This window comes from Gallinula chloropus (genome assembly GCF_964237585.1).
Source record: "Gallinula chloropus genome assembly, chromosome: Z".
In the NCBI taxonomy this organism is placed as follows: Eukaryota; Metazoa; Chordata; class Aves; order Gruiformes; family Rallidae; genus Gallinula; species Gallinula chloropus.
Window position 1 is genome coordinate 18,466,080 of NC_140089.1, and position 140,686 is coordinate 18,606,765.

At 48.6% G+C, this 140,686-nt stretch overlaps 6 protein-coding genes across 7 annotated transcripts; 2 read left to right on the forward strand and 4 right to left on the reverse strand.

Annotated features, from left to right (window-relative positions):
• Window positions 1-14,014: 14,014 nt before the first annotated feature.
• Window positions 14,015-31,206, reverse strand: TBC1D2 (TBC1 domain family member 2; the record flags this gene model as incomplete). Its single annotated transcript, XM_084277928.1, has 13 exons — window positions 14,015-14,647; window positions 15,269-15,390; window positions 16,015-16,200; window positions 18,185-18,305; window positions 20,184-20,654; window positions 21,746-21,933; window positions 23,137-23,247; window positions 24,098-24,484; window positions 25,995-26,182; window positions 26,761-26,897; window positions 28,958-29,099; window positions 30,026-30,158; window positions 30,799-31,206. The coding sequence occupies 13 exons, from the start codon at window positions 31,204-31,206 to the stop codon at window positions 14,446-14,448; spliced, it is 2,796 nt and encodes a 931-aa protein (XP_084134054.1). The 3' UTR covers window positions 14,015-14,445.
• A 4,070-nt stretch (window positions 31,207-35,276) lies between these two features.
• ELP1 (elongator acetyltransferase complex subunit 1) lies at window positions 35,277-69,864 on the forward strand. Its single transcript, XM_084278042.1, has 36 exons — window positions 35,277-35,410; window positions 36,728-36,880; window positions 38,923-39,004; window positions 40,703-40,783; window positions 41,127-41,212; window positions 42,389-42,488; window positions 43,361-43,451; window positions 43,892-44,015; window positions 44,639-44,729; window positions 45,191-45,421; window positions 45,678-45,845; window positions 46,495-46,594; window positions 47,235-47,414; window positions 47,989-48,095; window positions 48,542-48,645; window positions 49,383-49,436; window positions 49,535-49,640; window positions 50,255-50,370; window positions 51,085-51,158; window positions 51,786-51,864; window positions 52,128-52,207; window positions 52,940-53,080; window positions 54,797-54,882; window positions 55,432-55,580; window positions 56,766-56,889; window positions 57,295-57,392; window positions 60,751-60,952; window positions 62,407-62,468; window positions 63,391-63,453; window positions 63,572-63,632; window positions 64,425-64,538; window positions 65,187-65,298; window positions 66,416-66,543; window positions 66,922-67,076; window positions 68,088-68,166; window positions 69,730-69,864. The coding sequence occupies exons 2-36, from the start codon at window positions 36,797-36,799 to the stop codon at window positions 69,795-69,797; spliced, it is 3,780 nt and encodes a 1,259-aa protein (XP_084134168.1). The 5' UTR covers window positions 35,277-35,410; window positions 36,728-36,796; the 3' UTR covers window positions 69,798-69,864.
• A 6,104-nt stretch (window positions 69,865-75,968) lies between these two features.
• Window positions 75,969-77,585, reverse strand: LOC311203615 (actin-like protein 7A; the record flags this gene model as incomplete). The annotated part of the gene is made up of 2 exons (XM_084278369.1): window positions 75,969-77,163; window positions 77,572-77,585. 2 exons carry the CDS (start codon window positions 77,583-77,585, stop codon window positions 75,969-75,971), a joined length of 1,209 nt encoding a protein of 402 aa, XP_084134495.1.
• A 1,062-nt stretch (window positions 77,586-78,647) lies between these two features.
• APTX (aprataxin) lies at window positions 78,648-88,661 on the reverse strand. Of its 2 annotated transcripts, XM_084278776.1 has the most exons (8): window positions 88,563-88,661; window positions 87,541-87,677; window positions 86,649-86,695; window positions 84,789-85,124; window positions 83,293-83,352; window positions 80,182-80,408; window positions 79,326-79,429; window positions 78,648-79,112 (listed from the first exon to the last, which is right to left on the reverse strand). In XM_084278776.1, exons 2-8 carry the CDS (start codon window positions 87,668-87,670, stop codon window positions 78,958-78,960), a joined length of 1,059 nt encoding a protein of 352 aa, XP_084134902.1. In that variant the 5' UTR covers window positions 87,671-87,677; window positions 88,563-88,661; the 3' UTR covers window positions 78,648-78,957. The 2 variants fall into 2 exon arrangements, with proteins under 2 accessions (XP_084134902.1, XP_084134903.1); XM_084278777.1 differs by lacking the exon at window positions 86,649-86,695 and having other exon boundaries at window positions 84,789-85,120; window positions 88,563-88,660.
• Window positions 88,662-88,984: 323 nt separating this feature from the next.
• DNAJA1 (DnaJ heat shock protein family (Hsp40) member A1) lies at window positions 88,985-96,723 on the forward strand. Its single transcript, XM_084277981.1, has 8 exons — window positions 88,985-89,188; window positions 89,407-89,584; window positions 90,704-90,808; window positions 90,909-91,136; window positions 92,319-92,433; window positions 94,145-94,260; window positions 94,828-94,928; window positions 95,450-96,723. Exons 1-8 carry the CDS (start codon window positions 89,057-89,059, stop codon window positions 95,666-95,668), a joined length of 1,194 nt encoding a protein of 397 aa, XP_084134107.1. The 5' UTR covers window positions 88,985-89,056; the 3' UTR covers window positions 95,669-96,723.
• Window positions 96,724-106,049: 9,326 nt separating this feature from the next.
• Window positions 106,050-117,952, reverse strand: SMU1 (SMU1 DNA replication regulator and spliceosomal factor). The gene is made up of 12 exons (XM_084278915.1): window positions 117,883-117,952; window positions 117,457-117,667; window positions 117,192-117,344; window positions 116,545-116,655; window positions 116,158-116,286; window positions 115,313-115,432; window positions 114,296-114,412; window positions 113,997-114,124; window positions 111,004-111,130; window positions 108,510-108,677; window positions 108,071-108,223; window positions 106,050-107,444 (listed from the first exon to the last, which is right to left on the reverse strand). The coding sequence occupies exons 1-12, from the start codon at window positions 117,906-117,908 to the stop codon at window positions 107,346-107,348; spliced, it is 1,542 nt and encodes a 513-aa protein (XP_084135041.1). The 5' UTR covers window positions 117,909-117,952; the 3' UTR covers window positions 106,050-107,345.
• Between the last annotated feature and the right edge of the window lie 22,734 nt (window positions 117,953-140,686).

Sequence of the window (140,686 nt, forward strand, 5' to 3'; positions counted from 1 at the left end):
CTAAACAGTTGTCCCTCCCTGCCTTCTCTTCTACGCTACCAGGTCCTCAATGAGCTGCAGAAAGCTAACATTACATGAGGCATTCAAGACGCAGCTGCACTGTAGATGTATCCAGACAGTATTTGATCTTTCCACAGTGCACATGGAAAGGAGGAGAAAAAGAAAAAAAAAAAAAAAAAGAAAAAGGAAAAGTAGCACAGTCCTTGAAGTCTGGCTGTGAATTAAACCAGCATTTGAACTCTGGACATAATGCAGGCCAGGTAGCTTGGGACACAATTTCCATGCCTTAGGCAGCAAAAACAAAGACTGACTGTGTGAAGAAGAGTGAGAAAAAAAGTACTGGGTAGGACACACTGGGCCACACTACACCTGACTGAATATGCAGTTTTCTCTGGATACCCTATATGCATTCATGAAATTACATCTGCATCTAGGGCTTTTCAGTACCAGAGAAACTCTTCATGCTCCAGGAACCTTCTGCAGACTGCTCACAGCCAGAGGAGAGTCAGTGCTGTGCTTGCAGCTCTTGTTCAGCCAGAAGTGACAGCAAGTGGGAACAGCCACAGAGAAGGTCCCTGAGCAGGCTTGAGGGCTGCAGGTGAGTGCTGCCACTACCCTGTGTGACACCCTGGGTGCCCCACAATGCCAAGGAACTCCAAGCACAGGTAGGGCAGCAGACAATGACACAGGCAGATATAGGAGTAAAGAAAGGGCAAAGTTTTTAGGAAGAGTTCAAAATAAAGATCAGAGTTTCCAGGAGAATACTTGCCTTTCTGCAGGAGTTCAGAACACTTGCAGATTTCCAGACTTAACAGACTAAGCCACCGTGCAATCATCTGCCTGTGCTGCCAGTGGCCAGTGACAGCAGAACCTCGCAACACTGAACAGTGTGTGCAACCCTTCTGCTGCCATATATGGTGTCTGTGCTATTAATCTTCCAAACCATCACTACTGAGCTTGACTGCAAGACAGGCAGAAATTAGTATATACACCACTGGTTGTCTTTTTTTTTTTTAATATGTAAGGCACAAGCTGTCATGAAGCCACAGAAAAGTTCTTTTTTCAAGTCACACTGAAAGAATAGGCAAGGCACTGGAAAACTGAAATACACAAAACCATACACAAGGTAACAGCTGGTTTCACTGGTTTCTCAAAATTGAAAGAGAAGGAAAGAGAAGCTGTCACTTCAATTCCCTTTTTACATACCAAACATCTAATCTGTTAATCTTAAGAAGTCCTGTTCCCCAAACAGCCTACAAAGTGCTGGGCACCAAAACCAAACTCTCAACAGTAAGAGGTTGCCCAAGCTGACAGCAGGACGAGCTTTGCTGAAATGTTTTTTGAAACCTCAAGGATGATCGCAATAGGACATACTTTGATATTTTGCCTCCATCCAGTGGAAGGCCTCAGAAAGCAGATATGTGTGCTCCAGCAGGAAGTTAGGAATTCTCACCACTCATTCAAGTTCCACACTCAGCATGAGCACTTGGGGAAGAAGCATGGGAGGTGTTAAGGACCAAGGTAGACTTTCCAGGTGGACTGCAGCTTTGGGTTTTGTTGGTTTGATACCTTGGAACTTTGGTTCCAAATATAATTACCAGGTTTTCACTTCTACTGTCATCACAGAATCACAGGCAAAATTAGGCTGGGAAGGGCCTCTGAGGGTTTGTAGCCCAAACTCTCTGGTCAAAGTAAGGTCAGCTTATAAGTCAGGCCAAATTTCTCAGGGCCTCGTCCACACAAATTCTGAAAGTCTCCAAAGGTGGAGGTACTACAGGTAAGCAAACCATACTTTCCACCTGAGTTTCTGCTTATAAAATCTCCATGAGGGTTTGGGTTTTTCTGCTCTAAGACTTGGTTTGCCTGGCAGTGTGCATCACACCCATAGGTACTGCATAGGCTTAATATATGGCAGGAGGCACAAGCCTCAAATAAACGTAGGGGTCTGTAAAGTCAAGCCCTTCAATCTCTATTAAGCCTTGAAATGAGTGCCGTGATTTTTAAAACTGTGAGACAGTGAACTCCTATTGATTTCTATGGAAACTGCTGGATGTGAGGCTATCATTAGCAAAATCAATCTTTTCAATTAAGACTTCAGGCATCGGTTACTGACATCAAGACCTTTGCAAATTCAAAGAGAAACATGAGCCACAGCCATGACCACAGGCAGGAGGGGTCAGAAGAGAGACTCTGATCCTCCCTGACTGTAAGGAAGAGAGCCTCTATACGTAGGAGGAGCTGAATATTATGAAAGCAGGAACTTGGAGCAATGCTATTTTGATTTTGTTTTTGTTCCTCTCTGTGTGTATTTTGGTATTCAAATTAAATTAGAGAAAATGGCAGAGAAAAATAATGTGAACTAATTACATTTAAGTAGATGTTAGCAAGACAATCTTTGACTTCTTCTATTTGTCTATTGCAATTAAAGAGCTGTCTGGATTCTCTCTGCCTATTACCCTGCAATTTTGTTGCCAGCACAGGCTCCTTTCAGAGGCCAGATAGAATGGAGCAAACCAGAGGATGACACGGGAGATTGGTCCACAGAAATCCCCATGTGTGCACTCGCCCTCATTCATCTGCTGCATCGATCCATACCCCAAGCCAGGCAGAGCAAAAGGCACCTGTCTACAGAGCACTACCCATGCACCCCACCTACATTTCCCAGAAAAACTGGGGTGGGATCCAGAGCTTCACAGCTCTCCCAAGGAAGATTTCAGCCCTCTGCACAGGCACCCTACAAGGGGGGTTTCAATCACTGTATCTGGAGAGCAAGGGTTAACTTCTGCTCTTGAGATTAGGCCCAGTACCTGCCTTGGCTCCTGCCTGCACCTTCTTCTGACTGTCCCTGCCCTACTCTCTGCACAGGCCAGAGCCACAAGGCTCATGTTTGCTTTACCAGTGTAACCCTGGCTTGGAGAGCCCTGCCCAGCCACCTTTTACCTGGAGGAGTTCTCTCCCAGCACTGCCTCCTCTCCCATATAAGCACAGCTCCCAGAGCTCCATGAGGAACACGATGGAGTTTGGCCTTTCTTGCTTTCCTGGAAGCTATCTAATCAGTTTCTATGGACTTTGTCTCAATTTCAGTGATAAAAAATATCACAAATGCTGGGAGTTTCTGCTGCTTTGTCTTCCTTATCATTTTCTTCAGTGACTTTGTCACACAGAGGGAGAGAGGCAGTGCAGAAGACCTCTTTGCAGGTAGGAATGTCCGTGTTTCCTAGCATCAGAGCAACTCACTAGACTGGGAAGAAACCCTTGCAAAAACCAGGGCCCACAAGAATGTTCAAAAGAGAGTGGGAGAGAGAGGCCAAACTTTGGACACGGCTCTGGAAAATGTGAAACCATGTGAAACAGAGCAGGGAGCAGGTCAATAGTGGAAAAGAGAACAGGGCTTGGAGCTGTAACACCATCATTGGTCCTATCATAGGCTCCAAGCTTTAGAAAGGGCTTTGCTTGGCTGAGGGTCAGAAAGTCCTATTTGTGAATTTCAAAGTGCTTTGAAAATAGTAAGCATCAGCATTGCCTTAACAGAGCCCTGCAGGGTGTATTTTCAAAATGGAGAACTGCTGGCAAGCCTGTAATACCACAGAGGGGAAATCCCTGGAAACACTAGGCCAGTCTGGCTTCTAGTTGAAGCCAGTATAACCCTGTGAGTGTCAAACCCCCTCAACCCATACAGCCTCCTGGATGATCTAAAGGTCTTTCCTGTTACTCCTGCGGTGAGGCAGAAGGCGCGTCAGCGTAATTGCTGTGTGCCGCAGGCTGCTTGCCTCAGTCAGCTCTCCGCAGTCAGAGCAGTTTAACATGCACTTAAGGGAAGCCAGGTAATGACTACATGTGAAACACTTCACTGAATTATCATTCCAGCGTGTTCTTGCCATGGGAGCAAGAGACCAGACTATCTATGGCTCTGCTGCAGATCAAGAGGAGGCCAGTCCCAGCTGTTTCAAAGAGCAGCCGCTGTCCAGCATCACCAGTGATAGGTCTCCAGATCCCCTTGGATCTGAGCAGAAGGTTTAGCAGCAAGTTCCCCAGCAGCTGCCCAGACATCAGCCCACTGTTCATACTGGCTGCTATCATACTGCCCAAAAAGGCTGCTGCTTTTATAACTGGCAGGTGCGAATACTCAGATAAGGTGGTGGGACTTCTTTTCTTTGAGGCAAAACACTTAAAGCAAATTTTCTTGGAGTTTGTTTATGAGAGTGGAGAACAGGGTCTGGCCATTAAGCATCAGGACTCTGCTGAGGCCCCTTTGACCAACCAAGAGCAAATGGCAGAACTGCTCTGTGACAGTCTCACTCCACCCCATTTCTTTACAGAAGGTCTCTGTCACACCCCGTCACAACTCATCTGCCAACAGTTTCCCCATTGAAATCCCTGTTCAGCTGTTGGCCAAGGAACAAATCATCAGGGACAGTGAACTGATCACTACATATGAGGAGCCTGTGAGGTCGTGCGCAAAATCTGCCTTAGCTTGCCCAAAACAGCACCTTCACTTCTGGGACTTGCTAGAGCTTTCAGTTCTCTCACAGTCTGTAACACTGAAGTGCCTGTGTGCCTGCAGCTCAGGCACAAGGACGTTCTCCGTACTCAAGTGTACAACCCCAAAATATAGTCCACACAGCTTTCAGCATCTGGCAGTCCAGACAGCCCACAGGCAAGGGAGAACTTCCCTTGCACAGGCACCACAGACCAGTTCCAGAGACCAGCAGCCTGCCCAGAGCCAACCCACCTAGAAAGAGATTGACAGAAACCTACTATGGTGTCTGACAACCCAAAATCTGCTACTTACAAATGTAGCAGACATAGAAACATTCAGAATATTATCCATTACTGACATTTTCTGAGCAAGAAATCTGTTCAGTGGGGACAAAACAACATACTCAAGAGACAGGCAGAAATCACCCAGGGGGAAAAAAGGTACTGACAAACCCACTGCATCTGGGGATACCCTGATCTGCTATCAGGAAACCTACCTGCTGCACAGACACAGGCAGCAACCAGTCTAATCAATGGAGAGAGCTGAGCAATGCTGCCAGCCCGGCACAGAGGGCTGCGGTCTCTCTCTCTCACCCTGGACTTGCCAAACTGACACACTCATGCAGAGCTGCTTTGCCTCCAAGGAAGAGAGGTCAGGAGGAGCTCAGAGTAGAGCTGGGGTGCAGGCAGCAGAATTATCTGGCATTGTCAAAACATCTCCAGTGCCTGGGCTTCGTGTTTCCCAGGTCTACAGCAGTTCTACGGGTTTGAATTGTTGCTATGGCGCAATGGATTGAATGAATCTGAAAACCTCTCATTGATGGAGCTATGCCCTGTTTGCAATAATGTTGATTTACCAAATAGCAGCAGCACAGATGAAAACGCCTCCTTTCTGCCTTGTGTCTAAGAAGCAACCAGCTTCCCCCATCCCAAAGCCTTCCAAAGCTTTGCTCTAGAGTTTCCTGAAACGATCACACCAAAACATAACTCCCTGTCTGTCTCCATCAGCCACTCCCTATCTCTGATCAAACCAGGAGAGATCTGAGCTCTCCAAGGAGGGCACAGCCAGTGGGAGAACAAAGGGAACAGAACGGCAGGGCTTCACAGGCTGCTCCTTTGTTAGCCCACCGAGGAGACTGCATTGGGAAACTTAAAAGGCAACCAACACCCAACTTCTCCCAAGCGTTCTCCAAATCCTCTGCAGATATCACTTCTCTTGAGAGGCCATAGGAGGTTAAGACTGCCCAGGCAAGTGTCCTTTACACAGTGCCTTCTTAGGAGGTGTAAGCGAATGGGGGATCAGGAGCAGCCAAGATGTTACAGGGCTGGTTTTCCACACTCCAGAGCAAGACAAGGAGGGCACCACTCCCTGCAGGGGGAACAATGGGCATTCGGCAAAACACTGCACGCAGCTGGTCTCCCCGGGCCACCAGGGACTTGTTTGCAAAGTGCTGTCATCATTACATATCCCTTTCACAGCAGCCTGCCTTTGCTCCTGGCAGAGCTACAGTGTCCACTGCAAGAAGCTGTTTTCCAAAGCTGTGCTGCCTGAAAGTAAGACCCCTGCAAGGGCTTTCTCTGGAAGCAGGAGACCTTGCTGCTAGAGCATGGCCCCACATGTCATGTATGTGGCTGTCATTATGCTCTGCTCCAGATGTGACCTGCCCTGACATCAAGCACCCAAAATCTGCATGACCCTGACAGGAAGGGGCCAAATTCAGCTGTTGACACACACACAGAGCCATGGGTGAGGCTTCCCCCTCTATCCATAGCAAAGTTATACGGACGCCAAACCATGCCGCCCGATACAAGCCGGGCTGGCAGGGAAAGGCACAGCCCGCCCTGGCAGACGGCACGATGCTGACTCCCACCTGCCTCAAGCCGGCACGAAGCCCTGTTGCTCCGCGCACCGGCCGCGCACCCCGCAGCGGAGCCCGGCCCGCTGCAGGCACCCCCCGCCCCCGGGCCGGCGGGCTCCTAACGAGGGCCGGCTCCCGGTCCGTCACTCTCCGCACGGAAAATGCCCCTGCAGTTACCTGCAGGAACAACCCAGGGGCAGGGCGCTGCTGGGGAGCGAGGATCCTGCCCGAGGAGGGCGCGACCTGCACTAGCTGCCCCGGCTGCGGCCAGCGGGGAAGCCCCGCTCCCGCCGCACACGCCAGGGATGCCCGAGGCCCGCGGCACCGGGCGGCCGCCGCATCCCCCGGCCGGCCGTGTCCCCGCCGATGCGGGTGGCGGCGGCGGCTCCGGCTCCGCACAAAGCGGGGTGGGGCCGGCGGGGGCTGCGGCACCCCGGGCTCACGGGTAGGGTAAGGGGGAGGCCGCCCCCCGCTCCGCTCCCCAGCACCGCCGGGCTCCGCAGGCCCCGCGCTCTGGGCAGGTGCCCCGGTCGGCCCTGCCCACGCGTGTCCCGACCCCACGACCCACCACCACCACCTCGGCTTCATACCTTGCCGCTGGCGGCGAGAGTCCGGCAAGGCGCAGGGCGTGTGCATGGGAGCTGCGCCGCGCCGTACCGTGCCGTGCCAGCCCAGCCCGGCCCGGCCCGCCCGCGGTCCCCGCCCCGGCCCGCCCCCCGCGCCGCGCCCCGCGGCCAGGAGGTGCCGTCGGGGCTTGGGGCTGCCCGCCGCTCCCTGATGCGGGAACCTCAGCCCTCAGCGCTCCGGAGCGCCTTGGCGGGGAGGTCCGGTCTGGTCCGGCAGCACGGCTGTGCCCAGCCGGGCGCGATCTGCCGTGGGAAGCAGGGGGCTTTGCTGCTGTAGTGGGAAGAGCCCCTGTGTAACCGCAGCAAAGTGCTCAAGCACCTCTCCTTTCCCCGGGCTGGGGAGTTCCCCCTGCGCAGTTCCTCATCACCATCATCGCTGCAGGTAGGTGCCCCAGGTCTGTGCCTGGGGGCACACTGTGAAGGGTGGGCATGTTTTCATAGAATCACAAACGTTGGAAAAGTTCTGATGATGAAGCCCTGGAATCAGTGGTCTTCCACTCCCTCAGTGCAGGCCCTTTATGGCTTTCTCCATAGTCTCAAAAACACGTTCCTGTTCTCAAAAACACATTCCTACAGGAAGTAGTTAGGAACCCCTTTTAGCTGAAAACAAGATCCACTCTGTCTCGTAACTGGTTGTTGGCCTGATTCTTGATCACTTCCCTGCCTTCGCTTTCTTTCCACTGTTTGGGTTAAATTTTGTAGCTGCTCTAACGATTAAACAGCTCACACAGCTGCCGCTGTATTCTGCTAAAATCCAAATCGTGCAAATGCTTTCTATTCTCAAAACACACAATTGCTCTTTATATTACAGCTGCATTAATTGTCTCTTAAGCTACATCACTGGATCACCTCCAAGATAACCTAGTCCAACCATCCCTCTACCACCTGTATTACCAAACCATGTCCCTAAGTTCCTCATCCAACTTTTCCTTTAACACCCCAAGAGACAATGTCTCCACTGCCTCCCTGGGCAACCTATTCCAAGTCCCGACAGCATCAGAACTTTGCCATCATCCATACAGAGGGTACCCACAAGCCTTGCCTTAGCTCACAGAGCTGCTGAGGATATGGCAGCACATATCCTTGTTAGGACTACCAGGTATCGGGCACTGCACCCTAAAACACTGCACACACCCTGCAACACATAATGTGCCAGCCTTAGCTGGCAGCCTCTCGCTTGCTCAGGAGTCCCTGACAGATGGAGAGACACTGGCCCATGTGGGCCCAAAGCTGCAGGGCCTTCACTGATGGCAAACAGCTCTAGAAAGTTTCTCATAACTGTAGAGCTCACTCAGATTTTGGGGTTACACTACAAGCCCATCTGGTACCCTGGATAAGGAGCTTGGGAAGTAGTCAACAACACCCAAAATCAAAGGTCAGAGGAGACTTCCTTGGCCAGGCCATCCACTCAGCTAACACCACTCTGGTCCTCTCTGAACAGAGCCTGAGACAGCTGGCTCATCCATGCTGTGCTTGCATGACAGCCTTGCTGACAGCCTTTGTTAATGGAGGTGGCTTGTGGCAAAGAGCACACCCATAAAACACTTGTGTAGCTGTGTATAGGGTCTCCTGCAGACCCAAAGAAAACACTGTTGTTAGTACTTTCAGCTGGGATCCAACAGCAGAGGTTGGAGCGATATGCCCAGTAACTCTACTATCCCACTTTAAGTGTCAGAAATTGGGCCAGAGGCAAACCATTGTCACCTCTAGACATCTCTTCCCAAATTAATGGAAAGTGAAAAGTGGACACAGCAGAGAGCAGAGATTTTTATGGAGGGGAGCCTGAGAGCAGCGCCATTGAACACCACCACTGCCCCACAGCACAGCAGCCTATGTCACACTGCTGGGAAGAGCAGAGCTGGCACCTGTAATGGTTGCTCTACATTGCAGGGGCTACATCGCTGTGGCTGCATCGTGGTATCTGCACCTGTTACCTAGCAGGGGCCATTCCCAGGGAGCAGGGTCCTGTCTTGCAAGGAGAAGTGGACGAGACAAGACAAAACAGCTTTCTTCTTGGTGGTATGCCTTGCAGCCCTGGGAAGGGCATGACCAGCTTGCAGGCACAGTATCCTCAAGCAGATTTATGTTATACCAGTGCACAGCCCAGTGCAGCTGCACCAGTGCTGAGGTGCTGCTGGGAGCACTGCACTCTGCTTCATACGGGTTGGCCAAGGCCTACCTCACGTGCCCACAGTGGGTTTGGAAAAAGCCACATGAAGGAAGCCGTTAATTCGTTATAACCAATTAGCATAATACTTAACTCGAATTTCCCTAGCTCCCACCTCTCCTGCTGTAACAATTATCAGCCCTGCGAAGTGCAGGATCACTGACTGTGCCACATGCATGGGAGGAGGTGGCACGGTGAGGTGGGGTGGAAGCTGGGCCCACACAACACTCACCAGCTTCAGGGACTGATTTAAAATGCCGTTGTGATGGCAGTGTCAAAACTGGGAGATTTCAGAAGCTGTGGCATCAGCATGCCCCCTCAATGTGCAAGAGATTTTATCACATTGAAAAATGTTAAATTATTGGAAGATGAAGGTAAAAATATCAGTTGGCTTAAATTTCCTTTTAGAACTTTTCCTTCCTGCAAAAAGCTGCCACAAACAACACTTTTGTGCTAAGAGAATTACTTTATAAAAGAAAAGAAAAGGTATTATTTTCAGAAGGGGGCTGTGATGTTGTGCTGAGAACTACTTTTCCCCACCAAGCCTTGAAATTTCATTTTACGTACCCTGGGTGTTGCCTCAAGTCTCAAAGCTTCCTACTAGCTTGACCTCAGAACATGTCGAAGAGGTTCTGTATTATGAAAATTAAGCTTAAAACCAGAGCAGATACTGATCCACCAGCTGGAATCTCAAACCCAGATTTTGCATTTGGCAGGAAGCCATCAGTTAATGACTAGAAGAAATGGGGACTTTGTCTCAATGGTAGTGGACCACGAGCCTGAAGTGGGCACCTGGACGCAGCAGGACAAGGCCCTCCCCACTCCAAATGTGCCTGCTATGGTTAGTGCTACCTCCCCGTTCACTGACTTAGGTGATGTGCTGTTTTCCTCTCTGGAGAGCTCCTGCAGCTGAACTGAACGGGCACAGGGGTGTTCTCACAATTCAGCATTTCACTGTGGCCTGCAACCTCCCACTGAACTCCAGGAAAGGAGTTAAATTACCTTAGAGGGCCTTAAATTATGTCAGCTCCATCACTATGGCCTTGGCACAGGAAAGTGGTTTGTCTTCCTGCACCTGGCATGTCCCTAGGCCAGAGGCAGCTAATGTTCTGTAGAGGCACTCTTAGCACTGAAAAACAGCTGGAGACGTCCCAGCTTTGGCTGAGGCCACGACAGTGAGCTCTTAAATGAGAAGAGAGCCAGGCCCAGGTCTTGTATCTGTGATGGTGTCAGGAGGCTACCCAGACTGCACGCTGGAGGAGAAACTCAGCACTGTGAGGTAGCTTCTCCTACAAGGTGTCATTGCTTCCCGCTCATGGGCAATGCCCTGTCCCTTAGTGCTCTCCTTCACCCTGGGTGAGAAGCTGGAACTTGGGATAAACATTAACCCAGTACAGAAACAACCTCCCCAGGAATGCCTTTCCAGGGCAGTGTGCCTGGGAATGCAGGAGTGGATTGAGTGTCTTTGCTGTGCACTAGTCCTTTTGCATGCAAGGGCTTATCTGCTGCATATAGAGGTACTGGTGGTTTCAGGCCAAAGACCTTTCCAGCCCAAAGCCACCCACAGCCAAAAAGGGGGTAAAGAAGGGGAAAAGGCTCATAGCCTCTTGTCTGTTTGCAGCTCAGGGACTTAATGATCCAGCAGCAGCTTTCCATGCTTGGCCACCCTCCCTCCACTGATTTCCCCTCTCAAAACCATATAAACTCTTAGCAGCCCCCAATTCCTTTAATGAGGTGGTATATAGATGAATGCACATTCTAGGGAGGGGAAAAAAACCAACACCCAACCAAATAAAAAACATCCTTTTTAGGGTTGGAGCTGATATAGCAAGGTTTAGACAGAGACAGAACTCTTAATTTAACAAGCAACATTATGCATACAGCAAAGCTCAGCAAAGGCTGACTCTGTGGTGGAAAGACCCGTCTCATCCACTGGCATCACCAGCACAGGCAGAGGGAGCTACTGGGCTGTGCAACCATGTCAAACTGTTTTCCAACCACCAGAATTCTCTGTGGCAGCACACATCATCTGTATGCGGTAATGCAAGCCTCTGTACAAAACACCCCTGCACTCACTGATGCTCACTGCAGGTCGTGTAGCATCTTCTACATTCACTGCATTTCAGTAGCCCCAACGTTTGTGGAACAGAGGGGGAGCAGGGTTCATGAGGACATGCTGGCTTGGCTGCAAGATTCGTCTGCACAGGCCCTGCAGATACTAAAAGAGCCAATGGGATCCTGGGGTGCATCAGGACGAGTGTGGCCAGCAGGCTGAAGGAGGTGATCCTCCCCCTCTACTCTGCCCTGGTCAGGCCCCACCTGCAGTATTGTGTCCAGTTCTGGGCTCCCTGGTAGAAAAGAGACAGGGATCTCCTGGAGAGAGTCCAGAGAAGGGCTACAAAGATGATTAAGGGCCTGGAGCATCTCCCCTGTGAGGAAAGGCTGAGTGAGGTGGGACTGTTCAGTCTTGAGAAGACTAAGGGGGGACTTTATTAATGTTTATAAATATCTTAAGTATGGGATGCAGGGGGAAATGTCCAGCCCCTTTTCAGTGGTCTGTGGAGACAGGACAAGGGGCAATGGCTGCAAGTTGGAGCACAGGAGGTTCCACACCAACATGCAGAAGAACTTTTTCCCAGTGAGGGTGACAGAGCCCTGGGACAGGCTGCCCAGGGAGGTGATGCAGTCTCCTTCTCTGGAGATATTCAAGACCCGTCTGGATGCCTATCTGAGTGATATGTCCTAGGGAGCTGCTTTGGCAGGGGGGTTGGACCCGATGATCTCTCGAGGTCCCTTCCAACCCCTGTGATTCTGTGATATTCCTGCATCCACCACAGTTCAGTAAAGAATGACCACAAGTTGACTGGTTGGTAGAATGACTAGGAAATGCCCCTCAGCACATACACATGTGGAGGCAAAACCCAGAGCTGGTGAAGGCACAACAGATGACCCTGAGATGTCCTTCCCTTATGATTTCAATTAATAATTATTTTTAGCATATCCCATCAGGGGCAATAGCTTGGTCCTTACATATTCTTCAGAGAAGTTTATTTTTAATTGGTCATTAGACCACATAAAACAATGCATTTTTACATACTGTAGACATATGTCAGGATATGGTTTGGTCTGTAATACATGTTTCAAGTGCCTTTTTAAAAACATAATGTCAGGATGGAAGAAAGTATTTTTAAGCTGCTGCAAAGGCCCTAGAAGAGTACAATTGTAAGTATACTTCTGATTTCCATCACAGTGTTGATTTAAATGATAATGCCTTTCAAAAGTCTGTAACAGTAGCAAAAACCTGTACTTGAGTTGATCCATGCACATAACAGCACAAGTAAATGAGATTAGCAGTATCATCTGTGAAGAAAAATCTTCTGCCTTTTGAGCTTTTCTAGCTAGGTGGCACCATTTTAAAACCAGTGACTTTTTCTCGCAGTAAGACTCCAGCAACATTTTCTTGTCCCTTCTTTCTTCAGTGCATGCTGCCGTCAATGACATGCACAGGGATCTAGCTCACTCTTGCCCATCTATCTACCCACTCTTCCCCAAACCTCATTTCCATGCTGAATACTTCTGTACCGTGTGCTTGGCCTCCATAGCGCTCTCTCAACTCAGACTTTTACAATTCTTTTAAACTGAATAGTTCTTCCAGCTGTGCCTAAGGCAGAGCTGCGGCAGACCATGTGTCTTGGGTGCACAGAGGCTGGTGCTGTTTCCACCAGAGTCTGAAATCTTGGCTATGGCCCACCTGTCTGAGAGCAGCACAGGCTATGAATGGTCTTCTTCCCTTCCTCTGCCAGCACCAATGACATTATACCACAAGAAGTCTAAAGCAGTCATCATTCACTGAATAGGCTTGGGTTCAAGGTCAGTCTAAACACAGAGTGCAGAGCCTCCCCTTGCATCAGGGTCTGCTGCTTGCTGTCAGTGCCCCACACTGCAGGCACACCTGGGAAAAGACTGGCAGCAGGATCTGGCACCATATTAGGAAAAAAAGTTGTATTTATCTGAAGTGTTGGACTCATCCAGCATCTGTGGAGGACTGAGCTGCACAGGGAGGGCATCCAGCCCAGGGGATGGGCGAGCCCATTAGGCAGGCAAGAAGGCTATCAGACCCCATTACCAGGGGCAGGCAGGGCATGTCTCTGTGCTAGACTCTTTGTGCTGAAACAAGGCCAGCTCCTTGTTTCAGAGGAAACTAATGTTTTTTTCAAAAGAATATTAAGCCATACCAAGCCCAAGTGGTCTGCAGGCTCAGCCAAGCACCATGTTACACAGGTTAAACACTTTCAATATTAGGAACTCCTACAGTACAGACTGACTCTCTGGACAGCAACCTGGCACAAGAGGAGCATAACTGTGAGGTAAAGAGAGATGGCCACACATTCATTCTGGCCAAGCTTGAGGCAATCAGAAGACCCAAGTATCCCCATTTAGTCAGTATCTTCGTAACATTAAGCCCTGCCTACAGCCAGGCTACAGCTGGTTTCACACTGACATGTTCTGAGAAGCCAGCTCACCTCTGGAAGGCACAGCGCTTCCAGGGACAGGCCAACCTATAGGTGGCTCTGCCCAAAGCTAAACAAAGAAGAGAGGTAGCTCCCAGCATTTCCCAGCCAGGAACCAAAGGAACTGAAATAAACTTCCACAGGAACTCAAATAAACCGGGAGAGGCAACTCTGCTCTCCCGCAACCCATTCCAGTTGTCCCAGCCTGAGTCCAATGGAAAGATCTCCTCCTGCTCCCAGGACTTCCTCAGGCCCAAGAATCATCTGGAGACAGTGTCATGACTCAGTAACTGCAATGTTTAAGACATGCTCTCCTGACAGGCTAGTTGCTGAAGACACCATGCCTTCAAAGGGCAGGTTCTCTTCCTGACCAATTCAGTAGCTTTAGGTACCAGTGAGGGAGTGCTCTGTGTTAATTATTTCCAGTGATTTTACTTATACAGCAAGCCTCCATCAAAAAATACAGAAAAGGCCTGCCTGGCTGGGTCTTTTGCATCATGACAACTACTGCCATGATACCACAACTGTTATTTCCTACGTACTTTCAGCTGTAACCCTGAATCACATAGGACAGGGTGGGCTGAATGGGGAGAAGTACAGAAGAGAATGAACTCCTTTGGCACCTTCCAATCCATTATAAAGTCTGGCTTGGTCCCCAAATGGTCCTATACCTACAGCCTTGCTTCCTTGGGCAGATGAATCCCTGCTGTGACCGCCTTTTCTCCTCTGCCCCATCTCTTACAAACAGTTGCTACTGAAGACCTTCTGCATCAGGAGGGGAGTGATGAGGAACTCTGTTTTTGTTAATTATCTTCTTCCTCTTCACTACCAACCTCCTTCAGGTCCTGAGGACCCTGCTCTGCTCTCTCTTTTACATAGGCTGCCTTGATCTGTTCCAGTTCACAGAGCTCTGCCTCCAGCTCTTCCCTGTGCATTGACCGCCGGTTCCTCAGCAGTTTCATGGGGAAGGGGTTTAAGTCGTTGAAGGCAATGTTCATCAGCTTCCTGCAATGGAAAAGACAGGTCTGGTGAACTGATTTACTGGCTGGCAACACATGGTAACAGATACAGCAAGCACACTCTGGGATAGGCAAAGAGTAGGGCCCCAGAGTCTTAAAGGAATGACAGGCACAAACACTAACCCAAGCAACACTTTAAACACCTTTATAGCACACCACCTTTTAATGTGCTGGTGTGCAGCCAGTAGTGCCTAGATGGTAGATCAGATGCCAGCTCTGATGGCACTTGGTGCAGGAATATTCCCCATGTTGAGCTCTTCTCTGATCACAGAAATCCTCCTTTCAGACACACTGCCATTCAGGGCTGTGAGTGGTGTTGTGCTCCCAAATACCCAGCTACAGCTGAGAGACATCCAGCCAGTGGCAGCCCAAGTTCCAGCTGCTGCAAAAAGGAGGCTGGCCCAGACTTTGTGGCCTGCTCTGCTTTACTAGAGCCAAAAAGACTTCAAGTACAACCACGAAGGGACAAACAGATCCATGCCCCATGGACCTGCCAGTGCACATGTAATGTCTTTTAACAGACCGGCCACAGGTCTTTTTAGGCTGAACTAACAGGCAATCAAGCACTAACCCAGGATGGAAGTTTCTCTACAACACACAGTCCTACCTGCCATCCGTGATCATTCTTGTGAAAAAGCGTAGATACTGGTAGATCTCAACACTGTCATGAATTCTCAGGATTTCCTCCTCGTTGTATTTAAAAATTGCAAGAGCATAGCGGAAAATCACCTGCAGGATTGAAAAGTATGTGAGCTGACAAAGTCTTCGGCAGCTGAGGGACCAGGCGCTCTCAGCATGAAACATGGGGTGGTACACACAGCGCTGCAGTGCAGGCTGGATGCTGGGCTTCTACTGCTCTCAAGAGGCTGCATTAGGGCAGGCCTAAAGAAGCCTGGAGTTAATCCCAAGACAGCGACCGTGTGTAAGCTAATTTACAACCCAAGAGCATACCAGGTCCTCCAAAAGGACCCCACTGTCATTTTGCAAGGCAAAGGGGCACTGCAAGACTCATGTTTTCAGATACTAATTATCTGACCATCTTCTGCTCCCTGTATCTGTCATGGTCTGTCATGTCCCAGTCACAGAGCAGAAGACACCATGTTCTGCCAAAGAGCTGTTTCACAGCAGGACTTCTGGCCAAAAAAGTGCCAGGGATACTGTGTACAGTATCAAGGACTAGCTCTGGCAGCAGGTACACGGACAGCACAGAGGCTAGGAAACACCAAGGAACCCCACCAAACACGTAGGATAGGACAAGGGGCTCAACCCCACATATATATGTATGCCCATCAGCCTGTCATCACGTCACAGAGGTGGGGCACATGGGAAGAAGGCCTAGACTGAGAGTTGCACCTTAGTTCCCTCATACAGGAAGGCATCCCACACTCGCAGGAGGATGTCGCTGACCAGGCTGTCCACAAACGCCACCAGAAACCAGTTGAAGGTGATGAGTGAGACATCAATCCGGTACTGCTCAAAATGAGCCATGAGGCGAGGCAGCTTCTCTGACAGGAAGTCTTTGAAGACTCTCTGATCTACCTAAAGTTGACAAAACATCATAGGACATAAATAAATATATATATAAATAAAAATAAAACTATTAAGTCCTTCTCAAGAGCAATCCTGGTGTTGGAGGAGAGGTGTGGTGCCATAGCACAGTGGTCCACGCATGCCACAGTAATCACCAGTGCTGCCTTCTAGCAGACCATTCTGTGTCTCCCAACCCACCTCCAGTGGGTACTGGTACGTTGTACCCACTGCAAGGTGTGGAGCTGAAACAGGGCCAAGATACTAGCAGAGATATGTGCATTCTTCTCACTTAGAAGGTCATATTCCTTTCCAACATCAAAGCCAACAGGGAAAATGCTGCCACATCTTCCCACATTGGTCTTACTGGGTTTTTCTGTGATTTCACAAGCATCCAATTGAATGACAGGGAATAAAACCTGTCCAGGTCTGAATGACTACACATGGCCCAACAGAATAAACACCTGACCACAAGCAGGACCTTATCTTCTCACTTAGCATCTCCTCATGGTCTGAGTACAGTATATACTCTGTTTCTGGATGTATATGCTGAGAAATGCAGATGGTTAGACCCTTGGCCCATGTCTATAAAGGCTTCATCTCAGGGAAGCTGTTGTTTCATGAGGGGAAGCACTAAGGACCAAAATCACGGTTAGGTCTTCCCCTATGCCACAGCACACTCCTGCCCCAGCAGTATCAGCCCACTTAGGCACAGAGATGTACAAACCAGAAGAGGTGATATACTTGGTCTTTAACACCTGCAAAAGCTAAACCCTAAATTTTCCAGCTGACTCAGAGCTTTCAGTTTATCAAGCCAAGCCACAAAGCACCACTCTAGACCTTCGTCTTTACGCTGGTCTTGGCAAGACTTTCAGAGACCAACTGTGAGGTTAGGAGGTCTTTCTAAAAACAGCTCCCTCAGCTGAGTTCTTTCCTAACAAATGCAGGGGAGCTCCTGTGTCTTTACTCTGCCACATTTCCCTGTCAATCACTATTTGTGAAGTACTGACTGCTGCTTATTAAATCTCACAGCTAACACTACCTGCTCCAGATAGACATGTTGCTACCTGCGCAGTGATACAGCTGCTTCCCCAGCCTGTGGGTCGACCTCTCCCCCAGCGTACCACTGTCCCAGTAAACATCAGTCAACCAATTCAGTGGCACAACCAGTCACTCTCAGCTACTGATGCTTGCAGCTTCATCTACTGCGGACCCACAGACACAACCCCCTTCTCTCTGGAAGGCCCACACACAACAAAAACACCAAGGTCACGGCCAGGCTCACCAGACTGGCCACTGCTGGGTGTGGGTGGTGTGAGTGCACAACTACAATTCCATTGAACTGTTTGGTATTTACCTTGGCTCTGTGTCTCCCTGGGAGGATGCAATGTATCTGGCACAAGACAATGCACTTTGAAAACCTTGAAATCCAGTGACTTCAAACCAGGAAGGTAAGTTACTCACAGAACAAGTTTTTACATCAAATGGGCAGGGGGCTTTCTGATCCACAGGGAACCCCAAAGCCAGAATTAACACTGAATTTGATCACGAACTGAGGCAAGTACAGTGAATATAAAAATCTGAGGATTTTCTTCCATCTGCCCATGGCACTCCAAAGATAAGGTGAAGTTTCCAAAGAAACATCTGAAGGGCTGCACAATGACATCAGCTACCGTATGTCAGAATTTACTGCTTTACCACTACCAGGCACTCTTTAAAATAAGTAACTGGGCATCTTCCTTCTAACTAACCTGACATACAAGTGATTACCTAGGAGTGGTACCCAGTTTACCTAGTGCTGGAGATCAATTTTGCTACTCCCGTGTATCTAACAATTTTGTATTCTTGTCTAAAACACCTTTGCAACTTAAAGGATTGCAAGGTGGTATCATTGTCCTGTGAAAAAGCAAACACACTGCAGGCTTACTGCTTGCTTTTAACCTTTGTGTACATCAGTGTATCAGAGTCTAAGCAGCTCTGAAGATGCCCAGCTCACCTGTGATGTTATCAGTGTGTCACTGTAGTAGTCTGCTGGCATTAGGTTCTCCACAATATGGACTAGGCACCAGAAAGCACTTTCCTCATCTTCTAGGACCAGGAGGGCAACAGCTGCCAATCTGTGATGGACAAGACCATGGTGAGACAATGCAACACAGCAGGAGAAGACAGAGACCAGCACAGAAACTGGAGAATCCAAGATTCTTCTTGGCATGTTTCTAGCTCACTGTGCATCCAAAACATCAAATGTGACAGGGCAGTTGATCAGATAGGCAAGTGATCTGCTCTGCAGGTTTCAAAAGGAACCATGGTACTGTGATTTTCTTTCTCATGTGCCTGTGTCAGCAAACAGGAAGCGTCAGAGAACTGGGGTGACAACGCCGGATTCCCCAGCTAATGGTAGTTCTGTAGATATGCTGAAGTTAGTGATGTGCTGATTTTGTCTATTTCAATACAGTAAAGAGCTCACTCAGTTATACTCCGTATTATGTGACACAGTTCACCTTCCCTTACATTCTTCTACAGTCTTTACTCCCTTCAGCTCTAACTTATCCTCTCCCAGTCCCTTTCTAGTATCAAGGGCTCTCTGGAGTAGAAAATTATTTTCTTTCTCACCAGGGCAGAGCAGAGGGAAAGAAAAACCTCCCTTGACCTGCTGGCCAAGCTTTTCTTAATACTCCCCAGGTACCACTGACCTTCTTGGTCACAAGGGCACATGAAGAGTCCACAGCACTCCCAGTTCCTTCACTGCAGCGCTGTTTCCCAGCAGGCCAGCCCCTAACCTGTACTGGTGCCTGGGGTTATTCCTCCCTAGGTTCAGGACCCTACACACTTGCTCTTGCTGAATTTCATTTGGTTCCTCTCTGTCCAACCCTCCAGCCCCTCCAGATCTCTCTGAATGCCAGTGCAGCTTTCTGGTGTATCAGCCACTCCTCCCAGTTTCGTGTCAACAGCAAACTTGCTGAGGGTACACTCTGTCCCCTCGTTCATCAATGACCCTGACATGTTGCATAAGACCAGACCAAGCACTGACCCTTGGGCACACTGCTGGCTACAGGTCTCCAACTAGACTCTGCGCCACTTATCACAACCCTTTAAGCTCTGCTATTCAGCCAGTTCTCTACCCACCTCACTGCCCAGTGATCCAATCCACACTTCCTAAGCTTGTTTATGAGAAAGAATGCTATGGGACACAGTATCAGAAACCTTGCTGAAGTCAAGGTAGAAAACATTCATCCACTGCTCTGCGCTCATCTTCCCATCCAGTCATGCCATCACAGAAGGTAATCAAATTGGTCAGACATGATTTCAGAACAACAGGAATAGCTATCACAGATGCACTGGGCACTAGCTGCAAGAAGGGAATTTCTGGTTGGCCCTTTCCATGTGAGGCAAGTCTATGTAAACTATTCCTGTTGTTCCAGCTCTTTTGGCAGCTAGTGCCTGTTGCCTCATTCACTTGGTGTCACAGTTCTATGAAGCCTGGGTTTATCTTTCACACAGCCTTATCTGGAAAGTGAAAGAAATTTTTAGATTTCCTGAACCATCTCTTCTCCAGACAGAAAAGCTTCCTCAGCTTCTCCAGTCATTTGATGCAGCTCTCTGATCTATAACACTTTACAACGTTTCCTCCAACTCTTCTCAGCAAAGAGAGAAGTCACCTGCTGAGCACATTAAGACTTAGAAATTCAACCTCATGCTATTATTCTGTAACTGCCCCAATCTAACTAGTTGCTCCTTCCTATTCTGTAATTGCTCCTTCCTATTCTGTAACTATGGAGATGCCAAACAAGCACATCCTGCTGCTTGCTTGATCCCAGCAGCAACACTGGCTGAAAAAAAGATAACAAACGCAGAAATCTGCAGGAAATTACCTGGAGCTGAGACAGAACTGTATCAAGGCAGGAGACTGGGGCTGCTTGAAACACAGCCTTGAGTACATGTCTACACCTTCTCAAGTGCTACATCACAAAGAAGCGGCATACCTGGCTGCTCACCTGTTCAGTCCCTGGCAGTATCCAATGGCAGGGTTGTGCCAAGAGAATGCCAGCAACACCCTCCGGAGCTTGGGGATGAGCTGGGAGGTGGGAGAAGAAAAATGCTTGTTGTTGGTCAGTGTGCGGGGCAGGTCGAGCTCAATCTGCCGGCAGGCAGGGTGCTCAGTGCTCCTGCTCTTCCTCAGCAGCCGCTGGTAGTGATCAGACAGGCGGCTGCAGTGCCGGTTGACCATCCACCGCCAGACCCGCTGCCGGTGCTCCACGGGAATGCCACTTCGGATCAGGCTCTTCAGCTCCGCAGAGGGACTCAGCTCCCCAACACTGTTCCACCTGTCACGGAGGGGCTTCTCCACTACCTCCTGGCTCCGCAGGTTGTTGGACTTTATCTCCAGGGCTTGGATTTTGGCCAGAAGTTTCCAATCCTCAACTTCATAGTCGGGTACAGTCATAAACCCATACTCATCGTACTCACTGGAGGGGCACAAGGCAGAGGTTAGTTTGAAGGACAGTGCTGGTAATTGCATCAAGGGCCACTCACTGCTTGGGGCCATGCCAACTGCAGACTGCTGCCAGGGTCCTGCACCCATTCCAGAGCATGGGTGGTACTCCTTCACTTATCTGACAGCTGGATGTGGCACCCTGCATGCCCACTGTGTCAGAGCGCTGAGAAGAAATGAGAGCCTGCAGCAGTGGTACACACACACAAAGACAAGTGTAACTTTACTCTGAGCTACAGCACAACCTCGTTAGACCTTTCTCAGCTTGCCTGCTCCCCTACCCCAGTGGAATAGCACCACCTGTGCAGGTCCCCCCTGCCATGTGCAGACAGTTCTGTAGAAAGAGGCTGGAAAAGATTTAGGGCACGAGACCAAAGAACAGAGATCCACAGACCCTTCTGATGTCTTTCCTGAGTGGAAAACACCAGGAGTGGTGACAGTACAGACTGTTGAGGGCTTGTGCATCATCAGTCCACATGCCAGAAGAGACAAAGCCTGGCCTTGGGGTCCCATCCTCAAACCTACTCTGAGAACCTGCAAGTCTGATCAACCAGTTGAAATGGAAACTGCTGCAGAACTGGGGCACTAAAAGGGCAGGAAAACATAAACACAAATGCAAGGACTCCAAAAGCACTGATGGCAAAACCAGCCTTCACTGCAGGATTATCTCCAGCCACAGAACAAGGCAATGATGTCTTTCCATGGCTAGGATAGAAAACCACAAAGGATGCAGATCTCCCACATGGCCTCCTCTCCTACAGGAGTTTATCCTCATGTTCAGCATTAACCTGCCAGGCATAGTATGGCCATTGTCATTGCCATATTGTTTGTCACTGTCACAAAAAGTGTAGCTGTACCACCTTTAATTTCCCTCCTACAGTGCTGCTATTGCACACATGTGATCTCCATACCACTGAGCTAAATCAGCCTCCTCAACCTCCACTCCTAGCTCATGGCTCCAAGAACCTACTGTAAGAAATGCCCCCAGATCTTTCCCGTCTGCTCATCCCCTTCACGACCAGATTCCTACAAAGTTGTGAATATCCCTGTGCTCTTGTATCTTACCTTACAGGGTTCAAGTTAAAACTTTCTTCTGCTTCTTCCTTCACATCCCACTGAAGTGCTTCCTGGATGAGGTTCCTCACCAACTCAGCATGGGAGCTGGTCAGGCCAGGCAAAGCCTCCTGCAGCTTCCGCAAGACCGTCAGGTATTTGCTCTCCATTTGGCAGGTTCGTGCTTGCAGGCAGGCACACTGATGAGGAAACAAGAGGGAATGAGCTGGCTTCCAGCACTGTCACTGCTCTCTGCTGGCCTGGCCTGCACATAAAGTGGCACAACATTTATCAAGCACAGAAAGACCAACTGAGTTCAAATAACAGGACAGTCTCTGCCATCACCATACTCCTGGACACACAAAAGCAGAATAAAGGAAAAAGAGCTGTTATCTCCACTCTGAGAGTGGGAAACTGAGGCCACACAGGCGACAAGACTCACCCCGTGTCTTGCAGGAAGCTCAATGAAGACTCCTACTTAGTGGGAAGCAGCAGTTGAAAATGAAAACAAAAATAGAAACCAGAAGGAGAATTAGGCTGCATACAGAGGGGACAAAAAGGAGTATGGGATACTACTACTTTAATCAGCTTTTAGCTGATTGACCATGGTGGTTTGATTACTTCCTTTCTGAAGGTTACAGCGCTTTCTAGATCAGAGAAGGGCAGTAATTTAGGAGGTAGGCAGGGTTTCAAAGCACCAGCAACCAAACACATAAGAATGGCAGTAACACTTAAGAAGCAGCTTTTTGCCCTGTTCCAGAATCCAAGACTGTGGAGAGAGTGAATAAAACTTAAAACCCCTTAAAACACAGGGAAGTGAAACCCAGGGAAAACCCACCAGAACAAATTCCAACACCCCACCAGCCCAGGGAAGTGGTTCAGGACCAGAAGGCAGGATTAGACAAGTCTGAGAGTAACCAGGTTATGCACACATACAAGGCTACAAATAAATCCAGAATTTAAGAATATGTGAGAACCGTGGTCTAGCTGCAGGACCTAAGTGTGCTGACACCTGTCAGTGTCAGGCCTGGTAGAGAAATCAAGACTAGATGGAGCCAGGGCTCAGTCAGTCTGCCAGATTTCATTCCCTACACATAGTGTCGTTGGGTTTTTTGTTTGTATCCAAAAGCATAGCTTAAACACAGAAATCTGAGTTACATTTCAGGATCCTTGAGACTGAGCTTTGCAAGCATTTTACTTTTATTGAAGAATGAAAATTATCATGTCTAATTTCGGAACAACACAAAGCAGGGGAAAAAGACCACACTAAAAAAAGCACATTGGGAAGAAAGCTTATTCCTGGTGTGTTTTGAACCAAAATCCATTCTAGTGCTGATTTATGAAAGAAATTAGTAACAACTCTTACCAAGGAAAAAAAAAAAAGAAAATTAATTTTACCTTACCTTCATCAGAAGGGCTTTTTCATTCTCAGCAACACTTGTCCAGAGTCGAGTAACCTGGTGGATCTCTGAGTTGAGAAATTGGTTCTGGGTCTTGTATGCATCAATATCATCCTGCCACGAAGCAAAACAGTCACACAAGAAGAGTTCTTGAGGAGCTTGGGAGTCCCATCCCAGTTCGGTTTTTTAAATCCCAAAAGGGACTTCAGATGTGGATATATCTCAATAATTTTGTGTTCTGGGAAGAAGACAGGTCTCCCCAGGACAGTTATTGACTACAAACAAAATCAGGGTGTAACATTAAATAGAAGTGTCATGCATAGACACCTGAAAATCCTAAGTGCACTGCATGTACATGCTTAGAAAACACAGAGACATGTGGGTGATATAAAGCTAGTAAAGCACATAGGTAAGATGAAGAATATACCTGTTTTGCTCTATTAAAAAAAAAATCAAACCAGAAACCTGAAACAAATCTCAGCCCCATGGCTGCCAACAAAAATAAACACTCTCCCACAACACAGTAAGTGGTTCCTTGGGCAATTCTCCACCTCACTCTAAATGGGGTTAAATAATTGTGCATATAGTGACATTGTATGGCACTGGATTTTAAAGACCCATGATGTAGTGGGAAGCTTTGCAGGAGGAAAACATAGAGGAACAGAAGCTAGTGAAGGCAGGGAGACCGTGGCTTTTAAAACACAGAAGAGCAAAGAAAGCACCAGGCACTGTATGGTGACATGAAGTCAAACAAAAGAGGCTCCGAGCTGAAGCTGAAACTGACTCAGATGCTTCTGAGCACCCTGTTGGGATCAGGTGAGCCCTTCCCAGCCTGCCTCTGCTTTGGAGACAGATGGAGCAACTACCAGAAGTATATTCTGTGCTATGCACAAGGAACACCCTCCCACTGAACCACAGGACACAGAAACAGAAGCCCCCAAATGACCTGTGCCATCTCACACACCTTCAAGTGCTCAATCTCTTCCTGCTGCTTATACAATGTCTCTGCAGCAATAGTGTTGGCTTCTTGCAGGGGGTCAGAGTGCTCTCTGGCCATCTGCTCTGTCAAGGCCATGATGACTTCCTGTTTGGCGTGGTTCTTCTCCATCAGAAGCTGCACATGCTCCTTGAGTTCCTGGATGTGGCTGTCTTTCAGAGCCAGCATCTGCTCCAGTTCCTTTTTCTCTTGCTCAAGAGCTTCCAATCGACTGGTGAGATCTGCAATTTGTCTCACTTTGTGGCGCACTAACTCCAGCCTGTCCTTATCTTCTGCTGCAGTGAGATACATGCTAGATACTCGCTTCTCCTGCTGGGCTGCCTCCAGAGCTTTGTGGAGAAGTTTTACCAGCTCCTGGAAAGGGAATGCAAAGCCATTACACCCCAAAACATATTACAGTGCTGCCCAGGGCAATGGCAGCAAGGTCAGCACAGACCCAACTAGTAATGAGTGAAGAGTGAAATGTCCTCAGGATCTTGAAGCAGTCTGCTCTCAGAAGCAAAACATGCAACAATCTTGAAAACACAGTACCACCCCAGCAGAGAAGCTCTGGTCTCAGAGCTGGACTTGAAGGGTCCCTGCTGCAGGCCATAGATGATTTGACTTTAGGTGGATAGCTGACAGACAAGCTGCTGCTCACACTGTCTGAATTCTGACTTTTAACAGCCATCCTTCCTGGGAGGCCCAGCAGAGATCAGAGAAGCTGGAGATTTCATCAGCAGTGTGGTAAAGTAGGAGGGAGGGAAATAATTCAGTCTGCATCTACCTGTGCTACCAGAAGGAGGATGCTGTATCAATTTTAACCACTCTACCAGAGTCCTCCTTCATTCTATCTCACATGAAGGCACAAAGGCTTGCCCCAGCAACATTTAAGGAAGCAAATCATGTATGCCACTGACTGCCCACCACAAGACCTGGCTCTCCTGCTTCTTCCACCAGAATAACTACCAGCATCATTAGCAAAGAGCCTGGGATTGCTCCATGCTTGTGAAGAATTGTAGCAATGCATTTTGAGAAGAATGGGTCTTGTGGCCCATCCAGATTTATTCCTGACCCCCATACAATCAGGCCTGGGGAAGCTAGCAGAGACATGTCACTATGCAGTAACAGGAGAGCAGATGTCTGTGAGAACAGGAGCTTGTAAGAAAATCCATGAGATAACAAACTGCAAGAATGTTAACAACTGCCTTAAAGAGGAGCAAAGTGACTGTGTAGCCTCAACCAATTATTAGCAATAGTGAGACGCATGTAAGGGGGGTGAACGGAGCATCTGACCAACAGCAATGTAATGTGACTCGTGTACTAACTGGCACAGAAACCTATATAAGCTGTGTGTGTGTTTCAACAAACGAGCTCAGCACTTGATCACATTGATCCGAATTGAGTCCGCAGAACTTCAGCTGCGGCAAAGAACAGCACCACTCAAGAGGGCCGATCCTTACAGCGACCCACACAGTGACTTCTACAGTGAAATCACCCCTTAGCAGTACATCCCTGTCCAAAAAGAATTACCTGCTGTTAACAGCATGGCTCAACCTGGCAGTTCTGCCAGTGTCATGGTACCTATTCAGGATTGTACTTCACACCTTCGCTGAGCCATAGAGATGCTCCAGCAAGATACCTGTACTTGGATTTGTTTCACCTCCTTTTTCCAGCCCAACTGCTAGCTGTATTTCCTAGCAACGACTGAAGGCCCCATTATCCTTTGTGCTGGGCACAATCAGGTACATAGAAAGGCATAACACTTCAACTGGTCCCCAGTGAGTGCCTTATGAGCACTTCTCAGCCTAACACCAAGGTATAAGGGATCCCTGTGACCACTCTCAAGTCCCAGCTCTGAGAAGCATCTGACCACCTCACTCACCTTCTGTGACTTGACTTCCTCTGTGAGTGTCAGTGTCTGTTGCTGTAGGACACTCACTTTATCCATTGGGTTCCTCTCCCTGGACAATTCTTCAGGCAAGCCTGGAAAACCACTGTTCATCCACCTGGCCTTTCTAACCCAGTTTAGCCTGGACTCCATCTTTCCATCCTCCGGGATCCGCTCCTTAACTGAAGGAAAATAGGCTTAATTTACAGAGAATTGAGTTGCTACTATAGGCTCCAGAGGGGAATGACTCACAGTAGCTTAGCTGGGAAGGCTGACGCACATGAAAAGGAAAAGTGATCTGCTGGGATCCATAGGGCTGAACCAGACAGTATTGATCAGCCACAGGTACCCCCAGAAAAAACAAAGCTGTGATGTTTTATGCGACCTTGCACCCCACCCATGTATCTTGCACAGAACAAATTACCACTGTGGAGAGGTAACTTCCCAAACATACAGGAGGCACTGAGCTTAGCCCATGGCTATGAAGAAATATAAATTCTACCTCAAAGAAATACCAATGGCACCGAGGATGGTATTTTTGCCTCTGTAGAAGATTCCAGAGGTAGGAGATAGAAAGCTGCCGCCTGAAGCAGAGCCAAAATAGTCAGTCTTGTGCCAACAGCACAGGAAGGGACGTGAGACAATGTGATAGTTTTCACATCCCATGATGACTGGGCACCTTCTCTCTCTCCGTCTCCTGCTAAGTCTGACTCCCTGCTAGAAGGCATCAGACCAGCTCACACAGCTCAGTAACCAGCACCTGCACACCCTGCCTCCAGTTCTTCCTCTTGTTCCTCATCCGGGTTCTCAGGACACTCCTGGAATTCACTGAAGCTAAAGACATTCCCATTGCTCCCCCAGAGCTGCTTGGAGCCACAGATGTTGTAGACAGTGTTTCTGAAACAAGAAGAGATCAAGACAGCCTAGTGAACAAGAGCAGTCATGATCACAGCAGTCAGTGCATACTCAAACTATCGAACACCATACCTCTCCTCATAACTCACCCCACCTCGCAAAACCCATTCCCTTCATGTGCTGAGAAAATTAACTGTTCACAGCAGTGGTGAATCTACATGGAGCAAGATTGTAACTGGTGCCACTGGAAGGTGCACACAAAATCAGTACCTGCATAGCACATCAGCTGCAGATCTTTCCCCATGTACTTCAGGCCTACACATAAACACATCAGGCTGGACAGAGGGATCAAAGGTAACAGCCAACCAACCATATCTCTCCCTTCCTTCTTTCCCTTCACTTCCCTTCCTCCCCCCACTCCTTCCCCATAGCTCACTACGGAAATCCCCAAGTACCAAGAAAAGCCCAGTTAAATACAGCATAGCCAAGACTGCCACAAGGATCACATCTGAAGCAGGCAGAAGTCCTGTACTCTGAACCACATTTAATAACCTTGCCACAACAAATTCAATAGATTTCGAATGCAGTAAAGAGATTCAGGAAGAAAAATAGCAATCAGACCCAGAAACAGTTTATAACAGCTGCTACTATCAGATACTGCCAGAAGCACCAAGAGATGACTTTACAGTATCATGCAGAAGCAAAAGTACACAAGTGTCTTCTGTAAAACCTATACAGGAAAGTGAGACAGTTGTGTATCTCTATACAGGTCTTTTCCCTTCTCCTCCTGTGTGGTTCATCAGCTCAAACAAAACAAGCCCCTTGTTTTGAGATCTACAAAAGACTCGGCTACTTCCTAACTGCCAGCATTTAGGCACTGTTCTCCTTTTGCCTTGTTACTGGCAGGCTCCACAGCAGAAAAGCAGACATTTCTGACCTCAGGGCACATACTGGCACATAAGATCAGCAGACCTTCTTTCCCGGCAGTCTGAAGCTGGCACTCAACCAATGAAACTTCTGCACTTTTCTCTACCTCATGTTGCGCTTCTGTTTTCCTCTGGGACAGCAGCAGCAGCTCAGGGAGATATCTGATCAGCTCAGCTGAAATCAAGACATGCTACACTCATGAAGACCCAGCCTGATAGTGATAGACCCTGAAGAAATGTTCACAGAAAGAGAGGCACAATACAATCTGAAGATGCAAAGAAGTAACTGCTATTCAACCTAGAAAAAGCAAGGCTGGAGGAGGAGGGAGGAAATATGATCATATTGGTTGTAATCAAGTGAGGAAAAGAGAATGTATAGTACAGCTGAGCAATCCTCTTTGGTGGCATGGGAGATCCTCTTACCAGTGTGAGATTGTAGCCACAGTAGTAGTGGTAAAAAACTACTGCCAGCCTCCCCACCAAAAACATTTGGCAGGTGCTAGGCTATCTATCTACCATGCCTGTAGTCACTTACACATTTCTGCTTATACATAAATGACTGGGACACACTTAGGGAGATACTGACAGGGCTTGTCTGTGTGCAATAGCAGCTGCCCAAGGCTTATAATAATGTGTAGCCTTGATGGAGCTACACATGGCAACTGCAGACAGCAGGAACCCTGTGGGCAGTGGGAACATTTGTATTCTTGAAACTCAGCAAGGAGTACCAAACTGTGCAGTGCTGGACATCTACAGTGCCTTTTGCTTGGTTCCTGCTTTAGTGAGTGCACTCCAATCAAGGTCCTTTGAAACCTCTGGGAAGCAGTAACAGGCTTCTACCTCTACCCCACAGAGCACAGCTCAACCTGCCTGTGTGCCCTTCCAGGAGCGATGTGCAGACACATCACAGCAGGCAGGCAAACCACTACCTATGCTGAAGAAAGCTTAACCAAGCCCTAGGTCTGCCACTAGGCTCTTTCCTAAGAGAGTTAGATGACGTGAAATGCACTGGAACGGCAGCATATTAAAAACCCTTCTGGCAGGAAGTTTGCTTTTTACGTGGAATATCCTTGAAAAAGCTGCTTCTCCCTAGGCAATGGTACCGTTTCAGACAGTACAGGACAGGCCAGCAAGGCACAAAGTGTCAGGGCAGCATGTCAACCACACTGCACTTACTGTATCTCTGTCCAAGGGTGCTTCAGGGAGATGTTCTGCAAAGCAGTAGAAGTCTGAGGTGCAGGCAAAGTTGCTGCCTGTAAACCTACTGCTTCTGTTGGTGTTTTCACAGGAGGCAGGAAGTCTTCACTGTCAACAACATCTATGTAAAAACAAACCAGGACACAGAGGGAAATGAGCACAACAGAATTCCATTGGACTTTGGCTCCTTCATGAGAACCACAATCTTTTACCGCAGGTACACACTACAAGTTCAAGTGACCAGGGGGAAAAAGGACAGCAGAGCTGGTTTCCTTAGTTCTAGGTCAGATTACAGAAGGTTCCATGTACAAATAGAGTCAACCAATTCAAGGACAACCAAGTGACCTCAACCATATGTACAGCAGGATGACTAGCCCTAAACAATCAAACTTCAGCCACCTAAAGGAATAAGGAAGAGAGCTGTTGTTGTTCTTTTCCACTATTGCAAACAGTGTCTGATAGTTTTAATGTGCAGATAATGCTTCACAAACACAATTTGTTTGTGAAGTGACAGAACCTTTTAGAGCAGGCAGTTAGTAGGGAGGAGGATATTTGTTTCAAACAAAACAGGCACCTAGCCATAACTGGACAGGTGGAGACCCTGCTTGTGCCCTCCCGGATCCACCGGCCCCTGTATCCCCACTGCTAGTAACACACACCTTCGTTCCACCATGGCTGGAAGAACCCTTGCTTGCTGTAAATTCCATAGGCTTCGCAAGAGGAAGGGAGATACCAAACCTGCACATGCCACATGCAGGAGGAAAATCAAGAGGGAATTTATGACCATGAGATACCAGAGTTCCTCCATCCACATGCCATGGCTTAGGAAATAGCCCATTCACATCCATCCATAATGTGACCAGCAGTTCCAAACATCAGCCAGGCACTGATAATTGGTGCCTGCATTTAAAAATCCAGCCCAAACCTCTGCCTGCTTACAGATGAGCCACACCATTCATCACTAGGGGGGTGGGGGGGGGAGCCGCGGGGTGGGGAGGGGGGAGCAGGGCTGAAAGCAAAAGCAAGCCTGACACACGTAGCACTTACTTGGTCTGCCTGCCAGGGGTTCATTGACAAGCTGGGAGCTGCCCACAGGAAATCTGCTCTGAGCGTTGCAAAATTCCCAACGTCTCATTTGTAGCTGCTGCAGCCAGTACATCATTGCCTGTTTGCTGATTGCCTAACATAACACAGAACAGGAAGGGAAGGGGAGTAACCTCATCAGCATGATACACATCTTGAAGAGCTGACCACCACTCATGTCATAAGAAGTAAAGGTCAGCAATGTCAAGCTCACACTAAAGCTCCTGGCTGTAACAGTAGTTTGGGAGGACAAAGTAAATCTTCAGCATGGCCTGAGTAACAGAACCTCAGCAGACCACTAACATAATTTTAAATGATTTGTAGTTAACTGTGCTCTTAAAGCTAAGCCAAAATGTCACGATTCTTTAGCCAGGAAACACGCACAGAACTTCTTAATAGCAGTCTGCACAGAGATAAAAATCTAGCAAAGGTTCCTGCTGGAGCAATTACTGTAAACATCAGAGCTCATTTCTATTCAGCAAATTACAAGTGGACTGCAAGGCTCCTCAACGATTTCAATTCATCACCCAGTTCAGCTTTTACTCCTATTCTGTTGAACAGCAGCCACCTCACAGGTAATGGAGTCCCAGTCTTGCCAAAACAATGTGAGTAATTCAGGTAACAGGCCAGGCTGAGAGGGCTGAAGTGACACTCGAGCTAAGAGGTATCTTAGCCCAGATCTGTCTGTCCTGACTGGGAAAGTTTCATAACCGCCCCCGCAAGATGCTGCCCCTCACCTTCAAAGTAAAAGCTCTGCCTGGTGTTCTGATCTCAAAAACCCCTTCCCCATTTTCCACCTTGCAGTCAAAGCTGGCGCTGGAGAGATCGATACACCCCAAAGGGTTGACGTCCTGTGCAGTTCTGTAGTACAGCAAATGACATTTGTTTTCATCGTAAAAGAACCAGCGAGACTTCCAGGTTTTGATTGGCCCTTTGATGCCCAGCTTGTTCAAATAGCCACAGAGTTTTTTTCTGGATGTTTCTCTGCTGGGTTTCAGCTGTATGTTTTCCAGTTCTCCAGAAGAGGAAAGCATGTCCTTCTCTTTCAGGGAGGCTCCACTGCTGCTGCTATTGTCTGGATTTGACTCCATTACATTGCTTGGAGTGGCAAGGGGACAAGCTCCACTTTCTGGTCCTTTTTTCATCTCTTTCAGGAAATACAATCAGAACCAGTTTGAAACAGGAAATTTTCTAGGTAAATAACAAACAGTAGATCCCAACTATATCAACCTGCAGCAAATGAAAAAGGGGGAATAAGCTCAGGAATGGCATATGACATAAAAAAAATTCCCTTTCAAACTGCCCAGCCAAGGTTTCTGAGTTCTGCTTTTGGTCACTGCTCCCTTCCTGTCTTGGCTCAGATGACCTATGTAGATCTGTTTCATCCATTTCCCATTCCCAAATTAGCCTGGACTAGCACCCAAAAAGCAGCCCCACAATCTCTTGAATGAAAAATAAGTAGAGTTTGTGGGGATACCAAATTAATAGCAATAACCAGGGCACATGAAGCCACAGAAAACAATGTTAAGCAACAGTTGCAGAAAACATGGCAAGGTAACAAGCCCTGAGAGAACACACACTTGAGTCAAGAGATTCCAGGTAAGTGTAGCTTGGCATTTCCACTGAATGTATGTTCAGCTAATATTTTAAACAATGATGCCTAGAGAAAAATCCAGCCTTATGCAGCATCCTTACACATGCACTTGTGTAAGTTGAGGATTGCTGTTAAAAAGCCTGCATGCCATGTGCTAGGTCTCCATCCAGCAGGCCTCGTACGATGGATTCCACACCAGCGAGAGCCACAGTGTGATCCTTGCAAAAGACATTTCGTGGCTCAGCGGCCAAAGTAACCTGCTGGGTTCCCAAGAGGAATGCGATGTACGACAGAAAAACAAGGCTGGAAGGAATCTGTGAAGATCTCCAGACCAACTTCCCTTTAAGAGAAGGGTCTTACTTCAAAGCCATATCCAGCTACTCAGGCCCACATTCAGATGATCTTTGGTCCTAGAGACGGATGGTAATTCTGCCACATTTCTGGGCACTTTTTCAAACTCTTAGCTGCACGGCAGGTCTGATTTTTTGCTCCGACCTGCAGTCACTGGTGGCCCTTGTATAAAGACAGTTAGCACTCCAGAAAAACACCTATAAATATTTCTTGCACTTTTTCTTAAGTAAAAATATGGTTTAAGCATAATAAATGACTACTGGAGGCTTCAGTTCAGACACGTATCTGAAGCAAACACGTAAACAAACTGTTGCAGTGTTAAGCTACTGGGGATCCATCTGCAGACATGAAACTACGGAACACAACAGCCAGCTGTGTGACAAGAAGTGGATGGAGGTTAACACAGTGGAGCACAGAGAGATGTTGCCCGAGCTCAAGCTCTTAGGAATGATTTATCCTTGTGACCGAAAGAAGACTCACCCACTCTGGTTCTGGCTAAGCCCTAGCACATTCATTGCTGCCCCCTCCTGTTCCCACATTAGACAACTGTAGATAATGTTCGCTCTTTTTTGGAGAGCTACTGAACTCCCCTGTTGCTACGGTTCCTGCTGCTGAACACATTCACAAATCCCAGGAACAAGTGCACTTCATGAATATGCCGCCTCACCTCCGTTTCTGAAACACCTGAAAGCTTCATTTCCAAATTAATTTTGCCTGGTACAAAGGCATTGTCATTACAAGGAAGAAGCAGCCTCGACTCTCCCTAACAGACCCGGGGCTTTTACAGCAATACCATCACAAGGACCTCTGGCACCGTCTGAAAACTCCTATCATGCTTCTACACCTTGCCAGCATCATACGGGTCCACACAAGAAGATGAAGTAAACATTTTGGGCTGAAGCCCCAGGTCATAAGGAACGGCATCAGATCTGCACTGCAAAGCACTAGAGAAGACCTCACCTCCGTACGAGATGCCCCTTGAAGTCACCATCTGCTGGCGTACAGCTACTGCCACAGAGACCACCAAGAAGGTAACCACTGCCTCCAAAATCAATCCAGCAGCCACAGAAGAGGGGCTTCTTCCTCAAGTCTCCTTCGGTCCAGTCGCTGCTTGGGAACCGCCTGAAACTGATGTTTCGCTGAAAGCAGAGATCTGACACTGACTCATCAATGAAAAGAGATCAGGATGAACCCTGCACAGACCTTCCCGGAACTGCCGGTGCGAGCGGCACAAGGCAGCACCCCCCGCCCCCCCGTTCCGCCCCCCTCCAACGCCGCAGAAGCACCTCCCAGCCCAGCTGCACCGCGCTGGGGCACCAGCGGGGACGGCTGGAGCCTGGCACGGGGCTGCGCTGCCCGGCGCGCTGGGGACCGGACCCTGGCACCACTTGTACCGCCCGGGCGGGGGACCTCAGCGCCGGGCTGGGCGGGGGGCGGTGGACACGGGACACGCGGGGCACCCTTGGGCGGAGGGTGGCGGGGGTGCGGGGGACCCGCTGCCCCGGCCGGGGGGTACCTGCTCCGGCCGCACGGGCTGCACCGGCCGCCGCCCCACTCTTCCTGCCGGGCCGGGCTGGCGGCGGGGCCCGGCCGGGCGGGGCGGGGCACAGTCCGGGAAGGGCAGCGGGGACGAGGAAGCAGAGAAAGAGGGGTGCGGGCAGGGGGGCGCCGGCTGCGGAAAAAAGGAGGAGGGGGAGGGAGGAAAAGCAAGTTTGAGGCGGGTATTGGGAAGAAAATGATTCAGCCGGGTGATCAACACATTGAAAGCAAGCCGGAGAGGGACAGCTCGTGGGCGGGAGGGGACCCGCGCGTCCCATCCGCTAGGAAGGATGCACCCAAGCCTGCAAAAACGCCGGGGCAGAGCTGCGGACCCGCTGCTCTGCAGACCCTACAGAGCGAGAGCCACAGCTGTGCAGTCCCTCCCTTGCTGGGGCAAGTCAGACAAGGCAAACCAGTGTCTCACAGTAAAAACGGTGGTACCACGGTGGTCCTTGGTGCTGCAGGGGATGGGAGGCTGCTAGGAACGAGTTCTTCCAGGAAAAGGAGTCTGTGTGGCTCTGACTACCTCTGCGTGCAGCGATAGCTGAGCCATGGTGATGTGACTGATTTCCACCGGTGTCAAGAAACCTCACCCTGAGTTTAGCCAACTTTACCAACTTTTATCATAGGCTTTAGCCAACTTTTGTACCGCAACAGCAAGAAGAACTGCCCAGCTGCCTGGTGGCCCATCCTTCCACTGGCCCAAACTCCCAAACTGTAGTGTACAAGGATGGTTACAGCATGCGAACTCAATGCATTCCTGTATACAGAACTTACTTGATCTAAACTCAGCTTGTATAGTGGTTACTGGTTGGCCATTAGACTGGATCAGCACTGATGGGAGTCCAGTCCTGGTAGGCAAAACAGGAACGTGTAAAGGACATACCTGCAGCAGCACGAAGCCCTCTCTGAAGATTGAGCGGCCTTCTTCTCTGCCTCAGCCAAAGCTGGAGGGAAGGTTCCAAGTGTAACAAATAAAGGGCTGTGTCAGGGCAGCACTGGGCTGTCTATGCATAGGCTGCCCTGGCAGCACCTTGCAAAGCCTCGTCCAGAGTTCCTCAACTGGTGAGCACCAGCAAGGCTGCAAAACAACCATCCTGCTCCAGTGTTAACTCACTCCCTGCCACAGGCATGCACAGCTACACAGGGAACTGAGCCAGGGGAAAGTCAAAGCATTGTTTTTGCTGTCTGAGCTGCAACCTCACAAGGCTACCAGACCCAGCACATGCTGCATGACTCAGAGGGGAAGCAGCTCGCAGGGCCTGCAGCAAAGGCAGCCCAGGAGGAGCACAGGGGTGGGCGTCTGCCCCGTGCCCACCGCACACCGGCCCTGCCCTGCAAGCGGCAGAAAGCGCAGGCCCTTCGCTCCGCACAGCTGCCCGTGCCACGGCCGGTCCGGGCAGACACCAGGCAGGGGCTCAGCAAGGCGCCAGGGCGCAGGGTGCGATCTGCAGCGAACACGGGCAACACCGCCTGCTCGGTCCGCCGGCGCTGCCCCCCCCGGCAGCAGCACGTGGCGGCGCGGGGCCCAGCGGCCCGCACCCCCGCAGCCACGGGCCGGGGCGGGCGCACAGCTGCCACACGGGCTGCCTCCTCCCAAATGGCGCCCGCTGCTCCTGAGGCGGGGCCTGGGAACCGCGCCTGCGCCGCCCACACGCCCAGAGCGGAAGAAACTGCGGCCCCGTGAGCCTCGAGAGCGGTATCTCCTCGCAATGAGGAATCTGCGGCTGCTGCGGGCCGGCGGTTGGCGCGGCGCTGCCGCCGCTCCGGGCGTCCCGCAGCGCTTTTGCCTCAGCGGTGAGCTCGGTACGGTCGTTGTGGCCTCCCAGCACGGCCTCGTGGAGCTGACCCCCGCCGAGGACTCGGTGAGAGCCGCCGCCGGTCGCACCGGCATCCGTCCTCTCCTGCCCCCGTCAGGCTCAGGTTGGGGCTTCCGGGGAGGGCGCTGGCGGCCGCTGCGCGTCGCTGCGGGCGTGCTGGTGGGGCCGGCCGGCTTTGGCCTGCCGGTGGCAAAGGTGCGACAAGGCGCCCGTGCCCGGCGGCAGCTCGTCTCTGGGCGGGTCGCGGCTGCCTTTGAGCGTGGGTTGCTCTTGTAGCCTTGTGTGCGGGGACTTGGAGCCTCTCGCTGCTCCCAGCCACCGCCTGCTTCTGCCTCACGGTGCCCGGGAGGTTGGCCGTGGTGCTGCACTGTGGGCTTTGTGGCTGAAGCCGTTTACTGTGCTTTTTACAAAGCTCGACTTGGCCTCCGAGAGGGCGGTTGTGTTTGATACGGGTCGTACACGTGGTTTAGTTTTAAGCAGGGGCAGGAAAACAGTTGCATTGGAGGCAACTCACAAACCAGGCAGAGTGCACAGGCCTTTGAAACCATGATTTATGGGGGAAAAAATACCCCACAGCGTATCAGTAAAGAAAAAAAAAACCGGTACTGAGCCATCAATCCTGGGGTTGCAGTCTCATCTCTGGAAACACATTACACAGATGTGAGGCATCCAATTCCATCTGTGTGCCCAGTCCTGAAGTGAGCTGGGTGTTTTGTGACAATGGCCATTTTGGTCAGCTTGTGAAGGCTACCGACTGAAATCCTCCCAGAATTAATGAACTGAAGTTCCTAAGTATGACCACTTTGTTGGGAGCAGAAGTATTTCAGATGAGAAAAACCGTCAGGTTTTTTCCCTGATGACTGGATGTGTAAATCATTTGTGTAACTAAACTAGAGGGAGCTATTTTATCTAAAACTTCCTTGTTTTGCTGTACCCAACTGCCCATCCAAATGGTTTTCCTTTGAAATTTCTTATGCTGTGGCTGTGAAGTCCAAATGACCTCTGGAGAGTATTGAGACACTTGAAGCAGCTACTAGTTGACCTCTCAATATTGACTCTGTGTGGTGACATACAACTGGTGATGAGCAAATTAAGTTTGAAGTTGTGGTATTGCCATTTATTATTTGCTCCCTTACATGGGTTTTCTCATTGTCTGTCTTTAAGAGGATCTTCACAGTTTTCAATGTGTAAATGAAGATAAGTACTTAAGCATTGGCCATTTTCTGATGCTGTTCACATACTCACTTCTGTGTGTTTGGTGTAATTCCAGTGGGATGAAATATGCCATGGATGTTATTCTGTCATTTCTAAAAAATTCCAGTGAGGATTGTTGTGCTTTAAGTCATTGCCCTCTCTGTCAAGGTAACAAGAGAAGTTTCCTTGATTGAGGAGGGTTTCCTGCCTGAAGATGGAAGTGGCTGCATCATCGGTATGGAAGATCTTCCAGAGCAAGAGTGCATGTGTGTTGCTACAGCAGCTGGAGACATCCTGCTGTGCAATCTCAGCACAAAACAGGTAATGAGGCAGGAAGGGCAACAGTGCAGAGGGATTTCAAAGGAAAGGATCACACTGTTTTGGATACTTCAGGGGGCAGCTTTATGTTTATTACACACTAAGCTGTGGTTAGTCTCTCTTCTGATACAGAACCATAGAATCTTCTGAGGTAGAAGGGACCCATAAGGCTCATCAAGTCCAACGCCTGGCTCCACACAGGGCCAGCCAAGTCAGAGCATGGGACTGAGTGCATTGTACAGGCACTTCTTGAACTCAGCCAAGCTGGGTGCTGTGACCCCTTCCCTGGGGAGCCTGTTCTAGTGCCTGACCACCCTCTCAGTAAAGAGCCTTTTCCTAACATCCAACCTAAACCTCCCCTTGTCACAGCTTCATGCCATTCCCTTGGGTTCTATCCCTGGTCCCCAAAGAGAGGAGATTGGCACCTGTCCCTTTGTTCCCCCTCATTGGGAAGCCACAGACCACGATGAGGTCTCCCCTCAGCCTCCTTTTCTCCAGGCTGTACAAACCCAGGGACTTCAGCTTTTTTTCATATGGCAAATGGAGGCAATTTTTGTGGGAACCATGAGGAGGATTAAGGGCACAATATATGCTCCATAAAAGGACTAGAATTGAATCAGTGGCTTGCCTGTCCATAGCTCTAATTCCATATATTTGCTCAGCGGGCTGTTGACACACACCCAGGTGCACAAGATTCACTGGGTATTATTACAGAAATAGGTTGCTGCTGTGACTAGGTACTGAATAAATGATGGCTACCCTTTTGTTATTGCCAGTCAATACAGAACATGATGCTGACATAACTTCACTGAAGAGAGGAGAAAGTGTATGTTGTGCTTTAAAGAACATTTGGAATAAAAAAACCCTAGAAAACACTTAAAGGGAAATAAAAAATAGCTGAGTAAATGTCAGGAACTCAGATAGTACGTTTCTGCTTCTTCCTCAGTGCTAGATTTGTAAAATCTTCAGGAAGACACTTAAACACCATAGCAGCACCCTCTAAAATCTGCATCAGCTCCCACAATACCAGCCTAACAATGCAGTTGTAGGTAGGCATGAGATGACAGTGGTCTGTCTTGCTTGGCTGTCACGTGGTTATTTGCAGCTCACTTGTTTTGGCTCTTGCCTGGGTTTGATTTGCAGGTACCACCTAAATACACGAACAGCTGTATCTGAACAACAAGTCTGTTATTAAAACACATCATAAAGGAATAGAGATTGCAAGATATTTGATTTGTGAGATTTTTCTTGCACTGATTTGGGGTCAGAGTTGAGGCTTATCATTAGATCCTTTATTTCAAGGCTTTTTGACTTCCTAGTTGTAATCTTGTGGTGCAGTCTGAGCACCAAGAAAGAAGTCTTGAGGGTTAGTGATGCCTAGTCCCACTTTGTTTACCCGAGAAGATTGTGACATCCAAGCTTAATTCCTTGAATGGCATTACCTGGCTGTTTATCACAGTTGGTCTGCTCCATGGCTTTTGCAGATCAGGATAACAGTATGGCGGAAGTTCTCTGCCCTCTGCTGTTGCTTTTATACTCCCAGTGGCCCTGTAAAGCTGTCCCAGTTTTTAATGAATCTTGGTGCAGCTAATACAGTTGGTAAGTTCAGTGTGCACAAACACATCAGAGCTGTAACTGATACAGTTTCCTTTAATTGTGTGTTGGAATTCTTCAGGTAAGAACCATTATGTCTGTGTATTGTGACTTCAGTAGGATTGTCAATACAGCCACAGACCCCTCCGGGCTGTATTAGTATTAACTCTGTGCATGAGACTGAGGATTGCAGAATAAATGTCTTACTGAAACTGTGGGTGGTAGTTGATGCTAGTCTCTAATTTATGTGGGCTCTAACACATAAACCTGGGACCTTCTTTGGTTAGAAACGTCTCTTCTGTTTCATTCAACACAAAGGGTAAAGTAAGACTTGTTACTTTTCTTAGTAGGAGGTGATTTCTTTGTCTTGGTGACAGGACTGATTGCTTTTGTGCTGGGATGGAGCTGCTCTGGTTTTGCTGCATTTCTGTGGTGTTATTTTGGTCTTGTAGGTGGAATGTGTTGGAAGTGTGGACAGTGGCCTGAGTACCATGAGCTGGAGTCCCGACCAAGAGCTTGTTTTGCTTGTGACAGGTAAAGAGAACAGCCTGTAAGCTTTCTGCCTTTGGGGGGTGAAACTCACTGTACTAAATATGTAAACCACAGTTAAGTTTAAGATAGAAGAAGCAAAATACAAAGTTATGAAATTGGGGCTAAGACTTAAAAGACTTAAAGGAGGGAAAAGAAAAAAAAAAGAAAAACCACACTTGGTCCTATGTGTGAGGTTCAAGTTCGTGATCCAGGAGGTGCTTTGGTGATCCAAGCAGAAGCTGTTCAGACAGAAAAGCTGAGTTTTGTAGAACAGTAATTAGTACTTCAGATCTTCTAAGGAATTATATTCGATTTTGCCTCTAATACATAAAGACTCCTGCTTTATATCCCAATTTGTTTTCTTAGTAACAAAACCTGCTACTTTTTCTTTCGTAGGAAAATGTATGTGTCACTGGCTCCATTTAGCTACAGATGTCTCACCTGGAAAATAAAGTTATCCTCAAGTGAAACAGAATCACAGAATGCTTGAGGTTGAAAGGGAGCTCTGGAAATCACCTGCTCCAGCCTCCTTGCTCAGAGCATGTTACCTGGAGCAAGTAGCTGTGAACAGTGCTCAGTCAGGTTTTGGGTATCTTCAAGGATGGAGACTCCATAACCTCTGGAGGCATTCTGTTCCTGTCTGTGACCACCCTCACAGTAAAAAATTGATTTTTTTTATGTTTTAGTGGAATTTGTTGTATCTTGGTTTGTGCCTGTAGCCTCTTGTGCTGTTACTCAGCATCACTAACAGACTGGTTCTGTCTTTGCTGTACTCTGCCTCCCACATGAGATATTCACACACACTGATGAGGTTCCCCCTGAGCCCACTCTGCAGAAGAGTGAGCACAACCTTCTGGTGTAGCTGCTGGTTCTTCCTGTTCTGTGTCTTCTACAATCTTGCTGAAGGTCACAACCTCCAGGTCATTAATGAAGATGTTAAACATTGTCCCTAGTGTCCAGGGGCACACCAATGGCGACTGACCTCAGGCTGGGCTTTTTGCCACTGCTGACAGCAAGCTTTTCAGCTCAGCAGCTCAGCTGGCTTTCAGTCTGCTTCACTGTCCTTGTAACTATGCCATCCTTCATGAGTTTGCCTTGTGATGAGGCTATGTGAGACGGTGTCCAAAGCCCTATTAGAATCAAGAGTGACAGGTATTTATTTTGAGGGTGGAAATAACTTTTTAAGGTTAGACCAGGAAGTGTATTTTTGAAGAGACTTACAGACTTGTTTGGGTTGGAAGGGACCTTAAAGATCATCTAGTTCCAACCCCCTGCCATGTACTGGGACACCCTCTGCTAGCCCAGGGTGCCCAGAGCCCCACCTAGCCTGGCCTTGAACACTGCCAGGGAGGGGGCAGCCACAGCTTCTCTGGGCAACCTCTTTCACTGCCTCACCACCCTCACAGGGAAGAATTGTTTCTTGAGTCTTGGTGATTCGTGACAGTCAGCATGGCTTCAGCAGGGGCAAATCCTGCCTGATCAACCTAGTGGGTTTCTGTGATGGGGTGACTGCATCAGTGGACAGAGGAAAAGCAATGGATGTCATCTCTCTAGGCTTCTGTAAAGCTCTGTAGTGTCATACTACCATTAGAAATAGTTATGTTCAAGTCCATGACAGAACAATAGGATGATACAGGAGACCACTGAATTCATCCAGTGCATATACCATTGCCAATACTGTATTTAATGTTTACTCTCCAGGTCAGCAAACACTTATCATGATGACAAGGGATTTTGAACCAATTACTGAGAAGCAAATCCACCAAGACGAGTTTGGGGAAGGTGAGAGATGCACTGAAATGAAATTGTTAAAACTGATGTCACTGGTGTGTTGTAAGCATGTAGAAAGTAAGTAAATGGAGCTGAGCTTACTGGGCCCCAGGAAACATTTTGAACTGTAATGCTGCTGGGCAGTTGAAGGACAATGCCAGTATTTCACTTGAGTTTACACTGACAAGGAAGATCCCTGTACTAGAGGACTTCTGGATATTAAAATTTTCTGCGGGTTTCTAGAATTAAACTTGGATGGACGGTGTGGGTGGCTCGGAGCTGTGGTTGTGTTTACCACACTGCAGAGTAGTGCTGTTTGTCTTGCATCTTCCATTACAATTGTTTTTTTCTTCAGGAAAGTTTGTGGCTCTTGGCTGGGGTAAAAAGGAGACACAGTTCCATGGATCTGAGGGAAAACAGGCAGCGCATCGCAAACAGACGGTATTGTACTAGTTCTCTGATGTTAGGCACATGCTGTCTCTGGGAAAATGTATAAAGAGTTTCTGTTATTCCTGTGGTGCCAGTTTGCTGCTGCTTTTCTGGTAGCTGTCTTCATAGACTTCTGCTGCTTGCTTCTGTGGCTATCTGAAATCTAGCATTTCTATCCTCCTAATTCAAGGCAGCAACTGGGATTACTTAGGACTGTTCATACAGAGCTCAAAGCAAGATTTGGAAGTGCTAGTGCTTGCAGAGGTAAAGCCATCCTTAAATTAGCATGATTGATTTTGCTGAATGTGCTACATACTAAAGTGTTGATGTAACCAAGATAAATAGGGTGCTGTTTGGCTGAGAGCAGCAGAAATTACAGTAGCTTGAGCTCCCTGAAAGCAGTAATACAAGGATTTGATTTCCTTGTTTGGGTCTTGTTTTCACCGCTTTTTATTTTGTGAAAAGTCAGGTAGCTACAACATTCCACTGCTGGATATTCTTCGTATGCTTAAGTTTCAAAATCAAAACTGTCCAGCTGAAATCTGGCAAGCTAAAGTGCAGAGACATGAAATGCAGCCTGTTCCAGCTTTACCGTTAGGAGGGACGGGATGAGACTTGTCTGTATTTGAGAAAATAAGCCTAGTTTGATAAAATTAAACCTTTGCACAGCTCCCTTTTTATGTCTGTTCTCTTGGCAGGGGGTGGGGAAGAGGGTGTCCTGCATTGATCTTCAAAAAACCTGTTTGCCTTGAAGAGCACTGTTTATCCCAGCTTGTCTGCCACACAGGCTGCCTGATGGCGTGCCTTTCTTGCCTTTCTCCCTCCAAGGGGTTGGGACTCCAGGCATCAGCTACAAAGAATCCCTGATTCACCCTTGTGTCCAGCTTATGCACAGCTGATCTATAAGCAGAAATCCTTGTAGAGTGGAAGGATAGTATGTAATCATGTGAACAGATATATGCACTTGCAGGAGGAGCAGATTGAATTCAGAGACCATTTTAATTCCAGTATTTCCTAAAATAACATTCTGAGTAATGAATTTTTAGCTTTGCAGCCTTATGATTTTTTTAATGGATTGGTTACATGCCAAAGCTCTTGAAAGAGCGGGCTTAGCCATGCAGTCTGTTGAGACAAAGACAGCAGTTGCCTTTCCAAGTTGTGGTGCAGCTTTCTTTTGTGTGCCTTCAGGAAGTGTCCCCTGCCTCAGCCTGGGATGATGGCAGGCCCCGGGTGACGTGGCGAGGAGATGGGCAGTATGTCGCAGTGAGTGCTGTCTGTCCAGAGACAGGTATGGGACTAAACTTCTTTGAAACACCAACATGTGTTGCAAGTCTTCTTAAGCAGAAAGGAGGCTGTTTGTGGTCTCCTGGCCACTTCAGAGCAAGGCTGAGCTGAGCTAGTTAATTGATCTTCTCTCTTTTTTCCTTGTTCTCAGCAGCATTTTATAGACAGAATCTGTTGAACGCTTTCTTTGCACTTTGGTTTTCAGTGCAGTGAGAAGCCAGGAGTGGTCACTACTAAGCAGTTACTATCTGAACTGCTTCTTTCACCAGTGTTAAATCACCACTCAAACTCTAGGCAATCTCTGATGAGCTCCTAGTGCCAAATGTGTGAATCTGGGTTGCTGTACCCACTGTCCCTCATACTAGTAGTTTGGCCCTGAACACTTCTGTTTAAATGCTGGTAATTCTTTTCCCTAGGTTTTGCCCTAAGGCAAAAGAGGTAAAGAGTACATGTGTTTCTTTTAAGACTGTAACTGATGGTTTCCATAATAAATACTGCTGTACAGTTTTAAATGTGTTGGTAAACATATTGAACTGCACCAAATTGCACTGGTTTGGCTGCTAGTTTGGCTTTTTACCTTCATTACTTCTGATCAGGGTGTATCTTGCCTTTATAGGAAAATTTTAACACTTCTGTGGTGGAAGTTGGAGGTGGGGAAATTGCTATGACTGAGGTACATAAGCCAGAAATTCTTACTTAGTTTCTTTAGAGCTGCTCAGTTACTGTGAGAGAATGCCTGAGACAGAGCCAGTTCTTAGCCCGAAAGGCCTACAAGAGAAATCTTTTTGTTCATATGTATCTAAATTTCCTTTCTTTTATGAAATTAGAAAAACACGTTGCCAGGGCTGTCTTACACCTTCATCTCTCAACATGCAGGTGCCCGGAAGGTCCGCGTGTGGAACAGAGAGCTCGTGCTGCAGTCCACGAGCGAGCCTGTCTCAGGGCTACAGCAAGCGCTGTCCTGGAAGTGAGTAACAAAGCAGTCTGCCTGCTGCCAGCAGAGCACTGTGCTTTATTCCCTGGTCACAATCAATTGGTCAGCATCAATTTAATTTCTCCTGTGTGTATTTTTCCCAAAACTTGACAAAAGCTTCCTTCTGATCCAGTAGGAAAAAAGAGTAGCCCTTCAAAGTTTGGAAAGCCTAATACTACATTACATGTAGGAAGAAGGGATCTATTCTCTGCACAGTCTCATCTTCAACTTTTTTTGGACTCAGATTTATAAATAGGAACATTACAGGTCCTCACATTAACTTGTCTGTGTTGGACATGCGACTTGGAACAGTGCTGTGGAAAACACATCCTCTGCTGCCCTGTTCTTCATGTCTCTGGAGAAAAAGTGAGATGATTGGCTTCTAAAATAACAGTGATTATGTGAGCAACCACTTTTGTCTCTCTTTTTTAAAGGCCCTCTGGAAGCTTGATAGCATCCACACAAGAAAAACTCAATAGACATGACGTGGTTTTCCTGGAGAAGAATGGACTTCTTCATGGGGAGTTCACCCTGCCGTTCCAGAAAGGGCAAGTCAAAGTAAGTGCTGTGCCTGGGCTCCTTTAATTACAGTGTAATGGAAAGGAGCACTGGATCTTTCCCAGATTCTAGGAGGAAGTTTTTAACTTCACACTTAGCACTGGGGCTAATGGAAAAAATTACCTGAAAAGAAAACAATGACAAAGCCTGTGAAGAAAATGCAATGCCCTCTGTAAGCCTGTAGTGCAGAGGCAAGTACCATGGGATTGTATCCATGGGATGCTTCTTCACCAATTGCAAGAGTGAGGTGAAATACTTGCTTTATCATAAATAAGGGAAATGAGAAACTACAGCTAGGGTGTGACCTCAGCTTCTCTTTGGATGCTGAGAGGTCTTTTGCAGATGCTTCCTTAGCGCTAAGGAGAGCAGAGGGTGCACTGCTGTCATGTTTGTGGTTGTATCACCTCTTCAGCTGTGTGGAACTGCTGTGACAGGTTCTGCTTCGGGATGCCTTGCTCCAGCAGTTGAGAGATTTGCAATGCATGAGGGCTATGTCAGTATATTAACCCATGCACCTTACATTGCTGAAAATATGGAGAAATTCCTGGTCTTGCAGAACAGTTGGGAACATCCCCACCTTGCAGAAGCAACAATATCAGGAAGAGCCATGTTTGTTTCTACAGGTTAATGAACTGCTTTGGAATGCAGATTCTACAATCCTGGCTATATGGCTGGAAGACCTGAAGGTGGAAAACTCCAACCCAAACAACTATGGTGAGAGCTCAATGTGAAGCTCAGGCTCTTAGACCTGTCTGCAGATGTGGTTAGCAGCATGTATTCCTGTGCGAGCTGGGAGACACGGGGGAGGCTTACCTACAAGTGTCAGACCCTGTGCAGGTCAGGAAGAACTGATAGTTCAAACTACAAGAACTGAGCTCAAAGCATCTTCCAGGCTGCTGTAACTGGAAATTGTATTTATAGAATACTAAAAGTCTGAACCCTTGATGAAACATGGGTGCCTCCCCACTACAAGAGCTCAAAGAATGGTAGGGTTGACTCTTTTGCACAAAGTCTGTTGTTAAGTTTTCTTGTGCTGCATATTGCATGACACAGCCCATGGGCTGAAGGCTAGAACTATTATTTTAATTGCCCTTAACCCATGCCTAGAGGAGCAGTGGTGGTTGGGAGGGTTTGAGATGGGTCTGAAGTAGTAGTAACCATTTGTGTTTCTATAGTTCAGCTGTGGACCTCTGGAAATTATCACTGGTACCTGAAGCAAAGTCTGCATTTTGGTAGCTTGGAGGAAAATCACTTGGTGTCTCTGCAGTGGGACCAAGAGAACCCATACAGGCTGCATGTACTCTGCCAGGGTTGGCAGTACCTCTGCTACGACTGGCATTGGACCACAGACCGTGGGATGGGGGAGAATAGCCAACACATGGCAAATGTGGCTGTCATAGATGGAGGTAAGCAGTGGGACTGCTTTGCAGCTCTAGGGTTAGAAGAGGTGGCATAGCTTTTTGGATGCAGGCTGGATGTGATTAAGATCTTTCTTCTGTTAGCTGCTGTTTCTAAAAAGCTATTAGTGAGGGTTAACTACTGTGGTTAACTACTAAGGGCACAGCAACTGTATTTCCCTGTGACGTTGTTCATTCTTGGAGAGCCTCACTAACATTTGCACTGATTTACAGTTTGTTGGGTTTTTTGTCTTGTCTTACACAGATAAAGTACTTGTCACAGCATTCCAGCATGCTGTGGTGCCTCCACCCATGTGCACCTATGAGCTCCAGCTGCAACAGGCAGTTAATCAGGTTGCATTTCACACAGATCCCAAATGTGGATGTATTGCTATCCTGGATGCTGATAACAGGATCTCTGTTTACAGATATGGTGAGAGCATGTTGCACTGTCTTGTTCAATGAACCTCTCTGTCCCTGAAGGTGGTACCCAGAGGAACTAGTAGAGTGATGGTCAGTGAAGCCTTCTAGTAGTCAAGAGTGGAGATCTGTTTCACCTGTGGGTTCAAGCTCAGTTCTCTTATCTGCAGTAGTTTGAGTGGCACAAGAGCATTTTGATGGTGCATTGGTTTTGTGAGAAGGCAGAGCTCAGCACTTGGCTATGGGCTTATGCTGGTAATACCCCCCTGCCTGGCTTTGGCTTCAGCAGGGTGCAGCAAGTGATATCTTGTATGATCTGTTCTGATGGCATGTTGCTGATTACCACTGGAAGTGTCTGGGAATAGCCACCTAGGGCCTATCTGAGGCACCTGGCACTTCCCAAAGCAGTCCTATATACAGTGCCATAGTCATTGTGCTGTAAGACAAAGACTTGCTGCTGAGTTTTTTACTGTGACATTACAGTGTAACTGTGTTCCTCAGGGTAAATGTTAATGAGGATTAAGCATTCGCTGTACCTGTAGGGATGGTATCTTCTGACTTTTAGGTCATTTCCTGTGGCATCTACTTCTTTATAAGACTAAAGTTGGAAAGGGGTTCTCTTGTCAGGATCTCTGAACTCTGCTTTGCTTTGTGTTTGCTAGGACAAAGCACAATTAATGACCCCACTGTCAGGTTTGGAGCTGTAGGTGGAAATGGATTTAAAGCAGCTGTGGAAACACCATACCTGGATAAAACCTACAGGTAATATAGAACTAGTGCAGCTGTGGTGGGGACAAAAGGATAGTGCCTGGCTTGGATGTTTTTAGAGGTCACAGCTTTGACCACTTGGTTCAAGATTTTGAAGATAACCTGGTTTCCTTGTGCTGACACTGTGGCTGCACCTACTGCTAAGGATTAGGCAGCACAGTGGGCACATTATCTGCCCTTGATATAGTGGGATCATGACTGTTAATGACAGCACTGAGGTAGCCTTTCCTGTGCCTGGTGCTCTTGGCATGGAGATGCTGCACTCTCTGCTCCTGCTACCAGAGCCAGGGAATGGCTGTGCAGTGCTCAGGCCCATGGCACACTGAGCAACAGAGCAGCTTGCATGGGAGCAACAGTGACAAGAAAAAAAAAAGACAAAACCTCATCTTGCTCTACATTCCTGCACACAGTTGGCATGGGAGCAGTGCTGCCTAGGGAAAACAAATGGCACTCCCTGGGCCCTGTCATTTATCTCTAACCCAGGATTCGTGCTGTAAGTGACTGCATGTGCACTGGAGCCCTCCTAGCCATGCTGTGTGTCTGCACTGTCCCTTGGAAGACCTTTGCCTCTCCAGTGATGTGGCCTACCAAAATCAGGTTCTATTTGCTTCCTAGTCTCTTTATTTTGTGACAGAGTTGACGTGGGCAGTGACAACAATGAAGTGAATCCTCTGGGGCTTCGATTTCTCACCTGGCTGCCGGATGACAGCTTCCTGGTGGTTGCTCAGGGTCAGCATGCTGCTCAGTCTGTCCTTCACCACCTGACTGCTGTGCCTCATACACCTGGAGCTGAAGAAGAGCACCTGAATTTACGGTACTAGAGACAGTTGTGGGTGAAGTCAGAGCACCTCTGGATCATACCTAGCATCAGCTAAGTCTTCCAGGAGGTGCTCAGCCTGGAGGCTGTGAGTTGGGGAATTTGCCTCTCTTCCTGTAGGGGAACCAAATACCTCTTGAAGACTGGTAGCCCTTGTTGCTGCTGTCCTCACTTACTGGGCTTTGTGCATTCAGTTGAACTAAAACCAGATCACAAAAGGAAGATGCCTGAGGCAGAGATCTGCTTCAGAAAAGGATCTTGGGAGTTCCTTTCTGTAGCCCTCACACAGCAGAGACAGACTGATTTATGCATGAACTGTAGATTAGAGCAAAATTGTGTAAGTATGCAGGCAGCACCTAGAGAACTTAGGCAGATGCCTGTTGGCTGGATTTGTTGGTGCTCTGGTGCCAGTATCAGCTGGTACAGATGTGAAAAGACTGCAGAAGATCCTTGCATGGACAAGGGCATCTGTCCATCCCAGAGGTGTGCATAGTTTCATCTGGTCACAAGAAATGCAGGGTTCAGGTGTCAGATATATCTCCTGTGACTGATGTTCTGTGTCTTCCTCCAGGTTCTCTGTGCCTGTAGATGGAGAAGTGATCAGTCTGTGCTGCAGCCCAGTCAACAAAACTGTAGCTCTGCAGCTGGCTGACAGACGGATCCTGAAATATTTCTGGGGTAAGTTGGGCCCTATTAAAGTGCCTGGTCTGAGGTGTAGTAGTTATTGCAGATCTCTCAGAAAGTTTAATGAGGTGATTTGGCTTTCAGGGGCACAGCTGACTCTTGCTAGTCCTGCCCTTCGTGCTCTCTGTGCTCCCAGAAATGGGCCAAATCTGTGTCAGAAAGCAGTTAATGTTATTGAGAAGAATAGTTCAGCCTTCATGGCTTGAAAAGATGATGACTGGCTTAGTGACCTCAGAAGTGCTGACTGTCATGCCGTGTCCGTGGCACCTGCTCCTCAGTGGAATAAAGGTGCCACTGACCCCCTAGACCTTCTGCACCCTGGACTTCTGTGTCAGATAGTGCAGCTTATGCCCAGCTCTGGTTTTCTTGAGATACATGTCATGTGATTGCAATGTCTAAATCTTTGGCTGGAAAAAAATTCGATCTTCTTCACTCTCCAGAGGCTTCTCCTCCAGCCCTGAGACCCTGGCGGACGAACAGCGGCTCTGCTGTTCAGTTCCCCCAGCCTTGCGCGCAGACCGCTGTCACGAGGATCAGTGGTGAAGTAAGTCAGACTGTGTGAGTTAACCTGGTTGTTCTGTCAAATGTACCCCATGATCCTCTGCCCAGGCTACAGCCATACAACATACTGCAACCTGTGGCCCTGTGCAGACGTGACAGCATATCTTTCCTTGTCTTCTTGGGCATTTCTGGTGGCTTGCAGTTAGCACCCAACCTCCCCACTCTGTGAATACACTGAGTGATGTAAAATTTCCTGCAGTTACTGCCCTGCTCTTTTCAAAAACAGCATTTTGCTTTGTCTGAACTGACCCTGCATAGCTAGTGTGGCTGCACTTAGTTACTGAAGATCTACTGTTCTGGTGGTGGTGGTGGTATCTTGAGAGTTACAACAGGTTAAGGAACAACGAGCTATTTTGCTGGTGGTTTCAGGATTGCTTTCCTTCAGCCTGTATCCAGGTGAATGCTGTACAGAGTTGATTGCTTTCCTCTGTACCAGTGCTTTTCCTCTGGTATTTTGGACCAATAGCTGCTGTATAAAAATCTAAATTATCTGGCATGGTTTCTGCACCTATTATATTGTTATACAGCTACACATACAGGGTAGACCATGCTAGATTTCCAGCCAGAAGTGTTTAAAGACACTTAAGTAAGCCCTCCTGGTATAGAGGTTGCATGATTTCTGTCCAGCTCTTAAATAATTCATGTGAGGTACTCAGTGTTGCAAAAGACCAGAGGCTGCAACACTTGATAGCTTATACTTGTCATCCTTTTTATTTACAGGAGGTGATCTTGGGCCTTACGGATCGATGTCGATTCTTTGTTAACGATACTGAGGTACCAACACTTTTGCCCCTCGTTACATCCCGTTTTCCTCTGCCAAAGGCAGCTTTCCTGTTGCACTCTATGCAGTGGTAAATGTAATTTCTCTACAGGTTGCTTCCAACATCACCTCATTTGCAACATACAATGAGTTTTTGTTGGTGACAACCAGCTCCCACACCTGTCAATGCTTCTGCTTGAAGAACACATCAGTGAAAGGTAAAGGCAGCTTTAGCTGCCTGCTGCTGCTTTCCCATTACCACTGTCTTGGAACCACAAGATGTCCCCATTTTTCACATCCAAACCTGCTGTATTTGGGTCATCTGAAGAAACTGCTTAAGAAATGGAGGAAGAGAGCTGCTTTCAAAAATCCTCCTAGGAATCATTATTTGTCCTGTGGTTGTTACTCTTTTACTGTTTTCAACAGCTTAGCCCTGCATTCCCCCTCCCCTCCACATTTGAGGAAAAAAAAAAGTCAAGGAGAAGGCTGTGTGCTATTTGAGGGTGTTATAAAAAAGGGATCCCAGTGGAAAGTGTTTCTCATGGTATCTTCTTATGAGAGTGGTGATTAGTCTGAGAAGGACAGAATGACATCTTAATCATCCTTTGCATCTTTCACTGCCCCTCTCTCAGTTGAGCTTTGTGATCCTGTTGTATAGAGGGCATGTCTTTACTCTGTGTACTGCAGTGCTTAGCACTCTTCCTGTATGGAATCGATGGAGATCAGGGGTGTATTGCTGACTCAGCACAACCTTGCAGGGCCACATAGGAAAGCCTGACTGTGGCACTGTGCTGCAGTGTGCCATGTGTGCTGATAAATGTGCTGTCTTCAGCTCTTCAGGCTGGCCTGAGCAGTGCTGCCACACCCAACAGCGAGACCCTGCGTAAGGTGGAGCGAGGTTCACGGATCGTCACTGTGGTGCCCCAGGACACAAAGGTGGTATTGCAGGTCAGTGTCTGCTGAGGTCTGGGGGGGGAGGAGGGGATGGGGGGATGTCTCAGTGGGCAGCTGGTCAAGCTGCGAACAATGTATGCAGTGCTATAAAGCTGCTGCCCTGTACTGCTGCCACACAGCACCACAGGAATCAGCTGCCCGGCTGGATGCAGAGGGAATTTCAGCATGCCTGTGGGAGTTAAGTTCAGCACAGGCAGCTGGGTATGTGCAGAACTGAGAAGTGCTATTCCAGTTCCTAATAACTGATGTCACATAGTGCTACATATTGTGGCCTCTCACAGTGAATCTCAGGCTCACCTCATGGTACTTGCTGTATTTGCTAGCAGCCCTCTGTTAGCCTTGCCACTAAGTATGTCTGAAGTGCTGAGCTTGCTCTTGAGAGGTTCACAGAACAGAGAAGGATGTCACTGGAGGTGCATCAGCCAACATCCTGCTCAAAGCAGTGCTAACCTGAAAGTTTCATCAGGTTGCTCTGGGTCTGGGCCAGCTGAGTGGAATCTAGCCTGCTGAGGAAGGAATGGTTTTGACCTGAGAGCATTTTCAGGTATTTTCCCACAGTTGTTGAAATTGCATGTCCTTTGAAGTGAATAAACAAGCCCATGCACCTGCAAGTAGCAGACAGGCCTAGAAAATTGGCCAGTTTTCATTTTGTCTTTGATACAGGCAGAGCAACTACAAGTAAATAATTATGTGGATCTTGTGTTATAGATGCCAAGAGGAAATCTGGAGACTGTTCACCACCAAGCTCTGGTTCTTGCCCAGATTCGGAAGTGGCTGGACAGGTAAAAGGCACTGGTCTATTCTGGTCTTCCCTTCCCCCATCTGAGCTGTTAGAGGCTGGCTGGTCTGATTTTGCTGTGCTAGAGAAGGAAGAGTAGCTAAACTCAAAGGAATTGACTTTGTTAGTGGGAATGAAACTGATCCTGAGGCTATGAACTAAAAGTCCAGCTTTCAGCAGTCCCAGGAGCCTCTCACTTTTACCACTGAAGGTGGTGCGTACTGAGATTGTGGGTAGAAGAAATCTTCATGTTACTTCATTCTCTAGATGTGTCAGCCACTTTGTGATGAAACTTGCTGTTTCATGCTTTATTTGTGTAATTGATTTGCACTGGAGTTTTCTGAAGCAGAAGTTATCCGTTAGATTGAAATGTAGCTCTCTGAGGAAAGGATAAAAATAATGCAAGGACTATATTGTTTCCTCAGCCTGGCATGGTGGTCTGTCCTAATGCAGAAACTGGTAATGAGCAGGGTTGACCTTGCATGTTTTTTCTGTAAGGCAATCTACACAGCTTACTGCCTAGGTTATTCCACCCCCAGGAGGTCTGTGCTTACCTCTAGTCAGTTACCTTTCTTTGCAAATACTGCACCTACCCACTATTTACACTGTCCCACTCAACTCATTCCTCCAGGCTTATGTTCAAGGAAGCGTTCCATTGTATGCGGAAGCTGCGAATCAACCTCAATCTTCTCTACGACCACAACCCCAAGGCAAGTATCCCCAGTTCTGTTTTGGGTTTACCCACATCTGTTTAGCCTGGAATCCATTGGCATTGAACAGTGGGCTCAAGAGTAGGTGGTGCTGTCAGTTCTGCTTTCAGCAGCCGTGGCTGCTCTGCACTGCTGCATTCTCATGCAGGCACATCACATTTAGCGTTATCTTCATCTTTTATATTCAGAGAAGGCCTTTGAGTTTTCCTTGTACTTAAAGTACTTGTTCAGAGTAACAGTAGTAATTCTCTTGTTCATTTCAGGTGTTTGTGGAAAATGCAGAAACCTTTATCAAGCAAATAGATTCTGTGAACTATCTCAACTTGTTTTTCATGGAACTGAAGTAAGTATAACTCTGCAAATGTAAGCATGCAGGTAATCAGTGCCAGTATGTTGTTTTGTCAAAGTACTGGCAGTTTTTCAGTATCAGTGCAAGGAGTCAGTCAGAATTCTGGCGTGTTGAGTAAGCTCAGTAATTTCAGGGACAATCAGTGTGTGGTAAATGTGAACAGAGAAAGTTGTGTTCCTTCATAAAGAGGAGCCTGAGGGCAAGATACTTGTTTAGATTCCCAAATCAGGTCCCCTGACTTCTTTATCAGATCTTGAGTGGCAAGAGGCCTTAGGGCATCGGTAGCTTCAGGATTTCTCAAGCTTGCTCAGTCAAAATATTGCTCATGAGCTGGAGCTGTCACTTAGCTGTTCTATTTTTTGTTTTGACCTGACTTTAAAGCTTTGTCTAGAAATAAAAGCAAATGGCTTAGTTTTCAAAGTGCTCAGCATCTCCATAGTGGATTTAGTCTTGAAAATTAAAATACTGCCTTCTGGTTTTTTTTATGCCAATAAAATAGTTCTTATGCCAGTTTTTTTCCAATGCTTCTCTTGGCTGAGAATCAGTTGAGACAAATTTGAGAGCTTTCTGGTCATGTGACAGGTTGTGTGTCAATACTGAGTGACTTATGACCTGTTTTGTTGAGCAGTTATTTTCTGCATGCATTTGCATTTCTTAATGTTGTTGTATCTGTGCTGGGCTGTGTGATGGACTGTGCTGGAATTCACAATATCTGTTTTTATTTAGAGAAGAAGATTTCACAAAGAGTATGTACCCATCTCTGAATGGTAGCAGTAGTGCTCTGCCAGACCAGCATCCTCATCAGAAGAAAGTAAACCTCATATGTGATGTGATGAGAGTTGCCATGGAACACATTGACCCTCAAAAGTGAGTATTTTGTTAGTGTAGTTGAAGGAACCATTAGAGAATTCCAGTAAGTAATTTCCAGAAAATAAAGCTGTCCTTGGATTGAGAGCAGCCCTGAGGAAGGAGCAGTTGGGGGTGTTGGTTAACAAGAAACTCAACGTGAGCCATCAGTGCGTGCTTCCAGCTCAGAAAGCTGCACCAAAACCAGTGTGACCAGCAGGCCAAGGGAGGTGATCACATCCCTCTCTTCTCTTGTGAGACTCCACCTGGAGTGCTGCATCCAGCTCTGGGGTCTGCAGGCCAAGACAGACATGGAGCTGATGGAGCGAGTTCCAGTGAGGCCACAAAGATGATGAGAGGCTGGAGCACCTCTCCTGTAAGGGCAGGTTGAGAGGGTTGGGCTTGTTCAGCCTGGAGAAGAGGAGGCTCTGAGGAGACCTTTACTGAAGGGGCTACAGGAAAGCTGGGGGGGTGCTTTTTGCAAGAGCATGGAGTGACAAGACAAGGGGTAATGGCCTTATGCTGAAGGAGGGGAGATTTGGATTAGGTACAAGGAAACATTTCTTCCCTGTGAAGGGAAGTGAGTCCCTGGCCCAGCGATGCTGTGGCTGCCCCTTCCCTGGAAGTGTTCCAGGCCAGGTTGGGTGGGGCTTTGGGCACCCAGGTCTAGTGGAGGGTGTCCCAGCCCATGGCAGGGGGGGTGGAACTGGAACCCAAACCGTTCTATAATCCTTAGTATCACTTATTTTGCTTCAGGTCCCCTGAGGTAAACCTGTGCTCCACAAAACTTAGGTAGCCATACCTTCCATCTGCTGAGGATACTGTCCTGAAAACCATAACATCTAATAATTCCATCTAATAGCAAAGCATTTTTTTACTACAAGAATTACAGTAACAGATGCAGGATGCTTGTAAGTGTTTTAAGAAATCCACTCAGTTTAGGAACAGTCTGTGGTGTGGGGGACAGAGTCATGAGCAAGATGGTCATCTCAGGGTGGGTGCCAGCTTTTTGGAGCAGCTGACCTTTTGGGAGGGTCTCAGCTGTTCCTTGAGACATGAATTACAAAAGTAATTAAATTTCTGAAATGCCACCTTTTTTGTAACCATCCTGCTTGATAAATCAACACCACACAGGGATAAAAAGTGGGAAAATAGGTTAATAATAGTGGTTAATGAAGCAGTGTTAAACTATTGGTAGCTTATATATGAAACAGTGGATAGAGGAGTTGCTGCTGAGTGGATGGTGGGCTGCTGTGGCACCCTGGAAATAGAGACACTTTTCAGCAAACAGTTTTAGAAAACAATGCATGCCCTTAGCTGGCAAAGCTATTCTGAAACAGTGTATCTGAAAAGTATGAAAGTGGAAATAACCTCCTAGGAGGCTTTTCTTCTGTAAAAATTACAATTTTCATGCCAGATTTAATTTGGAAAAGTCTGTCCAGCTATCTGAATTCTGAGAGGGGTGTTCTCTCTTCATTATGCTGGCTGGCGTGGTAAGGGAGCTCTTTCTACTGAAAACACACCTCCAGTGTTGTGACATGTTTTGGGAGGCATGCTGAGTAGAAAAACCATTCTGGTGTAGTCTCTTCTCTTCCCATTTTTCCTGCCTTCCTTTCAAATGACTGAAATACTCAAGTAGGTTGTTTTTCTCTAGAAACTGCATGAGTTGTGCTAAAATAGGAATAAGGCATGTTTCTGCCTTCCCCCTTTTTCATGTACTGCTTCTGTTTTCTTCAGATACTGCCTGTCGATACTGACAGCTCACGTGAAGAAGAGTCCTCCAGAACTGGAAATTGCTCTCCAGAAGGTTCATGATCTTCGAGGTGCTGTATCCAGGAGCTCAGTGGTTCTGAAAAGGGGTGGTTTGTGGGAGCTTTCACTGTTAGCTTGGTTAACCTTGGAAAGTATTTTAAGTATTTCATGGAAAATGGAGATGTGCTTGAACCTAGCTGTGTATTAATGAAGCAGCAGCACATCAGCTAAAGTACACTGCTGGACGTGCCCTCATCTCATATTTTATCTTAGTATGTCAGCAGATACCCCAGAGTTTCACCTTTCCAGTCAGAATCTGGTTTTCCCAGCATGGAATAGGTTCTCATTCTAGGTCCTGGTATCCAAAACTGACAACCTTTGCTTTTATTCTGTGCTGATAGTTCCAACGTGTCGCTGTTGCACACTGAACAGATTACTATGCTTGGACTGGTCCTTCAGGTTGCCCAGGAAAGGCAAAGTAACCCCTCCTGCAAGACAGAACGAGCTGTTAGCTTGATGGTTCCTATCCAGTGTCAAGGATGTGCCTGATAATGCATCCCTCCCTCAGAGCAGGCTTTCAGTGCTGGTGGTGTAACTGGTCATATACTTCTTTTTTACAGAAAGCACTATTCCAGAGGTCAGAGCTGTGAGTGCAGAGGAAGCACTGAAGTACCTGCTTTTTCTTGTGGATGTCAATGAATTGTATGATTATTCCCTGGGGACATACGATTTTGATTTAGTCGTCATGGTGGCAGAAAAGTCTCAAAAGGTCTCAACTTACAGTTCCAGCCAAGGAACTATTTTTCTGTGTTCCCAAAGGTGTTTTTGTAGTCTGTGTTTTCTCTACCTAGGCAGCATTCCTGGCTCAGAAGTCCTGTGTGTGCTTGGGTTGATGCTGGGAAGGTGGGATATCTCCGCATCCTTTAGTACTTCTTGAGCACAGCTTTGGGAACTTGCTAATGTGCGTGGTACAGTGGGTCTACGCTGGAGCATCACAGTGCAGCAGAGTAGCTCCAGGAGAGAGAGAGAGACTGTGGCTTGAAGCAGTGTGCCTGCTTCCCTTCACTGTGATTCTGTACTCCCTTGATGCCTGCTTGTTTGGTGGTGGCCATGATAATAGTGTGTGTCTTCCAGCTAGTTTAATTTGAAACCTCTGAGTGGAAATGCCCTATCTTCAGTGTTCCTAATGTAGCAGCAGAGCCTGTGATCTGTCAGTTACAACATTCCATTCATGTTAACAGTTATTATGATCTTTGGTTTGGGGGAAATTTATCATCTTCACAATTGCAATTGTATACATGATTATAGCTGATACAAAGCAATATTTTATATGATACGTAGCCTTGAATTTTCTTGGAATCATAGAATCACTTAGGTTGGAAAAGACCTTTAAGATCATGGAGCCCAACCACAAACCTAAAACTATCCACCACTACTCCATGTCCCAAAGCACCACATCTAAGCATCTTTTAAATATCCCCAGGGATGGTGACTCCACCACTTACCTGGGCAGCCTGGTCCAGTGCTTCACAATTCTTTTGGTGAAGTCATTTTTCCTCATATCCACTCTAAACCTCCCCTGGTGCAACTTGAGGCCGCTCCTCTTGTTCTATTGCCTGGGAGTAAAAAACAATACTCACCTGTCTACTGCCTCTTTTCAGGTAGTTGTAGAGAGCAATAAGGTCTCCCCTCTACCTCATTTTAAAGGACACCAGCCTTTAGATACTGCTGAAGTCCATGTGGGAGCCTGGTGATTTAAATTAGTCATTCCTGACAGGAGTACATATACAGAATTAATTATTTAAGGTGTTTTACACTTAAAAAAAAAAAAAGCCACCTTCTTTTCTGAGTGTTACCATACAATTTCAAATATAGGGCTGTGTGGTGATGAAGATGGGGGCAAATAAGGATCTTACCAGATTAGCTCAACTGTGGTTTTTATTATGCTTTGCAGGACCCAAAAGAATACTTGCCCTTCTTAAATAACCTCCGGAAAATGGAAACTAATTACCAGCGATATACAATAGACAGACACTTGAAGAGATACACAAAAGCTCTTGGGCATCTCAGCAAATGTGGTAGGTGTCCTGCACGTTCAGCATCTCTAAGGAGAAATTCTGCAGTGGAACATGTTCATTTTGTAGAGCCTTTCAGGGGAAATAGCTCAAGAAAGAAAGGACTACACAAGGTCATCTTTCCTCCTGGTAGTGCATGGTTAGCTTAATTGTTACTGCTCTGTGATCATGAAACCTAAGTCTTGTTTTGTTCCTGATGTAGTAGTTATCCCCAGTTAATATTCCTGGCATAAGTGGAGCAAACCTCAAGGAAGTGAACACCTTGATTTTACAGTAGTAGAATAAGTGCCTTTGTGCTCTTAAAGCAGCTCTCATCACTGCTTAATGCAGTGAACCCAGACTGGCTGGGAGCCACGAGAGCTGTGTGGTTTCTCTGTTACTGCTACAAACAATAAATTATTTCTGCAGGTCCTGAATACTTCTCTGAATTTCTGAACTTGGTGAAGGATCAGAATCGGTATTGTGAAGCCTTGAAGCTGTACCCCTCTGGCACTCAGGAGTACAAGGTGTGTGTGCAAGCCTTTTCTCTCACGTGCAGTTGCATGTCCTTGGCATCTTGAATGAGGGCAGGAATGAGATGGCAGCTGCTTGTGTTGAACCCTGCAGATCATTGCTGTTCCTGTGTTGTCTGAGACCCTTCTTGAGATAATAGCTGGAATGACTTTCAGCACTGACTGCAAGGTCTGATCGTTGAAGGAGTGGCTGCTAATTCTGCAGATCCTGTGACCATGAGAGACCACTGAGGAGTCCAGTTCCTGCTGCACAATCTTGTGATGCGCTGGACAACTGTTACCACAGGGGACTTCCTGTCTTGACCTTTGTGATACTGGCTTTGTCTGGCACTTGAAGGTCGTGTGGAGATACTTTGTTATCCTTAAGCTATTCTGAAGAGTGCTAGTGAGCTTGGGGCACTTGCAGATATGATACTTCATAGCATGCAGTGTCCCATGTTGGTTTTAGTACTGTTGAAGAACTTGACCTTGCCCAAGGTTGAGGCAAAATGTAAATGAATGCATTTAATGTAATTTAATTTAGATATTGTAAATAGACAACACACAAGCCTTGTAAAAGAAGTAGGTGAAGAAAGAAGAGGGGAAATGCAGAAACTCAGTCTGCTTGCAACACAGCGAAAGCAGAAAGGACTCTGACCTCATGATGAAGGTCTGTTCCTGATTAGTTATTTGAAAGTGTCTTTATTCCTTCTGTGTTCTTTATGGAGACTGTGAGCTTGGAATAGTATAGCGAAGCTCAGGGTATTGATTCACAGCAGCCTGTGCACATAGAGTTGCAAGGTTTGTATCCTCCTGTCGTGGTTTTGCCCCAGCTGAAAGCAGAGATCCTCTTCCACTTCCTCATGTCCTCTCCATGGTCAAGCAGGTAAAACCACAGCGTGTCTTGTGGTGTGTACCTTCTGTATCCTCCCTCTTGGGACGATGGACGCTTTTTCCCAGTAGCTGCAACATTGCTCCATACGGGTTGGGAGTTGGACACATTGTTGTCAAGTCGTTGGACCAGTTTCTCTACCGCTGCGATCACAGAGAGGAAAACATTGTCTTGATATTTCTGGAGTCGGCAGGACACCTCATACACAGTTGGTGGATCTGCATCATCCCAGTCCATTGTTGCCAGTGAATTGGTGTGCCCTGCTGGTGCACTTCGTACAACCTTACGCCACATAGCTGGAGTGCATAGGACATCATCAGGATCAGAGGGAAGCTGTGAGTTGTCCAGATCATAGTAAATTATCTCCCGTACAGCTGATTCTCTCAGGTGCTGGATAACTGCCTCTATGCTGTTACACTTGGGTGATTGACATGTAATGTATTCCTTTATGGGATACCTCTCCTTCACACTTGACAGTAGTCGCCTCCAGAAGCTGAGGATTGCCGGCCTTCTCCCAATTGCCTTGTCAATGCCTCCTTCTCTAGCTAGGGATCCCAACTGCTTGGCCTCCCTGCCATCTAATTCCAGACTACTGGCCCCGTGATCCCAGCATCGGAGCAACTAAGTGATGATGTGCTCACCTGGGCGGCGGCTGAAATCTTTTCGAACCTCACGCAGCTCACTCAGGGTCAGGGATCGTGTGACAACCTCTGGTTCTGCCTCATCCTGACATGCTCCAGATGGCCCTGATTCATCATCATCATCATTACCTTTCTCCTCCTTCAGTACGCGAACCGATTTCTTTGTGTGTTTCCTCTTTTGTACAGGAGCAGCAGACACTGGTGTGGGGTGGTTTTTTGGATCATTGGCAGTGTCTGCTGTAGGGATTGCAGTAGCTGCAGCACCGGTCACAGGGGTCGCAGCAGCTGCAGTGCCAGTCTGTTTTCTTTCCCTTCCCCCTGACAGTGCTGCCTGCTATCAAGCAGGGTTTGGTACATAGTGGCCAGAGCTCCAACACAGTGCAGTAAGGTGTGCATCTCTGGGAAACCTACAGCACTTTCTTTTCAGATTTGCAGTCACTTTATCAGGATCCTGTAGCTGTTCAGGAGTGAAGTTCCAAACCACCGGGTGTGAGAAAGTGCCTGGGTACTTGCCCATACTCTGCCACATCCCCTGCCACTCATGATTATCCAGCCTCACAGAAAACTCTTGAGTGGAATTCATAACCCTGTGCTTAATATATAACAAAATCTGAACCATCTGCACCAAACCTACCAACAGCGAAATGCTAGTTTGAATATCCCAGGGATATTGAAGACTTTCAAAAACTGTTACCAGAGCTGTTGTATTTAGCCTAAAGGAAAACACCGTAGATATTTCTTGCTGTACCCCCACCATACCAGCTGCTGTCATTAACCCCTCCCTGTCCAAGGAATGGACAGGACAGCAAAACCTCATACAATCACAGAATCACAGAATTATCAAGCAACAAATACATGAAACTGGTGATACACAATGCCGTTTCTCACCCAACCACACAGTTCAGGCTGTGCAGCCCAGAACTGTCCCCACAAACTGTGTGTCCTGGAGCCGCCTGCTTCTCCCCCCACCAGCCCCCTTTGTACTGAGCATGACGTAATTGGCATGGAATACCCCCTTTGGCCAGTTGGGGTCACCTGTCCTGGCTGCGTCCCCTCCTTTGTCATTAGTAGGGAAATATGAAGAACTGAAAGTGTCACAGAATCACAGAATTATCAAGGTTGGAAAAGACCTAAAAGATCATCCAGTCCAACCATTCACCTATTACTACCAGCTCCCACTAAACCATGTCCCTCAATACAACATCCAGTCTTTCCTTGAACACCCCCAGGGTCGGTGACTCCACCACCTCCCTGGGCAGTGCATTCCAGTGCCTGACTACCCTTTCCGAGAAGTAGTGCTTCCTAATGTCCAGCCTGAATCTCCCCTGGCGCAGCTTGATACCATTCCCTCTAGTTCTGTCACTGTCCTTGATTGCTTGCCCACAACTAGAAACATCAGGGTGCTATCAGCACTGCTCCCATCCCAACTCCCAAACAGGGCACTCCACCCACTGCTAGACAAGAAATTAACTTCATCCTGACTGAAACCAGGACACCTCCTTTGTACCTTTAGTCCTGAAGTAAGTTGGTTCAGGGAGACAAAACCATGTGTGAGTAGGGAAGAAAAGCCTGACTGCCTGCACTATGTTGTTTACCCAGCCTTGGGCTTGGGGAGTTGGGTACCTACCCTTGTCTCTTGCTTTAGCTCTGTGATAGGTCTGTCTGCACTAATCATCAGCCCTTGGCCTGATACAAAGTTGAAAGTAAGGTGGGAACATTGTGCCTGGAGGTTCCCTGGGAGAGGGAAAACAGGCTTTTATTGATGGGCACTTAATTTTTACCAATGGAAGATTCCTATTGACTCTACAGCTGATTTTTCTCTTTTCTCCCTTTCTTCCAGGATGTCAGTGATGCATATGGGGAATACTTGCTTCAGAAGCAGCTCTGTGAACAGGCAGCATTGATATTTGCTCGTGCTGGCATCTTTGAAAAAGCACTTAGTGCTTTTCAGAGCAGTGGAAGCTGGCAGCAAGCCCTGTGCATGGCATCACAGCTTGGTTACACAAAGGATAAGCTGTCCAGCCTGGCACAGGACATGGCAGGTAGGCCTTGAGGAGATGTAAGTGTGGAAGGCAAAACTGGCTGCTGTTATTTTTGGTTCATTTTGACTTTTCCTAAAATCTAGTAAAAACCTCGGTCTTGAGCAGTGTCTTTTTAAAGAGAGAACAACAATCCCATGTTTCCCAAGGGTTTGTGTGATTCCATATCCCATTCGTCTCTCAAAGGAACCAAAAGACGTTGGAGCTGAGCTAGTAGGCACCCAGGAGTTGCCAAGCTAGCTGTGGCCTTGGATGCTCCATGTTGACTGCTTCTTGCACTTCTTTCTTGCAACTATTGTTGAACTCCTATTCCAAATTGCCTCCTTGGTTAACCTTAGGGAACAGAGATTCTCTGAAGTCCCTGGCATGACCAAGGCCTCTAGACATCATTGGCATAAGTATTGTACCTAGTCATGGGCCTGAAATGCTACTGGATAATGCAGTGCTGCATCTTCCTATTTTCCTCTTAAAGCCTGCTTGCAGCTAGGACCAACTGGTACATGCAAAGCTATGTGCCATCCTTCTACAGAAGGAAAAGGTACCTGGTGCTCACCAGGACATAATCAGACTGCATGTGTGAGATGATGTGGATCCGGAATGTATTTCAGCAAGAGAAATGGAGCATCATCCTGATTTATGCCTTACCCAGTGTCTGAGTTTATGCAGATCCCACTTAGGCTGTAGGAGTATGGCTCTGGGGATTGTAGCCTTCCAGAGTTAGATATTCAAGCATTTTCTTTTTCTGCCACTTAATGTGATTTGGATCCTTCATGTCTTGCCTTTAATAATTTTTCTGGTGGGCCTCTTAATCACAAATGTAATTTAGCAAAATGAGTAGACACAAGCTGTCTGGGGTGAGATTGGTTTTCTTGGGTAATTTATAGCTGCTTTTTTGTTGTTGTTGTTGGGTTTTGGTTTGGTTGGTTTTGTTTGATTTTGGGTTTGGTTGGTTGGGTTGGGTTCTTTTTTTCCCCTGGTCACTTGCTCTCTTACATTGCACCCCAATATCCTAATCAATGCCAAAGCTGGTTCTCACTTCAGAGGACTAAATCCCACAAGCTTGACAGTAGCAGTCCATACCACAGAGAGCAGGTGAGTAAGTCCCTGCAGGCAGCAAGGCTGAAGCTACAGTGATACACTGAAGCTTTCAAGAGAGATTTCCTTGGTACCTCCTGGGACCCCTCCACTTAAGAGGCTTTCTTCACCATTTCTGTCTCAGGCAGGGGGAGGAAGGCTCTCCAGCTGGCCTTAGGGGTGTGCACTAGCAGTTTGACCAGTAAATGGCTGATGATGTTCCAAGTTAATGAAATCTTGGCATCAGGAAGCCCTTTTTATGATGAAGTAAGTGTGTAAGCAGGTAGAAAGAGCCTCAGTGAGTGTGATTTTCCTCTACGTTGTAGTTTTGTGACACAAAATCCATCTGCTTCTGAAACGCTGAACTGCGCCTTTTCTTGTAGGAAAGCTGGCTGAACAGAGGAAGCACGCAGAGGCAGCCATACTCCTGGAGCAGTACACCCAGGTAATGTAATCGTGCTCTGTCTTCTCAGCAAGAGAGATGCACCATCTGTTTGCTCTATTCTTCTGGGCCACATGTGACTCCCTGCATGCTGACAGCAGAAGAGTCGGTGCCAAAAGCTTTCTTGGGGAGAGCAGTGCAGGTTCAGGTGATGCAGTGAGCAGGGCAGGAATGATGCGGTGTTTTTCCACTCCTGAAGCTGTCTCTGCATTGGTATGAAAAGCTTTTAAGGTTTTTTTTTGTCTTGGAGAGCTGAACCATGAGTAAGGAAGACACAGTTCCAGAGGAATTTCCCATTAGCACGGGAGAAATAACCTCGTGCCCTGGGTTTGGCTGGGATAGGGTTAATTTTCACCGGAAGTTGGGATGGGACACAGTCAGGACAGGTGGCCCAAACAAACCCGAGGAGGTATTCCATGCTATATGACATCATGCTCAGTATAAAAGGGAGCTAACAGGGGAAGGGTGGTACTGCTCCAGGACATGTGGCTGAGTGTCAGCCTTGCTTCGTGATGGGTCTCAAGTGTTCAGTCTAAGTTGGACAGTGTTTTGGTGAGAGGCTGCATTATGTGTAACCAGTTTTGTATGCTCTCATCTAAGTCCTGTTGTTACTTCTCTCTCCCTGTGCTGTCCCAGTAAATTGTCCTCATGCCAATGACCATGTGTCTCCCTGTTTTCCTCCCCAGCCTGCTAGGAGGTGGTATGGTGGTGAGCAGGCGGCTGCATGGTGCTTAGCTGCTGGCTGGGGCTGAACCATGACACATAACTCAGGGCACTCTGTGTCAGTGCCTCACAAAACCTGGCACAGTAGCCTTTTCCTGTCCTGACTGTGATACTGCTGCATAGAAGTGTTTGTCTGAGTAAGTGCTACTTGAATGTGTATCGGTAGCAGCAGTAGCAGTACATGGTTGCTCTTTTCTTCTAGAATGAAGAAGAGGCTGTTCTCCTCCTCTTAGAAGGGGCTCTCTGGGAAGATGCTTTACTACTGGTAAGACATTTCAGAGCACAAGAAGCAGAGTGAAACTTTTTCTTTAGAGTGCAAAAACAGAGGGATGGGATCTGAGTTCGATCCTTAAATAATACCTTGCTTCTGTTCTTTGACCCAGATTCACAAGCATGGTAGACTGGATATCTTGGAGACCAACTTCAAACCTGCTATTCTGGAAGGTGAATCTGTGCAAGAATCTGAGACTTCTCTGTGCTGTAGAGGCTGAAGGTCTTTACTGGTTCTGTGGGAATTCACAGGACTCCAGTAGTGGAAGCTGTATGCAAGGATGCTTTGATCCTGTGCCTAACTGGTACTGCCCAGTTAGCTGCATTTGGTTCTGCTCAATGCGTCTCAAAGCCCTCAGAGCCATGGGTTCACTTTAGATTAGTCAAGGTCTGTTTGAGCTTTTCCAGACCTCACAGTCACAAACTACAAAGGGGTCTGTGTCTGCATGTCTATGGACAAGCAGGCTAGTTTGTGTTCCATAGCACATGTGGCAGCAGAGCTGTGGTCTAAAGGTAATGGATGGGTTTTATTAGTAGTTTTTGGGACGAAAAAAACTAAAAAATTATAGCTGTATTTTCCCATCCAGCAAGGACAGATCTGTGGGTGTTTTTCTTTTTTGCTACGGGCAGTAGGCTTTACTGAGTTAAGGGATTATTGTTTTCCTTTAATTCAAACCTAATTAATGTAAAGAGATCTGGCCAGAGAGCTTTCTGCTCTTCCTGTATCAGAAACAGACTCTTTCTCTAGAAAACACTTGTCTGGCAGGTTAATTCACTCTACATCTGAGTGCAGCTTGTTCGGTGAGCTCCTGTGTGATGAGTTTTGAATGCCTTGCCACTTGAGTCCTTTTGTGTGCTTTGCACTTGAGTTCTGAGCTTGTTTAAGGACTGTGTTTTTGTGTTAAAAAAAATGCTTTTCTGATTCCCTTGTCCAAATGTCTGTGTTGTGATTTTCTTACTGAGCAGCTCAGAGAAGGCAGCTGATCTTCATAGAGTCTCAGGAAACAGCGTTTCTTCGCCATAAGAGTCGGCTGCGAGTGGTCCGAGAGCTGAAGGAGAAGGCTTGTGAGAGCCTGCAGGGTTGGTACTGAAATGCATCTGACTTTCTCCTGCATAAGTAACTGTGATCATCTTTTTCTTTGTGGTCTCCATTTGCCAGGTGGAGCTATGCTTTCCTCTAGCTCCAGCAGTATCTACTACAGCAGAACATCTTTCTTCTCAGCTCTTCCTCACACTATACTTGGACTGTGATTGTTTGACCTTGCTTGTTCTGTAAAGACAGCTTTCTTTGCAGTGCGTTCAGTGTCACAGCTTTCATGGCATCAGAATGCACCTGAAAGCTCTTCAGAATGACACAGCATTGTTTCCCCAGGTCAGGCAGTGCTCAGCCTGTCCTTTGTGACAAGTATCTGCTGGGCTCACATAGGCTCAGAGAAGCTTTCTGAAAGCAGAATGCTTTGTCCTGGTCCAGATTTGCTGCACTGAGATTGTTGTCCTTCTAATTGTGCTGTTTAATATCACAGTCCTCACCAGGGCAGAGAAGAGGTGTTCTTCTCACAATTGCTGTTTATTCTTGTGTGCTGGCTGAGAGGGGTTGAGAGGTGTAAGCCTCTGATACACCGGCAGGTAGAATGAATCTCCAGCAAGCTACACAGATTACCCAGACAGAAACCTTGGATTAACTGTGACCTTTTCCTGCACTGTGGAAATTGTTAACATGTTTTGCAGATTATGAAATGCCAAATTGCCCAGGATTGGATCTTTTCTCTGAAACCAGCAGCGTTGTGACAGCCAGCGACATGAACAGCAAATATTCACAGAGCAATTCAAGAATATCAGCGTAGGTATCTACCTCCAAATTGGGTAGTGGCTACCCTGGCATCAGCATTTGGGAGGGCAGCTTGCTCATACTTGGCGTGTTCCTCCTCACAGCTGTGCATGCCTTGAAGCTGCTTTAATTACAGGCATTTTGTGGCTATTTTAACTCTTAGTGGGAGGGGGAGAGGAGAAAATGCCAGAAGCTACTAGTGCAAGAGGAACTGAGCGCCTAGCAGATGAGCTGTGAATGCAGACTCTGGGCAGGAGCTGGCTCTGTAGGCGTTGGGCATGCTGCCAGTGTAGCAGGCTGTAAGCAGCTTGACACAGAGGATGTGCAGACCTCCTCAGAACCCCCAGCTCGTGTGAACGGCGCGTGCTCTTTGTCCTGCGTTTAGCGTGGGGGGGAGTTCGCTACTGAATTCCATGCAGCAGGCGTCTGTGTTGCTTTGGAGTGCTCCCAAGCATGGAGCTGCAGTGTGGGGCGGAGTCTGTTAGAGGCTGGTGCAGTCCCTGGGACCACTTCTGAGTTCCCTTAGCTTAAAAAATACTGCTGTGAGTAGTGTCGACTTCTTAGGGTACATTCTGTGGCCCGGATGAGAGGAGGAAGGGGGTGTAACCAGTGTGTTCAGCATTCCTGTGTCAGAGCGCTGATCCCTTGAGGACATGATGCAACTGGTACTGGCCTACGATTAGAAGTTGCTTTCCTGTGATAATAGGCTGAAGCTGAGCTGATTACTGCACAGCTTGTAGAGATAGCAGAAATTAAAATGTGCACAGGCAAGCAGAGACCCTGGCATCAAACTGTTTTAAGTGGAGCTCAGCTTTGCCTGAGAGTGGCTCCTGCCAAACAATTTACCTTACTTCTTGCTTAGAGCAATGCTTTAACCTTGCTGGAGCACAGAGCAGTCCTTTTTGTAGCATAAAAACAGCCTGACTACCCACTTGTGTTTCAGACCACAAAGGGTATTGGTTGAAGAGCACTGAAAATACTGACACAGAGATTCATAAGCTTACATGCAATCCCCTCGTTCTGGAGAGCAGGGACTTGAGTGACAGGTTTCGTGGAGGTGTTTGGTGTTCCCTCAGCCTTTACAGCTCATCCTGTTGTGCACACTGTGATTGAGCATCCTCCTTTCCAGGCGGTCCTCAAAGAACCAGCGCAAGGCTGAGCGCAAGAGGCACAGCTTGAAGGAGGGGAGTCCCTTTGAAGATATGGCCCTTCTGGAAGCCCTAGGAGAAAATGTTCATGCTGTTGAGACTGTGAAGGGTAGGACACTCTTGATGATCTTAATCCACTCCACAGCTTGTGAGGATGGCTGAGGCTGTGTGCCCTCTCTTGTTAATGGGTATGCTGGGGAGTAGCTGTCTGGTCCATAAGACCATCTGTGCTGGACCTTAATTCAGCTCATCTGCCTCTGTGCCTGAAAACACGTGTCATAGTGTGAGCTCTCCACGTTTCAAGTTTGGGAGCAGAGGAGCGAGGCCTTATCAGTGCCATGACTGATTTCTCACCTGTGTACTCAGGCACTGGAGGGGCTGGGTAGGGGCAGAACCAGTTCTGATTTGCCACTCACCTTCCTGTGCCCTGAAACAGCTGTTTATTTAGCATACCTGTGCTAATTGCTATTGCTGTTCCCTCTTGCAGGAGACATACACGTCCTTCTGAAGCAGCTTGTGCTGTTTGGTTACGATGAGCAAGCTGGGGCACTGCAGAAAGCCCTGGAAGAGGTTTTGCAGTTGATGGAGACCTCAATCCCAGAAATCTGGACCCCAGACCTGCAGCAGAGCTCTGTCAGCCCGGTCTGTGCTCATCCCCAAAACCCATCATGCCCACTATCCAGCACCAAGTATTTAGCAGTATTTTGCATTCTTCAGCAGAGAGTCTGGAATTCTTCCCCAGCTTTCCAGATCTGTAGGTGTCAGCAGATAGATACTCTGTGCAGTACCTGCCAAGTCAGTGCACTTCAGATGTATATGACAGGTGTAACCTGCTCTGTCCCTTGAACTGAATGCCACGTTGGACATGATGAGGTCTTGTAAGGCTGGTGTAATTTCGTCCTAGCAGTCACTTCATAACCTCTGCCTTAAGCAATTTGTAGAAGATAGGAACACTGTTTTCTTTTTTAGGCCTGATGGTTGAAGTGTTAGCATAGCTTTTATGTATGGGATAGCAGTTCTCAGACCTACTGCTGCAGAGTGGAAAGCGACCAGACTGGTAAACTGAGTCTGAACTGGTGGCTCATTAGGAGCTGTTGCAAAAAAGGGGTCATGTCAGGCCTCTGAGCTTCGGCCTAGTATAGAATAAGGGAACAATGAGGACTGCACATAGTTCTGTTCCAAACTAGGAGTCCTAATTTCTAATAGGTAGTTTCTGAGCATTCCTGGTGAACAGAACATAGTCCTCAGGATCTTTTCCCCAACTACTGACTAGCAGGACTCTAAGGACAGATTAAAACTGTTCTGTGTCAGGGAGCTGAGATTCTCAAATGAATGTTAAATATTGCTGGCACTGTAATGACAGCAGTCCTGCCAAGACACGACACTTAGAGTGCTGTGAAGTAGGTGCTTGGATAAGGATTGCACGTCCTGAGAAGCTGTCCAAAAGCAGCTCTCTCTTTCTGCTTCCCTAATCACTTTTCTGAGACATTACTGGGCTTTGATCACATATCTCTGGTCACTTTGTACTGTGAGGTCTCCTGCGGGCAGCTGCTTCAGCCTCTCCAGGTTAACAGCAGAGTTTACTTTGTAGATATCCTTGGAATAAGCCTTGCTTTGTGCAGGTTGCAACATGGGTATTGCTTCTTCATACAGGTCCTGGGACCCAATTCAACTGCAAACAGCATTATGGCTGCCTACCAGCAGAAGAGGATGGTGACTCCTGCTGTACAAGGTTAGTTGAGGCTCTGAGTTAGGCATTGGTGTGAAAGGTCAGTGAGGTCTTTGTGGCTCTTCAAGCACTTCTGTCTGCCAAGAGCTGTAGCATTTACTCAGTTGTAGGAGCTCCTCACATTTCTCTGTGGTGTACCCTCCTCCTGCCTTGTGGCAGGTGAGCAGCCTCCTTAAATAAGGTTTTATTTTCTTCTAAGTCGTGTGCTAAAACTACTGTCTGTGTTGTGTTTGTGAGTTCCTCTGCATGTGTGGTGTCTGTCTGCTTAAGGGATTGAAGTCTGGTATCTAGGGGAATGTGTGAGTACTCTGGTTTAACCCCAGCCAGCACCTAAGGTCCCTTCCAACCCCTAAAATTCTGTAAGCCTCACACAGCATCCCACTCACTCCCTCTGTAGGACTGGGGAGAGAATTAGAAGGGTAAAAGTGAGAAAACTCAGGGGTTGAGATTAATAATTGAAATAAAATAGTACTGCTAGCAATACATTTAATAAAGAGTAATGAACAGGAAAACAACTGAAAGGGAAAAAAAAATCACCACAGGAAAAGCAAGTGATGCAAATGATCAACATTGCTCACCACCCCCAGCCACTGCCCAGCCAGTCCACAAACAGCAATCACTGCCCTCCAACCAGCTCCTCCCAGCTTTATGTGCCGAGCATGATGTCATATGCTGTGGAATATCCCTTGGTCAGTTTGGGTCAGCTGTCCCAGCTGTGTCTCCTCCCAGCTTCTTGGGTGCCCCCCCAGCCTGCTCATGGTGGGGCAGTAGGGGAAGCTGAAAGGTCCTTGCCTTGGTGTCACCATTCCCTAGCAACAACCAGAACATCCCTGTGTTATGAACGGATTGTTCTCATCCCAAATCCAAAATTTACCATTAGTACCAACTGATACCCACCCGCTGCTCGGGAGAAACTAAACTCCAGCCAAAACCAGGAGAGAGAGATCATTCCACTCATAACTCACCCCCTGAATTTTTCTGTCTGGCTTTGGCAACGAGGCCAAGCTCCTGACCAGGCCAGTCTGCAGTTTGTCATGGTGCTTGGCCACCTTGGAAGTCCCCACAGCTAATACAGACTCAGGGCTGAGAGACCCAGCAAGGGCTGGTCCCACCTTCCCTCCATCTTCCCTGTTTCCCACTGGTCTTACAGTCTCTTACTAGTTCTGGAATTGCCTCAGGGGCTTCTCTAATGAACCCCCAGGTGCACTTGCCAGGACAGGCTACAGAGAAAACCTTGTGCCTCTGAAGAGCCAGCTGGCTGTTGTATGGTGTCCCAGTTATGGGTGAACAAACACACTTGTCTTTCCTGACATAGATTCTTGCCTCCTTGTTCCAGCACTTGATGGAGAGGGGACTTGATTTGCCCCAGAGATTTATTCCTGTGAGCAGTTCTGTTGGGGGCAGTTTTCCATGCAGGCTGATCAGTGACTAAAGGGAAATGCCATGTATCAGACACATCTCAGCATCCTTTGATGTCAGGAAAAGTAAACATAATAGTTGATAGCTCCTGAAGAAACCATCTTGCTGTTATCACCTGTTCTGACACTTGTCCTGTTTGCCTTTCAGATCCAGAATTACTTATTCCACCAAAACTCAGTAAAAATCTACAGTGGAAGCTGCACCTTCTGCAATAACTAGAAGCCAAGGAACCCCAGTGGGCGCCAAACTGTAACGTTTCATGTAATTAAATCTTTACAGAAACCATTGTTGTCCTGGTGCTGTGCAAGTGAAGGGTCCCTCCACCTGTGGGGAATGTGACTGCACATCACTCTGCTGGGGACAGCCACTCACCTCCCACAGCAGAGGTGGTTTGTGAGGTTAGGGAGTAAGAGGGGGGGCAGCTCCAAATGCTGCTGGTTGAATCCGGCCCCTGCCACCGCTGTTCCCTCCCTTCTGGATGAATTGGCCCCACCTGTGTTGGACAGGCTCTTTTCTCTGCCACCTCTCCCTCCTGGTGATGGGAGGTCAGATTTTAAGCTGTTTAGCCCACTTCAGAGAGCTCATCATTAAGTCTGTACCAGTAGCAAATTGTTACAGTTGCCAGACAAACAAGTTGTGTTTTCTATGTTGAAGCTGGTGGTAGTAATGCCAGATTTTCACCAGAGAGTGAAGCCTGCAGTTACCAGCAGCCATTACCTGTCCTGAAAGTGTGCCCAGCTACACCAGGGAGATCTTGGGTAGGAAATACTACAGGTGGGGAGGGAGCGGCGTCCATGTGACACGCTCCTGGGTAACACTGCTCTGATTATCCAGGCTCTGAGGTCTGGCACTGACGCTGCTGGACCCTGGCTGTGCTCTGAGCTGTTTCAGATGGAGACTGATCTAACCTGAGAGCTGGGCATCGCCCCTCTGGGAATTGCACCCAGGAGGCTGAAAGCACCGGTGTCTGCTTAACCCTTAGGCAAACACTGTGGATGGAGATCTGCAAGGAGAAGCAGCTGAGGGAGGGAGTTTTACAGTGGCAGGATGCCCCTTTGTCCCTGCAGAATGCAGAACAAACAGATGGTCCCCACACAGAGCTTTGAAGGCCGTGATGGCTGGCGTGAGACCTTTGGCTTCACTACCTGTGAAATAGGTATTAAAGCTGAGACCCCAAAATACGCTAATGAGCTAAAAGGAGTATGGAACTAAACCTCTATGACTAAAACCATGTTAAATGTCATCCCTGCGATGGAAGGGGCAAGGTTGGTGTACAAAGGGTGATTTGTGGAAGCTGACTTCACAGCTCACAAAGAGTTATGAAGAAGGTGTGTTTATTCAGCACTGGGTGCATGGGGGATCGCTCCACCACAGACATGCACACCAAACACAGCAATTCACCTGAACTATACACAACAATGTTACGTAGCAATGGCATTTCCTAATACACATATGCATAACCTGTCCTGCTCTGTATTAAAATTAGTCCCAAGAAGTGATTTCCATAAACTCCTCCCAACTGCGCCTGCTCACTGCTGTTTGGTGGTGGTCGTGGGGGGTCTCAGCGATGAAGGCTTGAAGTCTTCATCAGGTTGAACTTTTCACCTCCTTCCCCTGGCACATGCGTAGTTGTGATTGTTCCAGATGGCACAATTGTAATTGGGGTGTTTTCTTCTTATCAGTCCAGGGTCTGCTTTAAATTATCTCAAGAACATTTATCACTCAAAACTAACTAGGAGTTGTTCAAGTAAGTCAGAGTTGTGCAAGGTCATCTTCTGATATAACCACTGTGGCACTTCAAATCATCCTGTTAGTAAGCCTCCCTTTGCAAGCATTTTGTTGGCAAGCACCCTTTCACCCTTTGCAAGCATTTTATTAGCAAGCACCCTTTCACCCTTTGCAAGCATATTGTTAGAAAGCCCCATACCAATGGGTACTGATGAAATTACCCCTGCTACAGGGCAGGGGTGGGGAAGACGGGGAGAGAAGCATCTGAAGACCAGTAAGAGGCGGTTGACAGGCTGTGCTCCTTGACCCAAGAGAGTGGCACCTTCTTGGTAAGCACCAAGAATTCTTACTTCTTGGTAAGCACCAAGCACTTGATTTCACCCTCTGGGTGCGAATACCCAGGGCAGTGTGTTGTGGCACTGTAAGTATAACCCTGCATCAGTGCTGTGGCAGCGAGTGCATTTACCAGCAGCAGTTCTGAACTCTGGGTATCTGCTGCTGCTGCATTACACTCCCCTTTCATTTCAACTCTGCAGAACTCTCTGGGTGAAAGTCCTTCGGGGGCTCTGGCAGCAAATGTCGACTCCAAGACACGGTTAGAGGTACAATCCTGAGACACAAACGGCTGGCTGGCCCTGGGACTAACACTGGCCACTAACACACCCAGGCTCCTCTCTGCGGGGTCACAAAACTGTGGGTCCGGTCTGCCCCTCGTGACTCAGCAGGCGGCCGGCCCTGCCTCAGCCACACATCCTGCTCCCGCCCTTTACACGACACCCCAGAGCACTGTGATCGGACGTGAGGAGTGCCAGCAGCAGCCCTGAGAGCAGCGGAAGGGCAGGGGCTCTGCAGGAGAGGCTGGGAACCCTTCCCGCTCCCCTCTCCCTCGGCCCTTCTTGGCCCGGCAGCTGCTGCGCCCGACGCGCCGCCTCAGATGGGCGCCGTGGAAAGATGTCGTCAGAGAGGCGGCACTTCCTGGCCGCGGGTAGCGACACGGCGCAGGGCCGGTGCCTGCTGCGCGGCCGGGGGCGGCTGCGGCGGGGCCTCCCCTTTCCTCAGGTGCTGAAAGGTCTCTCAGGGCCGGAGGAGGGGGTGGCGAGGGGCTCCGCGATCACCCGGGGCATGGGGCGCTCCGGCCCCGCAGCTGAGATGCGACACTGGCACCGCTAGTTCCCGGCGTCCCTCGCTCTGGCGGCAGGAAGCGCTGAGGCCTCGCACAGCCTCGTCTGCTGTCCGGAAAGAGCCGCTCTTCAAAGAAGCCAAAAGGACAGGCAGCACCGCGGCTGTAGCCTCCTGGGGATTAACCTGGGGTGCCTGACCACCGCAGTTACTTTAATGAGGGGGGGGTGCTTCTGCTTTGCCATCTTGCTGATGGTCAGAGCTGAAGACATTTGCCATGTTTCCCTGCACTCCCATAAAGGTAAAAGCACTTTAAATCTGGCATCCCGGTGGAAGCCCGCTTATCCAAATCAGGGGTGTGGCAATTCATCACTGAGCTCCATTGTCTCCCCCTACGCCTCTGCCTCCTGAGTGAACTTTGACCAAGGAATCGCACAGAATCACAGAATCACAAGGTTGGGAAAGGCCTTTGAAGATCATCAAGTCCAACCATTCCCATCCTAAGCTAAACCATATCCCTAAATACCTCATCTACCCTTTTTTTAAACACATCAGGGAAGGTGACTCAGCCCCCTCCCTGGGCAGCCTGTTCCAGGCACTGACAACTCTTTTCAGTGGAAATTTTTTTCCTAACATCTGACCCTGCCCTGGCACAGCTTTGTGCCATTTCCCCGTGTCCTATCTCCTGCCACCTGGCTGAAGAGACCATCGCCCACCTCTCTACAACCTCCTGCCAGGTGCAGTTATCAGGAGCTGAAGTAAAGCCACTGTGCTGGGGCAGCTGGTGAAGAGCTGAAGCCCCGTGGGAAAGGACTCACGTTGGAGACATTCATGGGGAACTTGTGTCCCGTGGGTGGGAGCCCACAGGGCAGCAGGGGAAGGGTGTGAGGATTTCTCCCACTAAGAATGAAGGACCAACAGAAACAACTCATGATGAACAGGCCAAAACCCCCATCCTTCTCTCCCCCTGTGCTGCTTCAGAAGCAGGGGGAGGGGGATCATGAATAAGGTAGAGCCCGGAAAGCAGGGAGGGGCGGAGGGAGATGTTTTGAGATTGAGATTTATTTCTCATTAACCAACTCTGGCTTCATTGGATAATTGTGAGGGGGGGTGTGTGTAATAAATCAGATGCATTTTATTCTGTGTTGAGTCTGTTTTTCGCATGACACTAATTGCAGAATGATCACTCCCTGTCCTTATCTTGACTCCTCAGCCTCTCAATATAAATTTTCTTCCCTGTCCAGCTGGAAAGGGGAGTGATAGTGTGACTTTGGTGGGCATCTGGCCTCCAGCCAGGGTCAAACCACCACACTGAAACTAACAAAAGAGGGTATTCCATACCAACTACATCATGCTCAGCACAAGGAGGGCTGGTGGGGTAGGAGCACACGGCTCCAGGACACGCGGCGTGGGGTTGGTCTGGCCCCAGGATGGCTCTGAGCTGTACGGTTCAATGTGAAACTGCACCGTGTGTCACCAGTTTTGTTTATTTTGCTATAAACTCCTGTCACTTGTACTGCTCTCTCTGCTCTCCCAGTAACCTGTCCTTAGCCCTTTTATTTTTAATCTTGCCCCTGTCAGAGAGGAAATGAGTGAGCAGCTTCCTGGTGCTCAGGGCTGGGGCTACACTGCAGTAGTATCTTTATCAATGATTTGGACAAAGGGATCGAGCACACCCTCAGTAAGTTCTCAGGCAACACCAAGATGCCCAGGAGTGCTGATCTGCTTGAGGGCAGGAACACTCTACAGAGGCATCTGGAAGAATCCCAGACATAGATACAGACTGGGAGAAGAGCTCCTTGAGAGTAGCCCTGCTGAGAAGGACCTGGGGATTGTGGTGGATGAGAAGCTTGACATGAGCCAGCAGTGTGCTCTTGCAGCTCGTAGGGCCAATGGTATCCTGGGCTCCATCAGAAGAGGGGTGGCCAGCAGGGACAGGGAGGTGATTGTCCCTCTCTACTCTGCCCTCGTGAGGCCCCATCTGGAGTACTGTGTCCAGATCTGGGGCCCCCAATACAAGAAGGATGTAGAACTGTAGGAGAGGGTTCAGAGGAGGCCACGAGGATGATTAGAGGGCTGGAGCACCTGCCCTATGAAGAGAGGCTGAGGGAACTGGGCTTGTTCAGCCTGGAGAAGAGAAGGCTGCGGGGGGACCTCATTACAGCCTTCCAGTACCTGAAGGGAACATACAAACAGGAGGATAATCAACTTTTTAAAAAGGTAGACACTGGCAGGACAAGGGGGAATGGATTAAAGCTAAAGGAGGGAAGGTTTAGATTAGATATTAGGGGGAAGTTTTTTACAGAGAGAGTGGAGAGGTGCTGGAACAGGCTGCCCAGAGAGGTGGTGGATGCACCATCCCTGGAAGTGTTCAAGGCCAGGTTGGATGGGGCCCTGGGCAACCTTGTGTAGATCCAGGCCTGAGGTTGGTGTCCCTGCCTGTGGCAGGGGGGTTGGAGCATTATGATCCTTAGGGTCCCTCCCAACCCAGACCATTCTATGATTCTATGACAGGCTGGATCAATGGGCCAAGGCCAACCGAGTGAGGTTTGACAAGGCTCAGGGCCGGGCCCTGCTCCTGGCTCACAAGAAGCCCACTCAGGGCTACAGGCTTGGGGAAGAGTGTCTGGAAAGCTGCTGGGGGAAAAGGCCCTGGGGGTGCTGAGTGACAGACAGCTGAACATGAGCCAGCAGCGTGCCTGGGTGGCCACCAGCATCCTGGCTGGTATCAGAAATACCGTGGCCAGCAGGACCAGGGCAGTGATCGTCCCGCTGTCCTCAGCACTGGAGAGGCCACCCCTCGAGTCCTCTGTTCAGTTTTGGGCCCCTCACTACAAGACAGATGTTGAGGTGCTGGAGTGTGTCCAGAGAAGGACAATGAAGCTGCTGAAGGTTCAAGAGCACAAGTCTGATGAGTGGCTGAGGGAACTGGGATTGTTTGGCCTTGAGAAAAGGAAGCTGAGGGGACACCTGATCGCTCTCTACAAGAACATGACAGGAGGTTGTAGCCAGGTGGGGGTTGGGCTCTTTTCCCAACTAAGAAGTGACAGGACAGGAGGAAATGGTCTTAAGTTGCTCCATGAGAGGTTTAGATTGGATATTAGGAAAAATGTCTTCATCTAAAGAGTTGTTCAGCATTGGAACAGGCTGCCCAGGGAAGTGGTGAAGTCACCATCCCTGGGGATATTTAAAAGATGTGTAGATGGGGTACACAGGGATATGGAGTAGTGGTAGACCTGGCAGCGCTAGCTTAATGGTTGGACTCCATGGTCTTTTCCAACAAAACTAGTTTTATGGTTCTTTATGGAAGCCAAATTCTCTTGTTAAAGTGGAAGTTTGTCACCTCTCTGCTGTCTGACCTCATTAAGTACAAAACACAACAGAAAGTAACCCATTGTTTCAGGTGCACTGTATCACAAAAAGAGTGCAACTCAAGCAGAAATCTTATAGCAAATCTCTTTGGCAGCAAGAAGTAGAAGGGTGGTGCTCTTGAATTCAGAAAGACACCACCAGTCTTTCCAAGGCACGTACTGTCTTCCTCAGAAGCACTTCTTAAAAATGCAGGAAGGACCACGTTCTTCATATTCACTCCTCTGAACCCAGAGGTCCTGGAAAGAGCGGAGCGAGGCCAGAATAGACCCGCCAATCCAGGCAGAAAACTTTCTTCCAGGGCATACAGCTGTGATGAGGTTGTCACTGGGGCACGTCCTGGACAGTTCCACCTGAAAGCGGTTGGCAAAGCCCTCCATCATAGTGCTGCCCCCACACAGCAGGATATTCCCTGCCATTGTTTTGTTGATGTCAGCATCACATTTCTTGAGACAGGTGAGTGTCAGCTGCAAGAGCCCTGGCTGCTGTAGGCCAAGTAAGGCTGGGTTGAAGAGCACTTCGGCACAAAGGAATCTCTCCTTGCCTAGAGGGATGACATGTCCATCTGGCAGCTCATAATTCACTTGTTTCTGAACAGGCAAACTCAAGTCCTGCAAAAGGTCCAGGGAAGTGTAGCAACACTTCTCCTTGAGATCTTGTACAATGTCTAGCTGGTGTTCTGTGAGCACGTGTCCAGACTCCTTCAGTAACGCCATGAGGTAAGCTGTGACATCCAAGCCAGCACACTCCGCTCTCCCAGCGATGCTACGTATCACATAGCCTTCGTAGACGGGAACCACGTGTGAAGAGCCATGGCCACTTTCCACCACGAGAGCTGAGGTTTTCCCGTAAGAGTACATGGATAAAAGGGACTGGTAGGCAATGTGGATGGCAGGTACGTCAAACCTTTCAAATATCATCTCTGCATATCTCTCCTTCTCAGTGAGGGAACACAGGGGAGGCACTGACAGCAGAACAGCATGGTCCTCTGGCTGAGTCTTCATCTCTGTCTGGAGAATGTACTTCAAAGTATCTTGGACACAGTCCCAGTCCAGCACTACACCACGTCTTAGCGGGTTGAGGAGGGCTAAAGGAGCACTGCTGCTCTGAAGCTCTTTTCCAACAAAGGTTTCTTTTCGATTGCTGCCGGTCTGCCCTGTGGGCTTACCAACTGTAGATGAAACAATGCAGGAAGGCCACGGATCCCCTGCAAAGCCACACTTGAAGTAACCTGAGCCAATGTCCACAACTAGTGCTGTAGTTCCCTGCACGGCCTTGAGGCTGCCCTTGGTCACAGGTACGTGGCTGTCCCTTACCAGTTCAAACACTTGCACCTGCTGCCGCCGCTCCCACAGGCTGCGGTGACTTTATGTGCGGGACATGCATCCAGTGGGACTGCCCACCACCGCTCCACCTGCGGCCAGCGTGCCCGGAGCCCTGGTGGCAGAGATTCTGCTGATGCCACTGACTTATGACATCACAGGAAGTCAGGAACCAGTGCTTGCGTACACGTGTGTGCCCATCACAGCTTACAGCTGCACAGGTGGACTGCAGCTGATGGTGCTGCACTTTGACATGTGACCATCACAGCTTACAGCTGCACAGGTGGACTGCAGCTGATGGTGCTGCACTTTGACATGTGACCATCACAGCTTACAGCTGCACAGGTGGACTGCAGCTGATGGTGCTGCACTTTGATGTGCTCCGAGAGGCACCAAGAGCCACAGCAGCCGCCCGGCTGCGGCAGGGCACGGGGCACAAGCAGTGCTGTACCCGGGAGGCAGCATGGCGCTCCCCGCCTGCCTCCACCTCGCGCGGACGCCACGGCTGCCCGCACGCACCGCTGCTCTCGGTCTGCAACAGGTACCGTTGGTCAGCACCGGCACTGACCCACCCCGGGGCCAAGGAGAGCCCGAGTCCGACTGTCGAGAGTGAACCCCTTGACTGGCTGAGCTTTTGCTGTTTATTTTCCTCTAAGTTTTGCTTTCTGAATTAAGGTCTGATATTACCAGTGTCAGCAAAAACTGAAGTGCAGGCAGTTGAACCCCTCACCCTTACTGTCCACTACAGCAACATCACCTTTCCCAACAGCAACAGGTCACTCTTCGCACCATCAGCGTGTCCAGCAACACGCTGCTGCACAGGGGTACAAAGAAGAGCACACCCTCTTCCCCCAGAACACGATACCAAAAGTTTGGAGCAGCACTTTCCTCATGGACTAAAGCTCTATGTACTCTTCTACTGAATGCCATTTCACCCACAGGGCATCTTACAAGTCAAAGCTGGGCTTAGAATGAAATTAAACCTCACAAACCAGTTCTGGACCCAGAAACAGATTTTTATTACTATCAGTCTGCTGCCTATCTTGAAGTTCACATCCTGACAACCATCAAACAAGAAAGGCTCACCAAAATTAAATTAAACCACATTTCTGTTCCAACCTCAACATATGCAGCCAGGCAACTTGCAAACCTCACTAGTTCATTATTCTGTGTGCAGTAAAACCAGTTGTTGTGTATTACACAAGTATTTTTATATATAAATGATTAAACACATCCCTGTACACAAAAGAGATACCCCCAGAGCCTGAGTAGCAGCTACCTGGGGGAGGGGTGATGCCTGCCTCACAGCTAAGGGAAGCTCAGCAGCAGTGACATCTCCAAGCCACACTGCAAGCAGTGAGGTGGGGATGCTGTCCTGACACTCCTTCCTGTGCATTCCTGTGACAGACACCAGTCTCTGCAACGTTATCACCTCAGAGAGAAACAGGCAGAAGACAGCAAGAGAAAAACCTCTAAATCATTGTGTTTCTTTCCTTTCTCAGCAGAAACCTAGACCTGGCCTCAGTGCCTCGGCTTCTGAATTAAAATTAGACCACTGATTCCAGACTTTGGTTCACAGGCAGAATAGTGTGGCAGTACCACAATAAGGCTGCAAACACACCTTCAGTTCAGCAGTTCCTTTGTCTCATGGTTTATTGTTTTTGAGGGTTTCCTTTCACTACAGAGTTAGTATGCTGCTGTTTCCAGGCCCTTTTTTCCCCACATTGCTTTTGCCAACCCGGTTAACAAAAAACGTGTGTGTGTGCCCACCGATGTTTTGGGGTCTCTGTTTTACCCTGAAACCTGGAGACAGGTTGTCAGGTGATTTTTTGCAAAGTCACTTTGGCCAATGCTTCCTGAGATGCTCCTTTAACTGTGGGATAGTGGACAGCCCTTGTTTGCAACGATGGCATCTGAGGGGCAGTTTGAGAAGTTCAGAGACACGATCTTTCACCATCACTTTTCCTTTGCTTCTCACCATCTCTATCACATCTGTGAGGGGACAAAAAAATCCAAAAAATAAACAGACCAGAGCTATTGGGTACTGAAACCATGTAGCATCATGGAACACATGACACTGTAGTACATAAAACCTTTCACTTATCAGAACAGTACATAGGGCTTACACATTTGTTTGGAAAAAAGCCCAAAGCCAAACCCCACAAGCAGGACTGCAAGTTATAAAACACCTTTTATAATCATTACCTTGAGAGTTTAAGAAGTAGTCAGTAGTAAAAGAGTTCCAGTGCTTTTTGGTTTTCAGGGCTGGAGAATCAAAATCCTGGCTGATGACGTGCAAATGCAGCTGACTGAAACAAATATATTATGTAGGTAACAGAGAAGGATGATGTCAGTGCTTAGAGTTCTTTTGCAGTGGTATGAATAGCAAACGTGATTCAGCAGTCAGACCACCAGCCCTGTGGGTCAGTCTCACCAAGTCTGACCCACAGTGCTGGGACCAAGTCTGTCCTGGAAGCAGTCTCTGCTGCAGAGTGTTCAAGAGTCAAAATCACTACCCATGCTGTAGTCAGCCCCTAACTACAGCATGTATTCCTGCTAGTTCCCAGAAAGGCAGAGACAGTGGTTTTGTAGAGGACCTGAATGGGACTTATCAGTGACCCAAAGCTTCATCCACGAACTGCCAAACAAGAGCCCTGACTACAATACCCACAGGCAGCGGACGCTGTGAGGTCTGCAGTTACTTATGCCACAGCCTCCAAGCTCAGCATCAGGCAGGACTTGGTAGGTTTGGGAGTCACTCTCAGATCCCCCGTAGGTGCACTGGGAGGGGGATGCCGTGGTGCTTGGCACTGGCAGTGCTGCCTCTCTTGCTGGGCCTGGACCACAACAGGCACTTCCACCGGTCCCACACCACCCATGCAGCCCCCCGGCATGCACACAGCAGTGTGCACAGCCGTGCTGGAGGGACCTGGGCACACAGCTGCTGCTGGTGTTGAGGAGGACGAGCTGTTCAGCAACACCAGACCACGCTACAGCCCCAGCCCTGAGCCTGTGTAACCTGAAGAACAGGGTCCCCACTGGGGACTCCTCTAGGCCTCACCTCATGCTGGGGATGGCGTGGTAACCCAGTCTGAACTCCAGGCTCTCTCTGGCAGGGCACTGCTCGATCATCTTTTCCCCAACTGCATGCATATGTTCCAGGAGTTCAAGATTCTCCCTGGTGACTGACTTCAGGCTTGAAATGGGGTCCCATGGTAAGATAAGCCAGTGGTAACGTGCTTTGGGATACTTATCCTTGATGACTACGGTCTTCTCATCTTTGTAAACCTTGCAAAACAAGTAACTGTATTATTCACCGATTGGAAGAGAAACATCTTATTCCTGTAAGCACCATATCCAGTGGATTTTGAGACATTATCCATCTGCATAGTCATTGTCCCCAAGCACACATATGCATTGCCATGTGGGACTGCCAGGAAAAAAGCCAGGAAAGATTACTAGATGGAGAGAAATAGCAAACGGCAGAGCATTCCAGTTCAAGGAGGCCTTCAGCTGGGACTAAGCTGGTCTAAGATACATGCCCTCCTCTGTACCATGCACCAGGCAGCTGGAGAGATGTCCCTGCCTCCCTCTTTATATACTTTAAGGAAAAAAAAGTAATCTTTCTGTTCTTACATAGCACTGAGTTAACCATAGCCACAAATATCACGGCTCCTTCTCATGTTTATACACAGAGCTGATCAACCTTGCTCTCTGGGAAGATAAAAAGCAGCACACAAATCAGAGGATGTTTTTTCAGCACAGGACTGGTTCAGGTTACCCTATTTTAATATACACCCCTCAGCATCTGCATATGCAGCTGGTGGGAATGGGATCACAATCGAGTGTTTTCAGAAGGAACGCTGACATACAGTGGATATATGATTGAACAGCAGAGTTCTACTGAGTGTGAGTGTAGCTCAGAACTGCTACTAACAAAGCTAACACAGAGTCACAGTTATATATGTTCTAACATTCAAAGAACTGTTTTAAAACCAGCTTATTTTTGGGGGTTAAGAAAGTACTGTCTTGCTAAGTAGTGTATGAAATTCCACTTATAGGATGAAGATTAAGCTTCAGTTTAAAAATTAAACAAGCATTTAAGTAGCTTCATCATTCCCCATAGAAAGACTCAGTTGAAACTGTTGGCAATTCCACATGAATGGGCATCCAGTTCTCCTACAACTCTATGCAGTTCAACACTTCAAACTTGGATTTAAAGAAAAAAAACCTCTAAAAAAAAATCAAGAAATAGGGACCCTCTAATTAGTTACCAAGGAAATTATTTTTCAGCCTGAGGGTGATCATCACCTGAAGGGGCCCAATGGAGGCTCTGAGATCTTCATCGTTGGAGGTATCTCAACTCAAATGATGGACAAAAGCTGGGGCAGTAACACTGAGCACAATCAGGCAGAGTCAGTGACCTCCAAAGCTGTTTTCCAACTGGAATCATTCCACAATTTCAAGAACCAAGTACCACAGGTGTCTGTGATATCCATCCTCCTGAACACATACTCTTGCTGCGAAGTGTAAAGGGAAAAACCCATCCCTAATGTTGTGATGGCTATGGAGCAGCCAGGCAGCTGGAATCCAGGCTCAAAGGGCCCAAGGTTCAGGCTGCTCTCTGGCAGAGATGGAGGAGGACATTCTCCCTACTTTGGAGGTGAGCTAAAAAGTTTGGGTTGTGGGAGCTGTCTGTGTATTTTTCACTTAAAGTGAAAGCAGGTTGTACATATGGATAGAGAAGGGTGCATACACTGCAGCCACAATAGGCACAAGTCAAATTCCGGCACCTTGAGCCTGAGCTCCTGCTTTGAGTTTGCATGGTGAGGTGTTGGTAGCAAGGGGTGGGGCTGCAAGGGGGCTTCTGCCCCCACGTCCAACAGAGCCAACGCCAGCCAGCTCTGAGATGCACCCACTGCTGGGCAAGGCCAAGCCCATCAGTGACGGTGGCACCACCTTTGGTATAAATCAAAATAAACAAAACCAACAAACTAGGAGCATCTGCAACCAGAGAGAGAAGTAAGATGATGTGAGAGAAGCAGGCTGCAGACCCCAAGGTCAGTGCAGAAGGACAGGAGGAGGCACTCCAGGGGCCAGAGATTTCCCTGCAATGCCTGGAGAACATGGTGAGGAAGGCTGTCCCTCTACAGCCCATGAAGGCTGACAGTGGAGTAGATATCCAGCTGCAGCTCGTGGAGGACCCCACACTAGAGCAGGTGGAGACACACAAAGAGGCTGTGACCCTCCTGGAAAGGCTGTGCTGGAACAAGCTCCTGGCAGGACACGTGGCCCTTGTAGAGAGAGGAGCCAATGCTGGGGTAGGTTTGCTGGCAGGACTTTTGACTCCAGGGTGGACCCACGCTGGAGCAGCTGGTGGAGAACTGTGTCTCGTGGGAGGAACCCCACGTTGGAGCAGGGGAGGAATCCTCCCCCTGAGGAGGAAGGAGCAGCAGAGACAATGTGTGATGGGCTGACCCCAACCCCCATTCTCCACTCCCCCTGTGCCACTTCCCTGTGTGGCTGAGGGCAGTGACAGAGTGGCTTTGGTGGGCACCTGGCCTCCAGCCAGGGTCAACTCATCCCACCTCCCCAAAAGCAGGCAGCAGGCAACAACAAACAAGCTCAAGGAAAACCACTATGCAGTCAGAAAGAAGCAGAGGAAGGGAGGTGCATCTGGAGAAGGTTAAAAGAAATCACTCAGGAAATCCCTGTTGGCACAAAGAAAGCAGGCAGCAGAGGAGCTAGGGGTTACATCCTGGCAGCTGGCACAGAGGTGTTACAGTTAGGAGTCTGCTGGAAAACAGGAAACTGCCCCATGCTTGGAAATAAGGTGATGCTCACTGCTGGAAAAAAGGAACCTCCCTACTTAAGCCAGCTTCACACCACACCCCCATTTTAGTTGTTTTTTGCTGAGGAAGCAAAGCAATTGCACTGCTCACCTGCTCTCCCAACGACCTTTTTGAAATCTGCTGGCCCAATCCACCAGTTTAGAGAGCTCAAAGATAATTAAGATAATGATGTTCTGCAAAAGCAGTATAGCAAAGACTCCCAAATAAGTGCAGAGCGAGATGCAAGTACAATTTATCTCTTAAGCAGTAATCCACTGGCTAATCAAATTGCAGAAGAAAAAAACGGCTCATTTAACTTTGTTACACAGTGTACAGCTCACCTGCATTTTTGGATCTTGCATGGAGCTCTTTAGACCCTGACTCCAGTGTCCTAAATGTTCCTAAAGCACAGGAGGAAAAAAACGTAAGGGAATAAAGAATCCAATTACAGATTTAAAACCATGAAGTACTTTCATTAGCATACAACAGTACAATAACAGGTGAACAACAGCTGAACTATTTTCTTTCTATAAATGCCAACATACCTGCTCCAACTGCCCTCATAAAGCTACTTCTGAAACCTTTTAACAAGATACTGTTAAGACTGAAAGTATAGCACTGGAAATTTAACAACAGGGATCTCTAGATGTGTTTGAATTTAACCATTTGTCCATGTGTTATGGCACAGCCCCTGATTACTATTCACAGCAGATTACTAAAAACTCTCTTGCTTCACAGATCACAAGGGCCAAAGGGAGTCAAAGGGTCTCCACTAACTGTCCTGTCCCATGCTGCTCTGCACAGAGCAAAGTGGTGTGGTGTGTGGCCCTGCTCGTGGGGGTACTTATCTCCTGGTACTGAGCAAGCAGCTTGCACAGACAGCAAGGCAGGCACAGGAAAATCAGGGCAAAACGAGCAGGTATCTCTTAACTTGCTTACTAAATGCCCCACAGAAGGTGTCTTGGGTGCACTTTTTTCCAAACAGGTATGTTTTATCTGTTCAGATCACTTTGCAGGCATCATCAACAGTGATCTCCATCAAATTCTTATACAAGATGTTCAAACACTACTATAGTGCTGACAGAGAAACTATGAATTGTCATGTCTCTTGGCTCACACCACCAGGAATTTGGTCCTAGTTTAGCTATCCTGAGTTCACAAATCAAGTCAATCCACCACAACCTGGGATTGAAACTTGTACTGAGGGGTTTCAATTCTGTGCCTTCTCCTCCAGCAGCTACACTGTAATAGTTCCAGATGCCCAAAGCAGTCTTTTATTTTGTCCATGCCAGCAGAGCTAAAACATTTTGGCTGGTAATATTCATTAAGGCAAATGTGGTTCTACCCTAAGGAATGACCAAAGCAGGAGGGCAAAAAAACCCAAGGCAATTTAAAGAAAAGGGACAGATTGCTCCATTCTCTGTGTATAAGTTTTTACATAACCACTGGTCCGTTAGTAACACACCTCAAGATCTAGCACAGTATCCTTATGTGTGACTCCAGCAATGCTGAGCTCACGTGGACTGTCCTAGCAGAAACTACGTCAGGAACCAGAGATCAAATCCACACTCGCTCCAAGCAAGCCCCTTCACACACAACCAGCTCCCCAGCTCAGGTCAGAACGGGTCCCCAGTAACTTCCTGAGGACCTGGGTGATACCAGGAGCAGAGCCATGGCCTCAGCACATGTCATCTCACGTGCTCTGAACACTCTGAGGATCTGTGTCCACCTGAGGTGTCTCCCCAACAGCTGTACCCACAAAAGGAGAAAACCAAAGCCCTGATGGAGGAGACAACCACAGGAGAAACAGCACAAGTACTGGTACCAGTACACTTGCCTTTTTGTTTGAAGTTCCTTCATGTGAAGATACACTGGTATTGCTTAGCCTGGGGCTTGCAGAACTGCCTTTTGTGTCCACCCCTTCCATCTTCATTCTCTTTCTGGGCACAAGCTCTACATCATCATCATCACTCGCACCAGAGACCTCACACAGGATCTTCTTGGTTTGTATTTTCTCTCCTGCTTCTGGAACAGTTTTCCCCAACTCTTCCATAAATTGAACAGTGTAGGGGTAGAGTTTATTCACAACATGCAGGACTTGGCCTGGCTTCATTTTCACCTCTTCATCCTTGCCAACAGTCACAAGATCAACACTAGTTGGGTTGACTCCTATCTTTAGTAGGGAGAAAAAAAGTTAAAATAAATAAATAAATAAAGCAAATGATGTTGTAACTGGAATCATCAACCACCACTCATTGTCCTGGAATATCACCACCCTGGAGAACAAACACAGTATTTGTATTCACTGCATCCCCTCCCCTCACTGACCCACGCTGGAGGAAAGGGAGGTCCCACACTGGAGGCACCTCTCTGAGGCAATCTTGCAACCACAGCTGCCCACACCCAGGGACATGGTGTCACTGGCACCCAACAGCTCTGCAGCAGCTGGGTACAGTTACAGCAAGACCTGTGCCACATTAAAAAAAGCAGCAGCCTGTTAAACAAATATTAAAATGACAGACTTAGTAACAACTACTTCTGAGGAGTAACAGTTCTAACAATTTATTTCAGTCCACTCATCCTCAGAAAGTTTCTTGTTTCCAAATTATTTTACTTATCTTCTCCATTTTACTACATTTTGTTCTCTTTATCTACCAAAAGCTGTCCCACTGACACAGTTGCCTTCAAATACGCAGGAACACGCTTCTGGCTCATTCCACAAGACAAAACCAGCTCAGGCTGGCAGCCACAGCCCACTGCTAACACTTGCAGTGTACCCCCTCCTGCACAGGTAAAACAAACATCAGGAAAGGAGTCTCTCCAAGACCCCAGAAGGGTCCACTATGGGGATCAGCTCACTGCTCCTGCTTTCTTCTTTCCCAAGCTGAGTATGATAACCATTCTCCAGCCCACACAAGACTGCCCACTGACTACTCAGTGACAAGATATCCTGGGTTTGGCTAGGATAGAGTTCATTTTCTTTCTAGCAGCCAGTGTAGCAGTTTGGGAGTCAGGCTGAGAGCAGTCAGGGGCTTCTCAGCTGCTCACAGTGCCCTGCTAACAAGAAGCCTGGGGGCACCCAGGGCGCTGGGAGGGGACACAGGCAGGACAGGTGACCCAAACTGGCCAAAGAGAGTATTCCAGACCAATAATGTCATCCTCAGCATAAAAGGGGGGACTGGTGAGGGGAGGCTGCATGGTTTGGGGACAGTGCAGTTTCAGGATGGCTCTGATCTGCACGGCCCGAGTCGTGCGGTCTGGTGAGGAGCAGCACATGTGTCACCAGTTCTGTGCATTTTGCTATGAAGTTCTATTACTGTTCCCTCTCTGCTGTCCCAGTAAACTGTCTTTATCCCAACCTGTGAGGCTGGGGCGGTGGGGGGTGTGGTGTTTGTTTCTTCCCTCCCCACTTCTCCACAGTCACCTGTAGTTTAGCTGATGGCTGAAAAGCAACACATTTTCCTCTGTCTGGTCTAAATGATAACACAAATGGTGTGTTATCACCAAAACCAAACCAACCCCAAACACCGGGCAGGCCCCTTCCAAGGGCCACTCGCCGTGCTCTCACAGGTCACAGAAGAGCTTCAGGCCCTCCAGACCCAGTCATCAGTATCAGACCTGCAGCACCTCTAGAGTTTAAGTGCAACAACTGACCCAGTAGGTATCAGAAATATTTCAGACCCATTTAAAAACATACCTGCTTAACTGTGACATACCCCTTGTTACAGTCTGCTTTTAACTGAACTGGAAAGAAAGAACAAAGTGTCACTGAACAGTGTAAGCAAAACAGCCAGAACGTGGCTGAATCAGCCTTGCAGAAAACACTCCTGTATTTTAGGATCTGCTACCTTCTGAAGCTGATCTTTGTGAATGTCCTCTTTCCAGGCCCACAGGTAAAATGGAACCAACCTATACACAGAGCAACAGCCGTGTATTCCACACCACGGATCAGTAAAATCCCTTCAGAATAAAGGTGACACCTCTGGAAGTCTTCTGCAAGCTCCTGCTATTCTCACCAGCCCTCTGTGACAACAAGGCACAGAGCCCAGCTGCGTCCAGAGGGAACAGGTAGGGAAGATGTGGAGTATTTTATAGATCATAGGTATTTTTATATATTCCCCCAGTGCATCTATAAAATAACAAGTCATACTGAAAATCAGTTGCTGGAAGACTAAGGCCTAGAGACTCATGTTAACATTCAATGCCCTAGTTTACAAAGGTGAACATCCTGTTATTAGGTGTCTCCTCTGGTTTTTTAGGACCCAGAGATCTTCGTAAGTGCTTATAAAAAAAAAAACCCTTGATGACTTCAGGAATCAGGCAACACTGTGGACCACGTAAAGAACGGAAACCAAGAGCCAGTGCCTGCAGAAGCAAGCCTAAGGAAGTCCTGCTTAGGTTTCAAGGAACAACCTGACCCTGCTCAAAGCAGGCAGATAAAGGCAGCCAAAGCATGGGTCTGTCAGCTTCGCTGGAACTTAGCCAAACAGAAGAATTATGCTTCTCAATAAGCATGAGTGCTGTATCTCACACTCTTCACTAGTACAAGTGTGCTGAATGCAGAAAGCAGGACTTGAGCTAAACCTTACCTTGCTGCCGGGAACACTTCTTATCTGTTATCCCGGTCTCGGGGCCACGCCCGATGACCACCGCTTCCAAGTGCGGCAGCTTCACTCGCTGACCGCCCTTCTCTTTCCCCACGAGCCAGCACGCACGCATCGCTGTGCTAGGGAGCAAAACAAACCGCATGTCACCAACGCGCGGCCTCCCGACGGGTCACTGCCCCGCGGAGTGGGGACCGGGAATGTTGCTGCTGCCTGCCCGCCCATCCATCCATCCATCCATCCATCCATCCATCCATCCATCCATCCATCCATCCATCCATCCATCCATCGCCTGAGTCACGCCAGCTAACTGCCTGTGGACTTCAGCGAGGCATGGCCAGGCACAGCGCTAACGCTGATCTAAGAGCAGGGTGCTGCTCCAAGGGGCTGCCTGTTTTCCCTCAGGAAAAGCAGGAGAGAAGGGCACAGCTTCACTCAGCAGCAGCCCGCAGCGGGACCCTCACACCAGCCTGACCCTGGGCGGCAGAGGCCCGCCTGGTGCTCAGCGCTCCTGCTCCTCCTCCTCCTGCCCGTGGGGAGCGCACCCGCCGCGCTGAGCGCGGGGTCCCGCCGCTGCCCGCCGCGCCTCAGGGCGCCCTCAGCGGCCACCAGCGCCGCTCCGGCGGCGAGGGAGCCCCCGCGGGCGGGGCGGGCGGGGACACCCCAGCCCCGCCCGCACCCACCCCCGCGCGGCGCCGCCAGCTCGGGCCCCGCCCCCCCGGTGCCGCCCGGGCCCCACCCAGCTCCCGCGCGCGGGCCGCCGGCGCCGCGGCCAATCGGCTGCTGCAACGCCCCCCACACACACACACACACACACCCCACGTGACCAAAGGCCCCGAGCGGCCAGGCGCGGGCGCCATGAGGCCGCGCGCTCTAAAGGCGGAAGCCAGAGCTCGGCGCAGGCGCGGTGGCGCGGAGCAGGGCGCCGGGCCGGGCTAAAAGGGCCTGCGCGGTAAGGCCACCCCGGCGGCGCTAGGCCCGCGGGCGGAAAGGGTGTTGCTGCGTACCCGCTTGCAGCGCGGCGCCTCCCCGCAAGCAGCGGCCCCGCAGCGCCGGGCGCAGGGAGAGCCTGAAGCAGAGCCTGCCCGGCGCGCACGCGTGACGCGAGGCGGCGGCTGCGGGCGGAGACCCGTCCCAGACGGCGCAGCGCCTCAGCCCCCTCGCGAGGCGAGGCGGGGCGGGGCGGGGCAGGACCCGCCGGCCGCCCGGCGCGTGCGCAGTGCGGTGCGTGCCGGGAGCGGCGGGCGCGGGCGTGCCAGGCCGTAGCGGGGAGGCGGTGATTGGCCAACCTCTTTCCGCCTCCTGTTCCTATTGGCTGTCTGCCCAACCCCCTCCGACTTAGCTCCTGTCGGGGCGGGACTTCCGGGGTGGGGCGGTGCTGGCTCAAAAGCGCCCGGATGCAGGACCGGCTCGGAACTTTCCAGAAAAGTCGGGATCGGAGCTGGCCGAGTAGCTGCCGCGGGGTGCGGGACCGCCCGCCGCTCAGGGGCCGCCCTCCGCCATGGTGAAGGAGACGACCTACTACGATGTGCTGGGCGTGAAGCCCAACGTCTCCGCCGAGGAGCTGAAGAAGGCCTACAGAAAGCTGGCGCTGAAGTACCACCCCAAAAAGAACCCCAGTGAGGGCGAGAAGGTCGGTGGCGGGACGGGGCTGCGGGGCCGCCGCGCTGGCGTGGGGCCGGTGGGGACGGGCTGGGGGGAGGGTTTGGCGGGAGCGCGGCCGGAGGCAGCCGGGCGGGGGGGGGGCGGGGGGGGGGGGGGGGGGGAGGGAGGGAAGGGAAGGGTCGCTGGCGTGCGGCTCGGGGCTTTCCGGGGCCCGCGTGTCCCATGCGCGATGTGGGTCTCTCGCAGTTCAAGCAGATTTCCCAAGCTTACGAGGTACTATCGGACCCGAAGAAGAGGGACCTGTATGACAAAGGAGGCGAGCAGGCCATCAAGGAGGGTGGCTCTGGCGGCGGCTTCGGGTCACCCATGGACGTATTCGATATGTTCTTTGGCGGCGGTGGGAGGATGCAGAGGGAGAGGCGAGGTAATGTGCCGTCTTCTGCCGCTTTCCAGGACTTCACCGTGCGATTGCTCTGGTGGACGGGATGAGCCTCTGATTATAGGGCTGTAGATACCAGACTTTAAGTAGCGTTAAAAAGAAGTTACAGGCTCGATCTTAAAATCTGAGAAAGCGTGGTCCCTAGCCCATAAAACGTGAAACGAGCAGGGAAGGGCATTTGTTCTGTACTGTGGTAGTTTGGTCTCTTGTGCTTTGTTTAATGTTAATGTCTAACCAGCTTTTGCATTTGGAAAGCTTTTAGCCCAGCATAAGCCCAGCTGCTAATAGACTGAGTGGGAGATAGAACAGCGACGTGCCTTAACATTATTTTTAAAGCAGCTACTCTTTTGTAGAGTCTAGGTGCAATTCTACTCTTTAATTGCAAGTAACTATATCTAAGTAAGGCAGTCTAATCAAACTCAGCACGCGAAACTTTTTTGTTTTCCTGTACTGTTCTGTGGATTCGAGTTCAAGCTGCAGTAAAATAGTGCTCAGAAATTAAAAGTCCAGACTGATTGCACTGGGACAGACTCGAGTGTTAATTAAACTGGTTAAGAGTAGTGCAGGCCCGTCACTGCTTAGTGTGGACCTGGTGATAAAGGGGGAAGTAAAAAGAGTTCGTGTCAGAACGTTAAATATGCTTTCACAAAATTAAGCCTGTAGTGGATAAAGTTCTAATTAATTCCCGAGTGTAAAAAAAGTTGCTCAATTCAGTTTCCAGGAAGTCCCCTGGTGAGAGGAAGAAAATGCTGACTCTAGACAATGTCTTCCAATTCCTTGGAGACGTGTTTAGTTACTTTGGTGAAACTGAAGCCTTGCCATTGTAAAACGCATGTCTTAAGGCTTTTAGGGTTTTTTCTTTTTTAATTGGCTGTGCTTTCCCAGAAGAATCTCTTGACTGACTTTAAAAGAGAAGTGTTACTGATGAAGCCATTAGACTTATTACCTGATTTGACATCAGCTAGGAAAGTTCTACTGATTAATATCAAGAAAGCAAGATAAAAGAGGATGTTAAAGCTTGGAGACGTGGTTTGTCATGACTTGAGCATAGTGACATGGAAAGTGCGCTTTCAAACTTGAGTAAATACCTGTTATCTCTTACAGGAAAAAATGTGGTCCATCAGTTGTCAGTAAGTTTAGAAGATATGTACAACGGTGCAACGAGGAAGCTTGCACTGCAGAAGAATGTCATCTGTGACAAATGTGAAGGTACCCGAAACCAGTCACAAGTTGCTTCTAAAGCTTTCCCTGGGGGGGGGGGGGGTCTGGCAGTGTGTGACCACCCATCCCCAACTTTGACTCTCCTTAGGTCGTGGTGGTAAGAAAGGTGCAGTGGAGTGCTGTCCGAATTGCAGAGGAACAGGCATGCAGATCAGAATTCACCAGATCGGGCCGGGGATGGTGCAGCAAATCCAGTCCGTGTGCATGGAGTGCCAGGGGCACGGGGAGCGCATCAGCCCCAAGGACCGCTGTAAGAGCTGCACTGGAAGAAAGATCGTTAGAGAGAAGAAGATACTAGAGGTTCACATCGACAAAGGTGAGGTCTCTTGCTAAGATGAGGTGCTGACTGACTTTGCAGCACTAAAGCAGCAGCTTTAACACGTGCATGGTGTTGATTTGGTGAGTAATGCCACTGAGTACGTACATAGTAAAGTTGTGGGCTGTTGGCTTTAAAAAGTAGAAAGCTTGTTTTTATAGAGGATTGATTGCTTCTGTGTTGGCATCCAGTACCTGTGCAGGTAACTAAGGATGAATTCTGAAGCTTGCAGTACAGTGAGCACCATCGCTGGTGGGTCAGCTGACCCAGTGCGTTTTCCCTGCCTGTAGGGAAACCCTGCAGACTCCGATCACTTCTACTGTGTTTCAGTGTGAAGGGGAACCAGGTCTGCTATAGCAATGGGGTGCAGAGACAGTGCTAAGCCTCTCATGCTTAGAGCTCTGTTTGCTACGCAACCCTGACAGTGCTGTTGGGTGCAAGTACTCTTTGCCTGCCAAAATACACCACCACAGTGTTGAGTGACAGATGCACCTCTGTTGAGAAGGCTGCTCAAAAGCTGGCAGAAGTCTTTGGAGTAGCGTGGCTTGTAAGATGCAGCAAGCTGACAAGCACGTGGCTCCAACAGACTTGCACTTTGTTATCACATGCAGCTGTTGTGTGCGTGCAAGCACACCTTATGCAATGCCTGGATTGGTTTTTAACAGAAATATGAGTGTTGCTAGGGATGTGTTGCAGTCATTTTAGACATTTTAGGGGAAAGACTCTGGTCTAGCATGAAGCGGCTGGAATTTACGGTAGTGTTAATGTGGGTGTGAAATGCATTTCTTACATGACAGTTGCAGTCCTAGGGAGAAGGTTTCTTGTACTCAGCGTGCACTGAGCTCATGTTTCATAAGTAGCTCTGCCACATATATGTATAAGAACTGCAGAAGCTGATTGGTCAATAACTGTAACGTAATTTGTATGCAGTGATTCTGGGTTCTTTGTTGCTAATCTTTTACTTAAGGACTTTATCTTGGTAGGTAGCCCTTTTGCACTACAATTAAACTTAATGGTGTTGCAACATACTTCACAACAATCTGTTGGGCATGGGGATTTGAAAAAAATGATAAATGCTTCAAGTCTCACAGTACCACCTTGTGCCTATAAAAATATTTCTTATGGGTGCTTTCTACTTCAAAAGACTTTTAAAAACCTCGTTTGTCTCTTTTTCTCCAACAGGAATGAAGGATGGTCAGAAAATAACATTCCATGGTGAAGGGGACCAAGAGCCAGGACTCGAGCCAGGCGACATTATCATTGTCTTGGATCAAAAAGACCACTCTGTATTTACAAGGTAAAAACTCCTGAGATGTACTTGCCCACGTGCTTCCTTGGTTACCACTGCTGGAAGCTGGTTTATCTGATGGAAGTATCAGTGGATAGGGTCATATGTGATGAGTCATCCCCTGTGAGCTTGTTTGAGTGTCTGGAGTAGCACTTGAGGTGCTCAGGAATCCTGGTGCAACTAGTCAGAGTCACTCTTGTTCTTCTGTGAGCTTTGGTGGTGGAAGGGGATGGAAGGCAAACAAACACAGTTACAACTGTTAAGAGTTTGAAAGATTTAAGTTTTAAGAGATCTCAAAATACTGAGATTTTGTTTAACAGATGTGACTTGTGATTATTTTCTTGCTATTCCTATGATAGCATTCCATCACTTTGCTCAGAAAATGACAATTTCATGTAGGCAGCTCTTCACTGCCCATTTGGCTTCGAGGCACAGAAGAGTTACAGTGTTCACTTTGCCTGGGGCTCTCACTTGTGACAGACCAGCTGAATGGAGTGTGCACCCTTCAGACCAAAGGTGGCTTCCCACACTTCATCCTGCCTGAGTGAACTGGGCAGGGCTGTCAGTCCCTGTCCCGTCTGTCCTTGCAGAAGCAACAGTGACTCCAGCAGCATTGAGTATGTCTCCTTGTTTCAGGTTACTGTTTATGGAATGAGCCTGTCCCCGGTGCATTCTAGCCCAGCTAAAATGGACACTGGTCATCTTGCAGAAATGTGTCTCAATGCTTCTGTTCAGAGCAGTAACTAGGGAATCAGCTGGAAGAGAGAAAGCTCCTGTCCAAACACCAGCCACTGACATAGTACTTGTAATAGGAATGGTGAGTCAGAGGTTCTTGGGAAACCTGCAGCTGGTCAGCCTGCCTGGCCTGTGCAGTGCTGAGCTCTGGAAGCTGCTGCCAGAAACTCTGTGCTGAGGAGCACTGAGCTCAGAGGTTAAAAATCAGTTCTGTTCGCTTTGGATAAACTTACTCAGCTGATTTTTTATCTTCACGTGAAACCAGATACCTAATCAGCTGTGCCAAAGCACCAGTCTGGGCCAAAGTATTTGCATGGTTACCTGTGACTTGAAGTCACAACTCTGCCAGCTTATTTTTGTCCACTGCTTTTCAGTTCTAGTGTCCTTAGGCAACCCTTGATATTACTGGTCTTGTGGGGTTATGCTGAGGTCATGTTGCTCTGGGACAAGTGGAATGCTACCCCTCTCCCATCACAGACTTAACTTTCCAGGCAAGTCTCCGTCCAGAGACCTTTGAAACAGATTGAGTGAAATTACTTAAGTTCTTTGCAAAGGCTGGAGGACTGGAACATACTGAAGTCAGAATAGGCAATCAAAACTACATTATCTCTTCCAAATACGTTTTGGTGCTTTCTAGAAAGTACTGTCTTCATAACCCATTGCATGTGCAGACTTCCCACAAATCTAGCTGATGCCCTTGAGAATTAAACTACATAAAGGGAATATTTATCCCAGTTGTAATGTTGAGGAGGTTGAGGTAAGGGGTACCTTTTTGCAGAACTGGGAAGTGATGAACTGAAACTGAATGCAAGTGAGCCCTGTGGTATTCACGTCACTTCAGTAAATGCTGCTACATGTTGTAGAAGTTGACCAGTAATGGCTCACAGCTGTTTAATTGTCCACACTTCTAGCACTGGAGTTGGGTATGATCCGAAGTAGTTTCTCCTTCTCTCACTGTGACTCTTTTTGATTGGTTCCGTCGTAGACGAGGTGAAGACCTTTTTCTGTCAATGGATATTCAGCTGGTTGAAGCACTGTGTGGCTTTCAAAAGCCTATCACAACGCTGGACAACAGAACTATTATTATTACCTCCCATCCTGGTAAGTGTTGGACTGCTTTCTGCTGGAACTCCAAGCATACAGGGAATGTAAGCTGGATGTTTAAAGGAACAGGAGCACATCCCATCTTGATGTAGAAGAGATGTGTACTGGTATCAAGCTGTTTTCCCAAGTCTTTGCAGTACAAATCTTTAAACCAAACAGGGTTTTTGGGTAGCAGTCAGCAGTAACTTTCTTTTTGCGTGATATAGTAACAGAACTTACCTCATGGACATACTTGTATCCTGAGGAAGCCTCATGAGAATTGAAGGTCGTGGGTCTCTGAAAACCACTTTTTCAGCCTTGGAACTGATGGACCACTTGATAAATTTGTAAGTATGCTTCCCAAAGGAAGCATAACATAGTTACAAGAATGTAATAAACATGTCAGTGTGCTTTCCTACTCAGAAGTTACCAGGCAGTAAGTCCCTGTTAGACTACAGCATTGGCTACAATAACCACAGTGTGTAGAAGGTTACATAAATATTGGGAGTTAAAACTAAAGCTGCTTCTGTTGCCTGCACAGATCACTTCATTCTTTGTTTTTTGGGGTTTTGTTTTGTGTTTTAGGCCAGGTTGTCAAGCATGGGGCTGTCAAGTCGGTGTTGAATGAAGGTATGCCAATTTATCGCAGACCATATGAGAAAGGACGCCTGATCATAGAGTTCAGGGTAAGTGGGTCAACTTTCTTGGCACAATTCAGCACTGAATGTCCATCCAAAATTTAAGCTCTAAGCATTGTCTCTATCAGGAAGAGATACCAGTTATCTGATGTCTGGGTTTGGTATTTGTTTCAGTGGTGAAGGACATGTAGTCCATCAAACAGAATTGCAGTTCAGAGCAAAGACAAAACTTGAGTAACACTCTGCTGAGAGTACATGAAGTACTTGAGATCAGTGACCTGCCCTGACTGGAGAAAAGGAGTAGGCTCAAAATGCTAACTTCTTCAATAGAGAGAATCTAATGGTGAAATTTTGGATAAGACTTGGCTAAGTTGCCAGAGTTAGAAGGTTACTGCTTGCAGGCATTAAAGGATAGCCTTGTGACAGATTTTTATCTTCTTTTCTTTTGAAGTATTGTGTTTAAGTCCTGTGTGATGACAAAGCTGACTTTGGCAGATACTGACCTGTAGTGGGATTGAAAAAAGCCAATTCAGGCAGATGTGTGTAACCCCAGTTCTTGGTGATTTCAGGTGAACTTCCCAGAGAGTGACTTCCTCTCCCCAGATAAGCTGTCTTTACTTGAAAAACTGCTACCTGTAAGGCAGGAAATAGAAGAAACTGAGGAAATGGAAGAAGTGGACCTAGTGGACTTTGATCCATCTCAAAAAAGAAAACACCACTATAATGGAGAAGTCTATGAAGAGGATGAGCATCACCCTAGAGGTGGTGTTCAGTGTCAGACATCATAAATGGGCCAGTGAATAACTTGTGATGTTTGTTTTGTATGCATTAGTGGATGAGTGAAGGACTACAAGCAGTTCACCCTCACTTACTGCTATTTGTTGTTCTATCCAGCCATAGTCGTTTATAAGAGCATAAAGAAATAAATTAAGTAATTAAACAGACTTTGCAATTTGTATAAAGCTCCAGGATGCAAGCTCAAATGAAGGTGATTGTCCTTCACCCTTGGTCAACAGAACTCCCTTACATGCTCGTCTTTTGTTCAGAGCCTTGTAATTTCTGTATGTGCAATTACCCAGGCTTAAACTAAGGTTCTGTTGTGTTCTTTTTAGGAATTCTAGGTCTTACACTCTGTTAATTAACCAAGTATGCACAAGTACTTCTAACTCTTGGTAAGATATAGTTAAGTTTTGTACCGTTAGGATAACATGATAATGTTTTGGGCTTGTACTGGTGTTTGTTAAATGGGGATCGGTTGTCAATGCAACCACATAGTTCATGAAGCTGACGAGGATGCGGTCAATCTTCACAGGCCTGTTAAAGCCAAGCAATCCACAAGCTTTCTGAAGCTACTGCACTTAAGGTCAAATAATCCTTCCCTCCGCCAGCCTTAGTCCTTGGATCTAGATGTGAAGCTTGCTTTGGTCCATCGCTGACTGCTGTTTGGCTGCTGTCCTGTGCCACGCTGCGTATAGAGCCAGTGGTTGCTTGGCTGCCGCAGGAGCTTCCTTCACTACCACGCATGAGTAGAATCCTACGGGCTTGATCGGTGCACATACGTCGGCTTGCTGGCACGTGAAGCTTGACTTCCTCCTTGGTTGGTGACATCAGATACCTCTCAGGGGTACGTTGTGGAGAGCAGCAGCAGCCCTGTTGATGGGCGCAGAAGAGAAACTGTCAGTGAATGCAACCAACTGCTGCATCAAAGAAGTTCTGAAATTAATGTATTGTGTGCATTATTTCAAGCTGACTCTTGAAAATTCTGTATGAATGTTCTAATTATTGTAGATGAAGCATTTCCAATATAATTACAAAATTGTTCCTTGCCTCTTTTCTTAGAGCAGATGTTGGCTTAAAGATACCACCCCCTTCATTTTAGGCTGTTCTTTGCAGAAAAATCTTAGCAAGAAACTTCTTTCAGAAAATATGCTGAGAGGACAGGTCCAGATTTAACCTCTAGTCTGGTAGTTTAGTCTTGCTCTGCCATCTGGCTGGGGCTAGAGCTGATGGTTTTCATCCTGCTTTCAAGCAAAAGCATCATGAAGATAACTTGGTTTTCCTGGAAATAGCTGCTACCCTAAATGTGTAGTACCTTCAACATCTATAAACTGAAAGTCTTATAAAACAGCTCTAGTTCTGGTGTGAAGGGTTTTATTTTGTAAGAGTGGGTGGTACCAGGGGTTTTGTACCTCAGATGTAGCTCCTGGCTGGGTACCTACAGAACAGTGGCCCCCTGTGTGTTCTGCTTAAATAAAGAACAAAAGCCTCTCTCAGCAGGAATAAAACTCTGTAGGCAAAGTGTTTTTACAAATTCTTGTGTGAGCTCTGTCAGCAGGGCAGCTTGGCTGAAGCAGTCCTTACCTCTGGCCAGGCCTGGGACTTCTGCACAGCTGCCTTGGGACCAGGCAGGGCTGAAACGTGTTACTTGTTTGCAGCTCAGGGAGCACCCTTGGGGATCTTTTCCTTAACCACCCACTCAAAACAGCCGGGGCACTTCAGGGTCAGTGAGGTGCCTCAAGGATGACAAAAAGGCATTACTGTTACTTCAGATGATACTTCATCTGGAAAACTTTCACAGTCTCTTGTACCTTGGGCACCCTGGCTTTCCTTTCCCCGCACCTGTAGCTGCAGCAGCACAGGTGAGGTAATGTTTCTGATCTTGACTTGCTCTCAAGACCACAGTGGCCAATTCTGCTTGATGCTTGAGGATCCTACAGCAAGTCTAGGGGCTGGGTGGGGTCTGGCTTCCAGGGAGGTGGCTGACCAGAAGCCTTGGCAGAGCAGCTCAGTGTGAGCTGCTGGTGCTAACACAGGAGTGGCTGCAGAAGTGCCACCAGTTTAGTGTTCTGCTTTGAACTGAGCTTGAGACTGACAGGAAAATGTCCCCCCAAAAGCTACACTGGTAGCAGTAGAGTAAGCCTTCAGCAAAAAGTACTACCAAATGAAGGCGGGGTAGTGAGGGGGGACCCAGCCCTAAGACCATCAAGCAAGATACTGACAGTATGTGGCCTTTTCCCAGCTTAGATCTGTGGTGTTCTGGGTGTCACACAGCCACAGCAAGCAGCAAAACACATCCTGAGACACCACAAAACAAAGACAGTTGTTTTCTGATTTCTTGTTGCTCTGTGGGATGGAGTTTCCCATGTTGGGGAATTGACTGAATGGAAAGCTGTAGAAATTGACCTCAGAGTAGCACAAAACAGCTACTTTGTAACTACCAGTGTCGTAATTGACTTACCAACAGCCTGAGTCATTTGCAATTGCTTTTGTGATTCAGCTTTGCCACCAAATCAAGCTTACAGTCTAGTCTATTACAATGATTCTTTCCACCATGTGCCAGCCATGCAGGGCTTGTTTTTTTCCCCCAGAAATTTAGCAGCTCCGCTATTCCACTGTTTTGCTGTGAAACAATGCCCACTGCAGACTCATTTAAGAGCCTGCTCTCGTTTTTGCTTCTGCCTGCAAGGCTTCAGGGCCCTAACTGTTCTGTCCTCTCCTCGCCCCATGCTTTGCCTACCTGCTACCCAGCAGCAGCACAAGAAGTGTGCTCAGCCCAGATGTGTAAGTTTGCTTTGGACTTGCATCATGACCCAAGGTCAAGCAAGCAACTGGCCCTACAGTTTTTTTATTAGCAGTTTCACCTGGGAAGACGTGTTCCTGTTACCACTTGTGACTGCTCTGCTGGACCGTGTACTCACCAACAAGGGGCTTGCTGGGACAAGGTGACCCACTGAATGGACAAGGGGAAAGCTGGGGATGTGGTCTGTCTGGACTTCAGTAAAGCCTTTGACACGGTTTCTCACAGCATTCTGACTGAGAAACTGGCTGCCACTGGCCTGGACAGGTGGACCCTCAGCTGGGTTAAAAACTGGCTGGATGGCCGGGCCCAAAGGGTGGTGGTGAATGGAACAAATCCAGCTGGAGGCCGGTCACGAGTGGCGTCCCCCAGGGCTCAGTCCTGGGTCTGGTCTTGTTCAACATCTTTATCAATGACCTCAATGAAGGGATTGAATGTTCCCTCAGTAAGTCTGCAGATGACACTAATCTAGGAGGAAATGTTGATCTGCCTGAGGGTAGGGAGGCTCTTCAAAAGCTGCCCAGGGAGGTGGTTGAGTCACCATCCCTGGACGTGTTTAAAAGATGGGTAGATGACTGTGACTGTGAAGGTCAAAGGCAGCCTTGGCTTCAGTGGGCACGAGATGTTGGAGTTCAGAATCCTGAGAGGAAGGAGAATAAAAAGCAAGATCTCAACCCTGGACTTCATGAGAGCAGGCTTGGTCTCTTCAGACATCTGCTGAGAAGCATCCCATGGGATAAGGCCCTGGCATGAAAACGAGCCCCAGAAAGGTTTTTAATACAGCTCAGCTCCTCCTGCTCAAAAGGGGTCCATATCAGCAAATACAAAGGCAAAAATGCCAGGAGGTATGTGTGGGTGAAAAAGGAACCCCTGGCCAAACACAAAAAGGAAGCATCCACAGGGTGCAACCAAGGACATGTAAGTTGTGAGGAACACTTGTCCAACGATCCAAGGAATAAAATCATAAAAGCTACAGTTCAAGTAGAGTTGAATCAGGTCAGGAATGTCAAAGGTACGAGGTTGTCTATACATACACAGCTGGGAAAGACTAGAGAAAATGTGAGCCTGTTGCTGAATGAGATGGGGCACCTGGTTACACAGGACTTGGAAAAGGTTGAGGTACTGAATGCCTCCTTTGCCTCGGTACTAGCCACACTGGCCTTCAGGAATCACAGGCCCTGAAGACCAAGAGGAATGTCTGGAATGAGAAAGATGCATGCTTGGTGGAAGAGGATCAGGTCAGGGGAGACTTAAGCAAACTGGACATACGTAAGTCCATGGGCCCACAAAGGTTGTTGGCATGTGTCATGACAAGGCCACTCTCAATAACCTCTGATCTATCACAGCAGTTATCAATCAAGACCAGTGGAAAACAAATGGCACTTCTGTTTTCAGGTAGAGCAAGAACTAAAGTTCTGTCACCCTCATCTTGATCCCTTGGGAAGGTGATAGAGGTTTCCAATCTTGGAAACCATTTCCAGGCACATCAACAAGAACATCATCAGTAGTAGTCAGCATGGGTTCACCAAGGGAAAGTCTGACCAATCTGATAAACTTTTGCAATTAAGTGACTTGCCTGGTGCATACTGTCTAACTGGACATCAGTAAGGCAATGACTGACATAGAATCATAGCATGGTATGGGTTGGAAGGAACCCCAAGGATCACAGAGTTCCAACCCCCCTGTTACAGGCAGGGACACCAACCCCCAGCCTGTATCTACACGAGGTTGCTCAGGGCCCCATCCACCTCCAGGGACAGGGCATCCACCACCTCTCTGGGCAGCCTGTTCCAGCACCACACCACTCTCTCTGTAAAAAGCTTCCCCCTAATATCTAATCTAAACCTTCCTTCCTTTAGCTTTAAGCCATTCCCCCTTGTCCTGCCATTATCTACCCTTTTAAAAAGTGGATTCCCCTCCTGTTTGTATGTTCCCTTCAGGCACTGGAAGGCTGCAATGAGGTCCCCCCGCAGCCTTCTCTTCTCCAGGCTGAACAAGCCCAGCTCTCGCAGCCTCCCTTCATAGGGGAGGTGCTCCAGCCCTCTAATCATCTTTGTGGCCTCCTCTGAACCCTCTCCAACAGTTCCACATCTTTCTTGTATTGGGGGCCCCAGATCTGGACACAGTACTCCAGATGGGGCCTCACGAGGGCAGAGTAGAGAGGGACAATCACCTCCCTGTCCCTGATGGCCACCCCTCCTCTGATGGAGCCCAGGATACCATTGGCCTTGCGAGCTGCAGAGCACACTGCTGGCTCATGTCAAGCTTCTCATTCACCATAAGATCCTCCTACAGAAGCTGCTCATATGTGGGATGGATGAGCGGTGAGGTGGACTGAAAACCTGCTGAATGGCCAAGCCCAGAGGGTCGGTGGTCAGTGGCACGAAGTCTATCTGGAGGCCAGTGCCTGGCAGTGTAACCCAGGGACAAAAGCTGGGTCCAGTCCTGTCCAGTATCTTAATGATCTGGACGATGGGGCAGAGTGTGCCCCTCAGCACATGTACAGATGACAAAGAAGTGGGAGAAGTTGTGTTACAAGAGCTGGAAAGCAGCTTTGCAGAAAAGGACCTTGTCCTCCTGATGGACACCAATTTGAACATGAGCCAGAAACACGTCCCTGTTGGAAAGAAAACTAATGGCATCCAGCCTGCTAACAGGTTGACAGAGATGACCCTTCCCCTCTACTCAGCCCTACTGAGGTTACACCTGGACTATTCAGTCCAGTTTTGGGCACACTTATGCAAGAGATATACAAGAGGGATGTGGACATACTGGAGAGAGTCCAGCAAAGGCCACAAGGATAGGGAGGGACTGGAGCATCTCCCCTGTGAGAGAGGCTGAGAGAGCGGTGGCTGTTCAGCCTGGGGAAGAGAGGGCTCAGAGGGGATCTCATCAATGTCTACACATGCCAGAAGGGAGGGTCTAAAGAACACCATGCCAGGCTCCTTCCAGTGTTGCCCAGTGACAAGAGCAGAGGCAGTGGGCACAAACTGAAGCACAGGAGGTTTCCTGAACACCAGGAAACGCTTCTTCCCTGTGAAGGTGACTGAGCACAGGTTGCCCAGAGCAGTGGTGGAGTCTCCAACCCTTCCAACCTCAGACATCCTGTCACTCTGAGAGCAAAACTAGAAAGAACACTTATTTGTGAATTCAGCTTACAAAGCTTCTAATTTGGGAAGACAGGAAAGGCTCACGCCTGCTTCCAGACAAGCAAAGGCCATTTCCTGCCCAGCAAAGCAGTAACAGTATCAGAAGAATTTGTTAGTACACAGGGAGCAGTTTTAAAGGCTAAAAGAGGCACAAAGAAACTGAGGAAGCTTCATTACCTCATTTCATACTGCAAGCAGCATCGGTTAAAGGTAAAATTGTTATCCTCCCTTCCCTTCAGCACTATTCATCTTTGGGGGGTTGGACTTGATTTCTTGAGGTCCCTTCCACCCCTACAGCTCTGTTTGACACAATTCTTTGATCTTCTGTCTTTCTCCATAGCAAGCCAAAGAATTCCCACACACAGTTCCTACTCTACCCCAAAACAAAGCTTTTAGCCACCCTTCCCCTTAGGATTCACCTAAAACCTATGTTTTTCCCCCTGACAAACAGAACCAAGTTTGCTCAGTCTCTCACAAGTCACCACGACCCAGTAGGTCACAGTGTTTATTTACAGCCATCCAGCGAACACACATTGGACCCCACGTCACCAACAGGAATTGGAGGTGAAGTGACCGTGTCTTAAGGACAACCACAACCCATGCAGACACCACACAGAAAGTGAAGGAAAGCTGTACTTTAAGAGGATTTATAACTGACATGTAGCACCACCCTTGATCTGCCTGAGGGTAGGGAGGCTCTTCAGAGGGATCTGAACAGACTGGACCGATGGGCTGAGACCAATGAGATGAAGTTTAACAATGCCAAGTGTAGAGTCCTGCACATGGGACATAACAACCCCATGCAGCGCTACAGGCTTGGGGGAGGTTGGCTGGAGAGCTGTCAGGAAGAGAAGGGGTGCTGGTTGACAGCAGGCTGAATATGAGCCAGCAGTGTGCCCAGGTGGCCAAGGAGGCCAATGGCATCTTGGCTTGTATCAAAACCAGTGTGGCCAGTAGGTCTAGGGAGGTAATTGGGCCCCTGTACTTGGCCTTGGTGAATCCACACCTTGAGTCCTGTGTGCAGTTCTGGGCTCCCCCCATGAAAAGGACATTGAGGTCCTTGAGCAAATGCAGAGAAGGGCAACCAGGCTGGTGAAGAGGCTGGAGGGCAAATCATATGAGGAACGGCTGAGTGAGCTGGGGCTGTTTATCTTGAAGAAGAGGAGGCTGAGGGGAGAGTCACCACCTATAACTACCTGAAGGGAGGTTGTAGAGAGGTGGGCGATGGTCTCTTCAGCCAGGTGACAGAAGATAGGACAAGGGGAAATGGCATGAAGCTGTGCCAGGGCAGGTTCAGATTGGACATTAGAAAAAAAATTTTTACTGAAAGAGTTGTCAGGGCCTGGACCAGGCTGCCCAGGGAGGGGGTTGAGTCACCTTCCCTGCATGTGTTCAAAAAAAGGGTTGATGAGGTACTTAGGGATATGGTTTAGCATAGGATGGGAATGGTTGGACTTGGTGATCTTCAAAGGTCTCTTCCAACCTTGTGATTCTGTGATTATCCTTTATGTCCCTTGACAGCTTCACTTCCAAGTGGGCTTTAGCCTTCCTAGTCACATCCCTACGGGCTCTGACAACATTCCTATGTTCTTCCCAGGTGCTCAGACCCTGTTTCCACAATTCATAGACCTTCTGCTTCCCTTTGAGTTTACTCATTAACTCCCTGCTCATCCAAGCAGGTCTTCTGCCTCTCTTTCCCGATTTCTTGCTCAAAGGGATGCACCGATTCTGGGCTTGGAAGAAGCACTGTTTAAATGCCACCCAGGTCTCACAGGCTCCCTTACCTGCTAACAGTGTAGCCCACGGGACAGCTCCTATTAGGTTGCAGGAGAAATCAAAGTTTGCTCTTCTAAAGTTCAGGGTAGCTATCCTACTTTTTGGCTTGTTTCTTCCACTCAGGATCTTGAACTCGACCATTTCAGGGTTGCTTTGTTGCAAGCTGCCCTCGACCTTCACTTCCCCAACAAGTCTCTCCTTGTTGGTAAAAACAATGTCCAGTACCCATCCTCCCTTTGTAGGTTTCTGCACCATCTGTAGCAGGAAATTGTCTTCTACACACTGCAGAAATTGTCTGGACTGCGTACGACTGGCCCTGTTGCTTGCCCAGCAAATATCTGGGTAATTGAAGTCCCCCATAAGGACCAGCGCCTGGGATCTCGAGGCTACTTCTAGCTGCTTGTAGAATGCACTATCAACTCGCTCCTCCTCATCAGGGGGCCTGTAGTACACACCCACAACGGTGCCTGACCCTTGATTCTGACCCACAAGCTCTCAATTGATGTTTCATCCTTTCCCAGGTGGACTTCAATACATTCCAGCTGCTCTCTCTCATAAAGAGCAACTCCTCCACCTCACCTCTCTAGCCTGTCTTTCCTAAAAAGCACACAGCCATCCATGACAGCGTGCCAGTCATCCAGGCCGTCCCACCACATCTCTGTGATTGCAGTGAGATCGTGGCCCTGTGACTGCACGAAGATCTCTGACTCTTCCTGTTTATTACCCATGCAGCGCACATTCGTATATGGGCACTTCAGGGGGGCAGCAGATGCAGGTATCCTCCACAAATCGCAGGGAGATTTCCAACAGGGGATGGGCAATGGAGGCTCCACTGAGGAGTCCTCAGGGCAATCCACAGTATTTTCCCTGCTATCACGTGGAACAACATCCCCAAGCCCGTCCCTGTGCCGTTGGCATTTACCTTTGTCATGTCTCCCAAACACTTGCCTGACCCCAGCAGCCTTCGTGGTGTCCCCTTCCCCCTTCCTAACTGGTTTAAAGCTCGCTCAGTGAGCCCTCTGCCTGGTGCAGGCCATGTTAATCTGTGGTCTCAGAGACTGTCAGTAGGTGAGACAGTTCCCTGGGTGTTGAGAGACAGAACTTACCTGCCCGGCCACAGGAGCTCACAGGGTCAGCACTGCGCATGCGCTGACCTCCGCTCTCTGCGTCTCTTGAAGGTTTTTCAAGGCGATGGGCGGTGTTGGGCCGCTGTTGCCCTGGCAACGCCTGCGCCACGTCAGCCTCTCTTGCAAGAGAGCTACCGCTTCCTGCCGGGTGTCTCCGCTTCACAGGAGCTCCTCCTGGCAGGGCTCCAAACGCTCCTGCAGCTCACCATCTATCGCTACGGCTCTGGCTGTGCCGGTTCCGAGCAGTCGACCTCGTAGAGGGCTGGTGGTGGAACCAGCGCAGGGCTGGCCCTGTAGCTACAGGCCTACGTGTGAGCTGGTCAAAGTGTGGTCCCAATGACATTACAAAGTCACACGCACCCTTTGCACAGCTGGGCAGGAGCCTCCTCGGGCCCCGCTTTTCGCTGAGACAGCATCAGTTCTTCCACACACACACCCTGCAAGCACGTGCAGGCGGCCCGTTGCGTCCCCGTGAGGCTGGAATCCATTGATCCCCGGTTCAGAAACAGGATGACCTGACCTGGGGCACGTTCACCACACAGCAACCCCCCTACAAAGCATTTTGCACTCCGCTGTGCATGACAGAGGTCACCAGCTCCAAGCAAAGCAAGGCCTGCAGCTGAGCAGAGCTTTGACACTGGTTAAAGCACCAGGTGCTGCCTTCTGCAAGTCTTACATTTAAGTGGCCTGACAGCTGGCTGATTCTTCAGGGAGAAAATGCCTTTCTAGAGTAAGGTTTTAAAAACAGCATTTGTATATAAAAAAATAAATCTTTAAAAAGATAAAGACTTTCAAGATCATCACTGTACTTTTTTGCCAACTGCCAGCTCTTTTACAAACGACGTCTGCAGCCCAGAAGTGTTACCATCGCCCGTTTGTACGTGCTACTTCACTCTGCTTCTTTGTCTTAAGTACTTGACACAATAAATTCTGAAGCTCTTCAATAAAATGTTTAAGAAACATGAGATTTTCCTCATATTTTTAAAGTTAGAGAATGTACTTCAGTCTTTAAACATTCAGGATTCTGACAGTCTTGTTTGCTACAGCTATTTTTCTTTTACAGAACAGTGTATGATATGGGTTACACATTGAGGATTAGCAACCCTGTGTAATATGAAAGCAAAGTGAACCACGTTAGAGAATAACAAAAATATTGTCAAGATCTTCTGTATCAAAAGTACAAATTGCCTCTGGAGCTTATCGGATGAATTACTGTCAGATGTTCCTTATACACTAGTGTCTCTCTGGGAAGGAGAAATAACCACTTTCTGCTATCTAAACAACAACTTTGCCATACCCAAGGTAGTAAAAAACAAGTTCAGAATTAAAACATTACAGCTAAACATAGAACCTAAACACTACAATTGCAGTGAGCAAGCAGGGCTATGGGGGAAGGTAAGCTACAGTGTTTCTGCGTTTCCTTAGAGGGATATAAACACAAGTGCACCAGTGCTGCAGGTCAGCCACCAGCTGACAGCCCATGCACACTTACATTAGGATACAGCCCTTCCAATGAGAAAAAAACCCCACAGCAGTCATGTTATTTAAACCTAAATCAGTTTATTAAATCCAAGGGAAGTTATTACTGTTTGAAAGATTACAGTGTCAGGTGAGCATTCTACAAGAGTTGAGGACAGGAAACAGTCTACACATTTGTCTCATCATTACAGACAAAACCTCACTTTTTGCCGCATCCTAGAAAAACTACGGTCAAGACTTGAAGATTCTGCTGTACATTCACAGCAGTGTGTGTTAGTCAGGATCATCATCATCTGCTGCAAAGTGAAGAGCTTGAAAGCTGCTTTTTTATCCTAACAAGGTACATACGTATCACCTCGATTAGGACTGCAGCTGTAAGAAATCTTTTAAAAATCTTACAAGTAATTACTTAAAGCTTAAGAATGCAACAACCTTCTGGGAAGATAGGAAGCTAAACTGAATAAACTGGGGGGGGAAAAAGAAACACCAACTGCAGCATGCTGAGCATCACAGCTCTAGGAACTCATCCAACATGAGCTTTTGCATGTTGTAGAATATTGATCCCCTGAGGTCTGATTGGGTTGAAAGCTGGCCTGAAGACATTACCCACTTACAGAGAGTGGTCTCACATAGCAATTCCTTCTAGGAATTTACTTCCTTCTGGAAGTAAAACTAAAGTAAAATAAAATATTATCCCCACAAAAATGCCAAGAAATTAAAAAAAACCAAAACCAAACAACTCAAAAAAACCCAACTATCCCTCATTGCCACACCAGGCAGGTTTATAGCAGGAAGTGCTGAGAGATGGGGAAGAATGGTTTCATTCTGAGGAAGCTGCATGACACTACTTAATACATATAATTGGGAAATTAAGAGTCTACTGGACTAGGGAAGCCTCTCCCTTCAAGCTGAGGACAGAGAAGATGACTTATACCTGTATTTCAGGAAAACTGCCTTTGTCTCAGCAGAGAAAAGACAGTTTTCCCTTTCCACATAATTCACAAAAAAAAGATTTACTGTACTCTAGGAAGTCAGCAACCACTTGGTGTTCAGTTCCTAGCTTGTTCAACTTCCATCAACACTGCAGGAAGGGTACAGACTTCAGGAGACAGAAATAACACTCACTGAAGTTGCTTCGGCTATGCTGGTGAAAATAAAAGCATTCAAAATTAACTGATGCTATATTCAAGCATCAATCTACCTAACTGTAGAGCAAGGATTAAAAATGTCAATTGTCTATAAACCTGAACTGAAAATGGAGCAAATCACACACTCCGTGCATTTAGACCTTGTCAAAGCACAAACACCAATGACCTGCAGCTAACAGGCAGGCTCCATAGCTCGCTGAGAGGTGGAGCTATGGCTTCCAGAGTTTGAGAAGGCCATCTTCACTGTAAGTGGCAATCAGGTTCTGGTGGGGGTGGTGAGCAATGCCAATCACATCTTTTTCATGAACCTAGAGAACAAGCAGAAACATTTATCAGATTCTTCCCTTCAGCAGATTCCAGGCACAAACTCTGCTTGAACAAGAATTAAAGGAAAGCTAAGCTGAGGTTTCACACACCTTGTGCATACAGCAAAAGCAGAGGAACATGACCCCCACGCCACTATTAAGTTCCAGCACAAACAATTTTTGTGACACAGCAGTTATTTCTGTTGAGTGAGGGAAGGCTTAGTGAAGATTTACGTTTTTTTAAATCCACATCTAAGCATTCTCCATTAAATTCAGACATTCAGGCTGGAATCCCCCCTCCCTAGTTTAATTCAAGGCAAATTTAAGCCTGACAGCTTTAAATCTGACAGCTCAGACTCTCCATCAGCTAGAGCCCAGGTCAACACGTGCTCCAATTCAAGCAAGCATGAACCAATTCACTCTAGGTTTGATGGTAAACACCTTCATAACTTTTAAATAAAAGAGGGCTAAGAACATTCTACAGCAAAGTGTTCTGGAATGTGTTTGTTACCAATCGCTGCTAGAGGTGAAAGATTCCTCAGTACACAACTTGCTACAGATTTCTCTTTGAGGACTTGACAAACAGCAAACATTTAGATCCCTGCAAAAGCTCCAAGCTAAGAACTTACAGTCAGAGTTCTCTCCAGCTTGCCAGTCACTGTGCTAAAGCAATAGAGCACAAAGTCTTCACCAACACAGTAGATCCATTCACCACGAGGTGAGAGCGCACAGCAGACAAAGTCACCACCTTCTCTCTTACCAGAGCTAAAACTTCTTACGATCTGCAAAGATAGCGACCAAAAATATTTGTCAGGATTAAACTGCAGCATGTCATTACTATGGTCAGGGCTAAAAATATTTAGACAGTGATAGGTCTGTTTAGAACACGGCTACCATCACCTTCTGCAAGTCAAGCTGTACTGTAAGCTGGGTACAGAATAGTTTGTCATGAAAATAAATGAGAGAAATCAGGTTTAACACTAGGCTAGGTTATTAAACAGGTTTTGGCATTCTTAAAATAATGAGAGAGAAAGAGAGACTTGAAAAGACACCAGTAAGGTCACATACTTGGCCTTGCATATTCATAATGACGACAGTATTCGATCTGTTGCAAACAACAAAGTGTTCTGGGTTCTTAGGCAGAAGAATGACACTGTTCACAGTGATGTCTGTCCCAGCAGTGCTGCCAAGAGATTTGAAGGTGTTTGAACACTCTGTCGTCTTCACATTCCAAACCTAGTATAAAAACAATGTAAACCCAATTAGCTTTAAGAAAATAAACAAAAAGTAGCTGAGTCAGTACGCAGGATTTACAATTTTTAAAAGACTCCTGAAAGGAAATATTAATTCCAAAAGTTGTAGTTTAAGGTTTGCATGGCAAGACTAGAGGGTGTTGGGGGCTTCAGGGGTGGCTTCTGTGAAAAACTGCTAGAAGCTCCTAGAGCTGCACCAGCTGGGCTCAAGGCTGGACCCGCTGCTGAGTCAGGCCGACCCCATCAGCAGGGGTCACAGCACCTCAGAGAATGAGCTTAGGAGTACACACCTAAAAGAGTGAGCAGCTGCTCTCTGTCACCAGAGGCAGGAGTGGGGAGATGTAAGAAACTCTGCAGCCATCAAGGCCAGGGAAGAAGGAGGGGGAGGAAGCGCTCCAGTCCCAGAGAGACAGATGGCCCTACAGCCTGTGGAGAAGACTGTGGTGGAGCAGGTTGTCCCCCCACAGCCCATGGAAGATGAGGGGGAACAGAGACTCTACCTACAACCTGTGGGGAGACACCAAGCTGGAGTGGGTGGAAACACATGAAGGACACTGATCCAGAGGGAAGCCCGCACTGCAGCAAGCTCCTGACAGGACCTTTGGAGACAGGGGCCCACACAAACAGGGGCTGGGGTGGTGCTCATGAGTCCACGGGAAACCTGCTGGGGCAGTCTGGGCCTGAAGGTCTGCACCCCATGGAAGCCACACAAGGAACTGAAGCCCCATGGAAAAGGGCTCACATTGGAGGAGGACTGTCACCCGTGGGTGAGACCCCACGCTGAGCAGGGGAAGTGTGAGGAGAACTCCCCCCTGAGAAGGAAGGAGTGGCAGAGACATGCATTGAACTGACCCCCATTCCCTGTCCCCCTGTGCCTCTCAGGGGAAGGAGGGAGAGAACTCATTAAAATGAAGTTGAGTCAGGGAAGAGGGGAGGGATGGGGGGAAGGGGGTTTAAGATTTGGTTTTGTTTCTCATTCCTCTCCTCTGTTTTGTCTGGGTAATAAGTTAGATGCATTTTATTCTTTGTAGAGTCTGATTTGCCTGTGATGTTAACTGCTAAATGATCTCTCCTTGTCCCTATCTCAAGGCAAGAGCCTTCTGTTATATCTCCTCACCTCTATCCACCTAAGGACAGTCATAGAGCAGCTTTGGTGGCCACCCAGCCTTCAGCCAGGGTCGGCTCACCACAAAAGCACATTAAAAACCCCCATTTTTTTAAAATCTCACAACTGAGCTGAATTCCCATTATCCAAATTCAGCCTGATGCCCTTTCACTAAGCATATTCCCCAGGGGTGACTCCAGACTTGCTTTCTGGTTTTAGCTGACTTCACAGACAGTGAACATGTGTGCAGCCTCTGCACAGGCAATTTGCCTTCACAAGGCAGACATGAAAATCTCTGAAAAAGCAAAGCCTCACTGATATTGCTGGGAGTGACATCCCAGCTTAGAGCTGCTTCAGGCTCAAGTGCAGGCTGTTCTAGCTGTTTAGGAACAGGAAATGGAACTGTTTAATATTTAAAATATATAGTAACTCATCTGTGGAATATTTTTGCTGTTTACATACTAGTACAATTGAAATCCAAGACATCACCTTCTTAAGCTGCTAAACTGTCCCAATCATGGGAGTAAAGAGTGGTTTGAAGTAACATCCTATTTAATGAGAGCAAAATGTATTATATGCTCCTAGGCCACATCAATAAACCCATCCATCCCCCATGCACTTCATCACTGCCCTATTTAATGCAGCTGTTTCTGTATTTGTTTCTTTGCTATTACTCAGCCATGCCCTGTACACACAAATGCTTTACTTCTCTAACAGCACCACACTGAGTAGTTCCACTCCTTGCTGAGAGTAGAAGCCAAACCTACCACTTCTACAGTCAGTTTCATCAGAGCTAGATTACCTAGCTTGCACAGCAAGGGGCTCCTAAGCACCAAGATATAAACAGGTATCTGACACAGCAAGCAAGAAAATGCCATTACTTCAGACAAGGGAATCCCCATATTCCAGGACAAGAAATGTCACAGTCAAGTCTATTTCTAGAACGAAGCAAGAACAGGCAGGCAAGTATTGCAATTATGTCTTTCATAAACACAGTAGAAACAGGCTCTGCAGCAGTCTGTAAGCACAGTATGGAACCTCAGCAGTTCTCATTTGCATCAGTCTGCAGCAAAGGTCACCAGCAGAAGACTTGCTGCAGATAACTTAAGAGTCCTTCTCCAGTGACTGCAGCAGCTCTAACAAAACAACTGCAACATGCAAAGAGCCTGGATGTGTTATCCACAAAGGGCAAATGCCACCTTACCTTCACTGTGCCATCAGAGGATGCGCTGATGATGTAGTGGCCGTCCTGGGTAAAGGTAGCCTCGTTAACGAAGGAAGAGTGACCACGGAATTCCTTTAAAGTCTTCCCAGATTTTAAACCATGGATCCTGTCACACAACAGAGGTTACAGCTGAGTGAGCAGCTCAGGTATTATGAACCACCCCCTGGCTTTACCATATTTTAAATCAGAGACATTTATCACAGGCAACAACAAAGTGTGCTAAACTTAGACAAGTCAGAATTCTTTATCATAAGCCGCTTTCAAACATGTGTTCCTGGTAAACCTTAGGGAAATACCAGCAACCTTCAGCTGTGTGTACCATACACTGTACATGTCCAAAGACAGGACTATGAAAGAGGAAACTATGAAGCTAAAAACCCCCAAAGTTACACAATTTAGTTTGGAAGGCTCTAGTCCAACAGACTCCTCAACTTCACAGTAAGGTCAGCTTGCTCAGGGCCATGGCCAAGGCCTTGTCCAGTTGAGTTAAGAAAATTCTTTCCTTAAACCTAGCCAACATTCTTCTCTTTTGCAAGCTGTTGCCATTGTCTCTTTCTGTGCAACTCTTTGCTCAAGCATCTAAGAGGAAAACATTCTGCTGATGTGTTTAATCTTTAAATTGTAATGCCTACTGGCTCAGAAATAGGGTTTTCAAGCAGAAGTTTGAAGCCTTGAGAATGGAAGTCCTTATTCCATTTGAAGCTTCCTGGCCTTAATTCAACATCCAGCCTTGCATAATTCCAATTAAAATGTAAAATGCTTTTGCTGCAGTTCACATATATCAGGATTTAAGCAGATTGACTGACATCCCTCATGAAGAGGTTTTATAATGCCTGTTCACTGTGCACTTGCCTCCACATCCACATGTTTCTCTATTTTCATCTAAAGCAGTACCATTGGTACCACTGGGTTTCACAGTACAGACAAGAGCTTAAAGCTATTAAGCATGTTGCATAATCCCACTCAGAGAAACAGAGCACACACAGCCATCAAGCACTGGATCGATCTGATCCACAATTTAAGACCCTGCAGCTCAATTCTGAAAAAGAAAGATGGGGAAGTCAGAAACCTCGACAGACCAGGCAGGTGAACTGAGAGAAACCTCCTGATGTTGAGAACAGACTGGTGAACCCCAGGAAGCCTGGAGCAGGGGAAGAGTGTGAGGAGTCCTCCCCCTGAGGAGGAACTAGTGGCAGAGTTAACATGCAATGGACTGACCCCAAACCCCATTCCCTCTGTGCCACGGGGCATGGGAGGGGAGGAGGGAGAGAAATCAGGAGTAAACCTGCGTCTAAAAAGCAGCAAAAGGGCAGGGCAGAGGGGGTTTAGCATTTGGTTTTGTTTCTCATTAAATCTTAACTTATTAAAAAAAGAAAAGAGTATTTTCTTAAGTTGACTGGTTTTCCTCTGGCAGGAACTGGTGAGTGATCTCTCCCTGTCCTTATCTCGACCCAGGAGCCTTTCATTGTATTTTCTCTCTCCTGCCCAGCTGAGGATGACAGTGATAGAGCAGCTGGATGGGCACCTGGCCTCCAGGCAGGGTCAGCCCACCACACAAAAGATGGTTTACATGAGAAACAAAAGCATGCCCAAAAGTTGAACTTCAGAGACAACCTAGAGAAATAGAAATTATCTTTTGGGAGTGGAGAAAAGTGATCCAGTCTCTATAGCACTCATATCTCTGAAATGAGGTTTTCTTCTTTGGCAATCAGAAACACACAAACCAATTGACTGCAATTTTTCCTGACAGACTCCAAAGCAGTGGTACATGTCTGAGAATCACAGAATAACTACAGCTGGAAGAGATCTCAGAAGGCCTTTTGCTGCAGCTGAAAGCAGGAACCTGAGAAGTGGCTGGCCTTGTCTTATCTGAAACTCTAGATGAGGCAACCAGGTCCCTTCTCAGCTCTCTTTTTCCAGGCCCAGCTCTCTTCCCTTACAGACCACGTACATCTGAATAGATACCAGCTCCAAAAAGCACAGGAAAGGCTGTACTGCCATTTCCAGGTAAAAATCACAGCTCCTGCTATTGCAGCTCTCAGGGTCCACCAGCCTGGCTGTCTTCCAGGATGGATCTCTAGCATTCCACGTCAGACTGCTGAAAAGAATTAATGCCCCAAAAATGTTTTCTGTTCCCATTCTAAAGGGAGTTCCTGCCTCCAGGAGAGATAAAGGGTTGGGTCTGTGGGCTGGATTACATTCAGGGTGTGAGATGGGACAAGAGCCCTCTCAGAGTAATGGCTAGCAGAGCACAGCAAAGGGAGACTCAGCACTACACAAAGATATTGTCCTGGAATCTGCAGGGATGCAGCTTATCTCCTCTCAGCCTCATGCAGCTCACAGGGACACACAGACCCTTATGCAAGCCCATGGCAGAGCCATCACTACCCAAGCAGTTCTGTACTTTTGGAGACTTTGCTCTATTGAGCAGTTATCAGGAGGAAGCAGAAGAGATGCACCAAAATACTTCAAGATGCTCTGAAAGGATTTCTGTCAGAAGAAAAAAAGAAGACACCATCCTACTGCTTCACAAGGAAAATAAACTGTGTGGAACCAACTGCTGCCATGTTGCCTATTAAAGCCAGTGAGTTTCAAAAAAATATCATCCTGTTTATCCTCAGATCTCTTCTACCCTAAGCTTATCATTTAAAAAAATGTTATTTTTCAAGGTTGACAACAGTTTCAGCCAGGACTCTCCCAGAAATAAAACATACAAGGTCAATGACAATGACAACAGAGCAGAAGTACTTGGCCCCTAGCCCCCAAATAATCCAAGTTATGCAAGGTGAAAGGTCAGACCTTCACACTGTTCCTCTCCAACCTCCAGCAGTTACGCTCTCCTATTAGTATTAAAGCTCAATGCAAAGGGATCAAATCCCAAGTCAAACGAATTAAATTCAAAAGTTTAACTGCTTAATGGGAAAATACTGTTCTCTTTTCTCCTGCAATGTAGCTCACTTTTGTTTGCTTACCTGATTGTCTGATCAAAAGAAGCGCTAAGGATCTGGCTGCTGTCTTTAGAGAAACTGAGGCACGTAACGCCTTTGCTGTGTGCTCGTTCAAACCTTCTCAGGCACTGACCACTCTGGATTTTCCACACCTAGAGAGAAAAAAAGCATGAAATACAAGTGGCTACTGTGTTACGAGTTCACAGACCCTGAGAACATCAGTGCCAATACCTATGTATCTGAGCCATCTTTATTTGATTTACATGGAATTTCAATGTTACTGCAATCGCAAGTGTATCTTTCTGGTCACCATCTCTACCAACCTTGATCTTCCCGTCCTGCGCTCCAGTAGCTAACATTTCTGTATCTCTGCTGAAGCACATGCACAGCACTGCATCATCCATCATCATAAAGTTATCTTGTGCCTGGTACTTCAGATCCTAAACAAAAGCAGAATATCCACCAGTTAAAATAGTGAACTCCACACAATACATTTTGAGGCAAAGTGCAAAAGCAATTTAAACTTCGGTTACATTTTATAGCCTATTGTGGTGGTTTAGCCCTGGCTGGAGGCCAGGCGCCCACCAAAGTCAGTCTATTACTCCCCTTCTTAGTTGGACAGGGGAGAAAATATATATTAAGAGGCTCAGGAGTCAAAATAAGGACAAGGAGACATCATTTTGTCAGCAATGACATGGGCAAAACAGACTCTACACAGAGCAAAGAGAGAAACTACCTAATTTATTACACTACACTGCAAAAAACAGGAAAACCAGAGTCAGGAACGTGACCAGATCTTAAACCAAACGCAACCAGATCTTAAAACACTTTCCCCCCCCATACACACACCCTTCTTAGCAGGCTTTAGCCAGGATTTTGCTCCCTTCTTTCCCTGCTCGCAGCAGGGACTGTGAAAAAATGGGGTTCTCAGTTATTTCCTCATGAGCTGTTTTCCTTGTCCAGATCTTAAAACACCTCTAACCTCCCCCCCCGACCCTGCTCTTTGGCCTTGAATTGCTCGGTTTTTATAGTTGAGGCTGGCAGAAAACTCTATCTGCTGCTTAAAGAAACCGTCTCAGCAGCACAGCCTCACAAAACTGCAACACCCATCATCAAACAGACTCCACAGCCTCATGCAACAGGGAAGTGCCAATGGCACCATTTTAGAAGCAACAATGATTAAAGAGTTGAAAAGAAAGATAAACCCACATAAATATTCCAAACTGGTATTTGCATCACCCAAGCAAAAACCCCTTCCAGATTGTTCCTGAGAAAACAAAGTATAGCCTCAAAACAATAAAGCCAGGTGGTCTGGCCAGTGAGTTATCCACGTTAATTACCTTCCTAATCTTCCCAGTGGTGAAGTTCCACACTTCAATGAAGCCATCAACAGAGCCGGTAACCAGATACTGCCCATCTGGGGAAAACCGAGCACACTCCACATGCGACTTCTGCCCAAACTGTTTCACAGGAGAACATAAATTAACACTAATGAGCAATTTAGAGATGACACTTGTTGAAACAAAACCGTAGTCACATTTAGTGGCAGAAATACAGTATCTTCTAAAGGTATGCATTCACAAATCCGATGTTAAGGTGCAAAACCCCCTGTTAGTTACCTTCCTAGCTGCTAAGCACTGTGAAAACAAACAATAGTACACCCCACCTTTTGATCTGATAACATCCATACAGTTCATCAAACACCCCAGGCTTACAGCAGCAGCTGGGATGATTGTCTTCATACTCTTTTGTTAGTCAATTCTGAATCCTAACAAACACCCTTCCAGTACCCATATATCCCTAGATGACTTCAGAAATTTTTTAAGTAGTACAAGTTGCTCCACTCCAACTGAAGTGTTAAACTTTCAGAGAGAATGCTAAGTAGTTTTTATGTTCGTTTTTAAAATAATACAAGTGACTGTAACAAGTATAGAAAAAAGTTTTCACCAATCAATGCAAAAATCCAGTATCAGCACTGGTAAACAAAACTACAAACATTCAATCTCGTTAATGGACTTGATCTAAAACTCTCATTAAAACATTCAGAACTTTAATTAAAAAAATAGAAAAATGTGGAGAAATGAGTTAAGAAGAGAGCGGAAACTCAGGTTTACTCTTATCCACCAGCAGAAGGCACAGGAGGGAACAAGCAGTAGTAACACACATAAAAGCAAACATAACAAACCTTAATATGTCTGCTCAGCTGCGTGGGGAACTTTTCTTCTTCTACATCTTTCACAGCTGCTTTGCCTCTGAACAAGTCGATTGTCATACCAGGGGGAAGCAGGCCCTGATGCTGCTGCCACTTCAGTGCCTATTGAGGGGTTGAAAGCCATTCCATTAGGTGTCAGTTAACATAGACCTTCCTCACTGAAACCCACTTCTGACACAGAGCAACAGGTTTTTTTGTTCCTTTACAAACGCACCACAGACAATTCCTCAGAACTATTCTTCCTAACAGGACATTATCCCCCAATGTTTCTCACAAGTGAAAGAGAATGACTCCACACAGTTTTAGCAGCACAGGCTTACAGAAATTGACACAGGTACTAAAACATTTCCCAAGCATTACCTGCCCCAGCAGTGCCATAAGACGGGAGGGAGGAACCACGCTGACTTCCCCAGCCAAGGCCTGTGCGATAGCAGCTCTCCGCTTCTCTTTGCTGCTCCCATCTGGGTATGCCTAGAAGTAAGTTATTCACATTATTCTTCCAAACTATTGCCCATAAAAAAATTAGTTGCTCTGAACTGAAGCCCCTTCCAGATTAATCGCCTCTTAGGCCTTCAAAACAGCCCTTCTCTTTAACAGCAACCCTTGAAACATTTGGTACATGCTTTCACTAAAAGTGTCAGGCCAACATAATCAGCCAAAAAACCCGCTCTGTTGACATTATTATCCAACAGAAATTTTATTTCTGGAATGCACTTTTTCTTTCCTGTGTAAACCAGGAAAAGCAAGGTAGGATACAGGTACAAATCCCTGAACACCCATCAGCAGTATACTCCAAAACAACTGCTCCCCTGCCTCATGATCAAGTGTTACTCATAGTTTCTCAAACACTTAACAAAATACATAAAATCATCACCAAACAGCAGAGATGCATATTCCCACTGCCAGAGTGAAAATGAAAAGATGCTGTATGCAGTCAGCAATTCGGACCAATGCTAGGGGTTATGGAGGGGAGCATCCTGATATCTCCAGAAAAAACATAAACAGACCTCACGAGGATCAAAGTAAGATCTGGCCAGAAGATTTTCAAGGTGGATGTAGCGCTCTGGCTGAGTTTGCTTTAGCATGATCATGGGATCTGTTTGCCTCAGGAGAGACCTGGCAGCACCTAACTCCCGGAGCTCAATCAACTCCAGCACAACCTGCAACAAGAGGCAAATATCTGCATCAGCAAAGGCTAAGTGGCAAACCCCAAAGCAGAGGCTTCCACACGGAGCAGAAGAGGCCGCCTACAGCCTGCACACACTCCCTCACCTGCTCATAGAGATCGATGAGGGTCTTGTCCGGCAGCTTCAGCGACTGAATGGCTTGCAACACGGTGTCCCAGTGCCCGCTGTTGATGTCTGCCACGAAGCTCTCGATGCTGTCCACGGTATTGAGGGACACTGTGGTTTCCTCCTGGAGAGTGGCGAGGGCTCGGTGGAGACTGTTCTCCTTCAGGTACTGCATGATCAGCCGGATCACACTGCAGGGAACAGCGCGGTCATGGCAGCGGTCACGGCAGCGGCCCCACGGGCTGCCCTGCGCCGCCTTCCCCCCGCGCCCCACGGCCCCGCCACAGCTCCCGCGCTGGCACGGCTCCACCTCACTCCCCCAGCCCCAGCCCGCCCCCAGCCCCAGCCCGCCGCCGGCCCCAGCCCGCCGCCGGCCCCGGCCCGCCACCGGCCCCGCCGCACGTACTCGGAGGACTCGATTTCGATGGACATCTCGAAGCAGCCGCGAGTCGCCGAGGCCCCTGCGAACGGCGAACTGGCAGCCGCCCAGGCTCCGCCGCCTCTTCCTGCCCGCGCTACGCCGCTGCTTCCGGCCTCGCGCCCCGCCCCTTCCCCTACGTCAGCATGGGGAACAAACAAAAAGCTTTGGGGATCTTTGCGCAGTCGCAGGGCCACGATCTCATTGCAGTCACTGAGGCGTGGTGGGACGGCCTGGATGACTGGGACGCGGTCATGGGTGGCTGTGTGCTTTTCAGGAAAGACAGGCTAGGGAGGCGAGGTGGAGGAGTTGCTCTTTATGTGAGAGAGCAGCTGGAATGTATTGAACTCCACCTGGGGAGGGATGAACCACTTGTCGAGAGCTGGTGGGTAAGAATTAAAAGGCAGGCCAGTATGTGTGACATAGTCGTGGGCATCTACTACAGGCCCCCTGATCAAGAGGAGTGGATTGATAGTGCATTTTATAAGCAATTGGAAGTAGCCTCAAGATCGCAGGTGCTGGTCATTATGGGGGACTTCAATTACCCAGATATTTGCTGGGCAAGCAATAAGGCCAGTCATATGCAGTCCAGGCAATTTCTGCACTATATGGAAGACAACTTCCTGCTACAGATGGTGCAGGAACCTACAAGGAGAGGGTGGGTGCTGGACCTTGTTTTTACTAACAAGGACGGGCTCGTTAGGGAAGTGAAGGTCGGGGGCAGCTTAGGACGAAGCGACCATGAAATGATCGAGTTCAAGATCCTGAGTGGAAGAGGCAAGCCAAAAAGTAGGATAGCCACCCTGAATTTTGGAAGAGCTAACTTTGATCTCCTCCAAAATCAAATAGGGGCTATCCCTTGGGCTGCTCTGTTTGAAGGAATGGGAGCCTGCGAGAGCTGGCTAACATTCAAACAGCACTTCTTCCAAGCACAGAATAGGTGCATCCCTTTGAGTAAGAAATCGGGAAGGAGAGGTAGAAGACCTGCGTGGATAAGCAGGGAGCTTTTGAGTAAACTCAAAGGGAAGCAGAAGACCTATAAACTGTGGAAACAGGGTCTGAGATCATGGGATGAATATAAGGATGTTGCCAGGACCTGCAGGGATGCAACTAGGAGGGCTAAGGCCTGCTTAGAAATTAAGCTGGCAAGGAACATAAAGGATAATAAAAAGAGTTTTTTCAGGTATGTGAATAGTAAAAGGATGACCAGGGATAATGTAGGTCCTTTGTTGAATGAGGCGGGTGTCTTGGTAACGGGAGATGATGAGAAGGTGGAGATACTGAATGCTGCCTTTGCCTCGGTCTTTACTCCGAAGGCTTCTCGGGACCCACAGATACCAGACGAAAGTAGCAGTAGTTGGGGAATGAACGGCTCACCTCTAGTTGAGGTAGGGGTGGTCCAGGAGCGACTCAAAGGATTGGATGCACACAAATCCATGGGCCAGGATGGGATACACCCACGTGTGCTGAGAGAGCTGGTGGAGGTGATTGCGGAGCCGCTCTCTATCATCTTCGATAGGTCCTGGACTACAGGAGAAGTGCCTGGAGACTGGAGGATAGCCAATATCACTCCAGTCTTTAAAAAAGGCAAGAAGGAGGATCCCAGTAACTATAGGCCAGTCAGCCTCACTTCTGTCCCTGGAAAGGTGATGGAACAGCTTGTTCTGGATGCCATCTCCAAACAACTGGAAGAAGGTTATGAGGAGTAGTCAGCATGGATTCACCAAGGGGAGATCGTGCTCGACCAATTTCATAGCCTTCTATGATCTCATCACCGGCTGGGTGGATGGAGGGAGAGCAGTGGATGTCATCTACCTTGACTTTAGCAAAGCTTTCGATACTGTCTCGCATGACATCCTGATAGAGAAGCTGAGGGAACAAGGGATAGATGAGTGGATAGTGAGGTGGGTTGAGAACTGGCTGTTGGACTGGGCTCAGAGGGTGGTGATCAGTGGAGCAGAATCTGACTGGAGACCTGTGACTAGTGGTGTTCCCCAGGTTCAATGTTGGGTCCAGTCCTGTTTAATATCTTCACCGACGACCTTGATGAGGGAATAGCATCCACCCTCAGCAAGTACACCGATGATACAAAGCTGGGAGGAGTGGCTGACACGCAGGAACACTGCACTGCCATCCAGAGAGACCTGGACAGGCTGGAGAGCTGGGCAGGGAGAAACCAGATGAAGTTCAACAAAAGCAAGTGTAGAGTCTTGCACCTGGGGAGGAACAACCGACTGTATCAGTACAGGCTGGGGGATGACCTGCTGGAAAGGAGCTCTGTGGAGAAGGACCTGGGGGTCCTGGTTGATGACAGGTTGGCCGTGAGCCAGCAGTGTGCCCTGGTGGCTAAGAGAGCCAATGGGATCCTGGGATGCATCAGGAAGAGTGTGTCCAGCAGGTCGAAGGAGGTGATCCTCCCCCTCTACTCTGCGTTGGTCAGGCCCCACCTGGAGTACTGTGTCCAGTTCTGGGCTCCTTGGTACAAAAAAGACAGGGACCTTCTGGACAGAGTCCAGAGAAGGGCTACGAAGATCATTAAGGGCCTGGAGCATCTCCCCTGTGAGGAAAGGCTGAGTGAACTGGGTCTGTTCAGCCTGGAGAAAAGAAGATTAAGGGGGGACCTTATTAGTGTTTATAAATATCTTAGACTTGGGATGCAGGGGGAAATGGCCAGCCCCTTTTCAGTGGTCTGTGGGGACAGGACAAGGGGCAATGGCTGCAAGTTGGAGCACAGGAGGTTCCACACCAACATGCGGAAGAACTTTTTCCCAGTGAGGGTGACAGAGCCCTGGGACAGGCTGCCCAGGGAGGTGGTGGAGTCTCCTTCTCTGGAGATATTCAAGTCTTGTCTGGAGGCCTATCTGTGTAATGTGAGCTGGGGAGCTGCTTTGGCAGGGGGGTTGGACCCGAAGATCTCTGGAGGTCCCTTCCAGCCCCTGTGATTCTGTGATTCTGTGATTCCGGCCTACGCCGCCACGCGCCGAACCGCCCCTTCCGCCCGGCCCGGGACGCGGATCACGTGGCGGCTCGGGCGGGCAGCGGCTGGTGCGCGTGCGCGCTGGGACAAGCCCGCGCCGCGGCGGCGGCGGGTTGGGCGCTACGCCCCCTGGCGGCGGCATGGCGTCACCGCGGCGGAGGGCCGGGGCCTGCGGGCCGGGCTGGGGGCGCCGGGTGCCACCGGGCCCGAGCGGGGCCGTAGCCGGTGTTCCTGAGTGGGGGGACGCGCCCTGGGCAGTGGCAGGGCACCCGGCAGCCCTCCCTGTCCTCGCTAACCGGTCAGGTGTGTCAGCTGCCATGAGGATGGGGCATGAGGCCTGCGGCAGCGCACGAGAGGAGCTGGGGCTCGGCGGCTGCGGAACGGCTGGTGCGCCCCGCGCAGCGCTGACCAGGCCGGGAGGCTGGGGCAGAACACGCCGGGGGAAGAGGAGAGGGGGAAAAGGGTGGGGAGCGGTGTTCCCCTCGGAGTGGCCGTCTGTTCTGGGCACTGAAAGGCTTTCGTTTTCCTCCTGTCCCTCAGAATAGCAGCATTTGAAAGCGAACGGGCACTTGGGTGGCACAGCAAGCGTAACATCAAGGCAAAGGCGCTGATGTAAGTTAACCCGCTCTGCACGTTGGCTTTTCAGTAGCTCTTACAAGTCTGGTCGGTGCTATTGAAGTGGGGAAGGTGTTAAATGCTGGTCAGCAACTATGTAAAGGATGTGCAAAGCTCCGCCTAAAGGACAACAATGTTAGCACAGTCTTAGTGCATTGTAATAGTTCAGGAGAAACAGCTTATCTCTGAGAAGGGAGAGATAACGAGGAAAAGGGAGAAAGAACAGGAGTGCCCTCAAGTGTGCAGAACCAGCTCCGTGGCATTGTTAGCGAGACAAAAGCTAAAGCTCACAGAAAGGACCTGTAAAGTAGAGGAGTAAATGAAGTAAACGGCCATCAAATGCCTTTGAAGCCCACCAAGAGATTACGGGGTGGGGTGAGTGGGTGATAATGAGCTCTCAAAATTAACCATTCCTTGGCGTATATGTCTTGTAAAAAAGCCGTGTCACTGATCCTTTATGGCACACACGTTAGGAGGAGCGATCCCCTGTGCTGCACAACCTGCAAGAAAGAATTCCCGCGACTGTTGAGCTTTGGTTTTGGCTTCTCACGGCATCACTTGTTTCGAGTGTTTTACAGTTTGAGTACAAACTCGGGTTCTCCACATGGTTTCCCACAGACCTGCAGTCCACCCACTGTCCTTCCACTCGTCAGGATTTCAGAAGATGCCCTGCAGTGACACAGACGTGTCGGTGTGGGTCAGGCCTGGCGTGGATGTGGAACCGGCCCTTTCCATGGGCAGCTTTCCAGACACGAACCAGGTGTCTTGTGGTTTGCAAGCCTTAAGCCGGCGATGAGCTCCGCGTTTCAAAGGCGGGGCTGCGCCTGGAAGAATGACGCTGCGCAAACCATTAACAGCGCGTCTCGGCTTGCTTAATTACGGGCTAAGGACCGTAAAATGCCGCAGTGCCCGCGAGAGCCTTCCAGTGGCCAGGGAGAGATGCGGAACGGCTGTCCTGTACACACACCGGGGCTGGCTGTGGGAGGCCATCCGTGCGGCTTGGACTCTGATCCAGGCCAAAAGCCTTGCTGCTCTGGTTAATGCTAGAAGACGAATAAAGCTGACCGAGCCCCTCCTGGCTGCCTGTGGGCTTCGGTGGCCTTGCCAGGCAGGTTGCTTCTCAGCATCGATGATCTATGTCTCTGCTTGTGTCTCCCCGGTGTGAGGTGATGCCTACCTGCCCCGTAAGTGCCCGATAGGTGCCGGACCGCCAGCACGCAGGGATGTGAAATCCACTGAGCTCAGCCTCTCTTGGATGGACTTGTTCCTTGCTGTTTTTTTAGGCTTAGCATACAATTTGCTGGATGAGCCATGGAAAATAAAGCCGTGTGTGAGAAACTGCCTGCCTTTGCCAACCAAAGCTGTTCTTCACTGTCTCTGTCCCCAGAGTGCTTAAGAAAGTAATCCAATAGCCTAAAGTTGAAAAAAACCATGAGGCACGTGGCTAACGTTTTGCATGTTGTTGTTTCCTCCCTGTGATCCCAACTCGGTTTTTTAACTGCTGTTACAGAGGTGTGGGGATTACTGCCAGGAAGGGCAGGTTAATCTTTGGGAGGATATTGGGTTTTAATGACAGGTGTATTTATGTCTGTTTAAGGTTGTTTTGAAAACAAGCCTGATTCAGACTGTAACAAAGCAAAGCCTAAAATCCAAAGATGGCAGCTATTTCTGTGCTGGCAGAACACAGGAATCTGGCTCAGTCTGTCAGTAAATTCAGCTGATTCACTCCTGCCTGCCCTCCCTCCTGTGTTACAGGCCTCTAGCAGGGAAAGCCAAACAGGGGGGCTACTCAGACCTGAACCATCACAGTCCTCAGGATGGCAGCTTTCTGAAAGGTGCAACCAGCACAGGAACACACTAACAGAATGGAAGGATGTTGGTGGTGTATAACCCATCTGGCCTTCCTGCCCTGATAGCTACAGAGGGAAGTGGACTCCTCAGCTAAACCTCCCCACGGGGAAAATCAGAGCTTGCCATGAACTTCATCCCAGAAAAGGGTCCCAACGCCCCAAATGCTGTGCAACGCAGAAGAAGCAGCCTTTGGCTTTGTGGCTAGACACAGCTACAGCCAACCTGATCTCGTGCTGGCAGCAGTCCTGCATCTGGAGACCTCCAGAGGTCCTTCCAGCCAACACTCACAGGATGCCAGTTCTGGCTGGCAGAACATTACGTAAGGGAACAAAAGGTTTTCATTTTATATTTTGGCTCTGCTGGGAAATGGGTGGGAAGGAGAATAAACAGTCTTGTTGCAGTTAGGCAGCACAGATGACCTGCAGTAAAACTGGCAATCTGACCCGGTCCTCATCAGTCCCAGACCCGCTCTTCAAGTGACAGCTGAGCAAGTGCTTTTGAATCGAACTGTTTAAGCTGTCTCACCAGCTGCAAGGCTTCTGATGCTCCAGGGCTGTGCTGTGGCACCGGGAGGACACACAACCTTCGGGTGGCAATGGTGTCCTTTCCCTGCGCTCCACATTGCAGCCTAGTGACCTGCAGTAGCTTTTTGCTTTTCTCAGCTTTCAGACCACAGGGCCGGAAATGAGCCCTTCCATTGAAGTGCATTTGCTGAAGTCTCAAAATAAGACGCACCCCTCTGAGGTCAGCGTCTTGAGAGAGGCTGCTTAGGCTGCAGTGTCTCATTTCTGTTTCTCTGTTCTTGAGAATATTTTTTATGGGTCCCGGAAAAAAAACCCGCTCTCTCAACCGTGGTTTGCAGGGAGACACGTGTGACTTGAGTGTGGTTCCAGAGAGTCCTTAAAGCTGTGCAAAAGCAAGCTGTGCTTCTTGCTGCTGGTGAGGCAGACCACAGAATGGGGCATGCAAGGAGGTGCATATCAGGGGACATGATTATCCTCTCTGCTGGGCATCCATCGGGGAGAAAGATGTGGAGGAGCTGGAGGGGTGCCAGCAAGCAGCTGCGAGGCGGGAAGGAGTGTGGGGCACATGGCCCGCAGGCAGAGCTGGCAGGAGCTGGGCTTGGCTAGCCTGGCTGAGGGGAGGCAGGAGGGGGAGGTTTGGCATCAGCCTAGAACTGCTGTAAGGACAGTTGTGGATCACTGGAGGTGGTTTGGTGGCCTCAACCAGTGCAATGAGGGGCAGCAGCCACACGTGCTGGGGCATTGCAGTCAGCACAACTTTGCCCTGGGACAAGGCACCAGGGGAGGTGGGAACGATCTGCGTCATGGGGAGAGGGTTTTAGCTGTGGCCACACAAATCTGGGGGGGCTGAGAGAGCCCTGCCACCATTGGGGTTTGGGCCGAGACCCCCCCTGGTGCCCTGGTGCTGCTGGGACCCTGCAAACTGCAGAGCATGCTCTGGCTTTATCTGATCCCTGGCGGCACGGCGGGGAAGATTGGTAATTTAGGCCCATGTCTGAGAGATGTCCAATGAAATGTATCTTAGACTAATTAGGCTGTAGGGCTCAGGAACTCCGTTCCAGTTGCTTGGCCTCTGTTTTGACCCCTCTTTTCTTTGAAGTTCATAGAGAAGAGGGGAAAGGAAATGAGAGGAGAGGCCCTGCTTTTCCTGTAAAATGCCTCATTCCTTATAAAATCGTTTGGCAGAAATCTCTTTCAGCTGGACAAGCTGAATACTTTAATACATGCCTGCAGTCATTTTCCTCTCATCTCATTCCTCTGGCTGCTCAGCCACTGCTTTGCATCCATAAACCTGGATGCACAGACAGAAACACTCCTTGAAGAGGTAGCAGAGAAGACCTCTGACCGCGTGTGAGGGGGCTCTGAGTAGCAGCAGCTGTGTTATCTCCTGGGCTGTCTGGAAGTGCGCAGCACCACGCGGTACAGCGGGGCCAGCTCCAGCTCAGCTCTGGGTTTTCAGACTTTTCTTCCAGGAAAGCCTGCTGGGACACACAGCTTCTAGCTTTTGCCAGGCCATGGAGAAACCACACTAAACATCCTCCCTCTGTGATAACGTTACACAAGGGGGAAAGCAGCCCAGGCATGGTGAGGGAGAGACATATGGTGTCTCAAATCTGTCCTGGGCAGTAGGGATGTTTCAGAGCAGGGGGCAGCGGAAGGCCCCAGAGGAAGGCAGCCATATTCCCTCCCTCCCACCGTAACCCAGAATCACCAGGTCTTGTTAGGAAGGTATTTCTGGAGGTCTGTACTCCCAGCTCCCTGATCCAAAGCTAGATCAGGTTGGGCTGAGCCTTGTTAAGCTGAGTTCTGTGCACCTCCAGTCTGGTCTTTGAGATGCACCACCCTCCCATGGAGGAATTCTCTCATGTGTAGCTGGAATGGCCCATCCTGCAACATGTATCCATTGCCCTATGTCCTGTACTTTTCTGCCTCTAAGAAAAGGCTGGCACCATTTTTCCTGTGGCCACCATTTAGCCGGGGGATGATCTCTGTGAGAATTCCCCAGTTGTCTCTTCTCCAGGCTGGGGAAGCCCAGTTCCCTAAGCATCCTTTTGTACACTCTGTGCTACAGCCTCATCACCACCTTGGTGGTCACTGCTGGACTCTCTCCGGTTTGTCAGCGCCTTCTTTGTACCAGGTAGCCCTGAAGTGGATGCAGTGCAGAGATGAGTCTTCAGCCACACTAAGTGGTGAGGAAGGATCACCTCCCCTGTCCTGAACTTCACAAGCTTGCTTCTGGCCCAATCCTCCATGCTGCTGGGGTCACATGGGGGGGGCAGGCCTTCCTCCTGAAACATAGCAACCTCTCCCACAGTTGACATTTGCTGGGGACTTTTTCTCATCTTTTTTTGGGATGGGCTGAAACCCACCTGTGCACTAGATGTGTGTCCAGTGAGTTGGTAAGGGACCTGAGGCCTTTCTTGCCTGGGCATCTGGGGCGAACCATGGGAACCGCTGTTTTCCTGGAAGGTGGTGTTGCTGCAGAAGGCAGTTTGCACGGAATGTGGTTAGGGCTGGAGCCACTCTTACTTCTCTTTTTGAGAGGTGAAAGGATGGCCTGAGTGTGGTCACAGATTTCCTGCACCTATGTTTGGTGGCGGGACACCTGCAGTCCTTGAGCCGGAAGTTTCACATCCTCTTTGGGACCAAACCTACCCACTGCTGTGGAGATGAGGACTGAATCTGGTCACAGCAGGGCCTGGCGTCTGGTTTGAGTGAATGGCAGGTGATGGAGGGTCTCCAACTTGCCTGGTGCTCTTCACGTGTGCCTGGGTGTCTGTGAAGGGCCCACTCTTGTACTGCCCACTGGCTTCATCTCAGCCCTCTAACTTCTGGCTCGGGCATCCTGGAAGCACTGTTACCTTCCCCAGGCTGTGAGCAGCAGCTGACCTAAGGCTGGTGAGGGAAGGAGGATGCAATACAGAGGAGACCAGGGAAGGCAATGCTGGCACTGGGTTGCACAGGAAGTTTTCTACCATTTGTAGTGAGGACCAGCAGCTCAGGAGCGTGGGGAGATTCAGTGCAATTTGCAGATGGCCAGGCAGTTGCTGGAGTTCCCACGGACCACAGCTTTCAGCTCCCAGCCCCATAGCTTTTAGCATGCAGTTAGCACAGTGCCTGCAGAAGCTGCCCATGCAGCTACAGGCCGGTGTGGAGGCACAGGGGTGCTTTAATCTGGTAGAACTGCAGGCTTCCCTGCCCAGTTTCCACAAAGGTGCCTGCTATGGTTCTCATCTCCATGGATTTGGAAGTCATTCGTGGCTTGTGATATGAGGACAGACAGGCATTTATTTGGGTGCGTACAGAACAGAGGAGGCCTCCTGAAAGCGAAACGTGTCACAGTGTGCTTAGGCTGTGTCATCTTGGAAGGGGAGACCACGTTACAGGTTTATTTCTGAAGCTGGGCCTTGCAGCCCGTTGGAGTGTTCTGGTGTGTGACTCATGTCAAAACTGCTTCAGGTTTAGAAGCGAAATTAGAAATTAGGCTGAAAGGGCTGTTATTCACAGGCAAAAATTGATTCAAGACATTTGCCTTTCAGTTTTAAGGACTGCAGGCAGGGGAGAACTGTGAGAAGAATAATTTCCATGTAACTTGAGACTAATAATGAGTAATGACACTCCCTGGTGACGTTAAATAGGATTGATTATATTTAACTTGCAGGCTGTTATATTTCCAAGCTGTAATCTTGGGCAAGGCTTTTGGACACTTTTACAAATGAGGCAAGATGCGATAACCTGAGTGGCAGGAGTAAGGAAGGGACAGGGAATGGTGTTTGTGGCTTGGCAGGTGGGAGCCTTATCTTCAGGGTTAGCTGCAGTCCTGGTCCCTGCCCAGGGACTGGCAGCAGCAGCAAGACATGTGGTCAGCTCTCTCCACTGCTCTGTCACCGATGTGAAATGCCTTTGCCAGTGACTGAGGCTTGGCTCTGGAGCAGAACAAGCCATTTGGCAGCGCAGCGAGGCTCTCTGTGCCCGGGCTGCAGAGGGCTGGGGTTTGATGTTCTGTGCTGGCCACCGCGCTTTCCTGTGCGGCATGGCAGGGAAGTGTCCGGGTGCCTGGGGTTCCAGGCACCAGTGGCATGGGCAGGAGCTCTCTCTTCAAGCCGTTTTTCCCTGACACACCAGACAAAAGCGGTTTCGGTGCCTCAAAATGTCCGAGCTGCTGATCTTCATTTGGCTGTGTCACTGCCCCTGGGTGCCTCTTCAGGGGTGCAGTGAGGAGGACCAGCAGCTGCCCCTTTGAATGCGCAGCATCCCACTGGACTAGGGTGATTCCTCCCAGGTTAGGTGGGTGCAGGACAACCACGACTCCTCTCAACCCTCTGTGTGGGAAGCTGGACAGGCTTTTTGCCCAGCCAACAAGGGAGGCTGATGGGAGGGATGGCCACCAGGGCAGAGAGACACTCCAGCAGCCACTAGTGCCACTGGCCTCGTTGGGGGTGGCAGTGCTCTTGCTGCTCTGTGACCTGACCAGAGTGGACAAGGCACACTGCTGAAACAAGCAGAACCCTCCAATTTAAAGTGGTTTGGTTCCTTGGTTTTTTGTGGGGTCTTGGGTTTTTTTATTATTATGTAATACCTGCAATATCAGCATGCAGTGGAGTGGGAGGTGAGATCCCCAAAGACCTCATGGTGTGTGCTGGGACCCTCCCTTTATGGTTTTTATATCCAGGACCCCAAGATGAGTGTGGGGAAACCCAGCTCCTTCTGCCAAGGGAGAAAAGCAGCTACTGGACTCTCAGAAAAAGCGAAGCTGTCTCTTGTTTTCAGAACACTCTCTAAGCCAAGACAAGAAGACCACAGCCAAAGTGTGTCAGCTTGCACCCATATCTCATAACAAAGACAGATTTAACAGGTATTTGCACCTGAGCAGATTTTTCCTTTGTATTTGTTGCAACTTGAGAAGCTGGAGGCATTGCTTGATGATTTAATTTCAGTTATGTACCACAGACCATGTGTTGCCCTTTATTGAATAACTCAGTAAAGCATCTTCAGCCACTGCTGTTTATGAGAACCTTGCTTCACTTGAATGGTTTCCAGAGCTCCAGCAGTGCTGGTAATGGCACCTGCAGGGGCCTCCAGCTCACCCCCCATTCAGACCAAGACCAACTGTGCTGAAGCAGCTCAGCTCAGAGGTGGTAGGGGTTAGAGATGTCCATAGGGTAGTGGAGGTGAACACCCAGAGAAGCTCCTGGTGCCCCTCAGAAAGTGTGGTGTGTGCACATAGCTCCTCATGCTCTCACCTGTCCGTGCACAGACCAGAGGAGGGAGGTGGCTGAGCCCAGGGTGACATGCAGGGTTGCACAGGACCGAGCAGGACAGGAGCCAGCAGGGCCCTCTTAAGGTCTCCACCTCCAGTGCACCAGCAGGTCTCTCCCCAGGATGAGGTCAGGACAGCTGTGGCTTTGTGCTGAACCCCTCCCCAAAGATGGAGACCCTCTCCAGTGCCCTGTCCTCCTGCCCATCCAGGTTGTGGCTGAGGAGGCGGATTTCTGTGCCCGTAACAGTGGTGATAAACAACATCCACAGCACTGCCCCTGCTGAGGGTATCTGCAGAGGTACACAATGCACAGTGTGACCTCTGGTTGTGAGTCTGATGTTGGCACTACAGCTTGAGGAGACCTGCTGGAGACCTTTGAGATTTCCTTGCTTGGCTGTACAACGCCTTGAAGCTGTCCTTGCTGCCAGCAGGGGTTTGGAGCTGTGTGCCACTGGAAGTCCCTCCCAGCCTGAGTTTTCCTCTGGTTCTGCGGTTGTTGCAGGTCTTATTCCTTTAAACAAGAATCTGTTGAGAACAAATTGCCATGGCTCAAGCATGGTTTTGGTGACAAGGCTGTACAGAGCTGCCTTCTTTTACCTGCTGCCCCAGAACACTCTTCTACTGGCTTATACCAAAAGGGCAGGCTGAGACCCAGCATCAGCCATCACCACCTCTGGTCTTTCGGACTTGGCAGGCTGCAGTACTGTGCCAACCCACAGAGGACACAGACTTGGCAGGGGATCCAAGAATCATCTCAGAGGATTGATGCTGGCATTTAATGAAGAGTTTTGTACCTGTGTCATGATATGTGTGTGAAAGGAAGCCTCTACTCCCTCACAGCCCCACATGGCCATGGGCAATGTAGACTATCTCCATCCTGAAGAGGGGAGGGGAAGGAAGGGGAGGGAAGGGGAGAGGAGGGGAAGAGGAAGGGAAGAGGAAGGGAAGGGAAGGGGAAGGGGAAGGGGAAGGGGAAGGGGAAGGGGAAGGGGAAGGGGAAGGGGAAGGGGAAAGGAAGGGGAAGGAATGGGGAAGGAAAGGGGAAGGGAAGGCGGGCAAACGCAAGAAAAGGCAAGAGGAGAGGAGAAATCTGCCTAGATACATCCAGTGATGACATTGCTCAGTTACAGACTGGCTTTAGAGTGCATGATAGCAAATGTTGGAAAAATTATTATAACCATTTTACAAATAATTAACCTCATTGCTTTTCAGTTGCTTAATTAAATTTGCAACAGCATCGTGTCTCAGGAAAACCCCTGCTATTTAAAAGTTTGACTAGTCAGGGAAATTATTAAAAGCATCACAAGAGCTCTACAGGTGACTGTGAAGAATACTCTGGCTCCAATTGTATTCCTCTTCTGTAGATTGGATATTTCTGTTTTTACTGCTGTTTAAAAAAAGTCTTCCTTTGCCAGGGAACATGAAAAAACAGAAGTAGTAAAGCAACAAAGAATCACAGAATCATAGAATTGTAGGGGTTGGAAGGGACCTCCAGAAATCATTGGGTCCAACCCCCCTGCCAAAGCAGCTCCCTAGGACATATCACTCAGACAGGCGTCCAGACGGGTCTTGAATATCTCCAGTGAAGGAGACTCCACAGCCTCCCTGGGCAGCCTGTCCCAGGGCTCTGTCACCCTCACTGGGAAAAAGTTCTTCTGTATGTTGATGCGGAACTTCCTGTGCTCCAACTTGCAGCCATTGCCCCTTGTCCTGTCCCCACAGACCACTGAAAAGGGGCTGGCTGACTCCCCCTGCATCCCCTGCTTCAGATAATTACAAACTTTAATTAGGTCCCCCCTTAGTCTTCTCTTCTCAAGGCTGAACAGTCCCAGCTCACTCAGCCTTTGCTCAGAGGGGAGATGCTCCAGGCCCTTAATCATTTTCACAGCCTTTCTTTGGACTCTCTCCAGGAGATCCCTGTCCTTTTTATACCAGGGAGCCCAGAACTGGACACAATACTGCAGGTGGGGCCTGGCCAGGGCAGAGTAGAGGGGGAGGATCACCTCCTTCGACCTGCTGGCCACGCTCCTCCTGATGCACCCCAGGATCCCATTGGCTCTCTTAGCCACCGAGGCACATATGTCTGCATACAAAAGATTAAACTCTAGAAAACAGGAATTTTATGTGTGTGTATATACACACAGACATACATGCATATGTATGTACTTGTATACTTAAATACTTCCTTTTTTTTACAGAGCTGGAAATCAGCATTATGAGGAAGTGACTGACGTGGTAAAAGGCAGAAGGACCTCTCTAAATGGGAGGACTGGACACCAGGATGATCACAAACCCCAGCAAGCAGAAGGATGACCCTCAGCATTGGTCCAGGCTGGACCGATGTGACTGGTGGAGCTGCTGGGCAGGGCTCAGACATACCTGTGAGCCTGAACATGGGCAAAATGTCATTCTCATTGTGAATAATGCAAACTGCTTACTGGGCTGTGAGGAGCACAACCAGCCCAGTGGAGGGGTGTGAGAGACTTCTGTGTCCCTTTGAGTCCAAAAAGCTCTTCAGGGCAATGCACTACACTAAGGAGAAATGGGTGATGATGCTGGCAAAGCATGAGGTTCCTTTACAACCCTCTGTGGACCTGCTGAGGTCACAGGTGGTCAGAACAGCGTAACCTTCAGCATATCAGCAGGGAGACTGAAGTGGGCAGGCGTGCTGGCAGGAGACATCAGGCAGGATGTTTTGCTGTGTGTTAGGCACTGGAGCAAACACTGTGTAGCTTGCTGGCATGGCCTAAGTAAGTTGTCATCTGGATGGAGCAGCCATGAGAGCTGGGCTGGGGTGTAGGGTGCCAGCAGCACCCACCCTTCTGATTCTTCCTGGGGCTGTCACTCCTGGCGTGCTGGAAAGGCAAAGGTTAGAGTGGCTCTTGCGAAAACAGGCTGTTCCCTTCTCAGTCAAAATAGGAGTTTTTTGGCAGCCCGCTGTCCTTTGGCTTGTTCTTACTTTTTGTTCCTACTAGGCCTTCATTCCTCTGGAGACCTGGGCTGCTTGGCCACACCATGTTGCCAGTGCTGCTCTTACCGATTCCATCGTGGTTTCTGGGGGGTGGGCTTGTGACTGAGGTACCACCTCATGTTAGCAGAGCAGGGGTTGCTGAACCCGTGGAGCAGTCACCTCTCAGAGCTGTTGGTGCAGCAGCAGCCCATAGAGTTAAACATTAGCAGGAGTTACTTATTTCCCCTAAAGGAGGCTCTTTATAGCTCTGCCCTTATTTTGTACTGTAGCCCCAGCAATACTGTAACTCTGACAGCAGGGGTTGGAAATTTGATTTGTTAAGACATTGCAATGTCATTATGTCTGGTGCTTTTTCAGAGTTTCCTGGATGTTACTTGAAACAGGATAATCACTTACTCATGTGCAACCAACGACCACATGGAAGCTGCTCACAAAAGAAGCCGCAGCCTTTGCTAACAAAGGAGATCCTTTCTGGTTTATTTTTTCCAACCAAAATTCCCAAAACAAAGTAATTAAATTTCTCCCTGCCTTCTGGTTTTTGTGTTTGCTCTGGGTAACAAGCAACCTCAGCAGAGAGATGGAAGACAGAGGAATTTGGCCTTAGAATATGTACCTTGGTCTGAATTTTCTCCTGTAGGTAATTATTCCTAGTCCAGAAATGTCAGAAGGGGGAAGATTTTTATTCTTTGGACTCATTTGTCTAGCACATTCACATTACCATAGATGGAGTACTTTGGAGAAGATAGAAGAGAAGGATTTCAGTTTAATCAGGTCCAGGCACAAGTTTTGGACTAACAGCTAATACAGCAGAGCACCAGCAACATCTGTCTCCTCTCTGCACTCAGATCCAAGAGGACTCCAGAGCTATCCAGGCATTTTTATGACAGAAATATTTGCTTATTCAAGAACCTCCTCCCCTTTTTTCCTCTTCAGCTTTCCTCTTGTTCCCTCCCGAATGCAAATCAGTAACCTTTATTAAGACCAGGCCTGAAAAACATTTCTGTGCTCAAATATGAAGACAGACGGGCGTTTGTTTTTGGGGATGTCAGTTAACCAGGAATGCGTAATCAACGTGAGTAATGAATTACACCCAGCACCTCCATCTGCTTGGGCATTCCCAGGAAACGAGCTGAACTGAGTCATGGTTCTGGGATTGAGAACCTGCAGCAGGGGCAGGCCAGGGAGGAGCCTGAGGCTCTGGTGGTGTGCAGCGGCTGGCGCGGTGGCACAGCTGGGCTGCGGGGGGCTGGCAGGAGGAGATGCTGGTGCAGAGAGACATTGTGTGGTGGTTGGGCAGGTCTGCAGGAGGGGCTGGGCAGGTCGCTGGTCCCAGGTGGGTCAGAAGTGTGAGGTGGACCTGTGGTGGGGTACAGGGCTGGAGGGTGCTGCACTGAGATAGCTTGGCCGGTGGGAACCACGCCCTCGTGCCGTGGTGGAAGGCCAGGCCCTGCCGGTGCCGGACCACCTTCCATCTGCCTCCAGGCTGGAAACAGTGCAGAGAAACGGATGGGGCCCTGACCCAGCACCCTGACCTTTGCAGATCTTTCATGGACCTTTTCCAGAGACAGCCAGGACTAAATCGATCTGGTGTTAATGATCCACCCTGCCCGTACATGCTGAGGTCCTAAAGCTGGGAGACTGTCATGTCTTCACCCAGCCTGCAGCTGAAACAACCACACAGCCAACTGCTTACACACACCCCCACAGTGGGTTGGGGGGGGGGAGAAAGGAAAATGGGGAAAAAAATAGAACTCATGGGTTGAGATAAAGACAGTTTAATAGGACAGAAAAGGAAGATAATAGTCATAATGGGAAGATTAATAGAATATACAAAACAAGTGATGCACAGCACAATTTCCCACTAGCTGAAACCAATGCTCAGCTAGTTCCCAAGCTGCCCCGCCTTCTGGCAAACCCCAGTTATATAGGGAGTATGACATCATATAGTATGGAATATCCCTTTGGTCAGTTTGCATCAGCTGTCCTGGCTGTGTCACTTCTCAGCTTCTTGGGAAGCTGAAGTCCTTGACTGCTTGGCAACAGCTGAAAAATCTGTGTGTTACAGCATGATTCTCATTCTGACTCTCGAACACACCTCTAACCAGCTGCTAGGAAGAAAATCAACTCCAAAACCAGGGCATGGACCCTGTGGGTTGGTCTTCTGCAGCCACTGCGAGACACTTCTCTTTCTTGGCCACATCCTCATGTGGTCAAATATTACATTCTCTGACATCAGCTGCTGTGTCTCATTTGTCTCTCTGGGGAAGACCACAAGGCTAAATCATGGCCCCTCATGAGGTCGTCCCTCCTGGTAGGTTTGCTGAGACAGGCACTGAGAACAGTCACTCAGCAGGACACATCCTGCATCTTTACAGTGAAGTGGCACAAATGACTCATGGAGGGTTTAGTCACCCCGTGGGAGGGACAACTCTGCCAGGTGTTGTGCAAGTTGCAGTCTGAGGGTAGAGAATGAGGATCTTCCACAGAACATCCTTCAGAGGATCTACAAGACTTAAACTACCAGCTGGCTCACGCTAGCAGGAAATCAGAGGAACACTTACGTCAGAAGGAGCTCTGGAGCACTTGAACATATGTCCTGCTCAAAGCAGGCTAGCCCAAACATCAGGTCTGATTGTTCTGAGCCCTGTCAATTCAGGTTTGGGATAGCTCCAGACCCAGAGACCCTACCAGCCCTCTGGTCCCTGGCTGCAGCCCTCCTGCAAGGAAATGGCTTTCTCTTGCATCCAAACAGCATTTCCCACGGGCATCCTCCCACGTGGGCACACAGGGACAGCAGTCAGATGTGAGGCCACCAGGCACTGTGCACCCATTGGGAAAGGGTCTTTGGCATGGGAAGGCAGCTCTGTGCTTGTCTGACTGTACAGGGAAGCAGCAAGGAAAGTGCCCTGAGCCTGTGGAGAGGCTGGAGCTGAAACAGGAGGGAAAAAAAAAAAAAAGGAAAAGAAAAAAAATGCTTCCTGAAGCTCAGACCTGGTTTGCTTTCCTCCTCCGTGTACCTGCTGCAGGAGAGACAGCAGCAGGGATGGGGCTTTCTCAGTGTCTTCCATGGACAGCAGTGCCAGAGTGAGTCTCTCCCTGTGGACTCAGCTGCTGGCAGTGCATTGGAGCTCTGCCTCCTGGGCACTGGTCCGGCCCACGGCTCATTTTTTTTCCCTAGCACTTGCAGAGATTGGTTTGCAAAAGGGAGTATGACAGCATTTGGGGGATGATGTCTGTGGTTGCCATGGCAACCTGCAGGCATGAGTCAGCATCTCCCTGCTGCAGCAGCAGGGGAGTGCACAGACCTTCGCTGCAGGCATGGCACATTAAAAGACAAAGCTGGGGCAGGAGAGGAGAGAGTCTGGAAGGTCTGAGCTATCCTGCAGGCAGGAAATACATCACAGAGAGGATCTACTCAGTTTTTATGACAGATAAATGTGGGGATCCCTTTTGCAGAATGAGGGTTGCCCACACCCTGCTGAAGGATGCATGCTGTGATCAGCATTAAGCTCCTCTTAGCTTTTCCCAAAGGTGTGCTCATGCTCTTGCTACGCAATGCTGCCATGTGCAAGTGTGCAAAATGCTGTGTCTAGACACACAGACACACAGCAGTTCAGAGCTGCAGGCAAGAGTGACAAGAGCTGAAGCATGGTCCTTCCCTAGGCACAGAGCTAACTTGGTCTTTGCAGCTGCAACTGGAGAGCAGGAGCTGCCAGCATGGAGGAACAGCAGGCACTGGTCTGTGCTCTGTGGGTGACCCACTGCTGATGATGCTCTGCTGGGAGCTGCAAGTTAGGGTTAGCAGCAGTGATACAAACTCTACCTTCTTCATCCATGGGAGTCAGAGGGCAGAGAAGCTCCCAGGCAGTTCGCCATCACACAGCCCTGGCCTGTAAGCATCTCCTTGTAATGAGGGAACAGGAGGGTCAGGAGGAAGTCTGGCTGGAAAGGCAGGACTTCACCCCAGCATGCACACATCCATGCTGGGCCCCCCTGCCCAGGCTGTGCACCCTGTGAGTATCCTCTGCAGTCACTGTGCAGGGTTTGGACACTGGAAGAGATTTGCTGTCTTCACTTAGGAAGTGTGCAGATGCCCAGACAGTAAGAAATGGAGAGGTTATTCCCCTCTCCCTGGGCCAGGAAGAGGTGTAACACCACCAGTTACGCAAGTGCTGTCAATCTTTCTGGCTTTCAAGTTAGGCTTCATTCTTACATGTGTAGTAAATACATAGTTTTCTTCACCCACAAACTTCAGTGAACTCATTGAAAATTTAATTCATTGTCCCACCCTGGGCAGCAGGTCTGGGTGACAAATAGAGAGGTGAGGATGTGGGGAAGTTCCCCAGTGTTTCATTAAATGCTGTGTTTCAGGGTCAGTAAGTGCTATGTAAATACTGGTGTGCTGGGAGCAGGCTGTGCTTGAAACATGAAACTCTTCTGTGAAAGGTCGTGTGCCTCTTCTGGGTTCATCAGGACTACTACCAGCAACCAGCCCAAATTAAGTACGAGGTGGAAAAACCTGTCCTACGTCTACCCCCAAGGCATGGCTGCTCCCCACACCCATCACCCTTCTTGGCCTGGTGGTCCTCATCCCTCTCTGCTGGGACCACGTTGGCACTTCTAAAGGACCACTGCCCTCACTCTACTGGTTTCACACTCTCCAAAGCTGTGGCAGAACTGCTTTGCACACCTGTAACCCGTGAGCAGTGTCCTTGCCCGCTCTGCCACAGAGTACATCTGTCCTGAACACCAGCAGTGCCTGCCCTCGGGGCCTTCATACCACAGGCTCCACTGGCCAGTCACCAGGCCGCAGCTCCCAGGACTCATCAGCTGTCTTGCAGTATGTTCGTAAATCTCTGTGTTTGCAGTGAAGCCAGGGTAATTTATTTCCTGGAGGTTGCCCAAAAAAATGTTGCAACTCAGGCTTCTCTGCCGTAGGATTTTGGTGTTGCACAGGCTGTTGTTTCTTTTCTAGGGGTTGACCCACAGGACTGACCCTCCTGTGTGGGGATTGGATCCTCCACAGCCACACTGGTTTTCCTGGAGACATGAAAATTGCAGCTCCTTAAGCCAGGAGCTTTATTCTCTGTCCTGTAGTCCAGTGCAAGATGTCTCTGCTGCCTTTGTATATACAAGAACCTTGCATATGCAAACAGATACATGATCCTCAGGATAATGCTTTGCCAGGCATGGTAGATCCAAGGTAAGACACACACAGATGTTACTCCAGACATAGTGTGGACCCACCCCACAATGCAATATTTGGGCTGATGAGAGTGTGAACATGATCATTCCCATGCTGCCAAACTTTCTGGGCATCCTGCAGGCTGTTTCCCTTCTTCTCTTATGTACCTAGTGGGGTCAGTCTGCAGTTCAAAGGACTTGGCATCTTAAGGACCTTCCTGGTGGATGAAGTGCCTCAGAAGAAAAAGCCCACAGGCCACTGGAAGCAGCATGGCTTAGTAGCAGGCAGATTGTGAGGATCACAGCACTAGTGACTCCAGGATGTCTAGCAGATAGATATCTGCAGGGTCACTGCCAGAAAGAGGTGCATGCACATTCCATGCAAATGGTGACAGACCTGGATGTACCCCTTCAGCCAGCCCAGGGTTTCAGAGGTGGGGAGGTGTTTTGTACACACTGTGCAATAGCTCTGCCCTGTGCACGAGTACATTCAAGTGTCTTCTGCTCCCTAGAAACCTGGCAGACAGGTCCCTCATCTGTGACACAAAGCTCTCTCCTGTCAGCAAGCTATTGCTGGCGTCAGGCTGAGGTTAAGAGCACAGCCGTTCCCTTTGGTGCCAACAGCCCTTTCCTCCACGGAGCCCTCTTCGAAGCAGGATATTCCCTGTGTACTTGATTTGCAACTGTCTCTTGAGGGATCCAGGATGCTAAAGCAGCTGTCCAGGGGTGATAAGCATACAGCCATGACACAGCCCCTCTTCTTCCCATGATTCTTAACTTGACAGGATGCAGTTTTCAGCCCAGAGAGTAGTCTCCCTACCAGTGTGCTCAAACACAGGCCAGGAGCTGCTTCATCGAATCACAGAATGGTTTGGGTTGGAAGGGACCTTAAAGATCATCAAGTTCCACAGGCATGCACGCCTCTCACTATACCAGGCTGCTCAAGGCCACTACCTCCCTGGGAAACTCTGCCTCACCACCTTCATAATGAAGAATTTCTTCCTAATATCCAATCTAAATCTCCCCCTTTCCAATTTAAAACCATTCCTCCTCATCCTATCACTACATGCCCTCCTAAAAAATCCCACACCAGGTTTCCTGTATCCCCTTCAGTTACTTGAAGGCCGCTATAAGGTCTCCCCTGAATCTTCCCTTCTCCAGGCTGAACAACACCAACTCTCTCAGCCTGTCTTCATTGGAGAGGTGCTCCAGCCCTCCAGTCAACTTCATGGCCTCCTCTGGACCTGTTCCAACAGTTCCATGAGCTTCTTATGTTGGTGACTCCAGACCTGGACACAGTACTCCAGGTGCGGTCTCATAAGAGAGGAACAGAGGGGCAGAATGATCCAGAGAGATCAGAGAAACGTGCCAGAGAGCTTGGCAGCAGTGCTACCAGATTCTTCTGCTCATCTGCTGCCCTTCTGCCGCAGGAAGCACTTTCTCCTTCAGCTCACGCAGTCCCTTAGCCAGGGCACGGGTTGGGATTTGGGGCAGCAGGGATGGAGAGCATGGGCTGCTCTGCTGGGCCACCACTACTGTGCAGCAAAGTGCTAAACCACAGAGGGACCATTAGTGATGAGGCAACATAAACTGTATGCTTAGCAGCTGCAGGACTAGGACACTGTGTTTCCCATCCACCCTGCTGGGTGCAGTATGAGTAAATGTGGGCAGCCTGTCACACAGGATCGGGGCAAGTGAAACCTGTCCCCATCATGCTCACATCCTCACAGATTTCCAGCTTGAAACTGTTCAGGAGAGGAACTTCCAAAAAAAATTATGTTGCTATTTGAGGAATGCACCAGGGAGGGAGGAAATAATCACAACAGAGATAAGAAGAAGTGGTCGGTTGACTTGACAACTGCACCAAACAGGCTTCTCTGGCTCCTGCTGGTTTTATGAGACCCACCTCCCCTTGCCCCAGGCTGCTGGTGCTGCATTAACATCATTTCTGCTGGGAAGGGCTGGGAAGGCAGCTCTGGGGCAGAGGCAGGGAAAGAAGAGGCACACAGAGGGGTCAGGGTGGCATCTGTCCTTGCTCCTCTCTGTGCATGAGCCACCCAGCTCCTCTCTTTGGTGGCTGTCTGCTGGGCTTCCTTCCTACTGTGGTCACAAGGCTGTTTTGCCAAGAGCACACGTGGATTTCAGGCGTCTCCTCAGAGAGCCATGCAGCTGTCCTGACCCATCCTCCCAGCAAGATTTTTGGGGGCTTAACTGCTTTCCTCTGCCATTCTGGACTGTGTTGCATTCGGCTGCCAAGATTCCCCCATCCTCACCACTGGTCCCCTCGGGGACCAGCTCTGTTTATCATCTATCTGGCCACGTGGCACTCCTCTGGCAGCCTGCTGAAGGTCTTGTGTAAATGTTCTGCTGGAAAACATCTGCGGTCTGGGGCCTAGTCCCCTCCTTCCGAGGACAGAGGAAAAGCTGCACTGCTCTTGGCTTGGAGTTCAGGAGACCAGTTTTGCCAAAAGCAAACGTCTGTATCCACTTTTGCTGACCCCCGGCTGGGGCTTTTGCACCTGATGCTTGTGGAGAGGCTGTTCCCTTGCTGACAGGCAGTAAGGGATTTGGCAGAGGCGGTGTCACGCTCCCAGGACTGTGCACATCTGTGGCTCAGCAAATAAATGGTAATAGGAAATAGGTCCCCCTGGCTGGACAACCTGCAGGAGGAAAGATGGATGGACAGTGCTTGGACAGGTGGATGTTGACCTGGCTTTTCCCGACATACTCAAGTCATGGGGCTGATGATGTGCTCCCAGAAATGAAGAGGATAGCCTGAGAGAAGAGATCTGTGCAGACAAGATTAGGTACTAAAAATTTCATCCCTTCAAGATGAAATCATGCACTCAGAGGAACAGCCTCAGAAGTGCAGGTCTCTCCCATCTCACAGGAGTGCTGAGCTTTGCTCCTCCACTCAAGCACCATTAGAGCATCCTGCGCATGCTGGCCATTTTAACTCACTGCTGTGCCAAGCTTGCTCAGCGCTTTCTTCCCTGATAAAGCAGTTGTGAGGGTTTAAAACAGAAAATGCAGCTGGCAGGAAAAGGGACATTCTTTCTCACCCATGCAGGCAGCCAGCTCTGCAGCCTGAGCCCTGGTTTATAGTCTCTGTCACAACACAGAGCCACAGAAGTTACAGAATCACAGAGTCAGTAAGGTTGGAAAAGACGTCCAAGATCATCTAGTCAAACCATCTCCCTACCACCTATATAACTAACTAAACCACATCCCTAAGTACCTCATCCAATCTCTCCTTGAACACCCCGAGGAATGGTGACTCCAGCACCTCCCTGGGCAACCCGTTCCAATGCCCAACCACGCTATCTGAGAAGAAATGTCTCCTCATTTCTAAGCTTAACCTCCCCTGGTGCAACTTGCAGCCATTCCCTATTGTCGTGTCACTACTTATA

Coding starts and splice junctions, on each gene's coding strand:
- ELP1 (XM_084278042.1), top strand. CDS start 36,797: ATGGAAGATCTTCCAGAGCAAGAGTGCATGTGTGTTGCTACAGCAGCT. Junction 42,489..43,360: donor TGCTGTCTGTCCAGAGACAG/GTATGGGACTAA, acceptor CTCAACATGCAG/GTGCCCGGAAGGTCCGCGTG. Junction 47,415..47,988: donor GAAGAGCACCTGAATTTACG/GTACTAGAGACA, acceptor GTCTTCCTCCAG/GTTCTCTGTGCCTGTAGATG.
- APTX (XM_084278776.1), bottom strand. CDS start 87,670: ATGCGTGCGTGCTGGCTCGTGGGGAAAGAGAAGGGCGGTCAGCGAGTG. Junction 86,696..87,540: donor GAAGTGTTCCCGGCAGCAAG/GTAAGGTTTAGC, acceptor CTTTCTTTCCAG/TTCAGTTAAAAGCAGACTGT. Junction 80,409..83,292: donor TGCAAGATCCAAAAATGCAG/GTGAGCTGTACA, acceptor TTGTTTTGCAAG/GTTTACAAAGATGAGAAGAC.
- DNAJA1 (XM_084277981.1), top strand. CDS start 89,057: ATGGTGAAGGAGACGACCTACTACGATGTGCTGGGCGTGAAGCCCAAC. Junction 90,809..90,908: donor CATCTGTGACAAATGTGAAG/GTACCCGAAACC, acceptor GACTCTCCTTAG/GTCGTGGTGGTAAGAAAGGT. Junction 94,261..94,827: donor TATTATTACCTCCCATCCTG/GTAAGTGTTGGA, acceptor TTTGTGTTTTAG/GCCAGGTTGTCAAGCATGGG.
- SMU1 (XM_084278915.1), bottom strand. CDS start 117,908: ATGTCCATCGAAATCGAGTCCTCCGA. Junction 114,413..115,312: donor CCACTGGGAAGATTAGGAAG/GTAATTAACGTG, acceptor GCTTTTGTTTAG/GATCTGAAGTACCAGGCACA. Junction 114,125..114,295: donor CGCAGGACGGGAAGATCAAG/GTTGGTAGAGAT, acceptor TTTTCTCTCTAG/GTGTGGAAAATCCAGAGTGG.